This window comes from Pyrus communis, chromosome 1 (genome assembly GCF_963583255.1).
Source record: "Pyrus communis chromosome 1, drPyrComm1.1, whole genome shotgun sequence".
Lineage (NCBI taxonomy): Eukaryota > Viridiplantae > Streptophyta > Magnoliopsida > Rosales > Rosaceae > Pyrus > Pyrus communis.
The window spans coordinates 13,635,468-13,761,904 of record NC_084803.1 but is presented as its reverse complement, the minus strand read 5'-3'; the positions used below and the strand labels follow the sequence as shown (position 1 = coordinate 13,761,904).

General features: G+C 37.9%; 18 protein-coding genes, 1 long non-coding RNA gene and 1 pseudogene across 24 annotated transcripts; 11 read left to right on the top strand and 9 right to left on the bottom strand.

Annotated features, from left to right (window-relative positions):
• Window positions 1–2,866: 2,866 nt before the first annotated feature.
• Window positions 2,867–4,030, bottom strand: LOC137749384 (protein BIG GRAIN 1-like C). The gene has a single exon (XM_068489510.1). The coding sequence runs from the start codon at window positions 4,028–4,030 to the stop codon at window positions 2,867–2,869; it is 1,164 nt and encodes a 387-aa protein (XP_068345611.1).
• Window positions 4,031–10,966: 6,936 nt separating this feature from the next.
• LOC137745104 (protein Brevis radix-like 4) lies at window positions 10,967–15,466 on the bottom strand. Its single transcript, XM_068484988.1, has 6 exons — window positions 15,365–15,466; window positions 14,886–15,249; window positions 14,408–14,790; window positions 12,865–13,000; window positions 12,263–12,663; window positions 10,967–11,388 (listed from the first exon to the last, which is right to left on the bottom strand). Exons 2-6 carry the CDS (start codon window positions 15,018–15,020, stop codon window positions 11,310–11,312), a joined length of 1,134 nt encoding a protein of 377 aa, XP_068341089.1. The 5' UTR covers window positions 15,021–15,249; window positions 15,365–15,466; the 3' UTR covers window positions 10,967–11,309.
• Window positions 15,467–19,307: 3,841 nt separating this feature from the next.
• On the top strand, window positions 19,308–23,943 carry LOC137740498 (phospholipid:diacylglycerol acyltransferase 1-like). Its single transcript, XM_068480354.1, has 7 exons — window positions 19,308–20,123; window positions 20,787–21,009; window positions 21,139–21,422; window positions 21,555–21,852; window positions 22,016–22,275; window positions 22,818–23,309; window positions 23,486–23,943. The coding sequence occupies exons 1-6, from the start codon at window positions 19,654–19,656 to the stop codon at window positions 23,299–23,301; spliced, it is 2,019 nt and encodes a 672-aa protein (XP_068336455.1). The 5' UTR covers window positions 19,308–19,653; the 3' UTR covers window positions 23,302–23,309; window positions 23,486–23,943.
• Window positions 23,944–28,180: 4,237 nt separating this feature from the next.
• On the top strand, window positions 28,181–31,692 carry LOC137711421 (nuclear transcription factor Y subunit A-4-like). Of its 2 annotated transcripts, none has more exons than XM_068450671.1 (7): window positions 28,181–28,423; window positions 28,673–28,741; window positions 29,563–29,755; window positions 30,048–30,160; window positions 30,232–30,303; window positions 30,560–30,721; window positions 30,914–31,692. In XM_068450671.1, the coding sequence occupies exons 3-7, from the start codon at window positions 29,566–29,568 to the stop codon at window positions 31,277–31,279; spliced, it is 903 nt and encodes a 300-aa protein (XP_068306772.1). In that variant the 5' UTR covers window positions 28,181–28,423; window positions 28,673–28,741; window positions 29,563–29,565; the 3' UTR covers window positions 31,280–31,692. The 2 variants fall into 2 exon arrangements, with proteins under 2 accessions (XP_068306772.1, XP_068306764.1); XM_068450663.1 differs by having other exon boundaries at window positions 28,182–28,423; window positions 29,516–29,755.
• An 849-nt stretch (window positions 31,693–32,541) lies between these two features.
• LOC137739538 (alpha/beta hydrolase domain-containing protein WAV2-like) lies at window positions 32,542–35,744 on the top strand. Of its 2 annotated transcripts, none has more exons than XM_068479146.1 (8): window positions 32,542–32,884; window positions 33,272–33,307; window positions 33,473–33,551; window positions 33,690–33,744; window positions 33,839–33,955; window positions 34,102–34,266; window positions 34,704–34,947; window positions 35,502–35,744. In XM_068479146.1, exons 1-8 carry the CDS (start codon window positions 32,647–32,649, stop codon window positions 35,519–35,521), a joined length of 954 nt encoding a protein of 317 aa, XP_068335247.1. In that variant the 5' UTR covers window positions 32,542–32,646; the 3' UTR covers window positions 35,522–35,744. The 2 variants fall into 2 exon arrangements, with proteins under 2 accessions (XP_068335247.1, XP_068335255.1); XM_068479154.1 differs by having other exon boundaries at window positions 35,400–35,744.
• Window positions 35,745–36,429: 685 nt separating this feature from the next.
• LOC137739553 (PHD finger protein ALFIN-LIKE 4-like) lies at window positions 36,430–39,476 on the top strand. Its single transcript, XM_068479166.1, has 5 exons — window positions 36,430–36,951; window positions 37,156–37,188; window positions 38,041–38,269; window positions 38,759–38,894; window positions 39,056–39,476. The coding sequence occupies exons 1-5, from the start codon at window positions 36,834–36,836 to the stop codon at window positions 39,317–39,319; spliced, it is 780 nt and encodes a 259-aa protein (XP_068335267.1). The 5' UTR covers window positions 36,430–36,833; the 3' UTR covers window positions 39,320–39,476.
• A 1,571-nt stretch (window positions 39,477–41,047) lies between these two features.
• On the top strand, window positions 41,048–48,875 carry LOC137743465 (ankyrin repeat-containing protein BDA1-like). Its single transcript, XM_068483363.1, has 4 exons — window positions 41,048–41,243; window positions 45,423–45,431; window positions 46,534–46,930; window positions 47,403–48,875. The coding sequence occupies exons 1-4, from the start codon at window positions 41,080–41,082 to the stop codon at window positions 48,252–48,254; spliced, it is 1,422 nt and encodes a 473-aa protein (XP_068339464.1). The 5' UTR covers window positions 41,048–41,079; the 3' UTR covers window positions 48,255–48,875.
• On the bottom strand, window positions 44,532–46,316 carry LOC137743454 (uncharacterized). The gene is made up of 2 exons (XM_068483351.1): window positions 45,001–46,316; window positions 44,532–44,632 (listed from the first exon to the last, which is right to left on the bottom strand). Exons 1-2 carry the CDS (start codon window positions 46,124–46,126, stop codon window positions 44,595–44,597), a joined length of 1,164 nt encoding a protein of 387 aa, XP_068339452.1. The 5' UTR covers window positions 46,127–46,316; the 3' UTR covers window positions 44,532–44,594.
• A 652-nt stretch (window positions 48,876–49,527) lies between the features above and the next one.
• Window positions 49,528–53,785, bottom strand: LOC137735936 (protein PLASTID MOVEMENT IMPAIRED 1-RELATED 1-like). The gene is made up of 3 exons (XM_068475291.1): window positions 53,528–53,785; window positions 51,113–53,353; window positions 49,528–51,002 (listed from the first exon to the last, which is right to left on the bottom strand). The coding sequence occupies exons 2-3, from the start codon at window positions 53,314–53,316 to the stop codon at window positions 49,847–49,849; spliced, it is 3,360 nt and encodes a 1,119-aa protein (XP_068331392.1). The 5' UTR covers window positions 53,317–53,353; window positions 53,528–53,785; the 3' UTR covers window positions 49,528–49,846.
• A 5,171-nt stretch (window positions 53,786–58,956) lies between these two features.
• Window positions 58,957–62,050, top strand: LOC137715348 (glycerophosphocholine acyltransferase 1-like). The gene is made up of 8 exons (XM_068454643.1): window positions 58,957–59,134; window positions 59,245–59,364; window positions 59,523–59,580; window positions 59,680–59,780; window positions 60,400–60,495; window positions 60,583–60,676; window positions 61,185–61,422; window positions 61,509–62,050. Exons 1-8 carry the CDS (start codon window positions 59,048–59,050, stop codon window positions 61,870–61,872), a joined length of 1,158 nt encoding a protein of 385 aa, XP_068310744.1. The 5' UTR covers window positions 58,957–59,047; the 3' UTR covers window positions 61,873–62,050.
• Window positions 62,051–62,795: 745 nt separating this feature from the next.
• Window positions 62,796–75,712, bottom strand: LOC137715339 (myosin-17-like). Its single transcript, XM_068454632.1, has 39 exons — window positions 75,397–75,712; window positions 73,737–73,865; window positions 73,399–73,542; window positions 73,150–73,295; window positions 72,900–73,056; window positions 72,711–72,769; window positions 72,160–72,319; window positions 71,890–72,039; window positions 71,680–71,816; window positions 71,441–71,587; window positions 71,178–71,279; window positions 71,048–71,105; window positions 70,850–70,951; window positions 70,638–70,675; window positions 70,290–70,416; window positions 70,035–70,205; window positions 69,502–69,633; window positions 69,270–69,379; window positions 69,098–69,158; window positions 68,481–68,658; window positions 68,152–68,357; window positions 67,896–68,015; window positions 67,712–67,810; window positions 67,382–67,603; window positions 66,768–66,907; window positions 66,088–66,205; window positions 65,947–65,997; window positions 65,761–65,841; window positions 65,503–65,673; window positions 65,222–65,377; window positions 64,906–65,112; window positions 64,560–64,697; window positions 64,396–64,466; window positions 64,186–64,285; window positions 64,021–64,077; window positions 63,875–63,931; window positions 63,694–63,774; window positions 63,493–63,575; window positions 62,796–63,389 (listed from the first exon to the last, which is right to left on the bottom strand). Exons 1-39 carry the CDS (start codon window positions 75,397–75,399, stop codon window positions 63,266–63,268), a joined length of 4,593 nt encoding a protein of 1,530 aa, XP_068310733.1. The 5' UTR covers window positions 75,400–75,712; the 3' UTR covers window positions 62,796–63,265.
• A 7,684-nt stretch (window positions 75,713–83,396) lies between these two features.
• LOC137737067 (threonine synthase, chloroplastic-like) lies at window positions 83,397–85,232 on the top strand. The gene has a single exon (XM_068476423.1). It carries the CDS (start codon window positions 83,516–83,518, stop codon window positions 85,106–85,108), a length of 1,593 nt encoding a protein of 530 aa, XP_068332524.1. The 5' UTR covers window positions 83,397–83,515; the 3' UTR covers window positions 85,109–85,232.
• A 699-nt stretch (window positions 85,233–85,931) lies between these two features.
• On the bottom strand, window positions 85,932–87,960 carry LOC137745086 (WD repeat-containing protein VIP3-like). The gene is made up of 2 exons (XM_068484963.1): window positions 87,555–87,960; window positions 85,932–86,845 (listed from the first exon to the last, which is right to left on the bottom strand). Exons 1-2 carry the CDS (start codon window positions 87,891–87,893, stop codon window positions 86,231–86,233), a joined length of 954 nt encoding a protein of 317 aa, XP_068341064.1. The 5' UTR covers window positions 87,894–87,960; the 3' UTR covers window positions 85,932–86,230.
• Window positions 87,961–90,188: 2,228 nt separating this feature from the next.
• LOC137749284 (uncharacterized) lies at window positions 90,189–91,940 on the bottom strand. Its single transcript, XM_068489414.1, has one exon. The coding sequence runs from the start codon at window positions 91,938–91,940 to the stop codon at window positions 90,189–90,191; it is 1,752 nt and encodes a 583-aa protein (XP_068345515.1).
• A 3,908-nt stretch (window positions 91,941–95,848) lies between these two features.
• On the top strand, window positions 95,849–97,482 carry LOC137713229 (UBP1-associated proteins 1C-like). The gene is made up of 4 exons (XM_068452511.1): window positions 95,849–96,047; window positions 96,167–96,241; window positions 96,334–96,470; window positions 96,708–97,482. Exons 1-4 carry the CDS (start codon window positions 95,961–95,963, stop codon window positions 97,180–97,182), a joined length of 774 nt encoding a protein of 257 aa, XP_068308612.1. The 5' UTR covers window positions 95,849–95,960; the 3' UTR covers window positions 97,183–97,482.
• A 5,941-nt stretch (window positions 97,483–103,423) lies between these two features.
• On the top strand, window positions 103,424–105,018 carry LOC137713235 (uncharacterized). 2 transcript variants are annotated; one of them, XR_011065290.1, is made up of 3 exons: window positions 103,424–104,299; window positions 104,464–104,574; window positions 104,697–105,018. It is a non-coding gene; the product is annotated as an uncharacterized lncRNA (long non-coding RNA). The 2 variants fall into 2 exon arrangements; XR_011065289.1 differs by lacking the exon at window positions 103,424–104,299 and having other exon boundaries at window positions 104,324–104,574.
• A 2,580-nt stretch (window positions 105,019–107,598) lies between these two features.
• On the top strand, window positions 107,599–108,500 carry LOC137749181 (uncharacterized). The gene is made up of 6 exons (XM_068489325.1): window positions 107,599–107,738; window positions 107,808–107,894; window positions 108,002–108,041; window positions 108,133–108,186; window positions 108,267–108,323; window positions 108,409–108,500. Exons 1-6 carry the CDS (start codon window positions 107,599–107,601, stop codon window positions 108,466–108,468), a joined length of 438 nt encoding a protein of 145 aa, XP_068345426.1. The 3' UTR covers window positions 108,469–108,500.
• Window positions 108,501–110,634: 2,134 nt separating this feature from the next.
• LOC137710653 (uncharacterized) lies at window positions 110,635–113,311 on the bottom strand. 2 transcript variants are annotated; one of them, XR_011064992.1, is made up of 6 exons: window positions 113,163–113,311; window positions 112,218–112,300; window positions 111,968–112,060; window positions 111,347–111,502; window positions 111,154–111,271; window positions 110,635–111,035 (listed from the first exon to the last, which is right to left on the bottom strand). XR_011064992.1 is itself a non-coding variant. In XM_068449741.1 (6 exons), the coding sequence occupies exons 2-6, from the start codon at window positions 112,225–112,227 to the stop codon at window positions 110,982–110,984; spliced, it is 402 nt and encodes a 133-aa protein (XP_068305842.1). In that variant the 5' UTR covers window positions 112,228–112,300; window positions 113,163–113,311; the 3' UTR covers window positions 110,635–110,981. The 2 variants fall into 2 exon arrangements, 1 of the variants encoding a protein (XP_068305842.1); XM_068449741.1 differs by having other exon boundaries at window positions 111,347–111,473.
• A 6,639-nt stretch (window positions 113,312–119,950) lies between these two features.
• On the top strand, window positions 119,951–121,977 carry LOC137748620 (pre-mRNA cleavage factor Im 25 kDa subunit 1-like). 2 transcript variants are annotated; one of them, XR_011070098.1, is made up of 8 exons: window positions 119,951–120,392; window positions 120,521–120,566; window positions 120,724–120,817; window positions 120,903–120,976; window positions 121,062–121,148; window positions 121,477–121,587; window positions 121,691–121,812; window positions 121,913–121,977. XR_011070098.1 is itself a non-coding variant. In XM_068488789.1 (7 exons), exons 1-7 carry the CDS (start codon window positions 120,211–120,213, stop codon window positions 121,760–121,762), a joined length of 666 nt encoding a protein of 221 aa, XP_068344890.1. In that variant the 5' UTR covers window positions 119,952–120,210; the 3' UTR covers window positions 121,763–121,977. The 2 variants fall into 2 exon arrangements, 1 of the variants encoding a protein (XP_068344890.1); XM_068488789.1 differs by having other exon boundaries at window positions 119,952–120,392; window positions 121,691–121,977.
• A 110-nt stretch (window positions 121,978–122,087) lies between these two features.
• LOC137748610 (pentatricopeptide repeat-containing protein At1g09190-like) lies at window positions 122,088–123,582 on the bottom strand (annotated as a pseudogene).
• Window positions 123,583–126,437: the final 2,855 nt, after the last annotated feature.

The window sequence follows — 126,437 nt, the reverse complement described above, 5'->3', positions numbered from 1 at the left end:
TTTTTTAATTGTCAAATCTTAACTATTGTGTTTATAAGCAAAGATCTAACGTTTAAAAAACTCAACGTACTATGAAACACTTTATAAAATCCCCTACATCTAACGTTTAAAGAGACAAATGCATAATGTAATTTTGGACTCACCTATGTTATGGAAATCATGCAAATAATGCAGAATGGGCAACTGGCATACCGGCAGATTGCAGAGTACCGAACCAATTCTCTACAGAGGACAAGTACGGAGAAGATCCAACCCACAGATGGGATAACTGCTACGTGGTCCTCCTACACTCCTACTCCCCTACATATAGGCTTCTCTCTCTCTCGATATAATTCATATTATTTATATAAATAATTACGTATTAATTTGCTACACATGCATTTGTTTTAAATCACCATCCATTAATCAATTTTCCAGGCTACTTGCCGCGGATTTATGCATGGTTGTTGAGAAACTTGAGGTGAATTTAGTTGGTATACATTGCAATTTCCCAATTGTTTATATTTGCTTATGTGATCATTAGTACAGTATGGTATTCCGCTCCATTACGTGAGAAATTTGAAGTTCGTCTCATGCAAATAGCAAGTTTGATATCATACTTTTGTGGATCAGTTACGTCGCTTAGCTTAAACTATTGATTTGTTGATCAGGTTGGTTTTCACCAAAATGTGTTGTTCAAATTTACAGTTTAACAAGAAAACAATACTTATCTCATTTCACCCTTAAGTTAAGATTGATAACCACGACTATAAATTGACGACATATATTGCTTTCAAATCTTCAACTCATGTTACCACTCTGATTAACCAAGATACATAAAGCCATATGTTAACTTAAAATCTTGATTAACTAAAGTCTCTCTCCTATTTCACAAATAATTTCCCAAATTTTTGTAATTTTTTATTCTAATTTTGTCACTTTTGAGAACCAATTGAGAGCTATTGCACTCAAAGTCAATGAAGGGGACCAAGAATATATGGATTTGAAGATCATATAACTTTTATTTTCTCCTATGGTGTAAAAGTTTGTTGGGATATATGCTATAATGTTTGATCCTCCAATATATTGACTTCTTAGATTCCTCCTGAGTGGTCCCCTCCTTGTCTCCCTAGCTCCAAAACCTATTCAAATTTCAATCCTCTAATCCCATTTCTGCAACATTGAGATCATTTTAACGATCTAGCATTGTCTTCCTGTTCATGGATGCTGCAAAGTGTCTAATGACCAACTCAATCATGTATCTGAGCCTGTTTCTAGTGAGCGACGGGTAGAATTCTTTGTGTTCAACTTAAATACGCGGTAGAATATTGTAAGTGACAGAACAACTAGTCATTTCATAACTATACGAGAAGGAACCAACAAAGTTTCTCTTGTTCTTGTCAATCCTGCTGACAAAATATTTCTTCTGTGCAGACAATAATTAAATGGCCCAAAAGGTCTGAGTTGTTAATAATTTCTAACCCCCTTTGAGATTAAAGTGATTGTAATTTTCACCCGTAAACACTTCAGGTGGTTGAGGCCATGTGCTAAAGCACCTAGCAACAACTGCTTGCTAGCTAGCTTTCACTTTCTCTCTTCTCTAGCAGAGAAGATTGGTGTGTTTTTACTTTTTCCATTCTCTCTTTTCATTCTGCTTTTTTGAGTTAGCACTTATAGTTTAAGCGTGTGAATGTGACGTTAACAGAGAAAGTGCTTTCAAAGTAACTAACGCTGTCTTATCAGATTTCTGTTGATAGGTTGTCAATTCAAAACTTGTATTAGTTGGAGTTTGATGGCTTAGATTAGAGTCATATTTGAGTCCTACATCGGCTAGAGGGAGAGCCATCTAGCGTTTTATAAGCAATGGCACCAGACATACATATTACCGAGGTCTTTTGGTAAAACTCCATACTTGTATTTTCCGGGTGACTAAAGTGGGAGAAATATTGGTAATATTGACTCGTGTGTATGTGACACGTTGGTGTGCTTCCGCACAACAATTGATATCAAAGCCCAAGCAACAGGATTGGCGACTCTCATGGTGACTCTCACGATCGTTCGAAGTTGAATAGCTCATTTGGAATTTGGTTGCATATGGTCAAGGTGGAGCTCTATTTGTATTTGGATTGTAAGATGTTAATTTGGTGATGGTTCGAGTCATGCCAAAGTGGAGATTGTTGGAGTATGGTGGCTTAGATTAGAGCCACATTTGAGTCCTACATCGGCTAAGGGAGAGCCATCTGGTGTTGTATAAGCAATGGTACCACACAAACATATTGCCGAGGCCTTTCAGTAAAACCTCATACCCGTTTCTCTCAAATCGCGAATGTGGGGGGAATATTGGCAATACCGACTCATGTGTGTGGAACTCGTTGGTGTGCTTCCACACAACAGTATTTCGGCAAGAAAGTGCTTCAAAGTACTTATATATAACTTGAGTATTGTTTTCTCATCAAACTTTATTTTATCAGGATAAATATCTATGTTGTTAGATTATAAACCTAAACATATTTTTCGGCTAAAAAGTCATTCGAAGTACATCTACTTTAAGTAACTTCGCTTATCAAACTTATGTTATTAGGCTCTGAATCTAAACCACAAAATTAGACAAAAAATAACTTAATGGGTGATTCAGATTCACAATCAAACAATATTGAAAAGAAAAAGTTTTCGTATCATTTCTTTTAATAATGTTTTCATTGCTTTCACTTCTTGTCAAATTAATCTTTTGTTTGCTTAGACATATAATCTTAAACCAAATTATTAGGGTGAACTCCAAGAAATTAACAAGTAAGACAACCAATAACTTCCCCGAGAATTTGGAAGTAGAAACCCTTAATCAATTTGCTCATATTTTTTTCACAAAAAAATAAAGAAATATAGAAAATTACAACAACCCTTGGGCAATAGCTTGATTGGTTCTGAAATTAGTAGTCTCATACACAGGAAGTTCTTCCATGTACCTTCCAACCCCAACTGGATGATTCAGCTCAAAAAGATCAGAACTTGAACAGCTCTCAGCATCATGATCACTTTCTTCATCATCTGCATTGTCGCAAAAACTTCTCACCAAATTTTGACTAACCGCCCCAGTCTTTCTGTAACTTGTTGATTTTGTGCTACGATTAAATGTGAGCAGGTCTTCTGTTCGACTCTTACCCGGTTGAATCAGCTTATCATAATTACCAGGACAAGCCCTTGCATATTTTTGAAAAGAGGGTTTTGGCATCAAGCTTGGGTCTTCTTCAAACACACATTTGAGGTGGTTTGGAGGCTGAGAATCCTCACCAAGAATCTCACTCACTGGGTAAAATCTAACCGACCTTTTCATGCCATTGCTCGATTTTTTCGCTCTTGAAGACGGTTTGCTCAAGCAAGACCTTGAGAGAGTAGAAGCAGAAGCAGAAGAAGAAGGACAAGCCGATTTCAAATTCGACACATTCTCTGTAATGGTCACATCTTCCACAGCTCCAACATAACACATTTTTGGCTTCTTGACATTGCCGGAATTGAAAATCGAGTTGATGAAGTTCACAATCCGCCCGCCGGGCGAAATTGGTTGCTTCATTTTCTTCAATTCTTCATAGATTTTCAAAGCTCGTAGCTTCGTCTTTGAAAACGCACTTCCTCCGCCACTCTCACTCTTTTCCTTCTCCTCAAATTGCACGAACCTCTGCTCGACCGCCTTCGGTTTTGTTCTTGATCTGTAGCTCGAATCTGTTTCGGAAGACGAAAATGCAGCTCCTGAGCTCGACTCCGAGGAACTCGAAGCGGAGTTCGAGAACATGGAGCTGTGAACGCTCTGCTTCTCGACCCAATTCTCAATCATAATAGCCCTTCGAAGATTAACCTTCTCATTGTCTCCTTTAGTAGAACTGCTCTGTTTCTTGACCATTGCAGTCGACTCTCGAACATAACCCTGATCTCCATCTCCACCGCTCGATTCATCAATTGAGCGGTAGATGGAGTCAAGTAGCGAAGAAGAGAAGGATGGGTTTCTTCTTCGCCTCAAAAACGTTTCTTCTTTCGGTAACCTCTCCCTCGCATACATCTTGATTTGCTTACACAAAATTTACAGAGAAAAAACGGAGTTTTATAGGCCAAAAACAGAGGAAACAGAGAGAGTGTGAGAAAAGCAGAGGACAGTGAGAAATAGTTTAAGAAGATGTGTTTGCTGGAGTGTCTGCTTAGAGAATGCCAAAAGCTGCAAAGGGTTTTTTTATAGAATGCAAGTAGATCATGTGAAAAAACAAGAAAGAACAGGAAGAGGTTGCAAGTTTCCTCTGTTTTTTTATAACATATATATGTAAGCGATGATTATCCTGGTGGTTAGGGTCTTTTTTTAGTTGTACGTTGAGTTCAAATCCTCACTCCTCTCAATATAGCTTTAAATAGTACCATCGCTTGTAATAAAAAAAACATAAATATTATCTCGATCTGACTTAGGAATACAGGTCACTCATCATTAGATTTTCTATTATAATTAATAAAAAGTCTATCCTTAAAAAAAATTATATAAAAAAATTCTTAAACAACTTCCTTTATCTAAAGTGTGACTTCTTTTTTGTTTTTTGTCCTTGTAGTATAAAAAATGTCCTCAATAATAAGAAAAGTTGTTTAAGTGTTTATCGATAATAGAAAAAAAGTTTTGTCATGGACTTTTTATTAGTTCTTCCTTGATATTAAGGGCGAAAGGGAAATGAATGTGATTTTCTTATTTTACTTAATACTTAATAATAAATCCATGAGTTAATAACTATCAATCTTTAATCACTAGATGACTAAACGAATGAAACTCGTTTTTTATAATCTATATGGTTTTGTTCACGTGTCTTTTTTAGTAGGGTTTGTGTACAACAAAGAACAAAGTGTTGAGATTGGAAAGAAAGAAAGGCACATAGAGAAGTAGTAGGATTTATAGGAATAAGTTAGAAAGAAAGTGCCGTGCGTGCGGGTGAATTATGGTATTTGAAGGTCTTCCAGGTTGGCCTACTTTTTCTTACAAGTTACTGTTAAATTTCTTTTTGAAGAACAAAATTTCTGTGTTTGGTGGCAAGTGGTAAACTTTATTGATTCTTTCTTTTGAATGGTAAGACTAATGAGTGCAACATTTGGTTTCTTTTCCATTTTCTCTTGCTCGCCTAAGATCTTCGTTTTGAATACACGTGAAGTTCTTTTTCATATGTGTTCTTAGATTAATTTTATAGTAGATTAATTATCAATTTTTATAATAATTGTTACACCGAAACAATATAATTCTACGAAGTGATTAAATTTTAAAAAACCTCTAGCATGAAACCTTCCGTTTCCTCCACATCCCTTCCTCTGTCCATCTCTCTCCATCGTTCACTTCCCTTTTCTCTTCCTGAGTTTTTTTTGTTCTTTCCTTGTCGCGTAGGAAAAGGGAGAGAAATCTGTTTCAAAATTTTCACCATTGTCGAAAAATTTCATATGAAAAAAGGGTTCATGAGTTCAAGAAGAAGGAGATTCTAATTTTCGAAACCACACAATATCAATATTTTTTTGTTTTGTAACTAACTGGGTTTGGATATTATTGATAAAAGATTGGATGAAATTGGATATGTAAAGTTATTAGGGCTTTACGCAATTTGTTGGATTTAAATATTCAATGAGAAGATTAGGTTTTGCAAATAGAAGGGATTCAACATGATGTGAAACTTTATTCTCTCTTTATTTTATTTTATTTGTTTTATCAATTAGTATTTTGTCACATCCTGGCCCAGGCCCCCACCACAACCCGGGCCCTACTCCACCGTAGCACGATATTGTCCGCTTTGAGCCCCTACTACACCCTCACAGTTTTGTTTCTGGGAACTCACACGAGAACTTCCCAGTGAGTCACCCATCCTCGCACGTTACTCGCTTAACTTCGGAGTTCCTATAGAACCCGAAGCCAGTGAACTCGCAAAATGTCTCATGCTACGTAGAGATGGGAATATACATATAAGGCTTACAGGATTTACTCCCATGGATGATGTGGGATGTTACAATTCACCCCCCTTAGGGGCCCGACGTCCTCATCGACACACTTCCGGCCAAGGATTGGCTCTCGTACCAAATTGTCACATCCTAGCCCGGTCCCCCACCACAACCCGGACCCGACTCCACCGTAGCACGATATTATCCGCTTTGGGCCCCTACCACACCCTCACGGCTTTGTTTCTGGAAACTCACACGAGAACTTCCCAGCGGGTCACCCATCTTGAGATTGTTCTCGCACGTTACTCGCTTAACTTCGAAGTTTCTACAGAACCCAAAGCCAATGAGGTCCCAAAAGGCCTCGTGCTAGGTAGAGATGGGAATATACATATAAGGCTTACAAAATCCACTCTCCTGGGTGATGTGGGATGTTACAATTTTGTTTCCGAATAACATGAATGATTTAAGTTGATAGTTTAATCTACCGAAGGCTCATCTAAAAAGGACCTCACAGGTCCTCAAAATGAGGACCTTAATAGAACAGTTATGTTTCACAATAATATAGGGCTAAATTATACAATGAGACCATTATAAATTATAATATTATGGTATCAAATTTACCATTTAAGGCCCTAAAACTTTTTACTTAGAAAATGAATATCATTAAACTGTAATATTAAGTGACAAAAAGAAAAAGAATCAAAAGTTGTTAATCATCCAAAATATATTTCTTCCTTATATAAACTACATATTTAATATGCAACTCTGGTTGTCATCCAAAATTTTATGAAATTACCATTCAAACCCCTTAATTAAAACTGAATAGAAATAAAACTTATGAACAATTTGGTAATTACAAGAACACACATTTTTCCTTTAAAAAAAAAAACGTTACCTACATGTGATTTTAACCTTTTTATATTAAAAATTAAAAATAAAAACCTCTCTCCCGCTACCACGTTCTCTCACTTTCTTCCTTTCTCCTTCCTTCAAAAAAAAATGTTCACACAATTTATGTTTGGCATATGCTAGTGTTCTTATTAAAAAAAAAGAACAAATGAGTGCATGATGATTTTTGAATCAGAAATATACATAACTTACAAATTACATTCTTCAAATTTTATTTAGATATAAAACTGTCTTAATATCCACAATACTGCTTTTAATTAACAAATTTCAATAACACTTGAAATCTTTATTGTGTTATTAGCATAATAGAAATGTTAATAAAGGGTTTTTTAGCTAAAATGGTTCCTGAGATTTGCATAACACATCACTTTAGTTCCTGAGATTGAAAATCAATAGAAATGGTCCCTAAGATTGTCCACCATCCATTATTTTGGTCATTCCGTTAAAAACTCCGTTAAGTGTCTCAAAGCTCTTGGCTGGAAGTTCAGGCAATTTTTAAAGCTTCGTAACTCAATTGTTTCTTAACCAAATTCGACCCATAATATAACAAAATGAAGATAGTAAAGTGTAGAACAAGATTATACATATTTGGAAGCCCAATGATTGCCGGAGATGCCGGAAAATAGCCTAAAAGGTGACTGATCCGCAGGAAAACTAAAAAGTTTGCCGGAAACTGGGTAAAATTTAAACATTCATAACTTCTTCAATACTCAATGAAATCAAGTGATTCAAAAACAAAAATTATACTTCTCAACGAGAAGAAGAGAATGGTACATTTATCAACGGCTAATTCGCTGTGGTTTGGCTTGAAAACAGCTCAAAAGTGGCTAACTCGAGACCAAGACATCCACTTTCAAGCCGTTTTCCAGCCAAACCATGGCAATTTAGGCGTCGAGAAAGGTACCATTCTCTTTGCCTTGTCTAGAAGTATGTTTTCTTTTTTGAATCACTCGATTTCGTTGAGTATTGAAGAAGTTATGAATGTTTAAAGTTTACCCAGTTTCCGGCTAATTTTCCAGTTTTCCGGCGGACCAGTCATTTTTCAGGCTATTTTTCGGCATCTCCGGCAGTATTGGGCTTCCAAATAGGTATAATCTTGTTCTACACTTTCCTATCTTCATTTTGATATATTATGGATCGAATTTGATTAACAAACAATTGAGTTACGATGCTTTGAAAATTACCCAAACTTCCGGCCAAGAGCTTGTAATATCCCAAGAATTTATTATCGAAGAAGAGAAATATTTGAAAAAAATATGTTGTGCTTATTTATTGTAACAGTTTTCATATGAAGGCAGTGAACTTCATTACGAGTTTGTAGCATCTTTGGAATCAATTTTCAAAGCTCGAACGAACTTTCAGTAGAACCTTGAATTTAACGGATGAGAGAGTGCAAAATGGCAGATGAGGAGTGGATGGCCTTGACACGTGGCAGCAACCAAGTATTCCAGCAAAGGGGACGCTGGTTCTCATCTGCACCACGTTATTACATGGCAAACCCTAGAATTATTTCATGTTTTTTTTTTAAACCTTGGTATTTTGTGGCTGTTACGAAATTAAGGGAACTTGGTGAACTTGAATGGTGATTTGGTACTTAGAGATCATGATAAATGGGTCTGGACATGTTTTGGGATTGAAAGACAGGAGGAACCAATCTGGAAAATAGCCATGAATATCACTATTCACGCTGCTGGGACCAAACTGAAATATAAGTTTCAGATTTGGGGCCATTTTACAGGTCTCTAAAAGTTTGGGGCAGTTTTGTTATTACCCGAAGGCTCGGGATAAAACTGTGATTTTAGAATTGTTTTGGAGGGAGATGTTTACTGTTTTTCCAGCAAGGCAGCATGTATATAATTGAGAAATTTTTGAGGACTCAAATAAGAGAGAAAAATGTTTTAAAGGTCCAACTGAGATAAGGTGATGTTAAGCCTAATATCGGAATTATAAAATAAAGGAGTTTATATTGGTTGCTAGATATAGGGATTATATAGTGATATAGTTTATTTGTTAGAGCAGGAACTCTAGTTACCGCAACGGTTGTGTTTAATCGAGGTGTTGGTAAGGGACATTGTTTGCTTGCTTTGGACTCTAGGTAGGGGAAATACGACAGACTTTTATAGAGATTGATCTTATTAAATTTCATGAAATGTTATATTATTGTTAATATTGATGGACTTATTGGGATTGGATGATAATTGGTTATGTGTGTATCATGGCTTGATTCGAATGTTCATAGAGTTGTAATTGTGAAATGTTCTTGGAATGATGTTTCATTGGTGATATATATGGAATATGAAATGAGATTAATTGTGCATCATTCATGATGTGTTATGTGGTTGGAGTTTCAGTGTTGAGAAAGAATTGGAAATGTGGGTAGTTGGAAAAGATCTTTTGTGTAGTTGAGCCAAACTCTTAGCAGGTACCAGGTCTCAGGCTAGCCCACAGTGCACAAATTCTTTAAGGGTAATTCGGGACTGGCGACGAAGGGTTTTGGCAAGATGACTAACAAAATGGGAAATTGGGATGATTGAGTTACAGGGGTTAATTTGTATATTAGAACGTACGAACCACCACTGCAGAGGTAAAATGCACGGTATGAGACGTGCAGGTCCGCATGTTTTATTATATGAATTAACGAGTAGAGACGAAGAGTATTGCATTGCACTCATGCATTGTTATTGATAATGATTTGGTACTTGATTACATGATTTTATAACACGTAATTTAGTATTGTCAATTACTGTGATAAGGTTATGTCCCTACTGAGTTTTGGAAAAGCTCACCCCTCTCTTGTTATGCAGGTTTACAAACTAAACGGTCTAAGAGGGTAGACGGGATGAGATCGGATTAAGTGTGAGGATATAATTTTGTATTTATTTATTTTAGTATTGTAAAGAATTCTCGATTTATTTTTATATGAAATTCACACTCTGTTATTTCAATTTTATTTTATTTATTTAGTTTTTAACTCACGTTTCGAATTTAGAGTTATTTTTATTACCGACGCCGGGTTCGGGACGTGACAGAGCTTTAGGACATTTAATGGAGTTTTTAACGAAATGACCAAAATAATGGATGGTGGACAATCTTAGGGACCATTTCTATTTATTTTCAATCTCAGAGACCAAAGTGATGTGTTATGCAAATCTCAATGACCATTTTGGCTAAAAAACCTTAATAAATACCCAATATCAAATAAGACTATAGCAATATATTCAAAAGACTACGCTGTAAAAAAAATTATGTCGACAAATACAATGTAAATAATTTGTACAAGACAAATACAGATAGAGTCTTGTAACTATCTCACTGGAATATAACTTTAACATATTTGATTTTCACCGGATTATAGCTTTAACATATTTGATAGTGCCATAACACTTTGATTATATAAAAAAAACTACATCGTGTTTAATCCAATCCTCCAGCATTTGATGAAATTCCTTTGCGATCATTTGTAAGTTCCATGAAAACCACATTTGAACTTTGAAAATATCTCCAAACCGGTCTTTTGTAAGTTCCATGAAAACCACATTTGAACTTTGAAAAGATCTCCAAACCGGCCATGAATATAAATGACACTACAAGCGTATTAAAGCTATTTAATTCTCACCAATATCTTAAAATAATTTCAATAACGTTTATGAAAAAAAAATATAGGAAAGAGGTTACTTGAAGTGAACGAGAGACATTTTTTATGAAATGCTTGACAAGTAGTCTACATCTTATATATGTTAAATCCTCATACAATTAACATGACGTGACACGTTCTTTGAGTGAAGCTACATCCACAAAACATGTTCATAAGAATTTTGCATATTCATTTACTGTAACTAGAGTTTGTATAAGCATGTAGAAGCAGACGATTTGTAGTTCAATTGCTTAAAAGTACTTGCATTTGCATCCGAATTCCTAATGTCGACTCTTCTCTTGGCACCATCATTAAATTTTTACTTCACTTTTGGCTTCTCTTTTTTGTCTTCTTTTTTTTCAAATCCTGGGCTTCTCTTTTTTGGTACGACCAATTTACTTCCCCTCCAACATTTTCACAGCATATAAAAATGCACTTAACTTTTGTCCAAAAAAAAAATGCAGTTAACACAAAAAAGAAGTGCCACAGGAACGATCGAACGAGAGAAGAGAACATATCCTTGATTTGGTATTGACCGATACACATGTTTTTAACTCCTGAACCGAAATTCAGATACAACTGAATCTCTTCATCCACCAATAAACAGAAAAATTAACAAAATTAAGACTATGACCCAACCGCCCCCCAACCAATCCCGTACGTATATTTTGGATCATGAACAGGGGAAGCTTGATATTCATCCCTCCGAACGTCATGAGTTGCCATTGGCACCCATTTAGATATCTCTATAGACAAGGCTTTACCAGTATGGAAAAACCGAAAAAGAAAACCAATCCACGAAAGCAACACCTCCTCAAGTTTTCTGGAAGCCACCCGATTTTCTCAATCACAAGTATTGTTCGTGTATCCTTGCCCGATTCTCTTCCCACCACAATCTGGCATGCATCTCCCCAAATTTCTCTCGGCTGCACCACATGAATACGAAGGGAAGTCAAATATTCATGCCAAAGTCAATATAATTGCAAATCATGACAATAAACAAGCACGAAAAAAAAAAAAAAAAAAAAAAAAAAAGAGAAATGCATTTCTACACTCGAACATGTTTAATGTTAGACATGTACCACCTAAAGATGAAAGGCACTAGTGGAAGCAGAAATTATTGCAGTAATATTGATGTCATATAGTTGATGATAGGGTTTCAGATCACTGGCAATTTAAGTCATAACTGTCAGTAAGCTGAACCTCAATTATGATATAATGCCATGTAGGGACCCGGTGTTGAAAATCAGCCTACTTGACAAAAGAAAAGCATTCACTATGCTCGAAATCTTGCAATGATTCTACAAAGCTACTGCAATGAACAATTATCGTGAAGTCAACCTTAGTTGCAACTTTGAATCCCTGTCCAGTGAGGATTACAAACATAAGCAATCCGATGGATGTTCACTAGATGGGCCACAAGAATTGTAAAATTTTGAGTCCAAATCATATGCACAACCGTTTTGATAAAACTACAAGTATACATTGGTGGGATTATGGTCGTTTTTTGGGGGGGGGGGGGGGGGGGGGGGGGGGGGGGGGGGGGTTGGGATGGGTGTGGGGGTTGGTGTAAAATTGATTAAACTTACTTATTTTAAAGAATACAACGTCGATAGGTATGCATCGCAAATTTTCTTCATAAATTCCCTACTCTTTTGGGTAGTTGATAGTCTAACAGAAACAAGTTGATGTAACTGTACTCAATTTCTTACTAGTAAACGGTTGTAGCCCGTTGACCAAGTTGTGAATTCAAATAAGCAATATTATACTAGAGCTGCATTGAGTTGTTAAGGACATTACCTGAATCTGACCCGTCTAAGCTCCCGTTTGCCCCCTGGTAATGCTCTGATAGTGATGTAAACCCCTGGCTCATCCTGTTCAACCCATTCAGTCTCCATATCGCTGGCATTGCTGATCGATAGCTCCCCTGAGCGATCTGCCTCCCTTGATGAACTACTTCTGAGAGAAGCATCCATGGATGATGTCTCTGTCTTGGTCCCGCTTATGCTGGAGAGTTTTGGGGTGGAATTGACACCGCCTGAATCGCAGTAATGGCGGGACTGCATTGGGTGATGATCAAGCGAATCTGATGATGAGTAGCTCATAGCCATCCCTGTGGGACGATACAGGTTGCGAGGTAAGCGTTCTCTGGTTAGTGGTGGAGTTACAGGGCTGGCTTCAGCAGATTCCATCTTTGAACTCTGCAACAAAGAGAGGAACAAGACATCACTCATATGAAAAGAAAACAACATAACTTATCATTGAATATAATACTCTGTAAGTACTAAGGCTGAACTAGAATTGTCATCAGAAACCTAGTATTGCCTTCAGATAACAACATAGAATTGCCATTGTAATTGAATTGCCACAATGCTATTTCTCATACATAACTTGGGGCTTACCTCATCTTCTGATCTAGCTGGGGTTGGAAGCGGGAAAGCATTCCGGTTAAACCTTTGAACATTGTAAAGTTCCATGACCCTATCATAGTTGTCAGCCCACCACCTCTGAGCTTGCCATTTGTTGAAAATCTCTCGACTAGCAAGAGAACATAAAACAAGAATTAAGAATCCCTGATGTCGTGAAATTACAGCAAAATAAGCAAGAACAAGACGCACGCCACAAGCACAAACCAGCTTGAAAACATTCGTTTTCTGTAACTAGGGCATTATGATCAGTTTTGCAATAATTAGCAAGAAAGAATCTTACATTTCTTGTTACTAGAGTTTCATTTCTTCCACTTGAAAAATCGCATGTTACTGTTAAATATGTTACGCCACTACGAATTGGGCGCGCAACGCCTTTTGACAAAGCGGATCAAAGTGAGAACAGAACTCCAAAAAAGGCAAAGCTATACTTGGGTGCACGGAATAAAGTGGTCTCCCATGTTGGCCAAATTGGCTTTTCTAGAAGTGCCTAACCCATCAAACCCAATAAGTGCTTTTTTCAAAAGCGCATCAATACAGAACAGAATCGATTCAAATACTAAATTGACATGAGTGCACATGACCAAACAAAACAAAAGCAACCCCATTTTTGTTTTTGTCTCTTCGGCAACAAGAAACCCACTGTTGTTAAAATCTAAAGTTGGATGTTCACATTTTGTCACGTACGTAGTTTTCGGAATCACAGTAGTCCTTCTGTGTCGCTGTAAAATTTTAGGGGACAAAAAATGGAAGAAAAATAATGGGAGCAAGAAAAGACAAAGGCAACGGAGACTCAGGCAGGCGTGGTAGAATTTTAGATAAAGAAATCTAAAGGGCTTCCCCGACATGACGACACAATCAGTGAAAAAGCTTCCTAACGCAATCAAGAGTGGCCCACCCACCACTTCAATCCTCACCATCACGCCTCTCCTTTTGGACTTTTCTTTGCTTTGCCATCAGGCGTGAATTTTACTGGCCCCTGTGGGGGCCCATCCCGGCCCCACTTAAGGGTTCATATTGAATAGAGCGTTGGAGGTGCATAAGGGCATGTTTGGATGTGGACTAGCAGCTCTCAAGAAAACATAAAACGTTATAATCTGTATTTTAGTCTATTCGACTCTACAGTCCGTCTAGGGTGAGAACTATCATATCGAAGTTTTTCTCGTACACTATGGGTTTAACATGTTTAGGAAGAGGTAGTGGCTTAAGTGTAAAGAGAAATTATCTTAACAACCAAAGTAACATATTCAAATTGCCCGTCCTCCTATATTGCTTGTATTTTATTTCTAAATTTTGAAAATTTAGATTGCAAAATAAGATTATATGAATTCTGGAGTACATTTAAAAATAAAAATAAAAACCAATTGCCAATTAAAATTTAAAAAATAAGGAAAACAGGCATCCAAACATCACCTAACTTACTGAAGCATGACAAAAATCAAATCCCAACACCCACCGTTGGATCAGAATCTCCGACTGAAATCAGACCGTCTAATTTTTTCGAGGGAGATTTATTTACCTGAAGCGAATGCTCTTGAGATCGTTCCCGCCACGTGGCAGGGAGACGAAGGTGATGAGAACACCGGGTTCCACCTGGGCTACCCACTCCTTGGGCTCGCGCTCTTCCACGAACACGACTGGGTCGACTCGCCGTCCGCTGGCCGAGTTAGGCGTCCCCTCGCCGCTGGAGATCCCCTTCAGCCTCGCCTCCATCTCCTTTCCCCAAGTCCTCGGTGTCGTCGAGCTCGAGCTCCCGGTCCGCCGGTAAGACCACCTGAACCGGTCCGAGTCGGCGTCCGACTCGCCGTTCCCCTTGAACCGACTCTGATTCGCCGTCACCGGCCCCACGCAAGGGGCGCAGTGCCTGTAGGCTCCGGACGCCTTCAATGCCATGTCCTTGAGCTGCAAAATTCGAACCGCCGAAACCGCCAATCACAACAATTCAGGTCGATACATACATACCCGTGTACGTACAGGTTAGGGTTTCGAGTTAGTACCTGAAACGTGAGCGACTTAATGGCGGCTTGCTGCTTGTGACTGGAGGAAGCCGGAGTGTTGGTGGAGTCGGACATCTCGGGCTGACTCAGTGAGTCGTCGCCGAGTTTCTTCGGACGAGCTATGCACGTCAGCATTGCGATTGCACCGCGCACACTTGGTCTTCGTAGTTCCCAGAGAGAGGAGAATCGAAACGGAATGTTGTTGCGAAACGAGGTCGTTTCGTGTTGCCCGGCGCCGGACGGATGGAATTTGGAGAGGAAAAAGAAGGCGTGGGAAAGGAAGGGCGGGATGAGTGAGTGCTGCAACTGTCAGCTATCAGAGAGACGACTGAGACAGACTCCTTAAATGCCACCTTAAATTACCCTACCAGAAAGAAGATTCCCTCATCAAAATTTATTTAGTTAGAAAACATAAAACATGAATAATAATTATAAATTGAATTAAATTAAAACAAAAAAAGAGGGTAAGAATTACCTACCAATATTATAGTTTCAGTGTCATCGGAGTTAATGGTGATGTGGTAGTGACGAGTGAGGAGAGAGACAGAGAAGAGAGATGGGGAAAGAGAGAGGAGTGTGGTGTGTTTTTTTTTTTGGCTCGAGGCTCGTTGATTGGCTATAACGGGAAGCCGGTGCTTTAACCGGGTACCGGGTGTTTACCGGCTTGGATTATTTTGGCTTTTTAACCAAAATGCTCCTGTATAAATCATCATTTTGATTTCTGAGTTTGTCTATCGTCAATTATTTTGGTCAAATTTTTGTTAAATAAGAACCACAATGACTACCTTGAATTTAATACACAATGGCTCGAAATAATTTGACAAAAATTAAGGATATTTTTGTTATTTTATTTTTATTTAATAGACATTTTTCATTGAAAGATAAAATGATTAATGGTAAAAAAACTCAATAATCGCTTTTATTGATTTCAAATCTCAACTATCATAGTAAGGAATTATGCTGTTCTCATAAACTATTTTAGCCAAACAACCTTAAGTTTTTTGGGGCTCCATTTCCTATTTGTTTGTGGGCTTCCAGAAAGGCCTGTTAATACCATGTTGGTTTGGAAGTCCAAGATCCAAGATTTGTGGGCTGCTGTTGTGGATGTTTGACCAAAGATGGTTCAACATTTGGTTTGGATTAGTTGGGAATCACATCACCATAGCAAAGGCAAAGGGGCCAGTGATGCTTGCACGTTGATTTTGGACCAATAAAATCAGTAAGTTTTACAAGTTGGGTGGAGCTGTTTAGTTACCTTAACATATGGAGCTCAACTTACTTAGAACATACAACACTGTTATCGGGGTGTTTCGCGTCAATTATAAGATATTAAGTGTTTAGAGAAAGAAAAAAAAAAAAAAAAAAGTTATGTGGACGATGTACGAATTCGTTTATTTCTCAAAAATAAATGATGTTACAAAGTCAAATAATCTCTCAACTCTGCGGTATGGGGAGGGGTAGTGAGTCTCATTCAATGTCACGTTCAACCTCATGCCAAAGAGTTGTAGCATTAAAAAAAATATCTAACAAAAAATATGGTAGAAACGTCAATTATTTCTTAATCATGTCTTCTACTTCACATGTGTTAGTCTTTTACATTAAGGATAAGATGTTACGAGTCTTTGAGATTAGTGGAGAGACTATTGTCTTTAGCCAATAGGATCCTCTCCAGATCCTCTTTGTGAGGATCTCGGGGATTCGTGAATCGTGTCAATTCATCTTAGGATTAGGCATTTTAATCAAATAAAAAAACTAACCAAACTGCGCCGAACCGTACTGACGGTTTCATTTTTTTTTTTTTTTTTTTTTTTTTTTTTTACGGTGGTTAAACCGAACCGCATTGACCTTAATCCGTTTGACAAGCGATTTTCAAAATTCTTTGGATGCGGTTAATCAAATGGACCCACATATATTTGTTTTATTTTTTAATCATAATTAATACATGTAGTAATATAAACAATTAGTTATTTACGAATTACCATATATCCACCATATGAAAATAAAACCTAATTAGTTTGAGAATCCCTTTTCCTTTCATTCTAAAAGCAAACAACAAAAAAAAAAAGGCAACCTTTTTGTGCCTAAAAAGCACAGAGGAACGAAATTATGAAAGAAAAATAGGGGGCACTATTTGGAGAAGGTAGCAGCTGCTCTTTGGTGCTCTCCTTGGGCTGCATCATTTATATTTTCCTTTGAGCAATCACTCTTATTGATGCTATGTTTTGTACCTTTTGGGAAAATAATTTGTTATGTATTTTTGTCTTTACACAAATCGAAAAGGGTAAATTACATTTTCATACCTCAGATTTGAGATCTATTTCAATTCCTTACAACATCTTCAAAACATTTCACTTTCATACCTTAAGTACTATTTTATTTCAAAATAATACCTCCGTTACATTTTTCATCCATTGATCCGTTAAGTGCTGACTGTGGGTCGCTCTGTGTTTCATTTTTTTTTTTTTTTTTTTTTTTAATTTTAGGTGAGAAAATTCAGGTTTTGGGTGGGATGGGATGAGTTTTTGGATGGGAGGGGAGGTGAAGAGAGTGGAGGAGAGGGAGGTGGTTGGGATGCTTGGGAGGGAGAAGAGGGGTTGCGGGGGTGGGGTGGGTTTCTGCGTTTTCAAGTTTTTTTTTTTTTTTTTTTTTTAATTCATGTTTTAATTTTTTTTTTTTTTTTTTTGTCACGTGGCAGACACGTCAGTATTTAACGGATCAATGGATGGACAATGTATCGGAGGTATTATTTTGAAATAAAATAGTACTTAAGGTATGAAAGTGAAATGTTTTGAAGATGTTGTAAGGAATTGAAATAGACCACAAACCTGAGGTATGAAAATGTAATTTACCCAATCAAAAATCGACCCAAAACAATCCGTCATTGTCGATTAACCAACCTTATCAGTTTTAGCCCCAGCTTGGTCAGTTTCGGTTTGCAATTTTGGCCCAAACGACTAGGTCAGTTTGGTTTCAGTTTCGGCCCAAAATCGATCCAAACCAACCCATGCCCACCCCTAATTCATCGTACATCGTATAGTTAGTTTTTGTCAGGTACTGTTTGTGTTCAATTTTAAATAAAAAAATTTTAAATGATTTATGACTGTACGATGTATGATGAACGGACACAATTCATAGATCCCTGAGATCTTCACAAAAAGGCTCCGAAGAAGATCCGAATTCGCATCTAGAACACAAGTCACATGAAGGTGCAGACTTGCAGTATGACTTTGGATGGTATTCTTGAATCCCAAAGTTTTACAAGCACCAAATATTGTACCTTTTCCTTTGCCCTAACGGGTGTTAGCTCAGATTTGTCAAAATACTGTACCTATTTCTAGAAATGAACACTATCATTATTTCTAGAATTGAAACTTGACACTATTTATAAAACTGAACATATCCACTGCAACTATTTATAGAACTAAATACTGCCATTATTTTTAAAACTGAAACTACCACTATTTTCAGAACTAAACACTGGCACTGCTATTACTTTTAGACTTAAACACTACCACTATTTTAGAACCAAATATGAAAGTACCAATTTTGAGGAAGAGGATCAAACTTCTATCTTGAGCTAACGATCAATTTAGTTAGGTTTGGTCGAAAATTGGCAAAAAATGCCGGAAAAAACGTCATGTTTGGAGAGCTCGACCTCCCTGGACATTGAGTTTTAACTTGTGGGTCTTGTATTAGAAGAAAGAGAGCGTCAACACAAATTTGTAGCCTTTGACCTTGCACGATTTCATTACTGTATGAAAGACTTATGAAGAATCTAAAATTGAAAAGAAGAAAATGAGAGGGATTGAACACGGGACGAAAAAATAAGACGAGTTGAACAAAAAATATGAGGGAAAAAATCAAAACTCGGTCAATTATTTTGGTTGGGCCAGTCTAATTGATGTAGTTTGATGTTGGATTTTGTCTTAAATATTAAAAAAAATTATCAAGATGTTCCATTAAAGGTAATACTAGGAAAACTAAACTTGTATACAAAATTTGCAAATTAAATGATATGTCACTAATAGGAATGAGCACATTTATTTACACTAAAATAAAACTTTCATGTCCTTTATTAAAATTCAAAATTTTGAAACTCTTTTCATTAATTTTTATTTTTAACTGTATAGTCCATATTGTTTGATCTGGATTTTTCTTCGAAGTGTCAATAACAATTTCCAAATAACAAAAGCCAATAATATTATAGAGATAATTATATTGTAATAAAGGACTTGAAAATTATGTTATTTGCTCATCACCCAATAAAAAATAAAAACATTGTTACTCACACACTTTTCATTATCTAATTATTTTTATTTCATTTAATTTAACGGTCAAAAATTAAAAAAGAATGTCAGATATAAACATAGATGTAAGTAGCTAAAACAAAATATTCTGCTCAAATAAAGAAGTCAAATTTAGTAATTTAATTTTCTTTTCATGCCCGCTAGGACACAGATTCAAAGCAAGGAAAACGTAATCCCAACTAAACCGCCGTCGGGTACTGCCAGGCTCAGTCCCTCCAATTTTCTAAACACCCAACCAAAAGTACACAACCAGTTCGCCAGCCAATCAGACGCCTCCACATCGCCACTCGCCGGCGAAAACCTCTTTCCTCCACCGCCACCGCCGTGTATAAATATAGTAACCGTATTTCTCGGGATTTGGGTTTCGATCAGCTGCTTCGCTGAGCACCGGGGACCAGATAAAAAACCCAGTTACTAATCAGAGAGAGAGCATTTAAAGCCGCCCACATTTTTCTCCCGTTATGAAAACGATGTCGTTTCTTAGACGGAGGAAGGGAAAAGCCGCTTCCGACTCAGAGCCACCGTCTCCGCCGATTGACGACAACAGCGAGAAAGAAAAGGAAACCCAAGCGCAGAAGCAGCAAAAGCAAAATCACAAGAAAAATGGCGGGGAAAAGCCGCACAAGTGGTCGTGCGTCGACAGCTGCTGCTGGTTCATTGGGTTCATATGCTCGATCTGGTGGCTCCTGCTCTTCCTCTACAACGCAATGCCCGCCTCGTTTCCGCAGTACGTGACGGAGGCGATAACGGGTCCCATGACGGACCCGCCGGGGGTGAAATTGAGGAAGGAGGGGCTCACGGCGAAGCATCCGGTGGTGTTCGTGCCCGGGATTGTGACAGGCGGGCTCGAATTGTGGGAAGGGCATGGTTGTGCTGATGGGTTGTTTAGGAAGCGGCTGTGGGGTGGCACATTTGGTGAATTGTACAAAAGGTGGATTTTCATGCTAAACGTGATTACTTATGGATTAATTTGATTTGGGTTTTTGGATTTTGAGCTGTTTGTTGATTGTTTAGTTAATTTGGTGTAGTTTAGAAGGAATGGTGTCATATGAGGAGGGTATTGTGTTTGATACTTAAAAGGTGATTTTTTTTTTTTTTCCTTAAACAATGATGTTTTTGTATGTTTTACTTAAAAACTGTAATGTGCAAAGCAGTTTAATTAGTGAACCCTTGAGTTGATTAGTTGATTTTGCCTTAATCAGTGCTGTTTACGATGCGGTGAGGTTGCTTATTTTACCAGTTTTTTTACTTAAAGCTGTAAGGTGAGTTGATTAGTTAGTGTTGTCTTGAAAATATAGTGCTACCTAGTTTAACTTTATGTCAGGTATAAAAGTAGATTGAGAAACTTTTTGAATTGTAAATGTGAAGTAAATGTATTGGGTGCTTGTTAGAGTGTGGATGTTGAACTCTCATTCATTTTGCCTTTATATATCAGAAAGAGATATGAGTTATTTTGTGCTCTAAACATTAATCGTTGGGGTGTATAACCTTGATCGAAGTTAATTTCCCTTTTGTTCTGAAGTTTTAGAACATTGTTGGTGGAATTGAATCTTACATACGTCGTGTTAACCATGTTTCCTTTCATCTTTTGCAGACCGTTATGCTGGGTTGAGCACATGTCTCTGGATAATGAAACTGGACTGGACCCTCCCGGTGTAAGGGTCAGGCCTGTTTCGGGCCTTGTGGCAGCTGATTACTTTGCACCAGGTTATTTTGTCTGGGCAGTTTTAATTGCAAATTTGGCTCGCATAGGGTATGAAGAGAAAACAATGTATATGGCTTCATATGATTGGAGAATATCGTTTCAAAATACTGAGGTGTTGTTTTGTAGCCCATTTAGCTTCCTGTAATGGAAATTCATCAGGTTTCTTCGTTCATCGTAGCATGATGGATGTTACCATGAAAAATGGCTTTTGTTTATTTGTCTGCTTGATTGCCTCTGTCAGGTTAGGGACCAAACTTTAAGCAGGATAAAGAGTCACATAGAGCTTATGGTAGCCTCAAATGGTGGTAACAAGGTGGTTGTTATTCCTCACTCAATGGGTGTTCTATACTTTTTGCATTTCATGAAGTGGGTTGAGGCACCAAGACCAATGGGTGGTGGGGGTGGGTCAGATTGGTGTGCGAAGCATATTAAAGCTCTAATGAACATTGGTGGACCCTTTCTAGGGGTTCCAAAAGCCCTTGCGGGAATTTTCTCTATGGAAGCCAGGGATATTGCAGTTGCCAGGTTTTTCGCATTTACTTACACAACATATTAGTCTGCTAGAAACGTGAATTATGGTTGTATCCTGATTTGTCTAGTCTGCTAGAAACATTTCCCTACTTAGGGCCCTTGATCAAACGCTAATCTTTATTACAGGGCTTTTGCACCAGGTGTTTTGGATAAGGATGTTTTTGGTCTCCAAACCTTACAACATCTGATGCGAATGACCCGTACATGGGATGCAACCATGTCAATGATACCAAAAGGCGGGGACACTATTTGGGGTGGCCTTGATTGGTCACCTGAAGGATACTGCAATTATGGTGCAAAGAAGGTGAAGAATAACGATACAAACAGTGAAGTTGAAACCAGAGTAAACTATGGGAGGATTGTATCGTTTGGGAAAGATGTAGCAGAGGCAGATTCCTCCAAGATTGAAAGGATCGATTTTAGGGTATTTCTCTGTTCTCAAGTAGAATTAACCATAATGTGGAAGGCATTCCGTTAGAAGTATATATGCCCTCTCTCTGTACTGTCTTATCTTTTCTTAGAATCCCAAGATAAATACTATGGTAACTGTTTAACGTGTCTCAATTTGACTTGTGCTTCATTGGCAGGACGCTGTGAAGGGTAATTACCTTGCAAATGCTACCCATTGTGATGTATGGACAGAGTACCATGAAATGGGTGTTGGTGGTGTCAAAGCCGTTGCAGATTACAAGGTCTACACGGCAGGATCAGTTTTGGATCTGTTTCATTTTGTTGCTCCTAAGCTGATGGCACGTGGGGATAATCATTTTTCGTATGGGATTGCCGACAATTTGGATGACCCAAAATATGAACACTACAAGTATTGGTCGAATCCCTTAGAAACAAAGTGAGTTTTCATCTTTTTTGTGTTGTTCTATCAGTTCTCCCCCTCCTCTCCCAACCCCCCAAAAAAAAAATGAGTTATATATTAAACTTAATCTAGTTTTCCATGTTTTGGTGATCCTTAATTAGTCAATATTAATGCTTTTAATTGTATCTGTACGCACCATTCTCCAATGCCCTTACATGCTTCATGATGAACCCTTAAGTATTGCCAAGGTAGTAAAAATATTCACTTCGGTGGTTTCGGGAAATTCCTGTCCAATGCTTACCCAAAGTGTGTTTCCAAAAAAAAAAAAAAAAAAAAAAAAAAAAAAAGCTTACCCAAAGTGTGAAAAAGTCACGCTTCAAACGTGCCCTGTATGTTTCAGTCAAACTTCCCATTTTCGATCAAAAAGCCTTATACACTTAAGTTTCCAGCTCTTATTATCATAAAATAAACGCTTCATTTGTTCATGCATTGTTAATTTAGCTGTTATTCTGGGCTTGTGTTCACTGTTTAAGCAAACAATTTTAGTGTCGTGCGTGAACTTCTGACTGCTTGGGCAGATTACCAAATGCTCCGGACATGGAGATCTATTCTATGTATGGAGTTGGAATCCCGACCGAAAGGGCATATGTATACAAGTTGACTCCTAGTGCTGAATGCTACATTCCCTTTCAGATAGATAACTCAGCAGAGGGTGGAAGTGAAGACCCTTGTTTAAAAGGTGGAATTTTTTCCGCTGATGGGGATGAAACTGTTCCTGTTCTGAGTGCGGGCTTCATGTGTGCTAAAGGTTGGAGGGGTAAGACACGATTCAATCCTGCGGGCATCCCTACTTACATAAGGGAGTATGATCATGCCCCTCCGGCTAATCTTCTAGAGGGCCGGGGCACCCAAAGTGGTGCTCATGTTGACATAATGGGAAACTTTGCTTTGATCGAGGATGTTTTAAGAGTGGCAGCAGGTGCCACGGGACAGGAATTGGGCGGGGACAAAGTGCACTCTGATATTTTCAAATGGTCTGAAAGAATCAACTTAGATCTCTGATTTACATGGTGAGTCATAAAGCTCCCTCTCTCTCACGCCTTTGCACGCACATACAAACGATACGGATACAATCACATGCACCATTTATCTCTTTAAACTACCTACATTAGGGTTGAAGCTACGTTGTCTGAAGGCGGAATACTATATTCTTGTGTTCACTTGCCTCGTTCAACCTTTGTTTCAGGTAATCCGGTGCATCAAGATACAACTGATGAATTATCGTCTTCCAAACTGGCGGTTGTGATTATAGTACTAGTTCATGTTTTTCCCTTGAAGCCTAAGAAATGAATAGCAAATTTTGCTGAAACACACACTTTCAAGATTATGTTGTCATCTATCTGTACTCTGCAGTCTTGATGGCTTCAACGAGGCCCGAAACGGCTTCAAGGATCGGATCCCACGCCACGCCGGGCTCCTGCCAATTCAGGTAGCTAACTTTTGCAGTTGATATATAGCTCCCTGTAATTTGGGATATTCAATTAATTTGTTGGATATTGCCAAATAAATTATTTAATTGATTAATGTATTGCTTCTTCAGTTCTTCTATCTGTAATTATGTAGTATTTCACAGCTCCTCCTCCTCCTTTGATATTTTCGTGAACATATTTACAACCTTCTGGAAGATTTTTTCTGTTTTCTTTTCTTTAAATGTAAATCGCTATTATTATTACTTTTTTTTATCAGACGAAATTTTAAACTACTTAATCATGTTAGAATGGGTAAGTAAATTTAAGAAATTGGTTAAAACGATCAGAAATCAAATTTTAATTGTTGAACTCATCAAAATTAAATATATGGTCGCAAGGAAGGACTGATTATTGACGATAAATTTCACTCCGGTTCTCACCTCTTCCATACCGGATTGAAGCCGACGGTCGAGGTTTGCTAGTCGGTGTCAGCCATAAAAACCATAAGGATCCTCGCTGCTGTGTTTGCGCTCCTACGAATGGGATTCTCTCCCCTCCTTCCCCTTCTCTCACAAATTTTTTTCTTTTCTTCTCTCCACGAAGATGAAAAAACAAAATGAAATCTTGAGCATTTGAACAAGAGTGGAGGAAAGGAGAAGGAAAAAAAAGAAGGGAGAGAGTCATTGTCCGGCTCCTAATACTCAACCGTTGAAAAATATACTAGACCCTAAGTATTTGTTTGGTACTGAGGTGCTTTTATAAACAGTGGATATAAAAAAAAGCTGAGCTCAAAAAGGTGTTTGGTAAACACTTAAAAACAGCTTATTTTCACAGTTTTGGGTGAAGAAAAGCTGAAAACATGAAGCAGCAAAAATGAGCTTATTCTCATAGCACAGCAGAAGCAGTTTTTTTTTCAAAGTACAGAAATACCAAACCAGCTCTAAGACTAGGTATTTTAATGAGGGCATTGCTCTCGCTGTGTTGAGGTCGAATTCAAATTCGAACCCAGTTTTGAGCACTTGATTTAAGAGTAGCTTTTTAGCCAAAATGATATTGGTATAACTACTCACCTTGGTTACTAAGATTTGAAATCGGTAGAAGTAATCCCTAAGTTTGTTCATAGTCAATCATTTTGGTCAGTTTGTAAAAAATCTTTGTTAATTAAGGATCAAAATGACGAAAATACTCTCAATTTAATAAACAAAGAGCCAAAATGATTTGACAAAAAACTAGGGTACTTTTGTTATTTTATTCTTATTTAACGGAGACTTTTCATAGAATGACCAAAATGATTAACGGTGGACAAACTTAGGGATCACTTCTATTGATTTCAAATCTCATGACCAATGTAAAAAGTTATGTCAATCTTAACAACGATTTTGGCTAAAAAACGTTAAGATTATTCAGTTATCGAAGCCCAAGACCAACCCCTCATATCAATACCACCTTAGATGTGGGGTCCTTGATTCGAACACTTGGTCTTGGAAGCAGTTGAACGATGTGATTTTACCTTACGAGGGTTTTCTTCGACACCAAGTCACCTGTTTCAGCGTGCGGCGCGCTTTACTGGCATCTCACCAACAATCAAATACTGGCTTTCTACCAAGACAAAGACGCTTGGAAAACCTTCGCCCTACCGCATTCAGTGCGCAATGATCAGTATTGGAAGTACAATCCGGCCGCTTGCCAAGTTCGTCTAGCGTTGGTTCGCAAAGAAGACCAAGAGTTCATGATGTTATGGGTAATGGAAAACCAACAATCGGACGGTTCCTTCGGTGCCTTACAGAAAGCCCGGTAGAAGGCATTTCCAGCCACAATCAGCAACCGTGCAACTTAAAATTCATGAGACATTTCCTCTACCTTGTTACGCAAGATTTAGGTCAAAAATAAGTTTACATAGTATTTAATTATATTAAATTTAATGTAAACTACATCAGAACACTCATAGACAGTATATAGAATCATTTATGAAAATGATCACGGTACTTTATAAGTAATACAAAGAGAACGACTTGCCTTGATTCGCAAGAAAGACGAAGAATTTATAGAACTACGAGCGATTCAAAACTATAACAAAAAGATATAGAGCGATAATGAGAAATTCCTACTCATCAAAACGCTTAATAAAAGTAATGTTTTCGTGCTCTTTGTAACAATGATGCTGAGCTCATGCTCGAAACTTTCGACAAGAAAGCGGGTTCTTATAACTTTCAAGACTCTTGTTTGAAGATAGGCGCAGTACTAGAGAGATGGCGTGATATTTTCATGTTGCATTCTGATGATGAATGTACTGACTTAAGGAGTCCAATACAGAGTAGGATTCTCTCATATTCTCTTCCTTCCTATTTGAACATCACGTTAGGCTATATCAACATCTTATATTAATTTTTTGTTAAAATAAAAAAAAAATGTAAGAGAAAATAATGAAAGAGAAAGAACGAGAATCCTCATTCGTCTAATATTGCACAAAATATCATCTCATATAATCATAAAACTTATCGCGATGATTTGAGCAGTCATTGGTCATTGGTCGTCGGCGCACATCACATTGCACTCTGATGATTATAGTCGTCAAGTTATTTCGACATTTGGACGTGATTAAGTTTAGCCAGAATCATTGCGCTACTGTTTGAGTTTTGTCGTTGATGTTATCTGTTTCCACTGTATTGGATATTAAAAAAGCAGGTCGAAGTCAAAGAAAAAAAAAAAACAAAGCTATCACATCATAACTCGAACACCAGCTTTTTCCATCTTATCCTCATCTTGAATATAACAATTGAACAATATTTATTTGATCTTTTATTTTATTTTTTTTAGTACATTAATATTTTTACATTAGGATGATAGAGAGTTTAGTTAAGCCATATAATAAAAAAATTTATTTTGTATCGAATACGTCATTCATAAAATTTCTTACTTTTAAATAAAAAATAATACTATCAGATCATATTAATAAGTGGCTTTGATTGATCTTTTATGTTTCCCTTTCATCTGAAGAAAAGTATAATGCTTTTAATGTGGTTGTTAGGTGGCTGAATGATGTGTGTTGGGTAAAAAATATTAAACCTCATCCTAATCACGTCTTAGGTTGACGTGTTTTTTCCTTTGTAATTATCTAATAGGAACTTTAAAAAAAAACTCTAAATATTGTTTATTTTAATGAAAAATTATATTTTTATATTAAAAAGTTAATTATTGTACTATTTATTGTACTCTTTATTTTGTCATTATCGTTAAAACTAAAAATTAAAAACTTTTAAACTATTTTCATTAGTTTTCTTTATTATTTATTATATAAGCATACTTTAAATATTTTTATATTTTTCAAATTTGAAAAACAAACGAGATATAATTTCTTCTGTAGAATCTTCACCAGGGAAGCTAACTCTGCTGCGGCGGTGCGCGAGAAACATTTTCCAGTCAGATAGAAGCGGCGGCAGAGTTAGCATAAGATCTTGGTTGTCCTTAGGGCTGGTTTGGTATTGCTAAGCTTTGAAAAAAAAACTGTTTCTGCTGTGCTGTGAAAATAAGCTCATTTTTGCTGCTTCATGTTTTCATCTTTTTTTCACTTAAAACGGTGAAAATAAGCTGTTTTTAAGTGTTTACCAAACACTTTTTTTAGCTCAGTTTTTTTTATACCTACTTTTTATAAAAATACCTTAGTACCAAACCAGTACTTAATCCCAACAGCTTCAAAAATCCTATATATTTGTTTGTATATTGTGTTTGATTTCTAAAAACATTTAAGACAAATTAAATTACAACTTCCTCTTCTTACTTATTTTATTTTCTTCTATCATATTTGTCTCTTTTTTTTCTTCTCGTCATTTTTGTTGAAAAGCCTTGGCAGTTTTCAACATTACTATCCAATATCCTGCATTCACTCTCAATAAGCCTCAACAAATGTCGACATAAACTTTCAACATATGTTGACAAGAATTAGAAGGTGTTTACCAGGTGCTCGATAAAATAGCCCAATAAACCTTTTTAGTTGATATTATAACTTCATTATTTGAAAATACTGGCTATGCTAATGGATAGAAATGTAACATAAAATAACACGGGCACATTTGTGATGGCGTGTGGGAAAATGTGGGCGTGGGAAACGAGATATTTTTTAATGTGACTGGAACACGGAATAATACATTACATGTTATTATACTAATGATGAAATACGTATACTAAAAAATTAATAACTTGAAAAAATACAATTTCTCACAACTTATTTAAAAACAAACGATGTACAGTTCATATCCCTGTCAAAATAAAAAATCTTCTCGTGGAAAACAAGTGAGGAAAAACAGTGAAGGGCGGCTGTGATAGGGAAAGTGTATGCAGCCAAACGTTGAGGGTGCGAATGGGCCCACCACCAATGGAGAAGACGAAAAGGACGAAAGCTTCAAAAATACAAGAAAGGTTGAGAGAGAGCGAGAGAGAGAGCGAGAGAGAGAAATGGGTGGCAAGTGCTTTTAATCAGGAATTTAGGATCACGTTTTTGTGTGTGTTGTGTTGTCACAGCAGCAAAGCCCGAGAAGAAGGAAGGAAAATATAGAGTGAGGAGGGAGAGAGTGAGTCTTTGAGGAGGAAGAAGAGGAGAGGAGGGGAGGGGAGGGAGAGAGAGTGTTTTATTTAGACAGTTGGAGGAGAGGAGACATGTCCAAGGTCTTCCCAACACTTATATTCTTTGCTCATTCATCCCTTACCAGACCCCAAAGGTCTCTCTCTCTCTCTCTCTCTCTCTCTCTCTCTCTCTCTCTCTCTCTCTCTTCTCTCACTCCTATTGCTTCATTTTCTCTCTTGCCTTTCTATTTTCTTTTTCCATTTACGGGTTTTATTTTTCTGCTAATTTATTTTATGATGATTTTTATTTATTTAATTATGGGTGTAGAATCCAAGTGGGTTGCTTTCTGTTTGCTTTTTACTGATTGCATGTAGATTTTGAGATCATTTGGTTCTGTTTTCAGGTGTTTCTGAAGATGGGAAAGTAGTAAAGTTGTCTCCTTCATCAGTTTCTGGTTTCATACCTGTTTTGGGTATGTTTTTATTTCTATTTTTGTACATTTTTCTGCATTTTATTTGTTTTTATTTAAATTTTACTTATTTCCTCTTTTATTATTGGGTTTTCTGGACAATGCTTTGTTCTGGTGGGATTGAATGAGTAATAGGGAGAGTAATATATTTTGTAATTTTTTATTTTTGGGTATGATTGGAGTTGGTCTGGAAATCTCAAGTCTTTTCATTTATCTGTTTTTATTGGTCTAATTTGTTGCATGCTGGTACTGCATGTAAACTTCTCTGTAATATTTACTGACATTTTCCATCAGGTTTTCCAAACCTTGTGTTTTTACTTACATGGTAATTGAGATATTAAATGCAATCTGTATAAACTTGGAAAACCCACTTCTTGGTGTTCTTAGCATCCGGAGTCTGATACATTTAGAAGGTAGAAACAGGACTACCAACTTATTAGCTATAAATGCTTCGTTTGCTGATATAAATCTGATTCGAAGTAGGAGAGATGCTGCGGCTTTTGTTGGATAAGTGATTAAGATAGAATAATCTGTTGGATAGTTCCAATTTATCGGTGAGTTTTCTTATGTTGGTTTGTTTGTGATATTCATTCATGTTCATGGGTGTAATTCCTCGCGTGCTATAATGCACAAGGCGATCGAATGCTTTCATACTTAGCCATTGTATGTGTATTTAGTCTGAGTAGATAATTTGTAAGTGTCCTTAATACAAGGTAGTACTTATGTCCTTATTAAGGATCTTTTTGATTTTGCATAAAATTTGGGACACGACGATAGAATCATCTATACCGAACAAGAACATTTTCAATCAAACTTCCGTCCAGGCAATGCCCCTTTATACTAATTCCATGTCGTGGAATCCAAGTGAACGACAAATTTCAGAGTCTTTATCCAAGGATGTGAGCTTCAAAGTGGTATTTCCGCCACAAGGTCATCATGACGCAAAGCATTTAGGACTTCAACTACAAACAGACCAGGGATCATCATCCACAACCCAATCAATTGGTCACTCTCAAGGTCAGTGCAATTCATCAGAATCTGGTATATAAACTCGTGGTTTATGATCTATCGTAATATCTTGCACACATTCTTTTGGTATCAAATTTCTGAAGTACACTGTTGTAATGAAATTAAAAAAAAAAAAAAAAACAAATTTTTGATATAAAAAGTTTGTTTTAAGAAGTGAAATTTCTGAAGACATAGTTCCCTTATGTACTTAGCTCATATGCTTACCATTAAAGCATTTTTTGTTCCCCTTGTTTTCGTGGACTTAGTTCTCTTCTCTTCTGTTTCTTGTCCTTGAACACAGGCGAAGATGAAACATATGGTAAGGGTGCTGATGGGAAACTGAAGCCAGTTTTCTTGCCGAGTAATCAAGATTTAATGTTGAACCCTTCTCAAGTTGGTTACAGCAATGTAGTGGTAGGTGGAGCTGTTATACCCAGAATTTAACCGTTAGATGGTTCCTAATTTGAACATCTCCTTTCTTCCAGGGCTGCATACCATATCCTTATGTTGGCCCTTACTTCAGTGGGTTCGCGACTGCATATGGATCACAGGCTATGGTAAGTTTTGTTTCCATTGGTGTTTGATTAGATTCTTTCCCCATATTGCTTCTACGGAAATGCGGCTAATTGTTTTTTTAACTGTTTAAGATGAATCTATATTCTACATTTTTTCATCTGATTGGACAAACAAGTTTTATATCCAATTTATGTTGGTCTGAGCTCCATCATCCATATTATATTTATTAGTTTTTCTTGTTTGTTGTGATTGTCACCACCTTTTATGAGCGTATAATTGGAAATTAACTTAATGCAGTCCCATATGCTTGGGATCGTACCTACACGAGTTCCGTTGCCTCCTGATCTGGCACAAGATGGACCCATCTATGTCAATGCAAAACAGTACCGTGGAATCCTCAGAAGGAGACAGTCCCGTGCAAAGTTGGAGGCTCAAAACAAACTTCTCAAATCTCGAAAGGTATGTACGCTTACCAAGTCATAGTTCAATTTGATTCCTTTACTGCATTTGGTTCTATATGGAAGTTTGTGTTCATAGTTTGGAGACCAGAATCTCATGTTACTCATCCTGCTTTGTTGTGTAACAAATGATACCTCATCGATCCAAACCATGCCTTAACCCATGTTTCTTGACACTTTTAAATCAATGCAGCCTTATCTCCACGAGTCTCGCCATCTTCATGCCCTGAATAGGGTAAGGGGCTCTGGTGGACGATTTCTCAGCACAAAGCGGCAATCAAACCAGAGCGCCTCCAGTAGCACCCACCACGTTTCTGACTCCATCAGCGTACATCAGAAAGATACAGGGGACACAGAAAGTCATCACTCGGAAAGCAGTGAATTCCTCCGTAGTGTTGCAATCCACTCAGACATGACAAGTGTTTCCAACACAAATGACAACTTTCGGCAGGCAGATCGCAGGTTCTCAGGCATCCCTCCCCACATGAGTGGAGCAATGGAGTTCCATGGCGGGTTTATGCGTGCTGGAAACCAGCACTCTGCTTCTGTTGTCCGGTGAGAGGTCAGCACAAACAAGACCATCTTGTTCTCAGGGGTTGGGCAAATCATCCTTGGCTTTTCTCACTCTGCTACCATCTTTCAGACAACTGGTGATTGGGAAACCGAAGATCAACCACCTTTCGTGCTTCTAATGAAATGGTGGCATTTAGAGATGCTGTAATCTCGTAGGTTTCATATGTATTCTCTCTTGTTCTAGTTCTGTGTTGTTAACCTTGATTCAAACCGGCTAAAAGCTACGTTGCGAATGTCGCACAGGAACAGTTTGGTTTGATTCGATTCCGATATGTACGACCTTGCATTCGTGTGGCAAATTCCTTGCATAATATTGGGTTTATGCTTGCAGCTGGTTTGATATAAAGTTTGTTTTATTTGTTTATTTATTTTTTTGAGTTCAAAAAGTTTGGATGATGATGTTTTCTGGGTTAAAAGTTGATAACGTGATGCTGAAGCGTTCTTATAACAACTCATTGCCTGCATCTCGCACCCAATTCTCTTTACCTGCAACTTGCAAGCCGGCACATATGGAAACTAACTCATTACATCACACATGTTAAATTTTAATTTGTCCACAAGAGTGAATGGTTCCGAATTGTTCTCTTTTTAACATTAAGAATTAAGTATTTTCCTTTACATATATGGAGCCAAGTATTCTCCTTGACAAAATAACGCCAATGTATCATGATGGCATTCGGTATCAAACAAATTTTTCCTACATAATTTGAAAAAATAATATTTTTTTTGTTGGAAGCAACATGATATTCTAAAATACTTTGATTTATGACCTTTTGTTTTAATAGAGAAAGAACACTCTACTGGTTGCTCTAACTAACTCGGCTTGACCCGTATCAGTTTTATGATGCTTTCTATTAAATTTTTTTAATCGTCATATCTATATTTTCATTCTTAATAAAAAAAGATGACGGTTAAAAAATCCTTAAATTAGTGTTTGAGAATGAGACTTTGAAGTCCATAGGAAATCTCATCATACGAACTACGAAGTTGCAAAACCAATTTACATGGCCCCACCCTCACCTTAATAAAATTGACCAAAACAAATCCCGTTGTTCATTTCCTTCATTTAAAAATAAAATAAAAATCAGAATTTTCGACTGCTACTCGTAGTTCTCTTAGGTTGAAATATTGTGGATGACGAATTCAATATCAAATTGTTCATTATGTAGCTTAACCGAACTTTCCGCCTCTCTAATGTGAAAGTGATGTATTAAAAAAAAAAATAAAAAATCCAGAACTTTCAACCCCCAAATTTCCACTTTGCACTTTCCAGATAGTTAAAAAGGGAGCTGGAGATTGGAACAAGCCGAAAACCCAAACCCAGCAAAAAGCTCCTCACGCACCCACCCAGCCATGGTGTCGTACGTGAACGCGCTGCTGTACGGGTTGGGCGGCCTGGTGGTGGCCGGCATGGCATTGCTTGTCGCCCTCCAGGAGCGGCTTGTCTACGTCCCCGTCCTGCCGGGTCTCACCAAGTCCTACCCGATTACCCCCGCCCGCCTACGCCTCACTTACGAGGACGTCTGGCTCCAGTCCTCCGACGGCGTTCGCCTCCACGCTTGGTTCATCAAGCTCTTCCCCCACTGCCGAGGTCCGATCCGGTTCTCTTTGCCCGATTCGTTTTTTAATTTCATGTTTTGTTTGATTTGGATGAGCTGTGAATTCTGCTGAATTGGAATTGGGTTTTGGTTTTGATGAGACAATTAGGGTTTTTTTCGGTTATGGGGCTTAGTGAATTACCCAAAGCTGCTAGCTAATTGTGTTTGTTTTTGTTAATTTAGACTAGAGCTTACTAGAAATGCATGCATTCCACAGTAATCCCTATTCATTTTTAAAAATTCGTCTCTGTCTCTAAGTAATTAGGTCTTTACTTAAAAATTAAGCTGTTCTTTTGGACTGCTTACGAATTTTTCGGTATGTTCGTAGCACACAAGGAACAATATTTGATTCTAAGATTCTTATTTTGCTTGCTTTTCAGGTCCAACCCTCTTGTTTTTCCAAGAAAATGCTGGAAGTATCCTTTTTCTCAGAATAGTCAGTCTTTGTTACTGTAATTTGGAAACAATGACATTGTGCGTTGTTTTCATGATTTTTCATTCTGGTTTACATGTAATTTCATGAACTTAGTGGGGAATTGAGGGTTCTATATGCTTTATTGGCCTTGACCACTGACCTGTAGACATTGCTCATCGCCTCGAAATGGTCCGGATAATGTTACAGAAATTGCAATGTAACGTGTTCATGCTTTCATATCGAGGGTATGTGCCTACTGTGTTTCTGTCTTGTTGCTTTGTTATTGTATCAACAGCTTAATTGGGAGCAATATATGATGGTTGGAAAGAAAATTTGTGTTGGTGTATGCATACTATGATGCTAATCTTCATTGATATAAACAGTTATGGAGCAAGTGAAGGATATCCTTCTCAGCATGGGATCATAAAAGATGCTCAAGTATGCTTTTCATTTAAAGTTGAATTATGATTCTTACTGTATTTATATTTTAGCGCTGTTTGTATGATTTTCTTTCTTTCTTTTTGTCTGTTAGGTTGCATTGGATCATCTTTCTCAGAGGACTGACATTGACACATCTAGAATAGTTGTCTTTGGAAGGTCACTTGGTGGTGCTGTTGGAACTGTGGTTACTAAAAACAACCCTGATAAGGTATCACTCTGTTAAATCTGTTGCAACTTAATGTTTTTCGCGTCCTTTGAGTATTGGAAATTTCACCACCATTACGGTACTTAAATCGTAAATGTTTTTTTTGGGTCGGTAGGCTGAAATAATTTCTCTCTGTTTATGCCTTGCAGGTTGCTGCACTGATAGTGGAAAACACCTTCACATCTATTTTGGACATGGCTGGAGTTTTACTCCCTTTCTTGAAGTGGTTTATTGGAGGCAGCGGTTCAAAAGGTCCTAAAGCACTTAATTTTCTCGTACGGTCTCCTTGGAGTACAATTGATGTCATTGGTGAGGTGAGCTTTCTTGGTGGTAGAATTTATTGTTTCACTCTGCAATTAGACATGAAAAACAGAAACAATATGGTAGACTTTTATCGTCTGTCTTTTTCAATTTTCTATGTATTCCAGTGTTCTGATTGTACCAGTCCATGTTTGATTCTATCCAGGATATCTGGTTGAAATAACCGTATTTTAGGTCATTTTTTCACCAAAACCATATTGTGCTTTATAAGTGAGCTACCGAGTGTAAAAATTGGCACCAGTATTACATTTCAGCAAACGTTAGTAACATTAAACATGATTCTTAAAGATGTAAAAAAAAAAAAAAAAAAAAAAAAAAAAACATCCTTTCTAAATAGCAGTCGCCTCAAAATCAACAAAGTGTGATGAGACACCTTTCTGCTGCCATTACCTTAATGTTCTGCCCCTCACATGTGACCATCTAAATGCAGGTTAAGCAGCCAATCCTCTTTCTCTCCGGCTTGCAAGATGAGATGATTCCTCCATCCCATATGCAAATGCTGTATGCCAAAGCAGCTGCCTATAATAAGCGGTGTGTTTTTGTGGAATTTCCCACTGGCATGCATATGGATACTTGGCTCACTGGTGGTGATAATTATTGGAGAACGGTCCAGGCGTTTCTTCAACAACATGTTCCAGCAAAAAACGATGATGAATCGTCTCACACTGATAGCGGTAAGTTTTGGTTACTGAAGTCTTCCAAAATCTTTACACAGAGCACACACAAAAGTTGAAAGAAGGAAAATAACACTCCATAAGATAATGAATGTATAAGAATTATGAACAGAGAGGGAAAATTCATGTTGGATCATTTTGCACATACTGAACTGTGTAATTTAAGGATTAACTTGGGAATGGATGCTGGCACTACCGCCGGGTTGAGTTCTAAAATACTTAATTATTTGACTACCGTCAATTACCACTGGGGCGGGGGTGAAAATTGATGTTGTATTAACTTGGGATGTAAGTTCCTTATACTGTTTTTCAAATTACATGATTTATATTTGTCAATCTTTTAGCTTTGCTTTTGGTAAAATCAGTTGTCCTAGATGTCGGGGCAAAATGGTTTACTTGTTCGAGCATTCTTTTTGTGCAAAATGATTTACTTTCTCTTTCTCCACTCTCAGATGTGGGGGCAAAGTGATTGGATGGATGTTAGACTTGTTCAAGCAATCTGATTGGCTCCTCACGACACTCACCACAATCTGAACCGTTTTCTGAAGCTGCAGCAATTGAAAGCTCTCTTTGAGGGGCCGTTCTGCAAAGACCGCTGCAACTATTCAGGTCTTCCCTGTTGAATATTTTTTGTTGGTTTACAAACTTGGAGACAATTGGGAGAAAATGTGAATGCCATGGATATACTATATGACTTCTGACATACACGCTCGATGCCTAATCTGTTCTTACTGACCCATTGTATGAAATAAGAAGTCGCTATATATGCAAAATATATATGTTGAGTTGGTGCATCAGACTGTTTGTATTGTATCCCTTTTGTGGTGCGTTGGGACAAATGTTGCTTTGAAAATTGTTAGGTTTAAATCCAAGTCATTCGGAGTCGACTGTTTAATTACCTTTTATTGATTTACTTCGAGTCTCAACCGAGCAACGCGATTGAGTTTTTTGTTTTTCCGGTTACAATGCGATTGAGATTATGTGAACCGTATGTTTGCCTCTCGGTAACGTGATCAACGAAGATTCTAAATAGGCTCATTGCCGGAAACTGGAATTTTCCCCTGTTGTTGCCGAGACAAATAAAGCAAAATGAATTTTAAACTCCGTGTTGATGAAATTTGGGGTCATCTTGTTATTAGCATTTCAAAAATCTCATTCTACATTCCTCACAAATGTGATTTTTGAAGTGTTAATAACAATTCTTTCTTTTTAGAAAACTTTAACGAAAAACTATATTTTTACATTAAAAAATCAATCATGGTACTATTTACTTTACTCTTTATTTTATTTTTATCGTTAAAACTCAAAGTTTTCAAACATTTTTTTTATTAATTTTCCTTTTTTTTTTTACTCCTCATCCTATGTCCTATGTTTGATTATTCCTTCCCAAATCGCTTGGTCTTAATATTTTGTAAAAGAACAAAAAAAAAACATAGAAAATTTATCCTGCACATGATCTCATTCTCTATTTAGTAGGGGTATATTTGTAAATTCAAAGCCCTGCTTCATGAACGCATTGAGTCTCAGTGCCAGCTGGCGGTCCCGGTGGTGCTCCTCCCCTTGTATCCACCGTGTACCCAAACATAGCTCTGGTTCAAGATCTTCCGGTCTGAATAACGACACGTGAGTAGCCCCTACGAGATCTTATCTAACTGCCCCACAGGTAAGCGCAGGGCCCACTAACCCGTCGTCCAATCACCCTCGCTGATCCGAAAACTCGGCTGGGAGGTTCGACTTGGGTTTTGGTGGGTCTTTCTGCTCGCGCCGTCGCTTCTCCACAAATAAAATGATTAAATAACCCGTCGTCCTTCCTTGCTGCTTTTTTTCTAAACTCAAGTTTGCTTTGAGGAGTGAGGGGGGAGTGAGAGAGAAGGGAGTGTACGGACATGGTGATGGAAGTAGTAGGAGGAGGAGAAACAGCAGCGTACAGCCCGCGCACTGTGGAGGAGGTTTTCACCGACTTCAAGGGCCGTCGTGCTGCCTTGATCAAAGCTCTCACCACTGGTCTCTCTCTCTCTTCTTTCTTAATTTACTTTTTATTTTTTATTTTATTTTATGTTAATATTTTTAACTTTTGTCAGTTAATATTTTGACGTTTTGGCGTTTAGTTAGGGCTCTGTTCTAATTTCCTCACATTCTAAATTCTAAATGTTTTCCTCATTTTTCTAACTTTATTTCTTCTTGAATTTATTTATTTACTTTGTGCAGATGTTGAGGATTTTTACCAGCAATGCGATCCTGGTGAGAGGGCTCTCTCTCTCTCTGTTTGTTGTTTTTTTTTTTTTTTTTTTTTTTTTTGGTTTTGTCAAATTTTTTGTTTAATTACTGTTTCCCTTTGTGTCCGTGGCCTTTCAATTTTATTAAATTTGTTCACTCTAAATTAATACTTTATAAAATTATTGCTTTCTAACTTTATTTTTCTAGTTTTAGAACTTGAACCTTTTATTTCTGGCCCTCCTTTTTGTTTTTGTTAGAACGATATATTTACACTAAAGAATGTGACAATAAATTGGTATCAAACTCCCGCTTAGGTTGCCCTGTTAGCTTTGTTCTCTTTACTCTTTGTTTCGTTCTTCGTCCATCATTTTTACATGATGCTTATGATTTGGTTGTGTTGAGATGAAAGTCATAGAATTTCTGTGGTTTCCTTATTTGAGTGAGAGTACTAATTTCGTAATCGCGTTTCAAAAACCTACCTTCTGGGGTCATTTAACTTGGATCTAGTTACACTTTGTTGCATTTGATTGGATCCTGCCTGTAGTGAAGATATAACTTCTAAAAAGAGCTTTCACTACATTTTTTTTCTGGGTTTAGCCATCGGAACTGGAAGATCGTCGTGGGGTTTGGATAATGTAGTTGAGATACTGTGTGATAATTTATCTCTAGTGAACAGGCTGATGAGGATTTTTCAATTATATGTTATATCAGTAACTTTTTGCTGAAGGACATTTTAGCATCTGTAAATTAAGATTATAATTCCTGTTGAATATTTCCGTTGGCAGTTGCTCTTATGCTTTCGCATTGCATTATTTCCTAATTTGGTGTTTCTATATTATGTTTAAGTAATTGGTAATTGACTCGTCAATGTTTCAGACAAGGAGAATCTTTGTTTGTATGGATTCCCGAATGAAGAATGGGAAGTTAATCTACCTGCTGACGAAGTTCCTCCAGAGCTCCCGGAACCTGCTTTGGGCATCAACTTTGCCAGAGATGGAATGCAAGAAAGAGACTGGTTGTCCCTGGTAGCTGTGCACAGTGATGCATGGTTGCTTTCAGTGGCCTTATACTTTGGTGCCAGATTCGGTTTTGACAAGACTGAAAGGTACGCAGATCTCCCTTCTTGAGTATGTGTGATGCTTTTATTTCTTTATGCATGAAAAATAAGGTTGTTTTGAAGTTGCTCTTGTTGTCGCTGATCTTTTGCCTATTGTTAGTGTTGTCAAATCTCAAGAAATAAAGTTGTTATAAGTTCTGAAGAGGGTTCAAATTCAGCATGTGGGATTTAGAACTCATAGAAATGGGGATTTAGAACTTCAATGAAATCGTAAAACAATAACTACGCACTAAATTGAATTTTGAATCAAGAATCGTATATATTTGCCTTTGTTGTACCTGTCATGCAGGGTAATATTAATGAACTTGCTGGTTGGGTATTATCTCAGTAGAAAATGCAAACAATACACAAATTGATTGTTGATGTGTACTAGGATGCCTAGAGATGGCGCGGATTCATTTTGAGGGTGGGGGTAGGATTTAACACCGATTTAGATTGTGCATAACCTAACTAGGTTCATTGCAAATTTTGGTGCAGGGAACGTCTCTTCAATATGATGAATGATCTGCCATCTATCTTCGAGGTTATGGCAGTCATCGCAAAGAGACAGTCAAAGGAGAAGTCATCAGTTTCAAATAATAGCATCCATAGTCCTAAGTCAAGCTCTAAAGGGGTAAAATGAATTTCTCTTGTATGTCTATTTAACCAACTAGAAACAAGATTTAATTAGTGATTACGTGTCTCTTGATCTCTCGCACTCTGTTTTGTAACGGGTTTATCTTACATTGGTTATTAATTACGTGTTTCTGCTGCCAATTCTCCATCTGAGGACAGAGAGGCTCTGAATCTGTCAAACATGCAAAAGTGATGCCAAAGAATGAGGACGAGGGCCTGGATGAGGAAGATGATGATGATGAGCACGGCAAGACTGTCTGTGGTGCATGCGGGGGGAGCTATGCTGCTGATGAATTTTGGATTTGCTGCGACATATGTGAGAAGTGGTTCCATGGAAAATGCGTGAAGATCACTCCTGCCAGAGCCGAGCACATCAAGCACTACAAGTGCCCGTCATGCAGCAACAAGAGAGTCCGGCCTTGAAATTACAAGATGGGGTTTGTCCGTCCGCCCCTCTTGTAATTAGGTCGTGTTGGATAGAGCTAAGCTAACTATTTAGTAAAGTTTACGGCGAATGAGCCATGGTGGCATAACCCTTCTACTTAGTACTTTGTTCTTCGGGACCTTGTTACTCGGATGATGATAAAGCGCAATGCTATGACTGTTTTATGCAGTTGTTCTTAGTGGTTAAGAACTTAAGAGGTTAAGATCTCGAACAATTCCTGAAAGTTTTAGGGTAAATTCTAGTGGAGTTCCGAGGTCTTGGATTTCAAGCGGGAAAGATTCTTCCAATCCTAGCTTAAGCTCAAGAAAAAATTAAACAAGCGAGAGTGATATTCAGTTCGACTCGGCTTGTTTATTGATATAGTTCTGAAAACATGTAATTATCTTTCCACAATTACCCTTAATAAATATAAGAACTAAAATAATAAACACGCATGTATTCTTTACGAAGAAGAAATTTCAGTAGCAAACCTCGTAATTTAGTATAAAGTATCCTATATTTTGTTTAAAAAACAAAACCAATAAGTTCTCCCTTTGCTTGTGAGCTGATCATGTTTTTTAATTTGTTGGTGAATTAGGGTTTAGGGTTTAGTTTCTCCTTACAATTCCGTTTGCAAGTGACTCCCATCTCAAAGCCTTCCGAAGGGCAATTTGAGCTGGAACGAAGTGCTTCCGATTACGATCGTCTTTTGTCTGAAAACATAGTACCTCAAGTACAGAGGAATTTTATTTCTTGGCCTTGTAACAGTTGCTTGCACTAGGGGCTTTAGATCATGAACTCGCCCATTTCACTACACTTGGTCTTCATACGTGAAAAAGGATCCTTGCCGGATCCTTCTCCTAGGAATTTGTGATCTTGACCGTTCATCGTATATCGTGCGATCAGAAATCATTTTAAAATTTAAAATTTAAAATTAAATATAAATAGTACCTAACGAAAACTGACCGCACGATGTACGATAAACGGTCACGATCACGATCACGGATCATTTTCCTTTATATGTAATGCTTCTCGTGCTCTTTTTAATTTCCATATTTTGATATTATCCAATTCATTCGATATGACGGTTAAAAATTGAAAGGAGTATACAGAAGGTAAAAATGAGTGAGTAAAAAGACGAATGACACAAATAACTAGCATTATCTCTTATAAATAACGTTTAACATCAACAATGTGTAGAAACGTAAAAAAGAATCAAACACAAATAGTTCTACTGACCAGTCTAATCTACCACTCACCATCATAGAATTAGTTTGAGTTGAATCATAGTATACAGAAATAAATGAATTCTTAATCAAATATTAATTGACCGTAAATTAAGGGCAAAAAAGCTTAAGTCTAAAGATAGACGAAAACAAGATGAGCTCACACAATAGAGGTCAAACACCAAAAATGGAAGCTTCCATTCCTAAAGGGTCCCAAATGCCCTCCGACTCCACCTGATAACGTTTGACCGAAGCAAGGCATCATCTCTCTCTTTAAGACACCAACCAAATTTCAAATTTAATCTGACCAATAAAAATAAACATTTCAACTTTTGATCTTTTGGTCAACTTCTGCAGGCAAAAAATATTATTTTTTGTTTCTGGGTTTTCATTTTTTTTAATTTATTCAGCAGTGGCTTTCATTCTACCACATCCATTGAGATCTGAATATATATTGTACGATTCCGTGGCTGCAAAAGTTTGAAGCTTGACAACTTTTCAGCTCACCCAGAAGAGAGAAACGAGCCGAGAAGATGGACAAGAAGCTTCTGGATGCAGCCATGGCGGGAGACACTGCGGCGCTTAAAGATCTGATCGCAGAAGACCCGCTTGTTCTCGACAGAGCTTTAGTCTCCTGCGTCTCCGAGACGCCGCTTCACGTAGCTTCAATGCTAGGTCACCTGGCTTTTGTTACCGAGTTACTGAAGATAAAAGTATATGTGTTTAGGGTTTAATCTGTTATATCATTCTTCTCTCTAGGAGGCATATATATAGTTATACATGAGGCCCTATAAATTAGGAAACAAGAATCCCAAATAGCCAAGGAATCAGTCAAGTAATCCTATTCTAATTACATTCCTAAATCATAAAGTTGACTCACGCCAACACTCCCCCTCAAGTTGGTGCGTAGATATCACCTAAGCCCAACTTGTCGAGTGAGTCTTGAAAAACCTTCACCGACACTGCATGAGTTAACACATCAGCTAACTGTTCTTCGGATTTCACATACGGAATGTCAATCAACTCAACCTCCAACTTCTCTTTGATGAAATGTCTATCCACCTCCACATGTTTTGTACGATCATGTTGGACTGGATTATTGGCTATCTCTCTCGCCGCTTGATTGTCACAATATAACAACATCGACTTCCGAGGCTTAAAACCTATTTCAGTGAGAAGAATCCGGATCCATAACAATTCACAAATCCCATGTGCCATACCTCGATATTCCGCCTCAGCTGAGGATCTGGCCACCACGTTTTGTTTCTTACTTCTCCAAGTTACAAGGTTTCCTGCTACAAATGTAAAGTAGCCAGATGTGGAGCGACGATCGGTAATGTTCCCAGCCCAATCAGCATCAGTATACCCTTTTATCTCCATATGTCCATGTTTCTTGAAAATTAATCCTTTCCCAGGTGCACCTTTCAGATAACTCAATATACGCATTACGGCTGCCATATGATCCTCACTAGGAGAGTGCATAAATTGACTTACAACACTAACTGCATATGCAATATCTGGCCTCGTAAGTGATAAGTAAATCAATCTTCCTACTAACCTCTGGTACCTCTCTTTGTTAGTCGGAATTTGATCTTGGTATATTGCCAGGTGATGATTCTGCACGATGGGAGTTTCTGCTGGTTTACATGCCAACATCCCAGTTTCAGAGAGAAGATCTAGTACATATTTGCGCTGACACAAGTAAATACCATCGCGAGAACGAGCAACTTCGATTCCGAGAAAGTATTTCAAGCCCCCTAGATCCTTCATTTCAAACTCCGAAGAAAGATAACTTTGCAGCCTCTTTATCTCTTCTGTATCATCGCCAGTGACTACCATATCATCCACATAGATTATCAACAAAGTGACTTTACCTCCCATACGTTTGATAAACAGTGTATGGTCTGCATTTCCTTGTTTGTAGCCATAACTCTTCATTACCTGGGTGAACCTCCCAAACCATGCTCTAGGTGATTGTTTGAGTCCATAAAGGGCCTTTCGAAGTTTGCATACCTTTCCACCTCCATTTGGTATTTCGTATCCAGGTGGAAAATCCATGTAAACTTCTTCTTCCAAATCTCCATGTAAGAAGGCATTTTTCACATCAAACTGTTTCAAGGGCCAATCAAAGTTAGCAGCTAAGGACAAAAGAACTCGAATAGTATTCATTTTTGCAACTGGAGCAAACGTTTCTTGATAATCAACTCCAAATGTCTGCGTGTACCCTTTAGCAACCAATCTTGCCTTGTATCTATCTATGGATCCATCTGCTTTGTGTTTTATGGTGAATACCCATTTACATCCCACCGGTCTCTTCCCATGTGGTAGTGGTACCACGTTCCATGTTCCATTTCTTTGTAAGGCCTCCATCTCAACCTCCATGGCTTCTATCCAACGAGGATCCTGCAGGGCTTCTTCCACTTTGGTTGGGATCTTGACTCCAGCCATTTGACTCACAAACGCTTGATACTTAGGTGATAAACGATGTGTTGACATATACTGTGCAATTGCATATCTCACTTTTCCATCCGGAGAGAATCTGTCAGGTGGTTTACCACGGTTTTGCCTAGGAGGTAAAACATACGAATTTTCAATAATACTTGAATTATTAGAACGTACCTCTTGGATATCCTCGGGGACATGAGCGTGTACCGGCAGAGGAGAATAAGGGTTATGGTTTGCTGGACCTGCTGCTGCTTCGGTGCCATCCATTTCCATTCTCGCTGACCCAAACAATTCAGGCCCATTTATAGGCCTAGTCAAAGACTCTCCTGTCGGTCCACTGCTGCATTCCGCAGCATGCTCCTCAAAAACAGCATGTGGGTCAGCACTTGGGCTGCCCAAAGACCCCACATCATGTTCCCCACATTCAATACACGGATCAGGACTTGGTTCGCTGTTAATGCATGGATCACTGCATGGATTAATGATTGGGCCGCTGCCTTGTGTACTAGCAGCAAGCTCATTATTTTCTTGGTTGTTTTCCACTCTCCCATTGGATAGCTCCAGTGGCATATCAAACCACCGATATTCGTCTGGTATACCAACCAACTCCCCCTGACGAGTAGGGTGGGTTTGTTGTGAAACAAAGAACATTTCAGTTTCAGAGAACGTAACATCCATGGTGACGTATAAACGCCTAGTAGAGGGATGATAACATCGGTATCCCTTTTGTTGGCTATTAAAGCCCAAAAACACACAACGAACCGCACAGGGGTCCAATTTACTCCGTTGGTTTTTTTGAAGATGCACATATGCCACACATCCAAAAATACGGGGTGACAACTGGAGAGAGGACGGAAGAGAGACATAATCTGTCAAGGTTGCCAAAGGGGTACGAAAATTATGAACCCGGGAAGGCATTCGGTTCAGGAGATACACAGAATAGGTGACAGCATCCGCCCAATATGTGTTAGGTACATGTGCTCCAATAAGAAGTGCTCGAGTAGTTTCCAAGATATGCCTGTTCTTACGCTCCGCCACACCGTTTTGTTGTGGAGTTTGGGGACAAGTGGTTTCATGAACAATGCCGTGCTCCGTGAAAAACTGAGAGAGTTCTGAATTAAGATATTCTCCACCATTATCTGACCTGAGGACTTTAATAGGAAGGGAGAATTGATTCCCAATCATGCGGTAAAATTGTTGGAAGATTGGACCAACATCACTTTTCTGTTTCATTGTATACAGCCACGTCATTCGAGTGCAATCATCCACAAAGATAACAAACCACCGAAGACCATGTTGTGTAACTATTGGTGAAGGACCCCATACATCAGAGTGAACTAACTCAAAAAGCACTGATCTTTTATTGAAACTCAAATGGTATGAAGTACGATGACTTTTTGCAAGAATGCAATCATTACAGCGAAAATCAGACTCTGAAATGCCACTAAACAACGACGGAAGTAATTTTTTCAAATAACCAAAAGATGCATGTCCTAGTCGACGATGCCATAACCAAATTGTCTTGGTCTTATTATTGTAACTGCTACGCACTTGATTGACTCGGCCTGGTGCCACATCCTCCACATAATATAACCCTCTCCTCTTAGTACCACGCCCAATGATCGCCCTTGTCTGGATATCCTGAAGTAGGCAAAAAGTAGGAAACATTAGTACTACACAATCCAACTGTTCCGTAACCTGACCAACAGAGAGTAAATTATTTGATAATGACGGAACAAGCAGTGTATTGTGCAAGGATAAAGATGGAGTAAGATTTATTAAACCAGCTCCTGTAACGGGAGCAACTTCGCCATTTGCCGTGATAACGTTTTCCTTTGGTGGGGAAGTCATGTGGTGAAATAATGATTTGTCGTATGTCATGTGATCAGTAGCCCCGGAGTCTATTATCCAGCCGGAATCTCGTTTAATGGATGCTAAGAGTGCAGTACTCATGTTACCTGTATCCTCATTTGATATTTGCTTAGTCAACGAGAGCATCTGGTCAGTACCTTCTTCTGCCGTGGGTTGCAATTTTCCTCCCAGGTTGTGGCCTATTTGTTTCTCCAAGCCGTGGGCTGATGTGTGGGGCCTAGGCTCAGAACACTTTGTTGCCATAGCAACTTGCCCAATGTTGCAATTGGATCCAATTCGGCCTGCTGTTATAGCAGCTCCTCCATCTCCAGACTCGGCCAGTTTGGCCTGGCCTGTGCGCTTCCCTTTGGTTTTCAACTGTTTTTTCAATTCCCAGTACCACTCTGGATACCCATGTAATTCAAAACATGTTTCTTCAGTGTGCCGTTTTCCATTGCAGTGATTGCAACGAAGTCTATCCTTGTCGATGTCTTCTTGGGTACGATTCGGACGTGGTGTTCCCGTGAATGGTGGACGCATGGACGATGATGGGGACTTGGTGACCATTGCCATAGAGGAGCTTGTTGTCGTGGCTTTTGTCCCAAGCATAGTTGTCTTTCTTTGCGCTTCACGTCGAACCAAACTGAAGCACTCTTCAATCCCAGGAATGGGTTTCATTCTTAGGATTTCACTCCGGACTTGATCAAAGTCATTGTCTAAGCCTGCAAGAAAATCATACACCCTATCTTTTGATAGCTCTTCCTTACGGGTTCGAAGATCGACTGCGCAAACCATCTTGATAGGACGTCTTTTATCAAGATCTTGCCATACTCCCTTCAGTTCTGTGAAGTATAAATTTACAGGACGACCATCCTGTTTAGTCCGTGTAGCCTTACATCTCAGTTCATAATACTGAGACTCATCGGATCCGTCGTAAAACATCTGGGTTGCACTCTCCCAGATATCTTTGGCTGTCGGAAGATCAATGAAGAGACTCAACAGGTGTGGTTCCATGGTTTTTAACAGCCACCCTCGCACGATCGCATCTTCGGTGACCCACTTTGTGTAGCCCGGAGAGTCTTCTTCCATAACTGGAATTTTCCCAGTCAAATATCCATGCTTGCCGAGGCCTGCAGCATGGACTTCCATCATCTTTGACCAAACTTTAAAGTTTGTATCATTCAATCGAATTCCAAACGGTACGCCGCTGATGTTGGTGGACTCCATCGAACTGGACATGGGTTGGACGGTAACCAACTCTCCAAACTTTCTATCTTCTGCCATCGCACCAGGTTAGTTGTGATTTGGCAAGATCAAATTTTGATGTAGCTTTGATGATTACAAAGCCACAAGGGTTTTGTTTGGTTTCTGGGTTCAAATTCTAAGAACACCAGGATTTGTTTTTTTTCTTTTTTCTTATGCAATCTTTGCAGAATGCACGACTTTGGGTTTGACTTGTTTTAGGGTTTGGGAAGAGACAGGCCGAAACCTGCTCTGATGCCAAGATAAAAGTATATGTGTTTAGGGTTTAATCTGTTATATCATTCTTCTCTCTAGGAGGCATATATATAGTTATACATGAGGCCCTATAAATTAGGAAACAAGAATCCCAAATAGCCAAGGAATCAGTCAAGTAATCCTATTCTAATTACATTCCTAAATCATAAAGTTGACTCACGCCAACAACTGAGCCGCAACCCCGAGCTGGCCTCCGAGCTGGACTCGCATGGGTCAACGCCTCTCCACGTGGCGGCGGCGAAGGGGCACGCAGAGATTGTGAAAGAGCTGGTTCTGGCGGATCCGGGGGCGTGTGCGGTGAGGAACGGAGACGGGAGGGCGGCGCTCCACGTAGCGGCCGCCAAGGGGCGGGTTAAAGTAGTGAGAGAGTTGGTCCGAGTTGGGAGTGAGTCGACTCGGGCGTTGACGGACCGAGGCGAGACGGCGCTGCACCTGTGCGTCGGGTGTAACCGGTTGGAGGGGTTGAAGGTTTTGGTCGAGGCAGCTGGGAGTGATGATGATTTTGTGAATTGGAAGGATTGCGACGGTAACACTGTTTTGCATATTGCCGTGGCCAAGAAGCAAACCGAGGTACGCAATTTGAATCGTATTAACTTACTAACTGATTAACGCTTGAGCGCCACTGATATTAGCTAATGATAGCTAGCTCAATGGTTATGGATTAGGGGGCAAAAGAAGATACTTTAAGCCTCATTTGATGTCTGGATTGGATAATTCACTAGGATTAATGTATGTTTAATGCAAGAAATGGAAGTCGAATTCGAAATCTTGTCCGAACTGAAGGTAGAACATGGATTAGTCATGACGGAAACTTATCCATTCCAATCATACCAAGGCGGAAGGCGTTTCAGTTTTCAACTAGAACTCGTATCGGAAACATTAATATGTAGCATTTAGAAACTACTGATACTAATAAAGTTTAGAAATTGGCTTATTATAAATGGATTTATATCTTTTCCTACTGATGAGCTTCTCTTAAAAGGGACTGAATTCGTGTGTTAGTTGCATTTTCTTTACAAAAGGGTGTTTTGAATTTGTGCAGATTACCAAATTCTTGCTGTCTAAAACCGGAGTGAATGTGAACGCGTTGAATGCAAACAGCGCTACCGCCTTAGACATTCTGATGCAGAGTCCTAGAGATTTGAGGGATATGGAGATTGAGGATTGTCTTCGAGGTGCTGGGGCTCAGAGTGCAAAGGATGTGTGTAACATTGCGCACGACTGGGTTCGTGCTCCAACTAAGGAACGTCAGATATCAAGACATCGAGGCTCAGCACTGTCCTCGAGAGTGAGTGTTTCTATGAAACCGGCTGGGAACAAGAAGCCTACTGATTGGCTTGGTAGGAAGAGAAGTTCATTGATGGTGGTGGCATCTCTCCTTGCAACTGTTGCCTTCCAAGCTGCAATAACCCCGCCAGGAGGTTTTTGGCAGGATGACCTGCAAGTCGATGAAAATGGCAACCCTGTGGCGAATCCTCACACCGTAGGAACATCTGTCATGGCAACTAAGCAGGGAAAAGAGTATGGTCTATTCATGATTTTTAACACAATCTCATTCCTCACATCCCTAAGCATAATTCTTCTGCTTGTTAGCGGGCTACCTATCAAACGGAGGAGATGGATGTGGATACAAATGGTCATAATGTGGGTTGCTGTCACAACACTAGTAATAACTTATTTCATCACTCTCCGTCATATGTCACCTAATGACGTACATGTGCAAATCCTGTTACGTAAGGTAACCGAGATATCAGTTTTGACATGGTTGACTTTAATGGTGGTTGTTTTCTTTGGCAATGTTATTCGTATGAATCTATGGATTCTCAGAAAGTATGGTTATATTAAGCCAAAAGAGGTAGACGATGAACTTGAAGAGGTGAGAACTGAGGATTAAGTGAATGACTCTCACTTTTCTACGGCTTTGCAACTCGTCATTGCAGTATTGCAGATGCATTTGACACTAAATTCATTAATCCGGGCGTGGTATCTGGTTCTGATATGGGGTGCCAAACTAGTATCCGAGAAAGTTTTGGTCCGGAGCTTTATGGAACATATGATCGGATGCGTGAAGGTCTGTTTTCTAGCAGCAAATTTGGATGAAGATACTGTAATTGTAGCCTTTCTTATCTAATGATTTGGGTTGGAACTTGGAAGTGGTAAACTCTCCGGTCTTGTACATCTATTCCTCTGTTAATAAAAGTACATTGTATGCTGCCTTTCAAATTGTGCAGGTCACGAATCGAATCCTCGTGGCTCGGAGATGGTATGCTGTTCTGTGTTTTGTGTTCTGTCTTCTGTCCTTGTAAATTTTTTAAAAGTATATATCCTTTGGAGATGTAGGGTTTTGGCTATCTTATGTTTGGTTGATAAGGAGTTCTTGAGCTTTGATTTGAATGTGATTTGTCTGATTCCTGATTTTTGTATTTTTACGAACGATTATTGTTTGTTAAAAGAAATCAAGGAAATGACAGTGATGATTGTGATTTAGGGCACTTCTCATAAATGTACAGTACTCTTTTAATTCTGGTTCAGTCGATTTAAGTTAGTCGACCCAATGTGAGAGTTGCTTTAGTCAAATGGTTATACCAAAGTTCATCTCTTGAAATGTATGGATTTAAAACACTTATGTTTGTACGAATGTATTATGATTATGTTGTCCTTCAGATGAGAGATTCTTTCATGAAAACCTAAATTTAGCGTCACCGTCCACCAAATACTTGATACGGAATTAAAAAATGCAACTATTGCCACGTGATAAATTGGTGAAATGTGAAAATCTGTGTGTGTATAGCTGACCTGGGACATGGTCAACAACACCAAATAATCGTGTCTAGCCACCTCCTTGCTGTGTCATTTAAGAACATATGCCTAAACACATGTTGCACTGTCGGGAAGTATTTCCTCCTTGGCTAAACACCGGTCCCGGCAATTTATCAGATTCTCACTTTTCGTCCATCAATTTATTCCCGTTGTTGCATTTCGTCTTTGTAGTTTTATTGAAATAAACTTAAGTTCGAGGAAAATTTTGCAAACTACATAGGCCAAATTCGATGCTATTGAACATTCATGGACGAAGGTGTATGGACTAAAAACTTGTTTTAGCCTTTGCTTCACTGGGTCTCGAAACTTTGCACTCAAGTTCGAATAATACTCGTCGTAAATCACGGTGATAAAAACTTATATTCATTTCCCTCAGATGGGCATACATTACAATGCTTGCAAGCGTATACTTACATAACATGGATTTACAACGGAGAGACGATGATACACCACCACCATTTCCCTTTCATCTCATCTTGCCTATCAGTCAACTATGTTCATGTGACAACAAGAAAGAACCTCACAAGCATGGCCATCAAACTTCCCGGGGGGAATGCCCTGTTTATATTGATTCGTTCACAACCCGCCTGCATAATGACAAGAACAAAAGCACTACCCAATTGGAAATTCGAAATTCACCTTGACATTCACCATCCAGGCATCCACTCAGCTTAATCTGAGAGTCTCATTCGGAAATATAACGTTTGGGTTCCTTATATGTGGATTTAGAGCCGCCAATTCCTTCCATTTTTCTCCAGTGCCATGAACGCGTGCTGAGATGCTCCACAAGGTATCACCAGGCTGCACCTTTGTCGTTGCTGGACCAGAAGATTTTGGAGCAGCTTTTGACTTCATAAATGGATGCTTATTGCTTTTCCCCATTCCATTAGCAAGCAACCAGCGGGAACCGGACTGCTTCTGGTTTGCAGTACCCCATGGCTTCTTTTTATCTGGCTCGGTTTTCAGACCTGCAACATGGACTTCCGTGATTCTAAACTGAGCAATAGCTTCCACTTCGGCCAATTTCTCATCTTTCATCTCCTCCTTTATTTCTTCTTTTCCCACTGACTCAGACTCTTCATTCTCTTGATTATTCTTCCTCAGTTCTGAAACCGAGATGTATATTCTTGGCTTCGGTGGGAGAAACACTCTTTCCACTTGAATAAGAGAAAGCATTGGTGCCCCAACAGGTTCATAGTTTCGTAGTGGATCACGAAGTTGCACCATCAGTGCTACTGTGAAATTGTTCCCCAATAGGCCACACTTTCTAGCTCCTTTGCCACGCCTTCTCTCTCCCTTTGACCCTCCACGAATCATGTCCAAAGAGTTTGCATGATGGGCTGCAAGGATTTGAGAAGTCCGTTCGCTAATATGATCACCATCATCAATTTCACCGGAATCAAGTTTCAACCATTCGTCAAGAGTTAATGAGAGGCCCATTAATCCATCAACATCATTGCCAGTGTCTTTTATGTCTAACAACTGCATCCCAGCAGCTCCTTCCAAACCAAGGGATTCACCAACATTGACACCCTTGCCCTGGAGAGCTGAGATTTCCGCAACAGACTCTGCGCTGATGTTTGAAGGTGCATCTGCATCGGACATCCCAGCTTGTATCCTCAACCCCTCAATTGAGAGTGCTTCAATTTTATCCATGGCTAAAGGAGCAAGGTCTTCTAAAGAGACATACTCTAAGCCCATCTCATTGCCTGCTGCGCTCGAACTTAACTTATTAGACTTAGGCCCAGATGAAATTCCTTTAGCTCTTGTTAGCCCATCGGATGTATGCTGTCCAACTGATTCATGCTGCACCACGAATTCCCTGCAACAATAACGACATGCAATAAAGTTAACAACACTCACCATTCACCAAAGATGAGGAAGTATTGGACTTCAAACTAAAAATCCAGTGTACAAACAAGACGCAAAAACCTCTGGGGTCCTTCCAAAGTAGGTGCAGCTTCCCATGCTACTTGCTCCATTGTCTTTCCAGTGATATCTTCCAAGGGCATTAACTTATTTGCTTGCATAGAAAGCTTTTCAATTCCTACTGATGCCAAATGCTGCAATATCTCCATTACCCCAGAACCCATTTCTGCCGGTACAACAACTGGACTAGAAACCTGCATGATCAAGCTCCCGCCACTTTTGGCCTCGTTGAAAAGTGAGGGATTCATGGACCGCACAAACCCTCCATTCTTTGTCTGAAGAAAAGGACCTAACCCATCTCCAAGAGGAGGCAATTCAAAAGGTTCTTCAGCAGGCAAATCCATTGAACTTCCAAAACTAGCACAACTTTTTGGTGGAGAATGTTGAAAGGCCATCTCATTTAAGCCCCACTCTCGCATTAATGCTTCTGTCTCCAAGTCCTCCAACATTTTGGCCTTTGCTTTACTTTTTACTGCCTGAGCTGCTATCTGATGCTCTTCCTCTGCAGCTTGAATCACAGACGAGAAATCAAAACTATCAGATAAATTCTCCCAACCAGACTCAGTTGAAGGCGTGTAGCCATAGTCTGTTTGGTCACTGATGCCTGCATCAAAATCAAACAAAGAACAACCTCCAGCAAGGGCTTCCTTCTCAAATTGTCTTAGCAGACGCTCTCTTGGAGACTCGGGATCACTCTCAGAACTCAAGGAAAATGAACTATGCTCTATCCCTAGCATGCTCAAGAACTCATTAGCAACAGATTCTGTAACATCATCCAAGCTATGGGACCTCCCCATCATATTTTTTTTCGAGTCTAATTTCCCTTCCACATAACATCTTTGGTCTTCAGGAGAAGATTCTAGTGCTGCTCTCTCCATATCGGATACAACACCTAAAGCAGACTCTAGCTCTTTCATGAGTGATTCTTTGGTGCATAAGGCATCTCTGTTGGAAGTGGACTCACTTACCACAAGGTCATTGGTACGACCCTTTTCCTCGGCCTGGGATTCAAGCTCAGCTTCAGCTTCAACTGCTACCTGTACACCAGCGGTGATTTCAGAAAAATGGCTTTCTGCAGGAGAAGCATCAGCAGCCTGTGTAACAACTTCTGATTCCGCCAGTTCCTTTGATGGTAATTCTATGCCCTGTTCAACTGTGGAAAATTCCTTGTCTTCACATTCATTTTCTACTTCTTTACCAGAATCAGGTGATGGGAAAGAACTCGTTTTTATGGGATCAAGATGCTTGTCAACTGGAGTATCTGACTTCTCTTCTTCATCAAATTTCTGATAAAGTGTGTTTACCGAACTAGAAAGTTCCGACCTTGATACTGGCAAAACCTCATGAAGATCTTTTATGCCCTCCACGGATTGAGACGAGGCCTGTGACTGCTGATTAGGAAGAGTTTCAGCACGCCTTATACTTGAGTTATTGTGTCTTGAAGTCAATGCTTCAGAAACATTCTGGCTATTTCCTGTCGCACTGGGATTATCTTCAAGAACTGTATACCCAAAACTAACATTCAATGAACCACCTTTAGCCTTTCCTGATAATTTGAAACTCGTCGTCCAGTTCCCTGAGCTTTTCTCCTCCTCTAACTCCTCCAATGTCAGGGGAAGCAGCCTCGTGAGGTCAATCCTATGCTTCCCCAAATCTAGTTCTGGTGCACCAAACACAGAAGCATATAGCAAAAAATGCTTCGCCTCATACTTTGCCGAATGGTGGGGCCCACTCCTACTACCATATACTGAGCATGTGTGAGTCAACTTCTCTTCAAATTTTGCCGTTCCTTGAACAATCTTTGCCGGATGAGTAACGAAAATACCATCCCGCCTCTTCCAATGTACACATAGACTAATCTCATTCAAAGTGGAGGGCAACCCTTCAATGGAATGGACTTGAAGAGAAAAGCAGCAGTTAAACCTACGGTTTCGGATATGGGTAATCGCCTTCAAGGGCTTCCAATTCCAAAAGGACCTCTTCTCTTTGTTTAACAAGTTTTCACCACCAGACTTATTTTTCGATTTCGGGTCAGGTAAACGGTTCCTCCCTAGAGACATTGACGGGTTACTCCCTGCCGGAAGTGAACTCTTAGAGGGCTTTTTGTCTGCATAGAGGGCTTTGCTTATACCCTCAATCTCATTCAACAACTTCCGATTACCGGAATCTCCGCCCCTCTTCTTCCCACCTTCCCAATTTGACAACATCGTTTACTTTTTTACACGCAAATTTCCAAATTCAAAACTGAAACACAAAAAACAATCAAAATTAAGCAAAACCCAATTCTGAAAATTCACCTAAAGGAGCAAATTTTGAGAATTCAAATTAATTGGGGAATCCTAATTTCTCACAGAAATTGCGAATAATTGAAAATAGAATTGGAATTTAGAAATTAATGAAGAGTGAAAATTTAATTACCGAATTGAGCTAGAAGCTTGCTGGTGAATCGAGAACCAACCAAAACCCTTAATTGCACGATTCAAGTCGCAGCTTGAAATTCCGAGCTGGAATTTTGGGGAAAAGTGTTGAAGATTTTGAATATAAAGATGAGGAAGGAACGAAATCCCAAATCCAAAAGAAAGAGAGAGTTTCAGAGGTTTCTGAGCAGCGTTTCTGTCGCCCAAACTCTCTCTGTCAGTCTCTCTCCCTCTCTCTTTCTCTCTCTGTTTGAATTGCTGCTGCCTCTTTCAAACGAAAAAGAAAACAAAAAAAAACAAAACCAAAAAAGAGTATGTAGTTTAGAAGAGACCCCGGAATTTTACTGTATTTAATTACATACCCTATAGTTTCTGTATCCTTTTACTCTAGTCCTTCTTTCTTTTGTTTATTTTCCTTGTGGTTCATTTTGGTATATGATTGTAAATTAGCTTGTAAAGACCAATTTAAGATTTGGGGGTCGAATATATGACATTTTTATTCACAAGAAACGGGTATAGGAATTATTTCGATTATTGATTTAACTTTGTTTCTTAAAACACTTGAATTTGAATTATTCCAATCCATAATATCTTTGTATTTATTAACATAAATGGAATTTTAAAAATTTGGGTTTCACATCAAGATTCGTAATCCAATACTAAAATAAATAGGGAATCAGATCAACGAAAGGCTCATTCCGAATAAGTAAACAACGAACAATCATTAGAAAGTCGCACGTACATTTTCTCCTTCAAGTTCTGATTTATTTTGTCTCTTGATTTTTTATTAGTCCAATTCATTTTAAAAGTAAAAGATAAGCATGTGCATGCATAAAGGAGAAAAGATTATAAAAGGTTAATAAAAGGTTATGAAATGTTCCTCCTTGTAGTTGTGGGGGTCCTATTTTTAGTTAATTTTGATTTAACTTTGCCAAACTACCTAATAAAAGTTTTTGTGGGCACCAACGTAATTAGCCCAAAATAAATATTTTGCCTTCAATGAGACAAAAGGGTTGCATGAAGATGAAGGGGAAACCAGGATTTAGGTGTCACGTTTGGTTTTCTGAAACATTTTTTGTTTTTTAAATTAATATATACTTTGCTTCCAGAACCACTCACATGGTTTTGGCAAACAACTCCTTTTTGGTAAATGGAATGAGAATTTGAATTATTCTGATATTTAATTTTCCCGTTTTTACTAATATGTAAAATTTGAAATTATTTTGATTTATAATTTTGTTTGTTTGGTTAAAAATATATAACTGTTGTACTGCACAATTTATAATGGAATGTTTGAAATGTCAGAAATTCAATTGATTCGGAAAAAAGTAGCATCTACTTTCATTCTCTCTCTGCTCTTTAACTTTCCCATTTAGGATTGGAATTTGAACCATCCAAAACCATTCATTGTGCATCGTACTGTCAAAAATTATTTGACTTTTTTATTTAAAATTAAACACAAATAATATCTGACGAAAACTAATCGCACGATATACGATAAACGGCTAAGATGCGAGGATCCCTAGAATCTCACAAAGTGAATCCGAAGAAGATTCTCTTCCGTTAGGACTTTCATCATTTCAAGTAAACACGTCTTAAGTTACATAAAAGTGGGGCAGAATCCCATGTTTTTTAAATATTTCTATTAATTTATCATTGTTTGTGGTAAACAAATATTTATAGTCTTTGCATCAAAATAAGTATTATATATTTATAGTTTTGTTTACCAAAACAAAATTACTTTTATTCTTAATATATTACTAGCATATGCCCCATTTTGTGTGTGAAACTATTTTTATTTTTGTTTTTAAAATAAGAATGAGAGAGGCGAGAAAAAGAGGCACGTGTAATTGGAGAGAGAAGTTTTTTTTTTTTTTTTTTTTTTTTTTAGGGAAATTAGAGGATGCTAAGATCACTACAATAAAATTTTGTTTGTGTGATTTAACTTTACTACCAACGATTTTATTTTGTGGTAGAAGATTAAATTATCTTTTCACTCTCTTTTAATTAACAAAAAAAATGACATTAATATGTAGTTTAAATTATAATTCTCTTTTATCTCCAATCAAATTCAAAGAGGGAGCGTAGAAGCAACAACTGACATCCACATTTTATTGTTGTTGATGATAATACTTTCTCCTCAAGGGTGGTGGAATGTTATTTTATTTTTGGCCAAAATTTTTTTGTAGTCTTTGTGGTGACATACCACTTTCAATGTCACCCTTGTGATGAAAAACTTGTTAATTAAACTCCCGTGGTGAGCCTTGTTTGCAATTAAGGTCCAAATCCAAACTTATGTTAGTCTTTCGTTAAATAAACTCATGTGACTATCACATGGATCGGTCAAATACGTCATTTCAATCCAAATTACATCCTATTCCATGGACATCTAGTATGACTTAGGTATACGCTTGTTCTTTCTTGGTGAGTTATGACATATACTTGTTCTTCTTGTGAGTTAAAAAGTTGGCATCTGATTCCAGTGCACAAAGCAAATTGAAACAAGGGAAAATGAGAGATAATTTACAAGAATAACTTAAAGAATTAAAGACAACGGGTGAACGACATTGCAGTTTATGGATTCAGACGAGTGAAAGGCATTGCAGAATTAAAGAATTGAAGACAATGGGTGAAAGGCAGTGCAGAAATTTCAATTTTCAGGTCTGCCCTTTGCATATGAACTTCAAGAGCGTAAGAAACTTAAATAATTAAAATTCAAAGAAGATTAAGAAAAAAAAATTGAAAGGTTGTGTGCTGGCCAACTACTACGTGCAACAAACCACACTACCAATTAAAGACAAAATTGAAAGGCATATATGCATTCAGACGGGTACAAATTGATACAAGAATGAAAATCCAACTAAGACTAAGACTCTAACTCATGATCAAAGACGTGTTGGCATTGGAAAAAAAACAATGGTTTATTAGAAGTATTATGATTTCCAAACGAAATTAAATCATACCTAAGAAATTATACGCAGCTTCACTTTCACCTCTTCTCCTAGCCATTGACGTGGTTTTACAGGTTTTTAGTTTCACCATTTACATTCAAGCTTTTTTCTATGCAATCTAATTTCCGTTAAACCTTAACTCATACTAGATGTCCATGGAATAGAATATAATTTGAATTGAAATGACGAATTTGACCCTCCATGTGATAGTCATGTGAGTTTATTTAATGGAAGACTAACGAAAGTTTGAATTTGTACCTCAATTGCTAATAAGTCTTTTCACCACAAGAGTTTAATTAAAAGTCTTTTCACCACAAGGGTCACATTAAAAATGTCATGCCACCACAAGGACTACGAAAAAAAATTTGACCTTTATTTTTTTTTGAATAACGTATATTTGTTGTATAAAATTTTATTTATTTCTGATTCGAATACTTTTTTGTAAAAATTATACAGGAAATATACTTTGTTTGCAAGAATTAAGATAGCATTCCTCCCATAGAAAGTCGCAAGGATTAGCCTTATTAGATATCTAATCATTCAGCTATCATGAGAAGTACACACCAAAAGCTAAGAAAAACAACGAAGAGACGTTTACCAAAAAAAAACAACAAAGAGACCACCCAATTCAAATTTTTAAAATGACGCTCCACCCTGTGAGATCTATCCGTTTATCTTATTATGCCAATTATTGCCCATTTTTCTTATTTTTCAATACCCAAGTGCCATAAGCGTATGTTGGATCATTGAAAACTTTTTAACTTGTTATTGGTGACAGTTAAAAGGGGATACGATAGCAACTCGAAATGTTATTTTCACTATTTATTTGTAGCATTATTTATACCATCACTCGAATAAAGATGGAACACATATATATTGTTGGGCTCTACCTCACTAATTTTAAGTCGACGATCTTTGATCATATAAATTCTACATGATACTGACTATTGAGGGAATAAGTTTGTGAAGGGCAACGATGGAGAGGAAATAAGAAAGTTTTCTATCATCATTCCTCAAAACCTTCAAAGTTGTATGATAAACATAAAAAAACAATCGCTCACACGTACATGAATAATTATCAACCGTCTATACATAATGAAATTATAAAATAAATCAACGCCTGACATTCATCCACACTCACCATCACTCCACCATAGATTAACTCATAACTCGTGTACCGTTTTTTTTCTTTGGGTGTTAAAATTTAGGGAAAATGATCCTGGCCGGATCCTTTTCCTAGTGATCTCGTGATAATGACCGTTTATCGTACATTGTGTGGTCAGAAATCATTTTAAAATTTAAATTTTGAAATTAAATATAAATAGTATCTAACGAAAATTGATCGCACAATGTATGATGAATGGTCATGATCACGAGATCCCTAGGATCCCTAAGAAAAGAATTATCATTTTCCAAACTTTAGAACCATTATTTTGATTGGATAATGTGAGCATTTTTATATTTTTGGGTTTGATGGAAGCCCATGCCTTAATCCTCATCCAGAATAGAAAAATGCTCCTTTAAGAACGAACTCGGCCCACTGGCCCAGGCGCAGGATAACTATTTTCAGTCCCCTGCTTTCCGCGTTGTTTTGCCACGAGTCAAGGTACCATCATCTTACGCCACGTATGCGGATGCTTTTGGCCCTTTCGACCACTAACCTGCACGTGGCAGGACATGAATTCCGCACCATGCATCATTCCTCAAATCGAAATTTCTCGAGAAAACGGGAATTGAGATTCTCACTAGATTTTACACTTCAGAGTCTACATATTGAGCAATTTGGACAATTGAAGAGAAATATATTTAGGCATTTGAGAGAGAAACTGAATGTGAAATGAGCTGAAAAATTAGAAATCAAATTCAAATTAAGCGATCCAATTTATTCTATTTGTTAATTTTTTAAAAACAAATAATATTATCTACATTAATAGAAGAAATAATAAACTTAAAAAACAATATTATCCGCTAACTTTAAAATATCAAATTGAGAGTGAATCTTAATCAAGGAAAAGGACATTTCACCAAATATCCTTATTTTCGCACAATATCTGACTGGCAACTAAAAAAGTTTAAAGGACGTTTCACCAAAGAGCCTTTTAACGAGTTGTCTCATTAGAACTACTTTACATTGTAACTTGTTTAATGACTTTTCTCGCTTTTATTGTTATTTATTTATAAATTAATAATATTACGTAATTTATAAATGTAATTGTTATTAGCATTTTAAAAATCTTATTTGTTATTTTAAATTTTTTATAATTAAAATGAAAAATACACTTATGAAGAATGTAGAATAAAATTTTTTAAGTACTAATAACAGTTCTCGAAAATAGCAATAAAATATCAAAGAAAAAAAAAAGCAAAATTACAATTAGAAACAACCAAGTTTTTTAACATGGAAAAAGGTATGAACTTTTTTTGTTGTGTGGAAGAAGAGAGACCATTCCATTTAAATAAAGGTTCTAACAGATTGTTGTGTTGTTCTTAAGCACCACCTTCCTTCTTTCCCTCCCCTTCTCTCTCCCTCTCTCTCCCTCTCTCTAAAACTCTGTTTCTCAAAAGCAAAAATGTCCAGCGGCGACGACCCTATAGAGGAAACAAATGGGGATTCGTTTCACCAAGCAATGAGGCAACGGTTGAAAGATCGGTCAAAGGTACGACCAAATTCGATTCCTTTTTTGCTTTTTATTGCAGAAATCATAATTTTGATTTGTGGGTTGTGTTTAGTTTTTCTTTGTTGATTTGGGAACGCTTGGTTTTCCAGAAAGTTGCTCAGACCAAAGAGATTTTGTCGAAACAAGCGGTTCAGACCAGAGAGATCCTCTCAAAGCAGGCTGTGAAGATCGCCAAACAAGCTGAGGAGCATGAAAAGTTCATCAACAAGGTAAGGACTTCAATTTTTATGTGGAACCAATTTCATGTGATTGAATTTTGATTCAATAATATGTATTATATTTGCGTCTTTCTGTGAAGTGAATGTATTGGGTTTGTTAATTTTTTTGTTGGGAATTTATGATATAAGTTGGTTCTTTCGTGATTTAGGTGACGCATTTTGTGGGGGTTCTCAGTTTCGGTGGATTTTGCTTCCTCTTAGGAGCAAGTAAGGTTTCCTGATTGATCAAATGGTTGTAATAGTTGCTGTTTTGAGAAAAGCAATTACATTTGATTTTGTTTCTTACATTTTTTTTTCTTTTAACAGGACCGCAAGATACGCGATATGTATATTGCTTGTTCTATTTCATCTTTGTTCCTCTTCGTTGGATATACTATCGGTTCAAGAAATGGCATTACTACCTTTTGGTAAGCTTTGCTATTTCTTGTTGTTTTCTTTAAATGCATCCGTTTATTCAATTAATGTATCTAGACCTCTAGTAGTGAATTAAAGTATTTTAGTAAATTGTTACCGCATGTGGATAAACAGGGTATTCGTCGTATACATTGGACGAGAGTGGTAACCATTCTTGTAAAACAATTAAATCATAGGGGCGGGGGTGGTTTTGCCATCTCGAATACATATTTCGACTTGATAGGGTTTCCAAGATAACAAAGTGTAGTGGCAAAAATGTTGGTTGTGTTCTAAGTTCTTTTGTTCTTCTCTCTGTATTATTGTCTTACCTACATTGACAAAGAAGAATAAATACATCATAAAAAGTTGGAGATAAGAGAGGAAACAACTGTTGGTTTGAAATTAAAAATAGTGGTCTAGTGTTACACTAGTTCCATGTCCTAATAGATGGTAGAAAGAATTTTTATGGTGCTTCTACCCTAATGTGTACAATTGAAAGCTTGGTGGGACCTTTTCAATATTTTGTAGAAAATCGTCATACTCCTATCATCCTTTACTTATGTACATTTTACTTTTCTTTCGATTAATTTTGATGAAAAATGAGGAAGTAATGTACTTGTTTGTATGTTCTAGGACTTTTGCTACTATGCCAACACGATATTTTTGGTTGACCTGCTTCTTTATCCAAGGAACGAAAAGTTTTTCATGGTTTGCTTCTCATTTGCTGAGGTAAGCAAGAACTCCTTAATTGCTTTGCTTTGTGATGAAGTGACTATTCACTTGTACAATTGTTGATTCATTCAAATTTGCAACCAGGGGCCGTTAGCATGGGCATTGATTGTTTGGCGTTGTAGCTTGGTTTTTAGTTCTCTTGACAAACTTGTGAGTGTCCTCATACATCTTTTACCCGGTGAGTCAATTCTTTCCTTACATGTTCTTATGAAGTACCTTTAAAACAATTTTGTAATGATTAAATTATTATCTTTTTTAGTTGGAAAATTAATACCACGGCTTCAAATTGTTACAACTTATTGGTGAAAAATTGCCTAAAACAGTTCTCTTGTGCTATAGCATGTGCATGGAACTGCACATATCTAAGATCAGATAGCTTTTTGTGGTGGTTATATGGTCTCATATAGATTTAAAAATGTAGATCCAACCAGATTAGTTGATCATGCCTTAGTTGTGGCCAAGGTAGTAAATGTATTTAAGGATAGTCTTTAGCACGGAATAGTAGTAAAACTATTTGAATGGTTATGTATGTATTTTAGTTCGGCAGTCAGGACCTGCAAGTCAAACCTCCAAATCATAGTTTAGTACAATATATGTTCGAGCTTCTCCTAAAAGTTTATGTTGCGTACTCTGTAGTGATCAATATTCATAAATGTCATGCCCCTGACACAATAGGTTTATTTCAGGGTTAGTTTTCTTCACTATACGATGGTGGGATCCAGCAACTTTTGCAGCGATGCATCCGGAAGGAACTTCTCGCAGAGCTTCGTGGCCTTACGTAGAAAACAAGTCCTACCTTTGGGTATGGCTCTTTTGGGTGCCCTTGTTTGCTTACACCCTCTGGCAGGCTTTGTATTTTCTCATTGTCAATGTTCTACGTCGACAAAGGCTGTTGAGAGATCCCGAAGTCATGACTTCTTACAGGTTTTTACCACCTCTCTCTCCTCATCATCCCTTGCATTTTGGTTCGTCTCTTTCGTTTTCCCCGATTCTGATGTCATTTTCAACAGGGAGCTCTCAAAGAAGGCACAGAAAGCAAACAATGTATGGTGGCGCTTGAGTGGTTTGCTTGGGGATCAGAATCGCTTGCTTATGTACACTCTACTCCAAGCCGTATTTACTGTGGCAACAATGGCGCTCACGGTCCCTATCTTCTTGTCGTATGAACTGCACATTATCTTCCAAATGCTCAAGGTTTCCGCATCTGTGTGGAACGGAGGTAGTTTCTTGCTGGAGGTAATGCCGAGGCAAGTGATTCTCAAGGAGAAGAAGAAATCGGAAGTGCAGCCAACAGAGACTCGGGGAGATCAACCATCGGATTATGATCAAAGGACGCACAATTCAGTCGAGGCATCCCCAAGTCCTCCGAACTAGTAGGCTATGTAATTTGTAAACTTCTGTCATGAAAAGTTACGCGTGTTTTGTTAATTTTTATGTTCATAGAACTTAGCTTTTATTTGTAGAAGGTTAATATTTGTTTTGCAGACAGATGGGAAATGATTTGTTTGTTTGTGTACAAATTCCGAGCAAGAACCCTAGCTATTTATCTCTACTACTTACCTTCTCAGCTCTTCATTCCTTTCTTTAGTTTTTCTTTTTGGTTCCTCTAATTCTTCGTTTCGTTTAAGCACACTAAATCTACTAATTTATTGGTTTAGTGGCAAATTACCTCCAATGATTACAAGGCATTGAAGATTGAGCTCGATTCTTGGTTTTCCATTTTATTTTCTCACAAATATGTATAACTAATAAGTGTTCTGTTTAAATCTGCAATTGAAGTGGATGCTTAGTCATGGATTTTAGACCTACTCACCAAGGAGATTTGAACTTGGGTGCGAGAGGAAAATAATGATTTTTATTTCCGACTTTCAACTAGTTTCCTGACACAAGGAATAAAAACAAATACAACAACAAAATCTTATCCTACTACATCATTGTATGAATTACTGCACTCAATTTTACGATAAAAACAATGTGGCCGTTAAAACCCATATAATCAAATAGCCTCAGATCCAAATATCAAATCGACGAGGGATGAGTGGTAATTGCTCATTCTAACTCCTCCATTAAAATACTATACTTCAGTCAAATGTTATTCCCCTCCAATTATAATTGAGAGGTCTTTAAATTCGAATTTTGTAAAAAACGAGTCCATAACCAATTTATTCACCACACCCCTTCAATGTCAATATATTGTTGCATAAAAAAAATTACAGAGCTTTTGAGTTCTTTCAAGTCATGTTAAAATAACGAATAATTGAAATGGATTTCGAAGAAAAGACGGCTATCAAACAAAATAAAAGTCCAATACATTTATATTCTGTAATCTTGTTAATATACCGGCTTCCATCTAGCATTACAAGTAATAAAACCGAAACATTACACCACTTAATTACAAATTGCTTCCACAAACAACAAATGATGGCCTACAAATCCACTCAAAAAACGGGCAGACGACCTTAAACCCAACAAACAAGAAGCTACCGGGCGCCGATGCCCGTTTCCAGGCACGTCGTCACATAAATTGTGACACGGCAACCTACGAAAAATACCCTCGTGTTGACAAAACTTGAGGGAAAGAATGAACTGACTCAGCCATCAAAACCAAGATTGATAGCATGAGCAGATAAAACAAGCACTGTACACAAAAGGATGACGATTACAATGAAACTGTATGCACAGGTTTCAGCATATCAATGGACTCGCTATGTGTCTTTCGATATAACCATGAAACCTGATTAGAGTTGAGAGACCATGATCACGAACATCAGTCAGACCGAGGGAGTAAGAAGCCAAACCCAGAGTTTTCACGAATCAACGGTGGAGGTTCAATGTCGGTTATGTCTACTTGTTGCATTGACTTTGAGATGTCGTCCACCGAGAATGGTATGCTGCATAAAAATTCATACAACATAAGCAAAAAGATAAAAAAACTCCAGATGGATAACCAAACACAAAATACCACTGTAATTTAGGGATAACGAATATCAGTACCTTGAGTCGTCATCTAACAGGAAAGAGCTGCTCACAGCATTGTTGGAGTCCTCAGTCATTAGAACTCTCATGCTTGAAATAACCTGCATCGTTGGGGAAGAATTTCAGAATACCAAAAGCGAGGACACAAGTTAAAAGTTACGTACTTTATAAAATACTAGACAGAGTACAGTATTTTGGTGCCATTTGAGGTCAACTTACATCTGACGAAACACTGTGTGTACCGTACTTGTCATCCCAGTACATTGTACTGATCCTGTATAACTGCTGTATGCTAAGCACCTGACGAAGAAACGAGCAATAACATCAGAATGAAGGAAACATGCACGGAAAAGAAAAAGGTCCAACGTAAAAATGAGTGACTCGAAGAAGAGGCACGCACCGGGCACAGTTCTTTTGTTATTTCATTCAAGGTCTTCTTTGGTTTCTGATGTATAACCTGAAATTTTCAGAAAATCAGTCAGCAAATTGTGCAATAGTGAGAATTACCATTTGCTGCAATTTAAAGACCATAGAAACGAATTTTACAAGGAATCCAACAGCCTGCCTAATATGCTTCAGTTCATCCCAAGCTGAGCCTGCGTACTGTTGACAAAGAAGGTTCAATGAAAAGACATGAGAGTGTCAACAAAAAAAGGATAAAAACATGAAAGAATGCATAAAATATAGTTCCAAGCGTTGCATGGTTCTTACTTCCTCGCCTGCCCCGTAGCACCACTGTTCTAATTCCGCCAAACCCGCTTTTACATACTCCCCATTACTGAATGAACAACACTCGCGCCGCAAAAGAAGACTGCAGAGAATGATTAAATTAAATGCCACAAGGCCTTTAAACAAAGTGGTGGGTGGAAAAAGGGGTGGGGGACGAAGGCCACAGAGAGGAAGAGGACTGATAGGATCTACCTATTGAATAGCTGGACATTGATGAATGAAAATATCTGAGTGAACACCTTGCGCACCAAGAAGGGAGGCACCTGCAAATATGCCAAACAATACAAGAATAAAGTACTGTTCACAAGAAAAGTAATTACAAATCTTTACGCTCTATGGGGAACTACAGAACTCACATAATTTGCTTTCATTGTCTTCAAACAACTGTCCAAGCTTTTCACAATGCTTTGCCAATGAGCAATTAAAGCTTGCTGTGCGACAGCATTAGCTTGGGCACGTCCTTTCACTAAACTTGCCCGTGATGTCCTGGGGGCCTGCATGGTACAAAAAAGAGAGAATCAATCAAATTTTTCTGTTGTCCAAGTTGGTATCTACAACGCCAACGCAAATTTTCAATTCACCTATTATTAGCAAATTCAGACACAATTCCTTCTTTTCTTTTCTTTCTTATCTTACATATGGCTATGGATTCTATAAACATCAGAAAACATGCTTTTGTTCACAGAAAAAGTTAACAGCCACCTGGATACAGAATCCAAGTAATGGTGATATCTCCTTCTTCAAATTGTCTCTTATCATTCCATATATCTTCTCAAGGAAGGCAGTAAGCTGCTGCTTAAACAATAATGCAGGATACTTGGCCTCTACTTGCCGTAAGTCATCCAGTCTACCAAGTCCTCGACCAGTAATAAATGAGAGCCCCCCACTTTGAGGAGAAGCCCGTAATCCCTATGAAGACAAGGGTGAAGATGAAGATTGGTAGAAAAACAAGGATAAATACAATATGAAACAACAAACTTCTTAAATTAGAAGATAAGTAAATGTAAATGCTTCGTACCTGAGACATCCTTCCAAAAAGAGATGCTGATGTCGTTCTCCGCCGTTGTGGTGTCAAGCTAGCTGCTCCACTTGCCTTAAGTGTGTGTTGGAGCAACAATAATAAAGTTGAGGTATTGGATAACCAATAAGCTAATACGTCATTATTATCCAGGACCTGCAGTACGTAAAACCACTTGTAACATGTTAAAGAGTATTCAAAACTTGTTCTGATATGTATTAAAGAAGGTACGTCAAAGTTTGGACTAACAGGCTTTGATTTTTAAAACCACCAAGAGTTACCTCTATGGCTGAAGCTATTGTTTGAATTACACGGTCGAAAATTCCAGTCCTTTCCACTTCAAAGGACCTCCAGTGAAGAAGACATTTGTATATGACACAAGCAGCAATTGGTCTTCCCCCGAAAAAACCCAAATCTTGTGATATGCATTTGACCAGCAAGTCCTGGTTCTCCTGAAAACAAGAGGATCACGGTAAACTAATTAGAAATGGAAAAAGAAAAACCAAGGCATCGGGGCATGCCAATAGCCACTTACTTACCAGCTGCTTTTCATTTAGAGATTTCTGTGGTTTTTCCTCTGACTCAGGTTCACGTGCATTTGGTAGGGCAAGAGTCATTTCCTGAAGCATATAGCAAACAGTAAGCAATACAAATAAAACAAATAGTTTCTTATCCCCTAGAGATTTGCAAAATGTTCATTCATAAAAGCAATGACATACACATACCGATGTGACCTTGGATTCTCCATTTAGATGATTCCCATTCTCTGATGTCCTCTGCGAATTTCAAGGAACACTTAACCAGTGAGCTTAAATGACAAAGCAAATAAATGCAGAATGAGTAATGATCCTAAATTCAATAGATACCTGAATAATCACCGTCTTTGATCTTGATGATAGAGATTTTCCAGTCGGTGACATAGTCAATGCTTGTTGACGAAGTACTTGATTTTCCGACTCTGTGTTAGAAAGTTTCTCCTCTAGCCTGATATGGAGAATAAATCAACTCCAATAAATATGACTTCACAGAAAAGCACTGTTATGCCACAGAGAGGGAGAAAGACAAAACAAAGGAGGGCACATTTCAAGACAAGAGAGGCAGAGGGAATAGTGTGTATCAAGATAAAAATTGATTGCAGGTTAAAGAGACTGATTCGTAAATGTAAAATTGAGTGAAGATTGGCATGAGGGTTAAGGAACTGTTCTGCCATCTAAGTTGAGCTCTTTTTACCATAATATTCTTCCAAATTATCTTTGGGACCTCTTTATATGCGTTTGTTCCCAAAAACATTTTCTATCTTTTTCCTTTTAAATCGGGTGAAAAATAAAAAACCTCACAAAAACGTGAGTAGTAATTTTAAAAGAGGCAGAGAGGAAAAATAAATGTAAAAGTGAGTGAAGGGTGGACAACGACCAATGAAATGTACTTGCATTTGAACCTGCTAGGCATGAAGGGAAAAGCTCGAGCAAGCCAGGTGCATGAAGCATAATCATTATTATAACATCCTAGAAACCTGACAATTCCATGATCACAAGTGTTTACAAACCTCTGTACAGATTCCTGAAGCTGATCCATTTTTCTGCATGAATCTTCAAATTGTTTGACCAGCTCTGCATTTCTAGCCTCAGCATCAATAGAAGCTTTCCTTGCCTCTTCCGCTGCCTGTCTTTCTGAGAGCAACAAGGCCTGTAGATTTCAATGCCTCTTTAAGTCAGCACATCACACGAGTTCAAATTTCAGGTCAAGCTTGGTCCTTCGGGTTTTATTTCTAGTTTAAGTTTTAAGGTTTGACCTTTTAACAAAGTATTGCACATGATATAACTAGAACAACTTTTAAGCAAAAGAACATAAGCTTAACAAAACTCAAGTAAAAAATACAGGCCAAATAGATCAGGCTTCAAGTTAACCCAGCCAGCTGGCAGTCCTAAACCTAAAATGCAAAACCAGTTGCATTTTAAATATGGCTGTCTGCATTACAGAGACATGACCTCCACTGAATACAGCAATCATCAGGATCAAGTTTCAACTATTATTTGTCTTGTTTCAGTTGAAAATGCATTTTTGTTATTGCTATGGTTATGCGTTAACTGCTAAATCCCACGGGAGAAGATAATTCATTGACAGATAGATAGCAATTATCATCCAAGTTAGAGTGCCCACCTTCAAACTCTCCACCTCAGCTGATAACGAGTCGATTTTTTCAGTGTCTTGAAGTATAACAGGAGTCTCCTTAATGACAGGAGGTGCTTCTTTAATAGCTTTCTCGAGTTCTTCTCGTTCTCTAATTGCTCTGGCATTTGCCTCTTGTATTTGTATTTGCATTGCATGCAAAGCTTCTTGCAACTTAGCAGTTTCTTGGGCTTTTTCCTCTTCTAAATCAGTCTGCAATTTAACTCATAATACATTAATTTAGGTGCTATTAAATGATTTAGTTTCTCTCACAAACCAACAACACCAACCATACTGGTATTAAACATAAACATATATTACCCTTAATCGCTTCTCAAGTTGTAAGCGCCATGTAAGTTCTTCCACACGCTTTTCTAGTTTGTCTTTAGCTTCTTTTAGGGCCCCCGTTTCTCTTGCAGCCTGAATAGATTTAAACCACAAGTAATTGGTATGATGCTTTACATCTTCCTACAGAAACAAATCATATTAAGGAGTGAATTCAAACCATTTTGAGATTTCTGAGCTCTCTCCGGGCAACCCTACGCCTCCACCCACACTGAGTATATAAAGCAGCTTTCTGGAGACTCCTATAATAAGAATACGCTACGTGGCCACGCAAACGAGTCTGGAAGCAATCAACAAGAATGATCGATCAATATTAATTTCTCTGAAACAAGATGCATGAACAAAAACATAGATGTTTCTAGATTTCCTTATGAAATTTCAAAACAACACAGTAAGAATATGAATGATAGTAGGACCTGGAGAAGAATCGCAGCCTTAGTTTGCTTTCTGAATCTGAATTCATTTCGAGCAGTCATTGCCCTCAACCCTGTCTGTATTGTGATTGCAGACAATCGTACTGTCAAGTAGGATTTCCTGGCAATGTATCGTTGGAAATCTTTCTGTATCTTGACAGCTGCTGCTTGTTGTCGCAGCTGCTCAAATATCTCACGAGCATATGTTCCTGATTATTTTTATAAAAACCAAGAATATAGTTATAATCTGGAATACCAATGGGTTGAAACAACCAATTAATATAATGTGAGCGAGGTCAAAGGATATTATTTAAATGACAATATGATGGTACCTCTCACATATGATTGCAATTGAATGGCAGCTTTGCGTAATGCAAAGAACTCTTTGCGTGCAACATATGTACGAATTTGCCTTTGTATAGTTCTGGCTGCATTTCCAAGTACCTCTGCTCTCCTTGCATCCAACTCAGCCATCTGACCAGCTCTTAGAAAGACCTTTGTCTTGCCTATCTGCCAAGGCGTTGAACAAAATGATTATCAGACAATAGGTACATAACTACATATACAAAATGCTTGGCAAAATATGAAAAATCAAGCGAAATATGCAGACAATAACGGCATACGTATAGAAAGTTCAAACAGGTTACACAAGCATCATCTAGATGATAGCACTAGGAACTAAGAAAAAGTGAACGCATTGCACAAAGCTATTAGCCTACTAGGGACAGCTGATGGGAATGGATAGTCAGGTTTCCCTGTCAACTCCTTTTAGGACAGGGATGTCAAGCCCACAACCTGGGTTGATGCAGTAATGACCTCATTTCAAGCTGGCATTGTTCAACGATAAGCTTGGGCACAAAATATAGGGTGTATAAGGGTCGTACTACCCAAGTCTGCTTAACTGACATAGCTAAGTAACATCATCATTGAAGATAAAAACTTGAATCACCTGATAACCAGTCAATCCCAGTTTATCCAGGATCATTTGACATGCAACCTTGTCCTCGCAGCTGTTCAGGCAAAAGTAAAAACAATTCAACAACATTTCTGATGAAAATGAAAGCTATAAATAAATAAAAATATATATCCATCTTTCACCTGGCGTAAAAATGTGTACTTACTTTCCTTCCAAAACTTCAGGAGCAAGAACACCAAAGCGGAGAAGAAACTCATAAAATGTACGTCGGGTAGGATATCCAGCGCAGCTGATCCTAATTGCCTCAAGAACACCCTGAAGCAAATAATAATTACTGGTATAAGCCACCCAGAAACACAGGAATTCCGATGATAATTTTTGCAGGTTATGCAGTAGAATTTAAGCACAAGAGGAATTTATAGGCAGCTCATACTCACACCACAGCGTAATTGTTGTATGATGTTAAAGTTCTCAAAAATGGCAGGCTTGAGGACACTGTTCGGCTTCACACATCTGATATAGTGAGGTTCTGTTGAATTCAAGGTCTCCATCAAAGATTGTAGTTGTAACTGCATTTTCAAGAAGATAATCTCAGTTGTTGCTCCATAATAAAAAGTTTTCAATAGTCTAACATGTTAAGAGACTTAGCCGAACATTAAATTTAATCTAAATGTGTTCTGTACAGACAATTCCATACATGGTGTCTTGCAACAGACTCAGTGCTCCATAAAGTGACTTAGAAAGTACATAGTGCTCAATAAATCAAACTTTTGGGTGTTATCTGAGACAATTTTGCAATGTGAAGGATAAGAATTCACTCCTGGTTTAGACTTATGGTGTTCCTCCCACTCCCTACCATAAATTTAAATCTAAAATGTCGTTACTAATTTGATAAAAATAAATAAATAAATAATAAAATAAACTATAATCCACACATAAGACGCTGTAGAGTACTAGATCCAAATAATACCTTGAAGCGTGATCCAATGGATGAAAACTTAGATGACTTGGATGATTCCTCTGGAAGTGGAGGAAATAGCCCTGCCACAAAAGAGCATTTGGAGGCTGCCAACAGATCCTGGTGCTCTGCAACCACATAATCTTTGTTTTTATCAAGGAACTGATCAGCCAGGTAAGTTACCTGAAAATGGTTGATGAACGTTTAGCAAAAATAACAATAATATATAGAGGTACTGGACATGCATAATGGCCCAAACATGTATACCTCCCCTGCATAGTGAGATATGGTAAAGCTAGTACGAGAAAGCTTCGGTTTGATAAAGCGCTTGTTTTTTGTAAATGTCTGGTATAACTTCTGAGCGAATGTTTCATGTGTGGATTTAGGAAACATACTGCAAAGCCACAAACAAACATGAGTCCAACCAAAAGAGAGAATTTAAACAATTCAGACTAGAGCGAGTTAACTAGAGCGCTTGAGTACAATTGTTCATAAAAATGAAAATTATAGGATAAAAAAACAAAAACCTAGAGCGAGTTAACTTCTAATGAAAATAAGAATTCAGAATCTATCAACTTTATCAAAATTTTGCAGGAGTAAAGATTATCTACATACCAGGCTTCATCTAAAAGTGCAATTATCCCTCCAGGTTTCTGGAAAGAGAAAAGAAAAAATAAAAGATTAATCAAAAACTCAAGTGAAATGGAATGTAAAAACCAGACTTCTATTATTCTTTCAGTTGAAGGACTTCCACATAATGAGTTTGTAATCATGTAAGTAGCCATTCCGGATAATAAACAAGAACACAGCAAGTAACAATCTGTCACCTTTTCAATCAGATCCAATACATCTTGGTTATCAACAAACTCAATGTAGCTCCAATTGATTTCTTGTTTTGTATATTCTTCCTGTTCCATCTTAAAGACATGCTGCAACATGCAATTACATAAAAGATTTTGATTAAGACTGAACCAAACTATTATCATTAAGATTAGGAAGTGAGAACTATGCCAAAAGTTTCCAACCTGATTGAAATGTTGTTGCAACTTCTCATTTGTGAAATTGATACAGAACTGCTCAAAACTATTGAAAAGGAAACTTATCAGCTGCAAGACCAGATCTTACATTGTAAACAATTTTTGAAGTTAAGTTTACCTATTGAACTTAAAGCTCTCAAACCCATAAATATCAAGAACGCCAATCAATGCCTTTGAGTTTGGATCTTGACCAATTGAGAAGTTAATTTTCTCCACAAGCCTGTTACATTAGAGCAAATTTAACGTAAGAACCAAACACAGTGGTTAGAATACATGCGTTTGATACTATATGACAACAAATGTTCACAGCTGAACATGAATGGAGTCAATGGACACAACAAACACGTACAAATAGAAAACACTGTAAGGAAGTTGCATTACCAGTCAAACAAACGTGAATAAACAGTTTTGGCTAAAGCATCTCTGCTAGCCAATGCAGAAACAGGGTCAAGAGTCCTTGTGATGATTTCTTCCGGTGTTACCATTACACGCTTAATGAGAGCATCTTCCAAACTCTTAGGATCACACCTACAATAATAATTGATGTGTCACAGTGTAATAAAAAAACTATAATATGAGATTCAAAATGCATCGATGCAGAAATGATAAAAGGAGCATACTTAAGCAACTCAGCTGTCGTATTCAGATGGAATCTAGACTTCTCATCCTTAATGACAGAAGAGTCAATTTCCTCTCCTTTTGCAAATTCAACATTGCCAAGATGCAGAATTGCAGCTACTACCATAAAGATTGCGTCCTGGAAAAGAAGATTATTATCGAACTGAATGTAACATCACACAATCTATCTTAGCACATATGAGAACACCGACCTGCTCTTCCTCACTCATCCCAACTATATCCATAGCCCTTCGGGTTGCAAGATATTCTTCACCGTCATCTATTCCATCCAGCTCATAACAACTGGATTGATTCAAGTAATGGAATTGTTTGGGGTCTCCCAACTTAAATTTATCTCTCTCCTGAAAGTATTTTAAGAAGCAACAATAAATTGCAACTAACCATCACACGTATAGCACATCAAAACACGTGACGATTGGTGAGGTGTGTGCAAACATTCAATGTCAAGTACATTTAAATACCTCAGGTGGTGAAGCACAAAGAAGGTAAAAGCAATGATAGTTTCTTTCAGGATCTGAGATTTGGCAAACTCGAGACCTTTCAAGCAAATAAGTCCTTATAGCTGCCCCTGAGATCCTCCCATTCTTGTCAAATTGAATCTCCACGAATTTACCAAACCGACTGCAATGTGCAAACAGAATAGACATTGAGAGAGTAAAATGTGAAAAGGGAAAGATGTACACGAAACTTCCTTGGCATCAGATGTTGTATAATTTATGTACCAAAATGATGCAGGCTTGAGTGGCTGACCAACACAGATTTTACCGAAACAGAATAAAGCATCCAGTCAGAATTTTTTTATCGTCTCAAGACAATCTCTCTTCCATTAGCAATAAAATACAGTACTGCTAGATATATATTATACTAATATCTTGCATTTCTTCTTGGACATTTTCCATCATTCATTTGACAGTTCAAATGGAAGATGTGGGAACCTAATTTACACTACAATCCATCTGGCCTTGGTGAAACCATGATTCGACTTTTCAAGCTCGGGAATGAAAATACTCACCTGGAGTTGTTGTTTCTGACAGTTTTAGCATTTCCAAATGCTTCAAGAACTGGGTTGGACTGTTAATAATCAACCAGAAAATTAATTCAGGTAACAATATTCCTCCCATTTGAACATATAAACAATAGTAAATTTTCAAAAGAATATAGAGGAACCACAATCTGAAGACAGAACACAGTTTCATCATACTTCTAGAACTTGCTGTTCAACTGTCCGCCCTTCTACACCAGATCGACCTCCAAGGTATGCAAGATATCGCATAAGCATCTTTGTCGTCTCTGTTTTACCAGCACCACTCTCTCCACTAACCAGAATTGAATTGCTTTTTCCCTCGTTGATCATTGCTCTGTCATATAAAATACTCATAAAAACATGACGGGAAGAAATGTGGGGGAACTGAGAACATAATATTACGCCTGACACCATTTATTTAAGTTACCTGTATGCAACATCTGCAATTGCAAAAACATGAGGGCTTAACTCCCCAAATTGGGCTCCTTTATATTGTTCCATCATATGTATGTCATACAAATGTGGTAACCTTTGAAACGGATTTACTGCAATCAAAATATTTCCAGTGTATGTCTGGAAAGATTTACAAGGACAATACAATACGACCGTTAAAAACTTTTCATTTCAACTTAAAAGTTCCTTGAGCACTACGAACATAGAAATCTTTGTATCTTACATATATTTCATTGAGTTCATATCTGGCTGCCAAATTATTCAGAACTCCTGGTTCATGCAAATATGAGAGCTTTGTCATGTCATCTACACCTCCAGGAGGAGCTTCAGTATCCTCAGGAAAGACTTTTGAGATATTTGAAACAACCTGCGACCAGATTCTCAGTTAGTGAACATTATAATACCTGGCATAAAGTATATCATGATTAGTTATACATCAAATTTCCACATTCAAATTTGATCATCTAAAAAACCAATTTCATTTGAAAAGAGAAGTTTCCAGTGTAACAAAAACATATTTCTCATAACAACATACGAGTAAATACATTAAGTATGGCTCACCGTTTTCCCATTTTTGGTACGTATGTGAACTTCTTCACCATTAATTCGGAAAACTTCTCCACCAATCCATGCTTCCTTTGGGTCTTCAACCCAGACATGAGAACCTACAATAATGTTAACTGGTGGAGCCTGCAAACACAACCACATTAGACAAGGAAAGATAAAATGAATACAAGAAATAATTACTGGCACACAACCTACAGATTTCCAAAACACAAGAAACTATTGTTCACAAACAGCATATCGATGAAAATGAAACATTAGTCAAGAAAACTATTTTCTCGCTCAAATTTAAGATTTTATAAAATGAAAGAAGTGTTTTAGTAACTACTCTCTATCACAATGGAATAAGGTAATAGGAATTCAATCCAAGAGTAGACCTTATACAAGTGAGTTTATCATTTATAGGTAGTTCGACTATAAATAACACCAACTATACAAAGTATTTCATCAACAATTGTTGAAATGCACCTTGAAAATTCAGCTCTAAAGCTGAATCAAAAAACACAATGGCTATAAAATTCTTTAGAAGACAAATTGTGAGTCAAAATTCATACTAATATCATATACTGGTGGCCGGCAAAATCCATAAAGAAATGTAACAGAGCCTGGACATAAATCCACAGCATGGTTGCGCTCATTGCATACCAGGATTATGAAGCACTTAAACAAAATTAAACAGTAAATCAAGAATAAAAAAATTGTTCACTGATTTCAAACCCACAGAAGACCATGACATAAAAGGAAACTAAAACAAGAAATACAACTATAAACCAGTAGACGACAGTTTACAATTACAGCAACATTGCTACAGATACCCTTCTAACATCTTCAACCTCCATTTCAATATTTGACTTAGTGTTGACTATGAAGCCACATCCAGAGTTGGTACAACTAACCACACTACTTCCGAAAGCTCCATTTCTGATATATATTGAGAGGCCATGAACAACTATTATGCATGAAAGTTGCCATGTCAATGAAGATCCTTTTAGTGCAAAATCCTTCTAGTATGACGGAGGCCAACCAAGTCCTTAGTAATTGACTGAAATGGACCACTATCCTCTCATTAATTTCAGAAACTACCTTGCCACATCATTCTGTATGGAATTAGATCCTTTTATATATGGTAAGTAAATTATTCCCTACCCAATATCTACTTCACATATCACGCGATTACGCATATGACTAAACTCAGTAGAATCTATCAAGTAAAATTGGATTGTTTGAACCACAATGCCTCTACTAGACAATCTTAACGCCATTAGCATCTAAATCCCAACAATAATCCGTTTCATCTCTTTTACTCGTTCCTCTTGTAGCAGCCATAGCTACCGATGCATATCGATGGAATTTGAATTTCGCAAACCCTTCTCGCATCACAACCAATAAAAGTTGACAAACAAAAAATTAATCATCTTTTGTGCCTGATTGTTGCAAATTTATTGTCTTTGCAATTCCTACATGACTTGAGCTACAAAACTAAAAACTATCCAATCAATCCGGAGCCTCGGCTAATCGAACTTCAGCTAATTAAGCTAACCAACAATTTCGCTAACCAAAAAACTAAATCAAAATTAAACTTGCATAATCAGACTTCAACTAAGCTAATCATATAAATCAAACTAATAAACCATTTCACATATTTCTTTCAAGTTACCATATCGATTTCACCGAACGATCTCCTCCGCTATGACATCCGACACGGAACCGAGCCAAACACCAACTGACTCGGCGAGTCAGATCGGAGCGAACCGGACCGCAAGCTTTGGACTTTCAGCCGCAATTCAGATAAACAAATTTGAATTGGCGCTGGAGAAGACGATAATGGGAAGCGAACAAAGCGGAAGAGAAAAATTTCGGCCCCTTTTTCGAACCTTTTTTTTCGATTTTGTTTTGTTTCTCTCTCTAGAAACTGAGGTATGGAAGATTGTATACGAAAAAGATTTGAAAGCTACTGTCTATGTCTCTCTCTTAGTTTTTGAGTCCTCTCTCTCCCTATACAAGTTTTTGAAGTTGTGTGCTCTGTTGTTGCTTGCTGCTGTGCGTTTCGGACAGTTGAGATTATTTTTCTTTTATTTTTCTTTTATTTTTACTGGTCTCGCAGCTGGGGTCCTAGGGAGAGAAAGTAGAGAGAGAAGGGAAGAAATGCTTCGTGAGCTCCACAAGCATTGGCTTTCGGCCCTACAACCGACAGATTAGAGCTATATTTTAGCGCAAAACAAATGAAAATCTATGTTTTGGGGTAGACATTTCTTGTTAATTACGGAAAAAAAAACCCTTCTTCATTTTAGATTTATTTTTTTCTTCCGACTCTGGTTAAACACTCATGTGCAGGCTCCAAAAGTATGTTAACGAACTGTTATTTGCATTGATTGTAACGTATATCGTTTAGACCACACAGGTCTGATAAACACCTCTTATCATCAAGTGATGAAGCATAGAGTTTGTTGTAAGGGCAACATGGAGCGTGTGTAATATGGAGAGCATTTGGATGTATTGAGAATGAACAACACCATGGTTCAAAATTACATCAGACACAACGATGATGATCGATACTTTTGACCAGACTATATTTTTTCGTTGAAAAAGGTGAAGAGTTCACAAATGGAAATAGTGAAAGGTAATGACATATATGTTTGGTATAAAATGATCAAATTACGGTTATTATAAATTGTAAATGAATAGACGAATGAAATTCACAATTATCATGAAGTATGAACTTTTGCAATATTATGTAAGAATAATGAAAATTATTTGAAATCTTCGTAATTCTTTATTGAAAACTTGACTAATTTGTACAAAAGCCAATTTGAGCAACTCCATTAAACTATAGACTTTCCACAAAATAATGAGACCCTTGGTGATCAAAATTCAAATACATTTATATCACAATAGTCTATAGAGGTTAAACTAGATGTTCCGAAGGGTAATTCGGGAAAAGAAAAAGTAGTTTTCGACCAAAATATTCTTAGGAAGAGAATTACGTTTTACGACACGACAATCCGATACCCTCTTGCCTTTCGCTGGCGCTTGAATTGTGTATTGAAGCTATATACTTGGGTGGGAGTAAAGTTCCGGTGTAAACACTTGGACGGTATGCTTTGTCAGTGGATCGCCAACTTGGAAAGAAAAAAGAAAAAAAATTGATCAAAAACCAAATTATAAATTAGAGCAAGACTTACTTTTAATTATACTTTTTGGAACTTAATTTTAATATCATTTTTCTTTTTGTAACTCAAAATTCGTTCTACTTTATCTTTTATAATTTATTTTGATCACATTTTGCCTTTTGAAATTGAAAAGTCGTCTTTTTAAATCTCAAGATCCGCTCCACAATGCCTTAAATCTGTTAATTTCTTATGTAAGTTTGATTTGAGTACACTAGGCTAACCAATTTCTTTTTTATTTTTTTACCTCTTCAATAACAATTTCTGATTATTGAATGCTAACGTATAATGGAGATTTATAATCAAATTTATTGCATATGTGACATAATCTTATCGAGTATGAGGTCTTACATATGTTTCAAGAGGCGACCTATGAGTTTTAAGGAGAAGAAAGAGTCCACAAAGAGGTGTGTATATTGAGTTTCAATGGGTAAAATGTTGATTTTTGAATTGTAAGAGGTAAAGTGAGATCAAAATCGAGTTCCAAAAAGCATAGCTAAATATAAGACTTAGAGCAACAATAACTCCATGATCTCTTGAAACCATTTTTTTCTACCAACTTTTTACTAGGTAAAAATAAAGATGAGTACATGATTGTAGCTCATATTATACTTGGATCATAATGATATTAATTCACAATGTTTGTACTTAAATCGCATTCTACCCTTTATCGATAGAAGATTCTTCATTGTACATAAATACCAAATGTACTTCAAAATAAATCTCCAAAATTTAAAAAAAAAAATATACTTCAAAATAATATTGGAAGATCATACTAAAAATTTGACTGAATTGCTTACATATCGGATTTGGTTACAATATCACTATTATTTAACAAATAAATAAATTTGTGTGATCATAAATCATATACCCAAATAACTTACAACAAAACTATAAGTTGTTTGTAACATACCCACACGTGATTTCCTATAAATAACAACCCCTCCCGATAGAAAAAGGATCATCTCCGAATCCTTTCCACCCAATCCACCAAGTTCGGAGATTTAGGCCGTTGAAATTTAATCAAACGCCTAAAGTTATTATAACTTTTAAGGACCCCTGTTTATAGCTGTTGAATCAAATTTCAATTGTCCGGATCCCCGAACTTAGTGGATTAGGAGAAAGGGATCCGGATCCCTTCCCCTCTTGATACTAGACATGAGCAAGTAACATTAGTTCTACTTAAAAACCACTATGTTAACGTCAAGATCTAGTTCGCTCTAGGGATGGGCCACGGTTATGGTTAGCGGGTAGCTACGGTTATTTACCTACAACCTTTTATGTTCATAACCGCATAACTGTTTACCCATTAGGTAATTGTATAAACGGTTATACTCATACCCATAATCGTTTATAAACTGTTAACCATATACATAACCGTGTACCCATTTAACCATAACCGTTTACCCATTTAATCATAATCATTTACTTGTTTTTGAACCCACTTATCATTTTTTACCCATTTACCCCTTTTTCACCCGTCTACATTTTTTTTTTTGACAACTTGAAAATTACAAAAGAAAATTTTGTCATAATTTTTATTTTCTGACAATTAAACACCGTTATAGGTACATTTTGGCATGCATTTCCCTTTTTTAATAATTTAAGTCCTCATACAATTCCAATAATTGAAATAATAGTTTATGAACAATATTTTTTTGGGTTAATTACAAAAAACTACCTCAAGTATGGGTCAAATGACACTTTCATACCTCATCTTTTAAAATTGACAATGTCATATCTCATCTTACGAATTTGTGTCAATGTTATATCTTCCGTTAGTTTGGCCGTTTATTTCTCAGTTAAATGCTGACGTGGCTTGATCAGGGACCCATTTTTATTAAAAAATTATTAAAAAAAATATTAAAAACAAAAAAAATCATTTAATATTATTTAAATATTAAAATAATAATAAAAAATACATATAAAAAAAAAATCATTAGCCATCATCTTCCCTCCCTCTCCTTTCGTGCATCTCCCCCCTCTCTCTTCCCCATCATCTTCCTGCAACCCAGCAACCCAGAAAAGAAGAAGGAGAAAGAAGAAGAAGAAGAGAAAAAAAAAAAAAAAAAAAAAACAGCAAACCCATCCCCTCCCACCCAACCCCACCCCCCCCAACCTAACCCGCAGAAGAAGAAGAAGAAGAAGAAGAAAAAGAGAGAAGAAAAAAAAAATAATAATAATTACCCAGTTCGTCCCCCTGCAGAAGAAGAAGAAGAAGAAGAAGAAGAAGAGAGAAGAAAAAAAAAATTACCCAGTTCATCCCCCTGCAGAAGAAGAAGAAGAAGAAAGAAAAAAAAAAAAAAAAACCAATTCGTCCCCCCTGCAGAAGAAGAAGAAGAAGAAGAAGAAGAGAGAAGAAAAAAAAAAAAAAAAAAAAAAGCAGCCCAGTTCGTCCCCTTGCAGAAGAAGAAGAAGAAGAGGGAATAGGAGGGAAGAAGAGGGAAGAGAGAAGAAAAAAAAAAAAAAAAAAAGCAGCCCAGTTCGTCCCCCTGCAGAAGAAGAAGAAGAAGAAGAAGAAGAAGAGGGAAGAACAAGAAGAGAGAAGAAGAAGAAAAAAAAAAAGCAGCCCAGTTCGTCTCCCTGCAGAAGAAGAAGAAGAAGAAGAATAGGGAAGAAGAAGAAGAGAGAAGAAAAAAAAAGATGGGTCTTTATTATTTTAATATTTAAATAATATTAAATGATTTTTTTTGTTTTTAATAATTTTTTTATTAATTTTTTAACAAAAATGGGTCGCAGATCAAGCCACGTCAGCATTTAACTGAGAAATAAACGGCCAAACTAACGGAAGGTATAACATTGACACAAATTCGTAAGATGAGGTATGACATTGTCAATTTTAAAAGATGAGGTCTGAAAGTGTCATTTGACCCATACTTGAGGTAGTTTTTTGTAATTAACTCTATTTTTTTGCTACACTCAAGCAAGTCTTTTATTATAATCCATATGATTACAAAGTAAAACTTCTAAAAACAAAAAGTAGTCATTATCTTGAATACTAGATAATTCAAAACTCCAAAATATTCTGAAACAAAACACTTTCGAACACTAATGTTTTAGCACGTTTAATCACAAAATCTCATCGACTTGTTGTCATAAAAAAAGACCTACAAAAGAAATGACTACTGATATGAACTCACGACATTCTGCAGGTGAGGTGAGCAACTTAAATCATCTAGAATCCAAAGGTTTAGAGCAAAAAGAACAGGACTGTGATTCCACAAAAAATGAATGTATTTCAGTTCCTGCAGGTGGAGGCCCGCTAGATAAGTAAGGCCATCTCCAACCGATGGCTCCCCAAAGGGCTCGTTTTAGCTCTCTGGCCCTCCAAAATTCTCTAAGATATTAATATTTTAATGAACAGTACATGATCATATTTGCATCATTTTCCAACCGAGGGCCAAAGGGCCATAGAGCTCGTTTTAGCCCTATCACGAAAAACAGTCTCCAATCGAGGGCCAAAGGGCCATAGAGCCAAATATAATTTATTATTTAAATTTAAATACTACAACAACTTAAATTTAAAAAATACAACGATAACTGATCTAAAAAACCAAAATAATTAGAACTTAAATTTAATGAATGATTTATGTATTTATAGGAAGAAAAAAAAAATTAGAATTTTAAAAAATTAAAAAAAAAAATTGGCCCAAAAAACCAAAAAAAAAAAAAAAAAAAAATTTTAAGCAATCCTGTCGGTTGTAACCGACAGGAATGCTCTATTTTCTGGCCAGCCCTCTAGCCCTCTCCGATTCCGTGGGGCCCTCTCAGATTCCACAACCCTCTAGCCTAGCCCTCGATTAGAGACGATTTTCGGGCTATTTTTGGCCCTCTGGCCTTCTGGACCATTCTGTTGGAGATGGTCTAATGCCTGGAAACTGATCTTATAAAACATGAAGGGAAAAAGACCCATCTGGACCTTTGCAAATCAAAGAACAAGATGGAGCTTATCGTTCCTCGTCGTGCTTCAATGAGACTAGCTGGAGACGAGCGGAGGGCGGGGTGTTTAAGACTCATGAGTCTGAAGGAGAGATTGAAATTTTAGGGTTTTTAATTTTTTTTTTTAAATTTTACATAAATTAAATCAAATGGGTAAATAGATACTCGTTATAACCGCAGGTAGTACCTATAACCGATGGATACTGTTATAACCCATGTTATACCCATAACCGCCCATTTAAATTTGATGGATAAACGGTTATATCCATAACCGTTTGTTCGTCTAAACGGTTACCCATAACCGTAATCAGGAACTTTAAATAGATGAATAACCGCAATTACCAAAATCCATAAATATTTTGTCCACCCTAATTCGCTCATTTGGTTTCTATTAAGATCTTAAACTCATAACCAACTTAATGTTGATATCTCGATTTGGGTTGGTTCAATTTAGTTCCAAACTAATTGTAGTATTATAATAATCTAATCAATCATTTTATTGACCGGTTTGGTCCAGTTATTTTCCTTTGAAAACAATTAAGCAAATATTATAATTTTCTTGCATAAGTCACAGGCGACTTCATATCTAGATGGCGGGAAACCAACTATAAATGCCAAGTGTGAAAAAGTAAACAGGAATTTGGGTCAATTCATGCAACTCCAAAACATGACCAATCGAACTAATTGCATTTTGGTTTGATATTGTCTTAGTATATTACATTTTTGTAGTTTAAAATTCAACCGAAACGACTCGATTTGATTTAGCTGGTTTAACCAATTTGCAGTTGGTTTTTGCTCTCATTTCCTATTATTTCACACTCTTCACTCAAATATTCTGTAGCCTGCACCGATAGACCAAGTCAACAAGAAACCCATAAGTGAAGAAGAAAAACAGTCGCATCATCCTCCAAGGATCACCACATTGACCGCCGCCACAAAACCATGGAAACACGCAAGAAGAGAGATTGTACAAGCAACATCACCGATAAGGACGAACACCGGAAGGACCAACAAAAATGATGGTGCGAATGCCCGAGCCAAAGCTCCACATACTCTAAACCATAAATCAAAGACAAAACACGGAACACGAAAAGAATTGAGTACGGCTTGAGAGATGATGGAGCCAATATGGCACTCTACCATCTAGGATACATCAATCTATGATCCTTGTAAACATACACTCACAATACTTAGATTGAAGGAACAACCCGATTTTTTCATTTGGTATAGAAGTGAACACTACGATAGCACTTAAGAGAATGGGTGATCAAATTAAAAGAGAAAGATTGAAAACTTATAGAATGGGAGAGGACTTGACTGGAACTACAATTTTCTTTTTTGATTTATGCAATAGTGATATATAGGGGCTAATCACAAAACAAAACGTGGCCCAAATATAGGGAATTCAAGAAGCATTAGTTGCAGGTGGCTAGATCTGCGGGTTTGGGCTGGTGTTTTTGGTTGTTGGTGAGTCAGATCCTCCCCTATGGCTTGCTTTTCCGTGTTTTGTGGTTTTTCTCAACTGTTTAGTAGTGTCTCCGCCTTCCGCTGACGGCCTTGGCTCGCGGGTTGCAGCGGACTTGCACTAGTTGCTGGTGGTGAGGGTCAATGGATGCAATTAGGCCTCCAAGAAGATTTCATTTTCTCGGATTTGTGTAGTATCAGCATAGGTTTGTTTGTACCACTTCTAGCGGGTAATGTCTCTCCTTGCAAGTATTGTGGCTAGTTTGTGACCGGTGTTTTGGTGTGACCCGGATTGTCAGACTTGGTTTTATTGTGACCTCACTTTGCCAAGTGTTGGTTTTGATATGATCTCGCTTTTTTGGTGATGATATTACATAGGCTGTGGTATAGATCTGTTATGTCTGCCGTCTTTGTGGTAGATTTGTACCGTCAGTTCTTGTGCTAATGCGTGTGCAGTTATGGTTGCCAATTAGGGGTTATTATTAACTCTAGTTTGTGCGAATTACCTCAAGATCAATCTATTTGATCGCTGGAGATTATAATTGTTGTGGACTCTTTGTAATTGTGATTTAGTAATGAAATTGTATCATCGTTTCTTGTCAAAAAAAGAAAAAGAAAAAAAGAAGCATTATAGCACAATCAAATGCTAACACTATATATCCCGTTTAATGCATCGGTTTTGTTCGCAAACAAAATTGAAATCAAGAAGAAAAAGAAATCATTAAAGAATGATATTTGACCGATGAAGCTTTGATTTATGAGCTGTATTTTGAAATACTCAATCAAATATTCCAACATGGGAAAGGAAGAGGATGGAACGGCCACTGACCATAGTCAAATTTAGGGCTAATGGCGAAGCGAATCTACGAAAACGAAGGAACACTCACACAACGGCGAGAAAAGCTCGCACAGGAGGGAGGGAAGAGGTTCTCACGCTCACAGGAGGAGAGAAATTTCAGCGGTTTGACCTTGATAAAATGAGCACAATGAACATACCCACAACTACATTTCCAATTCATAAATCCATATGCCAAAACAAAAACACGTCTAATTCGCACACGTGTCCCAGACGGACCTACTAATAGTAATGAGTCACGACCCCGCAGTCTCCTCCCCCTAAACATCACCCACCACTCCAAAACCCTCCAAAGTCCAAACGCGCGCCGCCTCCTTCCACACACTTCCCCTCTCTCCCTCTCCTCAGCCATGGCTTCCTCCGCCTTGTTCCACTCCTCTCTCTCCTCCCTCTCCCCTAATCTCCCCGCGTTTTACCAAAACCCCGCATCCAAACGCCCCCCTACCTCCTCACTCTCCGTATCCTGCACCTCCTCCACATTCGATCCCTCCCCCGCAACAAACAGCACCCCGCCCCAGCCCCCTTCCAGCAAGACCCGCCGCGCCGCCGATGAGAACATCCGCGATGAGGCCCGCCGACACCGCTCCCCCCACAGCTTCTCCGCCAAGTACGTTCCGTTCAACTCGGGCTTCGACTCGCCCGAGTCCTACTCGCTCGACGAAATCGTCTACCGCAGCCAATCCGGCGGCCTCCTCGACGTCCAGCACGATATGGACGCGCTGCGGAAGTTCGACGGCGCGTACTGGCGGAGACTCTTCGACTCCCGCGTGGGGAAGACCACGTGGCCGTACGGCTCCGGCGTCTGGTCTAAGAAGGAGTGGGTCCTGCCCGAGATTGACGACGACGACATCGTTTCGGCGTTCGAGGGGAACTCCAACCTCTTCTGGGCGGAGCGTTTCGGCAAACAGTTTCTGGGCATGAACGATCTCTGGGTCAAGCACTGCGGGATCAGCCACACCGGCAGCTTCAAGGACCTCGGCATGACGGTGCTAATCAGCCAGGTCAACCGCCTCAGGAAGCTCAATCGCCCCGTCGTCGGAGTCGGCTGCGCCTCCACCGGCGACACGTCGGCAGCTCTCTCCGCTTATTGCGCTGCCGCAGGTATTCCCTCGATTGTTTTCTTACCAGCTAACAAAATTTCAATGGCGCAATTGGTCCAGCCGATTGCGAACGGCGCGTTCGTGCTGAGCATCAACACCGATTTCGACGGCTGCATGAAGCTAATCAGGGAAATCACGGCCGAATTGCCAATTTACTTGGCGAATTCGCTGAATAGTTTGAGGCTGGAGGGGCAGAAGACGGCGGCGATTGAGATTTTGCAGCAATTTGATTGGGAAGTGCCCGATTGGGTCATTGTTCCCGGAGGCAATCTAGGCAACATCTATGCATTTTACAAAGGGTTCAAAATGTGCCAGGAATTGGGGTTAGTGGATCGAATTCCGCGGATGGTTTGCGCTCAGGCAGCAAATGCGAACCCGCTTTACTTGTATTACAAGTCAGGGTGGAAGGATTTCAAGCCGGTGAAGGCGAATTCGACATTCGCCTCGGCTATTCAGATTGGGGACCCTGTTTCAATCGACAGAGCCGTGTATGCTCTGAAGAATTGTGATGGGATTGTGGAGGAAGCAAGTGAGGAGGAGCTGATGGACGCAATGGCGAAAGCCGACTCCACGGGTATGTTTATCTGCCCTCATACAGGCGTTGCCCTAACCGCATTGGATAAGCTGAGGAAGAGTGGTGTCATTGGAGCCGGTGATCGGACTGTGGTGGTGAGTACTGCTCATGGTCTGAAGTTTACACAGTCGAAAGTTGACTATCACTCCAAGGCAATCAAGGACATGGCATGCCGGTTAGCTAACCCGCCGACGGAGGTGAAGGCGGAATTCGGGGAGGTTATGGATGTGCTCAAGGAGTATTTGTTCAACAAGGCACCAAAGGTCTAAGTGAGAGAGGAGGTTTAGCAAGCAAGTTTTTTGTATTAATGTAACAAAGTATCCCATTTTGCTGTTGATGCTTGGATTTCAGCACGTTGCTTTTGGATTAATCGAGAGAGTTAATTTTTTTTTTTCTGTTTTATGTATGTTTAGAAAATATAATCTTATATTTACTTGTGAAAATTGTCCGACATAGATGTACGTAAATGACCATGTTTCTGATCACATTCAGACATCTGGTGCAACATTAGTGCAACAACATATCCCTTGGGTTTTTTGGATTAATCTTATGATACACATCTCTATGCTGCTCTTTTGTTTGCGTGTTTTAAGGAATTTTCTAGTTTCCCACATGTTTGGAAGGTGTTTGTGTTTGTAATGACTTCTCCCGTGGTGCCCTGGTGCTGTCATGTCATTATTTTTGTTTTCGTGTGATTCTCCAAGTTGTTTTATCATTCTTGACAATGTTAAATGGTGCTGTCAAGTCATGAACTGCTTTTTTTTTTTTTTTTTTTGGTAAATATCGAGTCATAACGTTTAAGCTTCCCGCTGGACGTGTTTCTCGGTGTCAGTGTCACACTGTCACATTTTTATTTTTTGGGTTAGTGGAGTGGATTGTGGAATGATATGATGCAAGAAAAGAGTATGCACCATTTGGGACGTCCACTGCTTTGTACGATAAAAACTTGAGTTGAGACACTTGAAGCACTCATTCGTAACATATCTTTCACAAAAGTATGAAATTCAGAAACTCAGTGTGAGCTACCTTAGTATGTAGAAAAATTAAAGGGAGAAAATACTCTTAATAATGTAAAATGATTCTCTTAAAGTGTCAATAACAACGCCTTTCTCTTAAACATCAAAGTAAAATGATTTTCTTAAAGCTGCGAGCCTAAGAATACACATTAACAAGGTCAAATCTAAGGCTTCGCCAGTTCATTTTATACTGTAAAGGGTTCGCCAATTCGACGGTAAAAGATCCGTCTAATAGGTATGCATTCCCTCCCTCGACCAACACTAGTTTTTTGTGTATTACAAACAGAGCATCAGAACAAGGTGTCAAACAAACCGATTTCAAGTGAACAATCTGGTAAATTTCTAAGGTTCTCATATCTCCCCGAGCCAGCCACTTCAAGAGTAGTCGTACAGCGATATGCTCTTGTCATCCGACACACTTGCAAGTCTACCAGGCATTCCTCCTGGTCGAAACGCCACTCCCCAGACTTGGTCAGTGTGGTTGCTCATTGTCTGCACAGCTCCCCTCATGCTGATATCCCACAGCCGCACGGTTCTATCACTTGAGCCCGTTGCAACAGCCGCCCCGTCACTACTCACATCCACACTCAGGACCCATCCTGCGTGACCTGACATAGCTCCAACCAAGGTTTTTCCTTCAGCGTCATACATGTGCACATGGGTATCATCTGAGCCTGTGAAGAGTAACCTTGGCTCAACTGGTGAAAACACGAGAGACCTCACTGGCATGAAGTGGCCTTCCAGGTGGTGCAGGAACTTGGCACGATCTGCATCGAAAACAGAAACAGTTCCATCCATAGAGCCACAAGCAATGCGTCTCCCATCAGGACTCCAGGCAACCGATAGCACAAACTTCTTGCTGCTGCTTTTATCAGTTGGCTTGGTTCCTTCGGGGCGAGGAATCGACAATGTGGCTACTATATGCCATGTGGCAGTGTCCCAAACTTTGACTGATGCACTTCCCCCACCTGCCACAGCTAGCATGGTACCCTGATCAGGTACCCACAAATTAGCATCAATTTGAATATTACCAAAAGGGTCTGCTTCAAAAACCTTCAATCAAATGCCTCCAAACTTGCTTTGGCAAACAAAAAAGATGGTTCTCAGTATGAATCAGAAATAACTCGGAGCCTCGATAAATGTAATGCTAAAGACCCTAAAATAAGTCTTAATTTTAGATACAAACACTAAATATGTTCACTTGGAGCATCTCATTTATTCAAATTTGGTCCACTTTGAATATCAGTTTAACAATTAAGAACTAAAAGAGATCAACAACTTCTCAAGAAGAACTTTCCCGAAAACGGGGACACCATTGTGGTGGTATCTAAGCATTCACGCAATTTCACGTGGCAAGTTTCAAATGGTATCCTGAAGTCAATCACGCAATATCACGTGGGAAATTTAAAACGTATGGCGTTATAAGATGTATGACAAAGTGTGATTGGCTTGAGATACTGCTACATTCCACATAGCGTAGGTAAGTTTGTCTCCAATTGGTATCTCTGACACTATTAGCAAAGCAGCCAAGCAAAATACAACATATTCTAAATCCCCAAGTCTAATTTTAGCATAATTTTCAAAGTAAATAAAAATAAACTAAGCAGAATTTAATGCATAGATACAAAAACAAGTAATTAAATACAAACTTTACTCCGAAAATAAAAATTCAAAATTTCCAACATTTGCAACAAAGTACCTGGGGATTGAATCTTAATTGCCACACTTCAGACGGCGGGGCTTCGAGACTGGCCACGGTATTGTTAGTATCAACATCAAATACTCTGACGAAGCTATCCAGCGAAGCCGAGGCGGCGATGCGGCCGGAGGGGTGGGCCGCCACCGAAGCCACGCCGAGGCAGTGGCCGGTCATTTTTCCCCGGTTCACCAGCTCGTCCGGTTGCCACAGCCTCACGGTCTCGTCCAGTGACCCGGTTAGCAGCAATGAGGGTCGGGACTCGGTGGCCGGCACCCACGTCACCGCCCATACCGACTCATCGTGCGCGTCCTCGACTGATTTCAGTCCGGCTAGCTTCATTGGTGATTGATTTTGGTGAAACGACAAGAACCCTAGTTTGCTCACTTCTTCACACTTTTCAGTCTTCAATTTTCTGTTTCTGGAATTTTTTGGGCTTTATGTTTGGGCTAAGATTTTAGTTGTTGTAGGGTTTGGACCTACCCGTAAATTTTCGGCCCGTAATTGAGTCGATTTGTTAGGTCTTTGTTCTTTTTTTTTTAAAAGGGACAACTAGTGTCAATTGTCAAGCTACGGTTATTCACACCTCCAGATCCGGAGAGGTTATGGTGAATTTACACACCAATTTTTACTTCTCACATATTTTTTCGGCCGTTAGATTGAATAAATTATAAAATATCAACGATTAAAAATTAACAAGGATGCGTGAGAGATAAAAATGAGTGTGATTGTCCTTTGTTTATTGACTGGTTCGTTGTACACATATATTTTTATCTTTGGACCATTGTAGCCAATGTTTCTCTAGTTTCTTTGTGCAATGTGTCTCCATATCTTTTGTCATCAATCTCCTTTTTGTCGTTAAAAAAATTCTAAAGTTGATTGAAGATTTAGACTAATCTTAATGCAAGCTTCATAATAGATACGTTAACTCAAAACTCAAACGTATATTCTCTTAAATTTTTACGTTTATCACCAGAATTCGAACTCTACACTTCTTATACCATATTAATAAGAAGGAAAAAAAATCATTAAATCAATACTTAATCGGTATATTGCCTCCTACTCATGCCATGAGTTCAAAGCTTAGGTTAGGTTGATGTTGAACTGTCCCAAATGGTGCCCTAAACCTAGATATTCATTTATGCCACCGACCATACTCAACTACTTTAATCTGGACCCCAATACCCAGCTACTTGTTCGCCTATTCATCATCTGTATATCTAAGTGCTTGATTGGGGCCGGCCGGACCAAAAATTTAAATTGCCAAAAAGGATGTGAATGCATGTTCGTTGGTAGCTGGCTAGGAAGGGACGAATGGTGTTTCCTAATGCAATTTGGTACTTAGAATTAACTATATATTGCAAATTTCCCACTTGATTTTGTATGTTCTTATTATATTTTTTAAGGCTTTTTAGCCGATCTCTAAGATTGTCCACAATTAGTCATTTTGATCATTTTGTGAAGAATTTCCATTAAACTGAGGATGTTTTTATCAAATCAACTCTTCCACTTGAACTGATTGTTTCTTCAATTTAACTAAGAATTTTTATAGAATGACCAACATGATTGACGGTGGACAATCTCAAAGACCACTTCTATCGATTTTAAATTTCATAAACTAAAGTGAAGAGGTACGATAATCTCAAAAACCGTTTTGACTAAAAATCTTTCTTTCTTTTTTTTGAATTAAAGTTGCATTTGTGATCATGTTACTTGTACTCTAGTTTTATTAATGAGTAATGACTTCTCTTTTATTTTAAACCACTCCACCCACACCTTTTACATTATCCTTCAATTTTAACATAAAGCAATGATGCCATTTTCTCGTTTCAATTACATTGTTCTGTAGGACAACAACTTAGAAGAAACTTTATCATACAAGTTACAACAATGTCTATCATGTGTTAGTTCGTTTAATTATTAAAGGTTCATCTTTCCCCTTTAGGATATAAAATAATAATCATTATTAGATTGTTGCACCGTAATGACAATTCAATAACTTACAAAATATTGTATGCACTTCGTTTCATGCAAATTTCTCATGTTATATACATATAAAGAAGATTGCACACAAAAACAAAACTTGTTCAAATTATAAAACCCATACACACATTGTACTTTAATACAAAATGGCTCTAAGAGGTGAACAGAAACCACATTTAGATCCCCCAATCCGTACATAATACAAGTACCAAATCCGAAAATTCGCCTACGTCTTCCACAACGAGCTCCAAGAGGTGAGGAAAAAATAAAGCCACACTCGGAAAACCCATTGCCTATTATTTTGTGTGCTTCTTCAATGCACACTCACGTCATCAAACACAATCAACCCAATATCCAAATTCACGTCACTCTGTATCAACTACATAGTAGAGAGATTCGTCAGTGTAATCGGAAATATATCGGGAATATATTCTCCTCTTCCTATATCTTTGGTCGCGTATATCCACCGATTGTATGACAGAATTTAGACCAAGAGGCAGAGGGTGCTCCAAAAGATGGACAAAAACCCAATCAAAGCCCTAATGCCTTCCATGTTTTCTTTGCCAGTATATACTATAGTTCTATATCTAAGTGTTAAAATCAAATGTGAATGTAAAAGTAGACAATGGTGAGTAAAAAACCAGTGCATGCAGATTAGGGCATCTTCTTTTTCTGCCTCATTGAGTTCATCTTCTCAAGCTTCCACTCATCTCTCAGCCTAGCAATGAAGTTATCAGCTTTCGTATTAACATCTGGGCTAGGGCAGAACACGGAGGATCTGCCGCCGCTGCCGCCACCACCACCACCATCTCCAGTGTCCATCACGTTGACTTTACTCTGTACTTCTGACTTTGACTTCAAGTCTTCTTCCTTACGTGGCGACGCATCAACGTCATCAACGTCCTCCAATTCAGGAGATCCACAGCGTGAGCTCTCCGCACTCCGTATCTTAACAAAATCCCCGCGCACAAAAAACTTCAGCTCCGGCATTTTGAACGGCGGAGGAGGTGGCGGCGCCACTGGAATTAACGGACTCTGGCTGCCGCTGTTTACATTTTCCTCGTACAGATAACTGCTCGACTTAGTCGGCAACGGCGGACGGCCACTGGAGGTGGAAGATCGCCGTCGGGAAGTAGCCGGCGGTGGTTGTTGAGGCGGAGTTGGTGGCGCCAGCGGAAAACTAGTGTTCCAACTCTTTTGTTTCCGCAATGCCGGCTGTGGTGGTGGTGGTGGAGTTGGAGGTGTCGAGATGGAGTGAACTTTCTTAGTTTTGCTCATTCCCTTTTTGAACAGATTATGAAACACAGAATGTGGCGGCGGTGGGGGTGGCGGTGGAGGAGGTTGCGACGGCCGCGGTCTTGTGAAAAAGTATTCTCCTTCTCCTCCTTGTTGTTGGTCTTCAGGCAGAGAAGCAACAGTTTCGTAGATGTTTCTGGTACCGGTGACCTTGTGCTTCTTCTTCCCCTTTCTCTGATTAGACAGAACCGAAGCCCAAACCATCGCTATCTCCTTCTTCACATTACTCTTCCGGCGCTTCGGCTCCGACCGAATCCGAATTGGCGATGGCGGGGCAGCAGGCCTTGGCGGCGGAGGAGGTGGAGGCGTCGGTGGTGACGTTCGAACGTTCTCAATTTCTTCACCCTCTTCAGTAATATGATTATTCACTACTTTCTCCGTTTTTGGATGTTTACGTCGAAAGGTCTGATACGTCCTTCTCGTTTTTTGTTGACGTGGTGGAGGCGGCGGTGGAGGTGTCGGTGTTGGCGGCTTTTGCGGCGGGGGATGAGAAGAGTGAAGTACGAAAGTATCCACCGGAATCTCCTTAATTACATCTGAGTACCCCTCGGATCGGCGTTGGTGTGAAGTTGACGGCGCACGATTGTAATTGCCGATTTCGAAGTCGTCGAAGAAGCGGAACTGCGGCTTGTTGTGATCCGGAGTTTCCCACACTGAGTCTTGCCCGAGTTGCCTCAGATCCGGGTAGGAGTTGCTGCTCCTCCTCAACCGGCCATCACCGATTTCCGGGGTCCTCCTCTCTGAATATCCAAACCATTGCTGCGGAAGTAAAGACCCAGCTGCTTCCGATTCCGATATGTTCGCGCTGTTTGTAGTTACGTTGTCCAAAGGGTGTGGAATATTATGGTCGGGAATGCGATCTTCCTGGGTAGGTGATGCGTCTTCGTTTCGATTGGCGAAAACGCCGCATAGGATTGCGAAAATGACGAGAAACACATTGAGGGAGTCCCAACTTTTCTTGGCGGAAATGGTGGGGCGGAGGAGTTGAGACGTGAGAGATAGGAATGGAGGGATGGTATAGAAGAGGATGAGTGAGATGATGATGGGGAAGAGGATGATGAGCAACGGTGGACTTAAAAGAGGAGACGGTGAGCCATGGCGGCGAGGCATGGAGGAGGGGGGGTGGGGGTGGTGGTGGTGGTGATGATGGTGAGTTGGGACAAGTAGGTGGGGGGTGGCGGTTTTGATGGGTCTTTAGGCTTTGTTTACTTGCGTTGCTTTTGATGAGTTGGGGTTTTGGGGCTTTGCTTGTGGAGATAAAGAGTACAAAATAAGAAATATAGTTTGTTTTTTTGGTCAACAAAAAGAAAAATAATTTGGCAGACAAAGATATGCCCTTTGAAAATCAAATATTAATAATCCACGTTTCATAATTTCTTATTAATCAAAATCCATTGAGAGCGTTGTATTCAAATCGATCCCAATCATAATTCAAATCGATCCTGACTAGCACCTAACGTTTCTTAGAACTTCAGTGATGAGAGAAATACAAATAGTATACAAACGAAGATATGAGAACCTTTCAAGCGCATAACTCACTCTCCCGGTACTTGCACTAAATATCTTCCATTGTTATTAAATTTTATAGATGATAGAACGTTCTTTTGAATAAAAATCGGTGTGTTACATGCATTCATCTGAATTATTAATCATGTAGATTTGAATACGTAGACGTAACGTATTACGAAACTGTTATCTTTTATGAACTAGTTTCGTGCTTGTGTAGGTAAATTAGAGATAAGATTGATAAGAACGTGTATAATCAAATAAAATGAAAGCAAAACTATACATGTGAATAATGAGGGTGGATTAGATTGAAGCATTCGAATTAATACCAAAACTCAATCATGCTTAATGCATTATACATAATTTAATATGTTTTTATAATTGTATGGTAGTGTGTATCACTCCACAATAGTTGTTGATAACAACCAATAGTACACCGACAAATATAAAATTATTTAAAAACATTCAAGTGTAAGAATCTTTTATCCAAATTAATAATCGAACAATACTTCCCTACTCAAAGAAAGAGTAGGAGTTCTTACTCAAAATTATTTGTTGTCGATTTATAGAATTCTATTTTTTATAATCAGAACTGTTTATATTAAAAATCACTCTATAAAGATCCATTTTCTAAAAAAAATCAATTAAAACTAAGGTCGTTTAATCATAAAACTGTATAAAATCAAATTAACGGAATTGGTAAAAGCATTATGAACCGTCTATGTATTTGTTAAAATATATTAACAAAACGACCTTAGTTTCATTTTATTTTTTACAAAAATGATCTTTACAGTGTGACTTATAATATGAACAATTCTGATCATAAGCACAAAACTATATGATTCGAACACGAAGAGTTTTGAGTAGAAGTTTTTACTCATCTTTGAGTAGCCAAGCATTGTTCTTAATAATCTGATCTGCCAATTCACCAAAATAAAAATAAAATAAAATAGATTTTAAAAAGAAAGAAAGATAATCAAAAATATTAATTTGAAGTTCTAAGGCAAGCAAGTTGCAGGTGCAGTCCATGTACAGAGAAGCAGAGGACACTTGTACGTACTACTCAACCAATTTCCTTCTTTTCTCTTTGTTTGAATGATTGGAGCGTGGTTGCGATCATTGAAATTATATACCCCTTTACAATGAAAACACCACGACTGTTCCTCTTTGGTGACAATCTGTCAAACAAGAATTTTTCAAAATTTAAAAAACCCTTAATCCTGGAGAGAATTTGCTGTTTTATAGCTGGTTTTAGAGTTTATGTAGAGCCATGCATGTGCTGAGAGATAAGGACTTACAAATGTGTTGTGACATATCTTCTTTTGAGTTTATTTCCCATCACGTAACTTGAGTTTCTGATCGTGTGAGAGCGATGAACGCAAGGGCACCAAAAAAATATCCCGCTTTTTACTTTTCCTATTGTTTTAGAGTTCATTATTGGTAATACAGCTTTTTACGTGACCAGTTTTCCTACATGTTTTTCTCTTAACTATTTTGATTTCAGACTGTAAAGGAGGCTTTAACATTAATTAACCAACACATTTGTTTTCAAATTATGACTTTCTAGTGTGTGGAAAATTTTACTTGGAAAAAAAGCCAGAAGCCCAGTGTGACAACCACTAGTGCTTAAAAATCATAGCAGGAGAGCGCACTACTAAGCAGAAGCTGTACTGTGGGAAAAAGCTATAATTCGAATCCTAGTGCTTTTGGCTTATCCCATGTCCCACGCATGTCCTTACATATAGAGAGGCCTCAGCTTCCATGGCGTGCAAGCAACTTTTTCAAACTATCAGAAACAGAAGGGGTTAAGAAAGGACAGCTGCCATGGCCACCACGACCAAGTGTCGTCCAAATCTCTTCAAGGGGACGGCTATGCCTAATAGCTAGCGTTTAGGGACACCCTTTTCTTTCTTTCTAACTTTTTCTTTACATTTTTCTCACGTGAAAATGGGATATCTCCATTGTTTTGTGACTTAATTAACAAAAGTGACTACCAATCTCGATCCCTTTATTTTTCTTACGATCTTTTCTTAATTTTTAGATTAAATAGATTAAAAGATAATCCAAATAAAAGAAAACGAGTCATTTTGTAGGACATAATTTCTTGCTTCTCTCCAAGTTAAGCACAAGTTAAACTCCATGCTAATACAAACTGTTGTTATTCATTGGTGGACATTTCATCATACTGATACTTAAAACAAAATCATTGCTAAAAGCAAAAATTCACACCCACTTTGGATGGAAAGTTGTATTTTTAATAATAATAAATAAATAACCTATGATACAAGAATCAAGTGACCCAATTTGATATTCAAATTATCAAAAAAAAAAAAAAAAAAAAAAAAAAAAAAAAAAAAAACACTCCTTAAAAATGGACTTTTGGAGGAAAAAAAAATGATGCAAGAATAGGGTTGGGTTCGGTTGGCAAACCGTGTCAAATTTCTTCTGCCACTTGCCAACTACATATATGTAATTACCAAAAATCAGTTACCGCTAGCCAACCGTCTTCTTGCTGTTGCCAAAAATTGGTTCAGCCAAAATTATTGGTTGGTTCGGTTGGTAAATGGCACAACCGGTGGTTTCCACTTCTTCCTTGTTATCTTCCAATTCCAAGGGCTCAATTTAATTTTTAGATTGGGGTGCTTGTTCGGTTGCATTGTGTGGTTCATTTTGGGTTAATCCATGTTGTGCACTAGCGGTTGATTGGCTAGACTTCATCATCCTAAACATAAGCAACGCATATACATTCAAAATCATATATATGTACGTGTATATATAGTATCAATAATCATCATGCTATCAATTTTGTTAACAATATTTTCTATATTTTTTATGGCATGAATCATATACATATACATATATTTTTTAAACCCTAAAACTAAGTAGTCATTTATTTTCTAAACCCTAAAACTGAGGAGTCAAGCATGTAAAAAATACCTAAAATATCTTAATAGAAATATATATATATATATATATATATATATATATATATATATTGGTAGGTATGGCATACAAAATCAATTACCAAAGTCATGCCATTCTCGGTTCGGTAAAACACCAACCGATTATGAAAAAATGCCATAACTATACCATACCATTATGAGCCGACCGGTATGATTCAGTCAGTAAATCGATTTATGGCAAAATTTCCCACCCCTATGCAAGAATAGAACCCCTAATTTTAATTAGCACCAAATTTTTGTTCAGATTTGTATTTATATCATTTATATCAATGGTAAAGAATGTCTGCTTACCCATACCACATCCCAAAGTGTTGTGTATCAAAGTAACTCTGAAGTTTAAAGTAGCTTAGGACACAGCTCAAATAATAATTAATAAAAATAAAGTGTCGTCCAAAAAACTACGCAGCACAATGGGCTTAAATTGAGATAAACGTAGTTAAAATTTTGGGCCTTCACATGTGGGCCGAAATGTATCGGCAATCAAGAAACCGGTCGCGTTCTTTTTGGTATGGAAACTTATAACCAAAAACCCTAATTCTGAATCCTCCCGCAAATGCCTTAACCCCCCGGAACTTGGATCAACTCTTCGGTCACCTGGTCGTAGAGCTTTCTCTCTCCTGGATTTGATTTTGGGTTTGTTTCATACGGCTGAATCAGAGAGATGGTGTGGTTTCAGTGCGAGGATTGCGGAGACAACCTCAAGAAACCCAAGGTTTTGGGTCACTTTAACTGCTGCTCGGCTCGAAAGGTCTCTTCTTTCCCTATCTAAGACTCTGTTTGGTTGCCGAGAAAGTTTGGGTTTTAACTTGTTGGGTTGCTAATATTGTCGCTGTTGTTGTTGTTGTTCTTGTTGAAACAATGTTTCAGCTTTCGTGCATTGATTGCGGAGAGACATTTGGGAGAGAAACCGTTCAGGGTCACACACAATGTATGACTGAGGCGGTGAGCGCTCATTGTTTGGATTACGAATCGAACGGTTTGGATTAGGAAATATTTTGAATTCAAGGGTTTGGTTTCTTTGTTTTTGTTTGCAGGAAAAATACGGTCCCAAGGGGGCACAAGGGAAACCTTTGAATGGTGGGGGAGCCAAGCCCAACAACAAGGATGGAAAGCAGCAACCCGATTTTGATATTACTGTTGGGCTGACTAAGCGATTCCCATGGTTTTGTAGGTATGTTCATCTCATCCTAGTTTGTTCATAATCTTTTATTCGCGTGTTTGTTTAGAGGGCGTATCAAAAGAATGCGGTGAATTTGAAAGCAATGGTCCGAATTGATCCAATTAGTTCGATTGAAGAAATGCATCATCTGATCATATGTATGATATACTATTTAGCGAGGTTTTCGGTGTTTGCAGTCAGTTTTCTTTTCATGATTGGGATCTGATCAGTATATATTTGTACTTTCAGTATTTGCAACACTAAAGCCACTAGTGAGCAGACCCTGCTGCTGCATGCTGAAGGAAAGAAGCACAGGGCAAAAGCCCGAGCCATCCATGCAGCAAAGCAACAGCCTAAGCAGCCGGAAGAATCTGTTCCGGATACAGAACCTCCACCCAAGGACACTCCCAAGGGTGAAGTTCTTGAGAATAAACAAATAGAAGAACCTAAATCGCATGATGCGTCTAGAGTCAATTCCGAACATCAAAGTCCTGAAGCAGAGAATTACACCTTGCTGAAAAATAAAAAGAGAAAGCTTGATGCATCCAAGAACGATGAATCGAGAAAGAAAACTAAGGATAATACATCAGATGAAGTAGGAAATGGCAAAGTGGTTCAGAGTGGGAAGACAGAAGCAAATGGGAAAGAGAGAAAACTCACTACGAAAATTGTAGACATCGAAATTTCAGTAAAACAAATGTTCACCAATGCATTAAAGTTTTGACGTGTCAAGGCATACATGGCATACGCCACGTGTTGTACAAATTGTACACATGGCGTGTGACTCAACAAAATAGGAAGAAATACCCTTGAAGGATTAAACAAGTTTTTCTTCTCATTTTGGGCAATGACAAGGCAAGTACATTTCAATCCATTGAGGATCAAAACAAGTTTTTCTTCTCATGTTGGGCAATGACAAGGCAAGCACACTTCAATCCATTACGGATCAAAGTAAGTTTTTCTCATTTGGGCAATGACAAAGCATACACATTTCAAGTTTAAAATGGTGTTAAGTGGGAAATTAGGCCATAAGTTACACCACTTCAATTTCAATATTGCATTAAGTGGGAAAATTAGGCAATGGTGCTTGGAAAGGAAAAAAATATTTTGTGGTGGTGATTCATTCTCAAAGCCTATAAATAGGCTTCTCCATCAAGGTATCAAACATCAACCAATTCACAAATACATTTCTCTACTCCCAAATTGGAAGAGAATTCCCCAAATCCTTGAAGCTTTGAAACTCCAAAGCTTCCAACCATCCAAATTCCCAAGAAAAGCCAACACACACCAAAACCAATTCACAAATACATTTCTCTACTCCCAAATTGGAAGAGAATTCCCCAAATCCTTGAAGCTTTGAAACTCCAAAGCTTCCAACCATCCAAATTCCCAAGAAAAGCCAACACACACCAAAACCAATTCACAAATTTGGCACGCCCGGTGGGATAATCTCTACCTCTCATCTCTGTCTCCGTTCAAGATATTCAAGCACAGTCCATGGCTTCAAACAAAGAACAAGTCATGACTATCGGCACTACCTCCATTGAAAAACAGCTGGTTCAGATGAAGGAAACAATTGCAAGGCTGCTAAAGACTGCAGAGGAGAAAAACTTGCAAACCGCCGGACTCATCAACCGTCTGGAGGCACAACATGGCCTCAAAATGAAACCAAACTCTCTTCCAACTAAGAAGACCGAAGAAGGCTTTAACCCAAATGCCTACGAACTCATGTCAAAGGCTAGGCATGACTTTGCTTCCTCTTCAAATCTTGGAAAGAAGGTTTCAAACACCGTCAACGACAAAGATCATTACCTCACCAAAACTCAAAAGAAGTTGAAGGAACATGGTTACGGAGTTGACAACAACCAAAGCACACCTCCAAAATCAATGACATCAAGCAAGGGACAAGCCGTTCTTGCAACCACCAAGGGAAGAAGCATAAGCACTTCCGCCGCAAATGGAGCATCCATTGGTGCCACAACCACTTCTCAACATGCCGCTGCAAAGTTGGTACTGCTAAGCAAGCAAGAGCAGCATCAAAGGCGCGAGTCGGTCATCCACCTGACCTTGATGGGGGCACCAAAGCATGCTATTGAGGCACACAAGATGACACCCCAAAATGGCCAATGGGGTTCTTCATCAGCACTATGGATGTCTGAAGGAAAGTCATGTCTATTGGTTGCACAAGTCATGACCATCGGCGTCACCTCTGTTGAAGAACAACTGGCTCAAATGAGCGAAGCAATTGCAAAGCTTACACAGACTGTGGAAGAGAAGGACTTGCAGATTGCCGCACTTGTCAACCAACTAGATGCGCTGCCCGACGTGAAAGTCGACCCAAATGTTGGCCTATTAAAGAAAGAAGTCGACGAAGAAGAGGAGCCCCCAGTGGAGAAAGTCGAAGAGAAGCTGAAGCTAGACCAAGCAACGGCGTTCATGGAATCTCTCTCTATCCAGCAGCTACAGGAGATGATCGCAAGCACTATCAAGACACAGTACGAAGGAAGCTCGCATGACTCCGTACTGTACTCAAAGCTTTACTCCAAGAAGATTGATGCTTTGAAGATGCCAATGGGTTATCAGCCCCCAAAATTCATGCAGTTCGATGGAAAAGGCAACCCGAAGCAACATGTCGCCCATTTCATTGAAACTTGCAACAATGCTGGGACAGAGGGAGACTACCTTGTCAAACAGTTCGTACGTTCGCTGAAAAGTAATGCTTTTGACTGGTACACCGACCTCGAACCTGAGTCTATCAACAGTTGGGACCAGCTAGAAAGGGAATTCCTCAACCGTTTCTACAGCACTCGTCGTACTGTAAGCATGCTAGAGCTGACCAGTACGAAACAGTGGAGAGATGAACCTGTCATCAACTACATAAATAGATGGCGCTCCTTAAGTCTGGATTGTAAAGATCGGCTTTCTGAAACCTCTGCCATTGGGATGTGCGTTCAAGGCATGCAGTGGGGACTACACTACATCCTTCAAGGCATCAAACCACGAACATTTGAGGAGTTAGCCACCCGCGCCCATGATATGGAGTTAAGCATCACCCGTCATGGGAAGAAAGAACAGATCGCCGACTACAAGAATGACAAAGTTTTGGGGCCAAAGGTGGATAAGGCTGCGTGGAAACCCACCAAGGAAGCAATGACGGTCAACACAACTCCAGTCAAAACCCATACACGAGGCAAGGCGATTCAAACCGAAGCTTTTCGTGATCAAGAGATACGTAGACGCACTTTGAAGGAGCTTGAGGAGAAGACTTATCCATTCCCCGACTCTGACGTGATTGCCATGTTGAAAGACTTGCTTGACAAAAAGGTGATCAACCTACCTGAGTGCAAACGGCCGGAAGAGATGAACCGTACTGACAGTCCAAGGTACTGTGGATTCCACCGCTTCATTGGTCATCCGACGGAAAAGTGCTTTGTGCTAAAAGATCTCATCATGAAGTTGGCTCAGAAAGGGATCATCGAGCTAGATCTTAATGATGTGGTGAAGTCAAACTATACCACTGTCACTTCTGGCTCTTTGAACTCAAAATCTTCACCTCAACCGCTGGGGGCATGCTCCAAAACCATGTCAGTCACGTCAAGTGAAGTTGAAGGATGGACTCATGTCACTCCGAAGAAAATGCACAAGAAACATAGGTCTCCTCCACAAGTTCACCAATCGGAAAGGGGGCAAAGCAGCTACCGTCAACCTTCAAAGCTACATGAAAGTGTTGAGGATGAGGAAGTTATGACACAAAGATCGTCCGTTGCCATCACAATGCGCGATTTCTTCCCCAAAGACTTCTTCAATCACTCGGTCAAGACTCCTTGCTATGAAGATTGCAAGGAATGCCTCTCTAAGATCGTTTGACAAATTCAACCAACGCTCCTCGTTCGCACGAGCCTAAAAGGCGACAACCAACGCTCCTGGTCCGCATGAGCATAAAAGGCAACAACCAAAGCTCCTCGTTCGCACGAGCCTAAAAGGTGACACCAAAAGCTCCTTGTCTGCACGAGTTGAAACTGCAAACGACACCACAAGCTCCTCGTTCGCACGAGCCTAAAAGGCGACAACCAAAAGCTCCTTGTCTGCACGAGTTGAAACTGCAAACGACACCACAAGCTCCTCGTTCGCACGAGCCTAAAAGGTGACACCAAACGCTCCTTGCCTGCACGAGCTGAAACTGCAAACGGCACCAAACGCTCCTTGCCTGCACGAGCTGAAACTGCAAACGGCACCAAAACGCTCATTGCCTGCACGAGCTGAAACTGCAAACGGCACCAAACGCTCCTGGCCCGCAAGAGCATAAACTGTGTACGGCAAAATCATCAAAAAAAAAAAAAAAAAAAAAATCATCACTCATTTGAACTACGTCATGACTTGATCCCTCCTCAACCAAGGGTACGTAGGCAACTTGAAACTTCAAAACTTCAAGTACAGTCACATCATCAAAAAAAAAAGGGAAATAACACATCTTGGTGATGTATATGTTTTATCTGTATTTAGCACAATACACTAAATAAGTAAAGCATGTTCATTGATCTCCGAGAAATTACAAGTGCGTACAAAAAAAAAAAAAAAAAAAAAAAAAAAAAAAAGAGATGGAGCTTTCATAAAGGTTGTTCACGTGAAGCCCCACTACTTGGGAAAACTACAGAAGCGGGAGGCATCAAAGAAGAGGCCTCAATACTTGGTGGAACGCTAGATGAGCCAGGAAAAAGGTGCCTCTGGAAAAAAGCAGCAAGCCTTTGACGGTCACTTTGACGGTCACTTTGAATTCGACCACTGGATTCTTGCAGCTCATCAAGCTTCCTCTTCATGCCCGTCGAATAGTTATTTGCAAGCACATGCAAACTTCTATTCTCGTGCTTAAGCTGTTTGATCTCTTGCTTAAGAGTTTCCACATCCGCCATCAATGATTCCACTTGGCGGGATCGAGCAAGTAGGCGTTGGCCCATGTTGGACACAGAGCCTGCGCACTGAACACTGAGAGTTAGGGACTCTTGAACGGCCAACTCATCGGACCGTTCTGAAAGCAGCCTACTATCTTTTGGAGTGAGGAAGTTCCTAGCTACTATCGTAGCTGTTGTTGCGTCCTTCATCACAGAATCTTCACCTGTCAAAGGGCCATTAGAAGATAAGAAAGAAGGGCACCATACATTTACCTGACGCGGCGCACTCGGATCACTGCTGAGACTCAAATCTAAGCAAATGTTAGACGGGTTAGCCATTGTCAAAAGGTTAAAAGAGAAAGGTGGATGGAGTAAAATCAGAAAGGGCCGAAGACGATTTTCACAAACGGGCGATCTTCAAAGTGTGCATGTTGGAGGTAATCGATACCTCTATAAAAAGCCAAGGCGACACGACCACCGATTCAAAAAATCGGATTTTCCTGCGTGAAGTTCGGCGACGCTTTCGCGGCTTTTCAGATAACGCGTTCAACTTTGTCAAAAGATCTCTGACAAAGTTGAAAACACGTGAAGGTTATCATCCCAACTACGCGCCTTTGCCAACAAGCGTGGTGACAGAGCCGCACCCGTGACTACTTTTTCGAAGAGGCGCTCACTCAGAAATCGAAGAGACGTTTGTTAAAAAATCGAAGAGACGTTTGTCGACAAGGGTAAAAGAACATAACCACCACTTGCTATTGGGAAATCCCTATATATGTCGACCTTCATCTTTTATGGCAAGGCAGACCTGAAAAAAAAAAAATGCCCAACTCTTCCTCACCTCTGAGGGCGCACTCCCAGCAAAGCCTTTCGAAATACTCAATTTTTTCTTCTTCCCCAAAGAAGATACCGGATGCCTGGAGTACAGATGACCCAGGAGGAAACGGTAGATTGAAGTATGTGGAGACAAGCACAACAAATACATGTGCTGATCCATTCGCCGCTTCTTCAAAAGCAAAGGTATCTCATATCATCAAGGTCGAAAGCAAAGGTATCTCATATCATGCTTTTTCCTTGTCTTTTCCTTTGTCCTTGTTCTTACTCGCATGGCAAAGTGAAAGAGAGCAATCAGCCGGCACTTAGAGTCAGTCTTCCGATCTGGAACCGACTACCTGGAACCTTTGCCTGGTTGCTTACCTAGCGTTGCTCGAGTAGTCATCTTCAACGGTTGATACACTGCCAGAGAAGGGACAAGGAAACTTCAAACTTTCCAATTCGTATTCAATACGAATTGGAAAGATTGAACAAAGAAACAGGTCAGCACCTCCACCTCGTACTTGCCTGCCATATCCTGAAACCGCTCGTAGACCTTCGGGGGAGACCAAAATTTCCTGCTGCCCAGTTCAAGAGTAGCACAAAGGAAAATCAACGATTGGAGGAAACCAGAAAATCTTCCAGTCGAACTCAAGATCAAGCCTCGATGGCCCTTGAAGAAATTTCCTGCTGCCCAGTTCAAGAGTAGCACAAAGGAAAATCAACGATTGGAGGAAACCAGAAAATCTTCCAGTCGAACTCAAGATCAAGCCTCGATGGCCCTTGAAGAAATATCCTGCTGCCCAGTTCAAGAGTAGCACAAAGGAAAATCAACGATTGGAGGAAACCAGAAAATCTTCCAGTCGAACTCAAGATCAAGCCTCGATGGCCCTTGAAAAAAGAATCCTGCTGCTCAGTTCAAGAGTAGCACAAAGGAAAATCAACGAACGGAGGAGACCAGAAGAATCCTCCAGCCTAGTTCAAGATCAAGCCTCAATGGCCCTTGAAGAAATCACAAGTCCGATTCAAAATCAAGTGTTCACCACCCTTGAATCAAATTCAACTCCAGATAAAAGGAGTAAGTTCAGACCTTCGGGGGAGACCAAAAGAATCCTCCAGCCTAGTTCAAGACTAAGCCTGTGGAAAATCAACGATTGGAGGAAACCAGAAAATCTTCCAGTCGAACTCAAGATCAAGCCTCAATGGCCCTTGAAGAAATTTCCAGCCCAATTCAAGATCAAGCCTCGACAGCCCTTGGGTTGACATCTACATTAAGGGACTTCAAAACGCATCTTCTACACGTGACAAGCACATGTCTACGACGCGCCTTGAAGTGGGGGCATTTGTAGACATCGAAATTTCAGTAAAACAAATGTTCACCAATGCATTAAAGTTTTGACGTGTCAAGGCATACATGGCATACGCCACGTGTTGTACAAATTGTACACATGGCGTGTGACTCAACAAAATAGGAAGAAATACCCTTGAAGGATTAAACAAGTTTTTCTTCTCATTTTGGGCAATGACAAGGCAAGTACATTTCAATCCATTGAGGATCAAAACAAGTTTTTCTTCTCATGTTGGGCAATGACAAGGCAAGCACACTTCAATCCATTACGGATCAAAGTAAGTTTTTCTCATTTGGGCAATGACAAAGCATACACATTTCAAGTTTAAAATGGTGTTAAGTGGGAAATTAGGCCATAAGTTACACCACTTCAATTTCAATATTGCATTAAGTGGGAAAATTAGGCAATGGTGCTTGGAAAGGAAAAAAATATTTTGTGGTGGTGATTCATTCTCAAAGCCTATAAATAGGCTTCTCCATCAAGGTATCAAGCATCAACCAATTCACAAATACATTTCTCTACTCCCAAATTGGAAGAGAATTCCCCAAATCCTTGAAGCTTTGAAACTCCAAAGCTTCCAACCATCCAAATTCCCAAGAAAAGCCAACACACACCAAAACCAATTCACAAATACATTTCTCTACTCCCAAATTGGAAGAGAATTCCCCAAATCCTTGAAGCTTTGAAACTCCAAAGCTTCCAACCATCCAAATTCCCAAGAAAAGCCAACACACACCAAAACCAATTCACAAAAATAAAGTGGAAGAAGTTGATTACACCAACCCTAAAATCGGTATGAAATCTGAGTAAAATCGTTTCTTGCTTTACACTAAAATTGTGCAATGCATTTGTGAAATGGACACGATATCATGAAAGATGCACCTTTATATACATTTGTTTTACGTCATTGCTAGTTTTCAGTATAAAATTGATCTGCGTTATTATGCATGGGTGCAGAATGATGGAGTCCTGAAGATGAGGAAATTGAAAAAACTTGTGCTGAAGGCTCTTGAAGAATCCGGCATAACAGATGACGAAACCAAACTGAGTACTAAGCTTGAGCACAAGGTTTGCGGCCAATCCAATGTTTATTTGTTCATCTTTATTCATTATCTGCAAACTAGTAGTATCAACTTATCTTCGACTCATCCTTTACATTATTTTTTACAATACTTATTTTTTGGTGCCAGATCAATTCGAGCTCCAAATTTAGAGTCGACAACAAGTATGTTTATTTGGCTGCCAAGGATTAAAGTGCGTCAGTTTGAAGCGGAGTGTGACGCACTTCAGCGTAGTATATTGTCCTTTGAAGCCTTATCCCGTCATTCAAATTCAGATTCGAACGCCGAGTTACAAGTCTAGGACGCGGGGGAGCTTAGGTTACATCTACGTTTTCTGATCATTTCTTCCGTTTGAAGAGTTTTCGGAAGAAATATCCTTGTCATTAATTCTTCAATTCTCTATGAATCAGACATTGTAACGATTGTCCCGTAGTAAAAGATGCATTCTTAATTTGTTTTGTGTTTCGGAGAGGAGGCTTAATAAAAAACTTAATGTTTATCTTCACCAACAAGGTCATGAAATAACAAGAAGAAGATGATAAAATACCCGTCCTCTGTACTTTAGGTACTATGTTTTCAGGCAACGGGTGATGATAACTGCGGCGAGTGTAGAAACGGAAGCACTTTGATTCAGCTCCAACTCCCCTCTACAGTCGACAAGGTCGATGCCTTTGGAATGAGACTGATTTGCAATCTGTTCCACTCCGGTCATCTGATCATAAGACTTCACCTTACAAAGTCGAGAGTCAATCAAATATCCCATGTTATAGTCACCTATGTTGCAAAACGACACGAGATACGTCGACATGGCGACACAGAAAATTTCAAAAAATAAGGACACAAATACGGTTAAAACATGACAATTAAAATATAATAAATTTATTATAAATATTATATATATATATATTAAAAACAATATATAAAGTGAGAAGGCCAGTTTGGTGAAGCTTTCAAAAATGCCAAGAAAGCCCCTTCATTTTCTTCACAATTGAAATCCAAAAAAGTTTCGAAAATGAGGACAAATTCGTAAACAACCATTACTGAATAGAAAACAAATAAAAAAAATCTATAAATGGACGTGCTTAACAGTTAACCCTCATAAACTGCTAAGCAGTAGTGGGCAGTTCAAAAACACAAATTAAAAAAAAAAAAAAAAAAAAACTATCTTTACCATATATGTAACAAAGAAGGTTACAGTAGAAAGAAAATATAAATAAATAAATAAAAAACAAAATTCAAAAAGTATTGGAAAAGAAAACGGAAAATTGAAAAAAAAAAAAAAAGAAAAACAAGTAGATGTGCTTAAGCCTCTCAACTGCTAAGCGGTAGTGGGCAGTTTTCTCCCCCATAGAATTCCACAATCTGAGTTGGAAACAAAACATGGTAATTAAAATAAAAAAATCATGATAATTATCCTCTAAAAGTTAGTAGTTATGGAGAGGAGAGAGAGATAAATAATAAAAAGGCAACAAAAAAATATTAAAAATAAAACAAATTAAAAAAAATAGAAAAAAAATAGATAATCCAAACTAAAATGGCAAAACCGTTCGGAAGAGAAGAGGATGAATGTGGCATCATTTTTGAAACTGCTATGAGCATTTATCGTGTGGTTTTTTAAATAGATATCTATGGGAAAGCGCCTCAAAAAAATTTTGACTAGCCGGGTTTCTTTTTTAGTTATTCTTCTCTTTTATTCACCTTAATTTCTTGATGCATGATTTTTAACAAATATTTCTTAGAATGTTTATGCTTCCATTTTGATTAGTACGGTTCTTGCTATATTTTAGATTATTAAACAAACAAACAACAAATAAAAGTAAAGGGACGTGATGGGTAACTCCTCCATTTGAGGATGAGATATTAATATCTCACAAAATTATATTAAACAAAAAGAAACAAATAAAAGTAGGGGACGTGATGAATAACTCTTCCATTTTAGGATGAGATATTAAAGTCAGAGATAATTGTACTGAACATCATTTTAGGAGAGAAATATTAAAAAATTAAGTAAAAAAAAAAAAAGCAACATAGTGAATAAGTGCTCTCCATTTTAGGAGAAAGAGATATTAAACAGAAAAATTAAAATTTGTTATATTGGAAAAAAAAAAGGAAACGAAAAAACAAATAAAACAACAGGAATATTGTGAATAACTTCTCCTCCATTTTAGAAGGAAATATTAATATCTAACAAAATTATATTAAAAATATCTAACAAAATTATATTAAACAAAAACAACGTAACTGCTCTCCATTTTAGGAGACAAATATTAAACATAAAATTAAAATTTGTTTTATTGGAAAAAAAAAAGGAAGAAAAAGTTTAAAAAAAATAAATGGACAGGAACGTATCTCCTCCATTTTAGGAGGAGATATTAATATCTAACAAAATTATATTAAAAATAATAATAATAATGTGGGAGAAAAGGGATAGAGGTTATCGTTAGTTTAAAAAAAAAACGGTGAACTTCTCCCACTACCAAGCAGTAATTTCTTAGTTCCCACGTACATTCTCATTTGTTCCATTCCGGCTACAATATTATTATATGTACTCCCCATCTCCTTTGATTATGTGGCCAAATCTTATACTCCCCTTTTTTTTTGCTCCGCCTTCACTTCTCTAAGTTGTTCTTTTTCTTTGATCTTTTTTATTTTGTGTTTGTAAATGATATGAGCTCAATCCCCATCTCCGTCAATTTTTAGCATGCATGCTGTCATTAATTGGATACTAGAAGCATGGTGATGGAAGCACAGTCGTACGAGATTGGTGGGTTTTCACTTCCTTTCCCTGCATGGTTGTACTCATTTTACACATTTCCATGTAAGCATAATATGTAATTGTATGATTCCCAGATTTAGCTTCAGTTGGGTTTTTTAATTTCTTCCTTTGAAATCTTCATTGTGCGTTTTTTAAATTTTGGTCAGATTGTGAATTTCAATTTTGATTATCTTAATGTGCTATACGTGTGCTATGGTAATTTTAAAAATTATTTGTTTTCATTCTTAGGATATTTACAAGAATACCCACAAAAAAATGAAGAAGGAACCTATTGATAAGATCTCAAACAGACGTGTCTGTATTTTTACACCTGGTTGGGAGATATCTGTCGGAGTAAAAACTACTGATCTAAGCCAACTGATTCTCAAAGAGTGGAAAAAGAAGAAGCATGAGCAGTATGTATCCTAAATTATATACAAATTTGTTACAAGAAATCTAACATTATATATACCTTCAATATATAGGTGGCGCATGAAAAAGGATGTGGAAGAATTAAAACCTTCAACAACTCCTCAGATCATACGTATTTGGAATAAAGTCCAACAAATAAGGTACAACACCATTTCTTACCTATTTATTTTTAATGGCATTCTCTATATCATTCTACAAATTAATTATCTCAAATTATAAAATAAAATAAAACAATTTATGGGTGCAGAAAAAAGATTAACAGTGGCCAAACAACTTTTCTAAATACGGTAAGTCTTCTCTTATTTTCATACAAAAGTATACTATAAATTCAAATTGCATTCAATTTTCAAATATAAATAAAATTGCATTTTTTGTTAGTTTTACAAGCATCACACCCGTCTCAAAGTACAAAGGTTGAAGTACAAGATTAAGGTAATATTTCTTATTATTTAATTTTGTAAATATTGTTACAATTTGTTACCTCAAACTTGACAAATATATTTATCTTTCAGTATTCTACAAGTAACTGGAGTAAAAGTATTGCCATGAGAAAATTGTCAAACTTAAAGGTATTTAGGTTAAGTTGCTTACAATCTTTATAGTTGGGATTGTGCATTATAGTTAGACTTCTTATTTTATCATCATTGCTTGCAGATTAACCATGAAAATCTAAAGCATCAAGTGCAAGCAAATGGGTGGCAAGCATGGCTTTGATTTCACACGTAGGCGCTATGTTTACATATGTACATGTTGAAAACTTATGAATCTGAAACATTTTGATTTAAGGACATTAAGTGTTGTCAATATGTATTTAGAAATCAAATTACATGTCATATTTTCATATTTTTTTATTTATAAATAGTATATGTTTTCCCATTTTATCTTCGTTGTTGTTTTAAAGAAAAAATAGTAAAAAATGTATGAGAGATTACTCACATATGTGCAAATTGGATGGAATATATGCTCCTAAATTATTCAACAAATGTGGCAATATGACAATATGGCATGCGATAACACCATTATCACTTTGGAATGATGGGATGATTGTACGGTAGCACCATTATCTCATCAACCTTTCTTCAACTCAAGCAATTGGAACTACGTTGCCTGACCCATGCTCTAATGTTGAACATCTCAGTCCCAACCCAAAATGGCACACCCATAATTATGTACTCACTCCTCTAACTGCATCAACTATCCCATTCACACAACCATTGAACAAATGATCTGCCAACCTGCTCGAATGACGCCAAATATTGCCCATAATACCTTTTTGTCCACCATAATAAAAAAATGTTGTTGTGCACCCTTTTAATACAGCCACTAATCCTCATGTTACAAAATATATTGATCATTTCATATTTTCTATACAACATTAAATAATTAAGCATATTTTTTTATTTTTTATATGAGAGTTTAAGGAACCTAACTCTTGATCTTCTGTACAATATTTAAGGGTAAAATGGTACTGATGGAGATAACAAAATTCTAACTAGACTGAGTAACTTAATTACCAAAGTCATAATAATGATCAAGCATAGCTCATTTCGTGAAATCAAATTCTATCAGCCAAACAAATAAAAAAGACACCATAATAATTAGCAAGCAAAAAAAAAAAGAAAAAAAAGGTGGATTGGTTAGTGTACAATTCATAAATTTCATTTTTAGGCCCCCATCTTCGTTGGTCTATGTATTGAACAATGACGGATTACCTTGCCCTCATTAAGGGGTTAGGGTGGTGATGGGGGTGACGCCTCTACTTGGTGGAGGGGTCGTTGTGGTTTATCCCTTGACACTGCTTGGTTTGTTATTATGTTTGCCTCTCCGTAGGCCTATTTATGATATGGTTTTGGTTTCCAAAAAAAAAAAAAAAAAAAGACTAAGTTAGATGATTGAACATAATAAAAAATTGAAAATAATAAGAAATTGTTGTGATGGACACAAACACATTTTATAAAATAATCACTTAAGAAATATAAGAATATCTAAAACAACACATCTTTGGGGCGCGTAGCGCCCGTGATGCAAAAATGCCTCTCGCACGCACGTTAGTGCGTGCAGAGAGGCTAGTACATATTAAAAACAATACTTTGAATTCATGATAATTAAACGGATGCGAATGGAGAGAAAGAGGACCTGTCAACAAACTTTTAGGTTTTAGAAAAAGGACTGAAGAGTGGGTCGCAAACTTCAGGTTTTAGAAAGTTTCAATATTTACAAAATTATCCCAAAATGTCTTTGACGTTTACAAAAAATCTCCGTGTCCAAACCGTGTCTAAACCTACTTTTTGCAGCCTTCACAGTGGATAGAGACCTTCAAAACCTATGTCTGTAAAACAGAGGAGATATTATAAACATGTGAAAGTTGTAATCTTTTGTGATTGGTGTTGTTCCGGGAGCGTCCGAGGCATGTCGGGTGTCCAACACTCCGGAGAGAGAAGAATGGCGGAAAGCGCCAATTGGTTGAAGGTTACGTTCATTCGCTCAAGTACTAACTCAACTGCAAGATGGAATTGGCACTCGGGAATGAAGAAGCCGAAATCCTCGGTGTGTCCGTGCAACAGTCAGTCATAACAGATGAATAAGTCTCATGTATGTTGGTTGCAAGCACGACCAGACAAGTCAACAAATCAGATTTTGATCGGAATTCGATAATAGTATAAACGGTTCCGGATTAATACAACATAGTGGGTAGTGTGTCCTTGTAATGAGGGCTCAGGGCCTTGCTTAAGCTCTGTCGTGTAACCATAACTTTAATGCTGTGCTTAATTATAAGTTCACGCTACAAGGCTCGTTAAGTTTGTCATTTAGTGAGCTAAGATGATGGAAAGCTCGTACAATGGTCAACTTCTGGTTTCGGCAACTGAAATGCGTTCAAAGTTTAAAGATGACACATCCCTGTATTTCACCTCCATAAAATTCTGTATAGTTACAAAGTTTACAAACTCAAATACTCGTCTCGCCGCCATTTGTTCATACAAATATGAAAATACGAAAACTGTAGCTCATCATCATCCAAAGCTTGTAGTCTTGACGTCTAAAGAATTGTATGGGAAGTTCAGGTTCTTTTCATCTACTCCTTTCCTTTTTTTCATTTACCTCCCCTTCCACCGGAAAAAAAAAAAACAAAAAAAACGTTAGTATTTGTGTCCTTACGGGCCCTTCCAATCCCACTGATTTCTTCATGCTTGTGAAGATGTTGCTAGCACGCTTCCGATTGAGCAAATCTAGAACATCCGAAACAATGCTATGATCAACAGCACCACAGAACAAACTAGTGCCTGCAACAATTGGATAATTATGCCAATTAATTCTCTGATACATGGTTGAAGATGTAAACTTTAAACCGCAGAAACACGCTAGAATGGAAACACGTAATCAAAAGAAAGAGAGATATACAGCAATTGCAGAGGCGGCTAGTCCTGCTCGCTCCCTAGGATCCTTCCGATAGTAATTTCCAAAATAGAGAACTGTGGCATAGTACCACATTAATGGGAATACGAAGCCTAAAAGAAAACTGTGGTGCAAGATACAGGAGTGAGACAAGGAATAATGAAAACAGAGGAGGGATAGAGGAATTAAAGATACTCACGAAAACCATCCTATCCCACAGCCAAAGCATGGAAGCTGTTTCTCGTATATTCCTGACGGAAAGTCTTCTGCATCTCTAATTAGGGAATATTTGCCTTTTTCAGGATCTGCAGCATCTTTTGCTTGCCCTACCATGACCATAATATCTCTCACTTGTCTGGATAAACAGTTGATATAAAAGATCCAGTAGCTATAAAGATCTTGTTTATAGACAGAAAGAGAAATTACATATATCCGGGATCAGATTCATGACATTTTAAAATTACAACTGCATTCCAGCCCAGTATTTGTTCAGGAAGTCTATTAACACAATCATCAATTCTAGCTTGCTGATACATTCTCCCGCTAATAGGTTGTAACCAAGCTGATTAGTGCTGGAAGTTGATACAACTAGAGGCATTCCAGTTTAAGTACAATGTTAAAAATTATCTAAACAACAAACTATCATAATTGGAAACAGTGAATGATTGACGAAAAACACAATTTGATCGAACAAACACATTCCATAGTCCATGAGAGGAAGATTGATACTTGTCACGGATAATTCTGAAAGCACTTATAAGTTATAAGTTGCGAATCCCAAATAGGCTTCGCTAAAGAAAATGTGAAAACAAGATCCTACCTTTAAATATTGAATAATATCGAGCTGATGGTCTCAAACGTTCAAGATGCTTTTCCGATGGTGATTTCACTAGCTCAAGGTCGTTTGAAGCATCTGCAACACCAATAAATCTTGTATCAGAGTAAGGAAGTTGTAAAATCATGACTGGTCATGTCAACTTAATCGTTTTAGTTCTGAACAAGTAAATATATAGTCATAATTTATAATGCAAAGAAGATTAAGCCCGAGTGATCAAGAGAAGTTTGCGTACTTTGATCCATGCGTCCTACAGCAGAATTGCAGAAGAATACGAGGAGTCAAAATCCTGAATTCTGTTACCACACCTTTGTATGCCTGTTCCACAAAATTAGAACTTCAGTTCATATCCAATTTATCCCAGATTTTTTTTTTGGTCATAATCTTTGAGAAAACATTCATCTTTACTTGCTCACATAACAAACATAAAACTTGAACTAAAGTTTGCAACTGTTTGGAGCTAAACAAGCCCTCCCTTATATGCTTAACAATAATTCAGAAGTCACCTTTCTCATGGCATACAAATTCATTCCATACAAATTAAAGCATACTACGGGAATCGGGATCATTAGCTTAAACCGGAATTGAACACAAGCAATTGATTGTGGCTAATCAAGCACTCCCCTTATTATGGTTAAAAAGGATTCACAAATCACCTTTTTCGGGGCATGCAAATTCATTCAGTACAAAATTATAGCCTACTACGGGATCGTTCACTTAAACCGGAACTGAACACACGGGTGGATTGGACCCAGCAACATTGCTATTCGCCAGCTCAGGTGGACATACGACACAGGATTTACACGGTACTATGATGGACAACTACTTGGGACAACAAAACCTTAGTCCTTGTGAGTGGTGTCCTAAAAAATTTCATTAACTATTAACTCATATCTAATTATCTATGAATGTGCTGCAAAAACTTCCACAATTATTCCAAATCACCCCAATTCAGCTCATAAATCATTGAACTAAGAAATTCAAAATTCAAGCACACAATCATATCAAGACAAATTATTGAATACCCATCAAGTATTAACAAGAAAGTTTGGCAAAGCTTTGAACTTTATGCAAATCCCAACAAACCTAGAAGAGAAAAACAGTTTATTCAAACAAATCAATCATAAAAATTGAAAGAAAATTTGCGGATAGAAGAGCTGGAAGAGAAGAAGGAACTTACCCAATGATTTGCAGGAACTGGGGAGCAAAATTCCAATGAATTTTCTCCTCCACAGATCAAAAATTCAGAGGGGACCTTTGTGAATTAGAGGGAGAGAGGGAGAGAGAGGTCTTGTAAATGTCAAGCAAGGCTCCCTTCAGCATTAAACAACTGAAAGCTCAGAAAAATTGACTCCTCCTTTTTGTCTATTGTCTTTAAAAAAAAAAATGAATTGTTATTGACATTTAAAAATTCTCATTCTATACTTCAAATTTTTTATATTTAAAAAGAAAAATACGAGTGTAGAATGAAATTTTTGGAATGCCAATAACACTTTCCTTAAAAAATAAAACAAATAAAATACAGTTGACATACTTATCAAGTTATTAAAAGAAGTATTTCTTTATATTTTTTATTTTCTCAGGGTTTTGGTTTTATTGATATGTTTTTATATTTGGTAGTAGTTGCTAAAATTATTCCAACCGGATTTTTTTATGAGAATTTTAGGAATTTGTGAATCGTGTCTATTCATCGTATATTATATAAACAGTTTTTGTCAAATACTGTTTGTATTTAATTTAAAATAAAAATATTTAAAATAATTTATGATCGTATGATGTACAATGAACGAAACACGATTCGAGAATCATCAAGATCCTCACCAGAAGAAACCGGCAATGTTTCGGATTCAAAATTATTTGCTGAATGGTTGGCGGAGGAACCAAAGATTTTGATTGGATGATAGTCAAAAAGACACCTAAGCCCATTGTGTTTGACTCTCAATTTTCTGCGGAACTATGCAATATGATTGGTCGGGGACTTCAGGGCCTTAGAGCTCCCACAGTTGACATGTCATTTTTCCGTTGTTTTTGTTTTTCTATTTTCCGGTTTATGCGCCCGCAATGATTGGAAAGAAATTATGCTATTAACCAAGATTATTTTTATCATTCAGTACTACGGTTTAATGATTTTTTTTTATTAAAAATAAAATGTCTTATGTTTGAATCTCGTGGATGACGGATTCGATATCAAATTAGATTGCTCATTGTGTAACTTAGCCGAACTCTTCATTCTTTTAATGTAAAAATATTGATGTATTAAAAAAAATAAAAAATAAAATCAAGATTGTCTTTAATTTTAAAATTTTAATTTGTAAAAAATACTAGGTTGGATACTCTCTGAAGTCCTAGTATATGAATAACGATTTAAAACAAAATTGCACCTTAACCTTTTTATTAAAATTTAAAACTTCAAAAAGCTACTGTGCATAGAACTTTATTGACTATGTTTAAGAATGTAATGCATACACACGACATTTATTAATTTACGATTATCATTGCAAATGTCAGTTGTTGCTTGAAGATATATAGAAATCTATGGATGAAGTGTTAATTTTGTTCTTGAATTACCACCTCAGTAAAAATTATGTTTCTAAACTATTATTTTAGAAAAAATCAGTAATTAAATTATAAAAATCTGCCAATTACATCTTTAATATTATTTGAAGCTATTATATTCAATATTAACAATTTAAGTCATGTTGCTTGTATGTCATTCACATTGGAATGTAGATTGATAGTTTTTTATAAAGAAATAGTGTATGGAGTTAACTTTGGAGGATAAATTGGTAGTTTTACATAATAAATAGTGTAAGTTAACTTCGGATGGTAAATTAGACGTTAGATTTGCAACCTATATGAAATGTTAAGGGCTTATAGATGAGAAAATGACAATATTACATTCTAAAGTGTGTCAAGTAATTTAAGTTGACGAAAACTTAGATAAAATAGCTTTAATTATAATACACTCTAAAGTGTGTCAAGTGCTTTAATTATAACCCTTGCAACCCAGAAAGAAGAAGAAGGAGGAAGAAAAAGAGGAAGAAGAAGAAAAAAAACACCCAACCTAACCCAGTTCATCCCCCCTGTAACCCAGAAAGAAGAAGGAGAAGAAAAAGAAAAAAAAAAACAAATCCAAAGCGAACCCAATTCATCCCCCCCTTGCCAACCCCAAATCCATCACTCTCATCCATTCTCCACATCCTCTTCCACACCCATCCTTCACTTTCTTCGCGCACCCATCTTCTCGTCGACGGGATCTAAGGTTTTTTTTTTTTTTTTTTTTTTTTTTTTTTTTTTTTTTTTTTTCTGGGTTGTAGGAGGGAGAAGAGGGGGGTGGGAAGGGGGGAAGACAAACAGAGGGTGGGTGTGGGGGGAAGACAAATTGGATTTTTTTTTTTTTTTTTAGTTTTTAATAATATTTTAATGAATTTTTAATAGAAAGTGGGTCCCGAATCAAGTTACGTCAGCATTTAACTGAAAAGTAAACGCCCAAGTAATGAAAGACATAACATTGGACCAAATTCTAAAGATGAGGTATGACATTATCAATTTTAAAAGATGAGATATGAAAGTGTCGTGACACCAATAGTTGATGTAGTTTTTTGTACTTTACCTTTAAAAAAACTAGTGTGCATAGAACTTTGTTGACTATGTTTAAGAATGTAATGCATACACATGACATTTATTAATTTACGATTATCATTGCAAATGTCAGTTCGACTAGTTGCTTGAAGATATATATAAATCTATGGATGAACTGTTAATTTTGTTCTTGAATTACCACCTCAGTAAAAATTATGTCTCTAAACTATTTTTTCAGAAAAATCAGTAATTAAATTATAAAAATCTGCCAATTACATCCTTAATATTATTTGAAGCTACTATATTCAATTTTAACAATTTAAGTCATGTTACTTGTATTTGGTTCACATTAGAATGTAGATTGGTAGTTTTTTTTATAAAGAAATAATGTATAGAGTTAACTTTGGAAGGTAAATTGGTAGTTTTACATAATAAATAGTGTAAGTTAACTTCGGATGGTAAATTAGACGTTATATTCGCAACCTATATGAAATGTTAAGGGCTTATAGGTGAGAAAATGGCAATATTACACTCTAAAGTGTGTCAAGTGATTTAAGTTGACGAAAAATTGGATAAAATAGCTTTAATTATAATACACTACAAGAAAAGTGATTATTAGGTGCGGGGTCAACTAAGGGCAAATGGAAGAATTCGCCTCTATTAATAAGATATTAAATGCAGAAATATTATTTGCCACTATTAGTTCTATTAGGGGCTTTTAAATTAGCCCTTAATATGCGAACAATTTCCAGCTGTTAATTTTAATAACTAGTAGGGGAAACATGTAATATACCACATCGACCAATGGAGAGGGGGTGATATGTCTTATATGTGCATGCCCACCTTCATATAACACGAGACCTTTTAGGAACTCACTGGCTTTAGGTTTCATCGGAACTTCGAAGTTAAGTGAGTTCGGGCGAGAGTAATCCCAGGATGGGTGATCCATTAGGAAGTTACTCGTGAGTCCCCAGAAATAAAACCGTGAGGGCGTGGTCTCTCATGCGCTGTTTATTCACTCTATCAAGTATCAATAGCATTCTCTCTTTTCCTTCTCTTTGTTTTTTCCCTTCATTTTTCATTATCCTTTTTTCTTTATTTCTTAATGCTTGTCATTGGTGGATTGAAATCAAGTTAAAGAGATCAGGGGTTGAGAAAGTTTAAAACTTTGATTGATTTCTGAAGTTTATTATTCTTTCTTTTCTCTTGTTCTGCAATGTTCATACAGGTAATAATTTTCATTATTTTTCTTTACCCAGTTATCTTGATTTTGAGTTTTGTATATATTTTGTGCGATTACGTTATGAACCCAAATTGTCTCTATTTGAATTTGAGCTTTCTCTTTTGCTTTTATATGTTTTGTAGGTTTTGTTTGGTATTCAATTTGGAAAGGGAGGCAATATTCGAGTGCGTATTTTTATTTTTTAGGAAAATTTGTAACAATTATTATGATCTTGTGTTTTGTGTTTACAGGGAAGATGGAACACATACTTTTCATATGCATCAAGGGGAGATTGAAGACAGACTTTTAATCATGTTATGTGTTTGAATCAAGGGATTGAGTCTTTGAGTAGATTTAGATTTGGAGAGAACTTTTAGAGAACCTTATGTACTGGGGTGGATTTGTATATATTCATCGTACTCCTATCATGTAATATTTTGTATCTAATCAATCGAAGAATGTAACTTTAATATTAATTTGTTGGCAATAATTCTTGTTTCTTCATATGGGTTGGTGATGATATTAGTTTTGAATAATAATTTTTGAAGAACTAAAAAGAATTATAAATATACTTGACTCTGAAAATGTGAGAATACATATCAAACAATTAATGGTGGAATGGAAATCGTTTCTCGATTAAAACAATTTCCAAAATGCAATACGACAAATAAAAACTCAATTAAATACAAATTATTAGAGTAGGGGCCTTAATAATTGCCCCTAAAGCTTTTAACATCCGCACCTAATGTATTTTCCACGTCACACTTGCCTACATGGCATAATAACTATTAGGGGCGGAAATATGTACCCTTTCATCTCTATTTATCAATAGCAATGCCTTTTTTTAGGTGCAAATTTAATATCCTCCCCTCCTTACTATTAGGTGCAGAAATCTTTATTTTTTTGCCCCTATTTTTAACTAATAGATGCAAATGTTTTAGCCTCTACTTATTCTAAGTTTTGTAGTGATAGTAGGGATGAAATTGCAATTTGTAATAGATTTAGGGACTTATTCTGTCACAAAAAATAATTCATAGACCTAATTTTCACTGAGGTGATAGTTCATGAACTAAATCGAAACTTCACCCTATATCTATTGACTATGGTATGGATGCTTATATGTATTTATTGACTATGTTATGGATGAATTTTTTTTTAATATTCTTTAAAAAGGGGGACAATTGGTGGCAAGTCACAGTTATTCACCCCTTTCAGGGGCCGGAAATTGCAATTTGTAATAGATTTAGGGACTTATTCTGTCACAAAAAATAATTCATAGACCTAATTTTCACTGAGGTGATAGTTCATGAACTAAATCGAAACTTCACCCTATATCTATTGACTATGGTATGGATGCTTATATGTATTTATTGACTATGTTATGGATGAATTTTTTTTTAATATTCTTTAAAAAGGGGGACAATTGGTGACAAGTCACAGTTATTCACCCCTTTCAGGGGCCGGAAAAACTCACAGAGACATTTCAACCTTCTCCTGACCACAATCAAACAGATTCACCAGGTTGAAGCCTCGAACTCGAGACCTCCTTGTTGTTTTTTATGTTATGGATGATAACCTCTTGCGAGTTGTAATGGTGAGACGTATATTTTTTACCATGTATGAATAAATAAAGCTCTAAGAATATGATACGACTTTATGGTTTTCTTGTTTTTACGATAATTTCATTACTTTTAATATCAATTTTGATTTTTTGACCTAAATGAATTAGTCCATCAATATTATCAAGGTGGTTAATACGCTCACACCATATGAACACATCAATATGGGATCCACCTTTATATGTATTACTACTCAAAACATCTCACATGACGATTGATTGTGGGTTTTTTTTTGTTTTTGTGAACCAAATATTATATATAGGCTTTGTAGCCAAAATGATTTTGATTTATGAGATTGACATAACTTTTTTCTTTGGTTCTTGACAATGAAAATCGGTAGAAGTGGTCCCTGAATTTGTCCACCGTAAATCATTTTGGTGATTTCGTGAAAAATCTGTCATTAAATGAAGATGGTGGTTTGACAAAATTACCCTTAAAAAGATGATCACATAGCCGTTCACGTGACAATAAAGAATTACATCATGGTTACATGACAGTCCAACAACTTTCAATATAAAGAAGAAAAATTTTAGAGAAGTAAACTTGAATCAATGGGAAGAAGTAGAAGGAGGGCCATTTGGTTTGGCTTGGTGGTTAGCTTGCCCAACAAATTAAAGGATGATTATATAATCTAACGGTCAGATTTTGGTTGTTGACTTTTTGATTGATCAACAGATACAATTTCCTTAATTAATTAACTTTCATCATCTAAAGCAAAGGGGATATAGGGGTATGCATCCTTCAAGTTACTTAGGTTGCAAGTAACCATAAATTAATTTGTTTAACTATTCATCATACTCTTGAGGTTCAATGATCGCTGATTGACCTTGCAAGTTGGTGTGATCTGATTGAAAATATCTAATCTCAAGCCATCAATTTATAGATTTATAAACTTGTTTCGTATATAAGCATAAATCTATTCACGTCTTTATCTTTTCATCTTTCATATAGCTTGAGTTAAGAATTATGCTTGAATTTTATAGGTTATCTTTCTGCGCACTTTTTCTATTCGCATTAGTTAAACTTCGTCAAGTTTTACATCCAATATAATAGTTACATTTTTCATTGAAGAAATTTAAGGATGCATAAAAGTTACAATTGTTTGTGGCAAAATAAAAAACGAAATTTACATTTGTTGGTTGAGTTTTATTGGGTCACCAAGCAAATCAGGCGTTGAAAGGACAGAACCAGTCCATATTTGAACTCATAAAACCAAAAAATAAACCTACAAAAAAACCCACGAACACATTGAAGCCCATGAAAAATCAACTACCACCTTCCAACATAATACAGACATACTGGTACGATGACATTTATTACAAAAAAAAAATTGTTATTAGCATTTTAAAAATTATATTTTATATTCTAAATTTTCTATATTAGGAAAAAAAAATATATTTGGAGTGTAGAATGAGATTTTTGGAATACCAATAACATTTCCTTAAAAAAAAACCTGATCTTCAATATGACACGTAGCATACTCCCGTTCTGAGAAACAAAAGAAAATAATTCGAACAACGTTGTTTAAAATTGACACGAAACGACACGGTGCAGTATAACTCGGTGACTCACCCCTGTAAGTTGTTCTCTCACTTGTGAGCTAAATATCCAGGTCTCTCTGGAACGCCACGTTCGAGAGACGACGACCCAAGAATTCAACACCAAACTCCATACCCAAGCCACGTTTCCTCTTTCTCTCTCTCTCCTTTCCTATTTATTTCTCCTCTGCGCCTGAAATTTCAGTTCTTGCCTTCCTATCAGTGCTTCACTTCACAAGAATTTCCGGGGAGGAGGGAAAGTTGAAAATGGGGGATGAAGGGGGTTCCTCACACGTGTCAGACAGTAACAGTCTTGATCACCACGACAACGATGATCAGAGCCGTACGCTGGACATATACCCTCTCAGCAGCTACTACTTCGCTTCCAAGGAAGCCATTCCTGTCAAGGACGAAACTCCAGCTGATCGTCTTCACAGATTGAAGTCCAAGTACTTTTTTTTTTCTTGGGTTTTTATTTATTAATTTGTGTATTCTCAATTGGGTTTGCTTTATTTTTCATTAATTTTTGCTTAAAAATAGAAATATTAATTTTGGTTTTATGGTTGTTGAAATATAGTTATGCTGCTTATGGATTGAGGACTTGTGTGGAAGCAGTTATTCTGGTTGGTTCTTCGTCCTTCTCAAGCAACATGTTTTATTATTTATTTATTTTTATTCGAGCGATATTCTAATTAATCTAATCTAATGTAAACTACGGGAAGAGGGATTTCGATATCTAAAATGTGATTAAATTTGGAATTGGCTTTCACCATAATTCAGGTTGAGTTGTTCAAACATCCTCATGTGCTGCTCTTGCAAATAAGAAACTGCATTTTTAAGCTTCCCGGGGGTCGCTTAAGACCCGGCGAATCAGGTGAATTGAACTCATCAGTTTCGTCGAAATAAGTGCGATATTTCAAGTGAGGTTACACTAAAATGGGATTTGTTTGAACCCGCAGAGATCGACGGATTGAAACGTAAGCTGTCGAGGAAGCTTTGTATCAATGCAGATGGTGATGGGATTCCTTGGGAGGTAAGGAAAATGGAATATGTTTGTTTTGTTTTGGGGATGGTATTCAGATCGAAAAATTGTTGGTAATTGTTGCTTCAATGTTTAGGTTGGGGAGTGTCTTGGGGTATGGTGGAGGCACGACTTCGAAACATTGCTCTGTCGAGACTTGCCGCCTCGAGTTGAAAACCCAAAGGTAGCTTGTTTGGTCTCCCTCTCAGTCTCATATGTGTTAATAACGGTTAACTAACTACACGATGTGGCAACCGATCTGTTAATGATCATCCTGATTGATGTATAGAAGAGTGCTAGGATCAGTTGCCCTTGCGGTGGTGCTGATTTGGCTGCGGTTTGTGGCATCAGCCCGCTTAGGTGTGCAACTGATCGTAGCACTCCCTTGATGTATAATATATTATGTCATGGACTCATCAGTTAATGTGTTATGAAAATATGGTATTCCTAACAAGGTTGCTTCAACTGGGTAGCCAACAAGTATGATTTCTTATGTTTATGTCATTATGTAGGAGTGCACCAAACTATTCATCGTGAAGTTACCAGATTGTCGGAAGTTCATTGCGCCAAAAAACCAAAAATTGCTCGCTATTCCCTTGTGCCAGATCGCCAAAAACAACGAGGTAAATGATCTTAAAATTTGCGTCCGTACATGTTTACGAGTGTGGTACGAGTGTTTGAACATGTGAGGGAGATTGAATCAGTCTATTGTGTTGCGTTCCACAGACGTATGGACCTGTTATATCAGGTGTTCCGGAGATGCTATCAACGTTTACCATCAACATTATAGATGATTAAGATCGTTTTGATCGCCATTGTAGAGCATGCGGTGTGGTTTGCAGACAAGGGTTAGTAGTAAAAATGTGTGTTGGAGAAAGTTGTTCCCTAGGAAGCTAGCTTTCTCTCTGTAAATTTTGACAAACGTTTGTGTATGTATTTCGTGTGTAGATTTCGTAAAGGAGCAGAGGTGTTGAAGACACCAATATAAATGATAATTGTTATGTTTGGCCTGAGTTTTGTTCCTTCTTCAACTTCTATTTCCGACGACGGCTCTCTTGGAGAATTAAAAGAAGAAAGATCGTCGTCTATGGAAATCGGAAGTTGAAAAATGAAGGTTACCTCTTCACTGAACTGAAATTTCATGACTACCAATTGTACTCTGCCCTGCTGTGTGATGCAGTTTTCCCTCATCAAATCTCTCAACTTTCTCAACTTCACCGTGAGTAGAGCAAGCACCTAGCAGTGCACCCTATAAAGCAGCATTCGGTTTCGTAGGCATACTCGATTAAACTCATGAGCCTCCCTCACCCGTCTGCTTCGCCCGCGACATCAACCATACATCCGTAGTGCTCTAGTTTTGGATCAATTTGGTGAGCTATATTCATTGAAGCAAACAAATCCTTTCCCTTTTCCACCAAGCCTGCATGAGCACAACATGTTAAAACCCCTACAAATGTTGCATCGTTAGGTCTCTCACCTTTGCTCATCATCTCCTCGAACTAGTTGATCCCGGGTTCGCCTTTCCCATTAAAAGCATATCCCCAAATCAGAGTGTTCCGGGAAACAACGTTTCTCAAAATTTGGCGAAAACCACTACAAGCAGCATCCAAGTCTCCACATTTACAATACAAGTTTATACGTGAATTCCTCCACAGATGCAACTTTTTGCAGAAGTCCCTTAGAATCCGTATAAGAGTGTATCCATTTCCCTACATCAACAGCTCCCAAATGAGGTCAAGCAGGCAAAACCGAAACCACAGTCGCTTCATCTGGTTCAAAACTCTGATCCAACATCTCACGAAAAAGTTACAAACCCTTGCTATCTCATCCACCATGCGCTCAGCACGAACTCATCGAGTTCCAAGAAACAACATTCCGTTCACCCATTTGCCTAAATAAGCACAACCCCGTACTGACATCACCCGTTTTGCAAAACCCACGAACCATCAAATTCCAAACGATGACATTAATTTCTCTGAGACAAAGCATCAGACACCTTCTTAGCATCCCCCGTTCTCCCGCAAGTTACATAAAGCTCGACAACCCCAATCGAACTAAAACATTCAAACCCAACTCTCAGAATCTGTCCATGGACACACTGGCCTAGTGTAATCGCAAAGGTTGGAGCACGACTTGAGCAACGGCGCGTAAGTATACTCATCGGGGCGAATTCCCCGGTCTTTCACGAGAGAGAATGTATACGGATCGTTCAAAGGGCTTGCAGAGTGAGAATCCTTTGATCATGGAGTTGAAGACGAGGATGTTGGGGTAGCGGATTTGATCGAAAACGCGATTTGCGTAGCTCATTTTGTTGAGTGACCAACAAACGGAGACGAAGTGGGCGAGACTTGGTTGACTTGGCCAAGGCCATGACGGAGGAGGAGGGCGTGGATTTGGTGGAGACCGGTTCGGGTTTTGTGGCCGTGGAGGAGGCGGAGGACACGCCGCTCCGCCTCACGGCAAGCTCTGCTCATGGTTGTAGAGTGGAGCTCAGGAGTACTTGGTTGGGTGAAGTTTGAGATGGGGAGTTGGAGGGAACCGGTGGCTAAACGGTAACTGTAATTCAAAAGGGAATGCGGTTTTTGACGACAACTCAAGGGACGTCGTATAAGAAATAAGGCCAGGGGAATCTCATCAATTCTAGCATCCTGGGAATTACACCGGAAAAATACGTGATGAGATATGTGCCCTAAAACTTAAATCCTAAGACATGTATCATACAAACAATGATTTTGATGCGCGGCTTCATTCTTTCTAAAAATACGTGTCATGAGCTAATATGCAAAGCTTTAATATTCTCGATATCCAATTTGATCTTTTGACTGATCCTCAATTCATTCCATCATCTAGTCAAGTTCATCATCTTGTACAGATAAATAGTGTTTCGCAATGAAATTATTAGTGTGTTTAACATCTTACTAGCTATGTATTGTGCTTCTAGTGGCATCGTAGTTTCTCTTCTAACATGACATGGTGTTCTTGCACATCAACATGGTGGGAGCATCATAAAAGTTAATGTTGTTTCTTCTTTGTTGATAATGTTTACCAATCATTTATCTTCTTCTGCCGGCAAATTTTCTAGAAGTAGAAAAGGCAAAAAGTCACAACTAAAACGACGTCGTGTACTCTCTTCTATTACAAAAAATATCAAGCCACACAAAGGCAAGACTTCGAGTCTTCAAGTCCGTGTGGTAGCCCCTTGAATTCTTTGGCCCTTACCACTTAAAGTCACATCAGCTTTCCTATATGACAAGCCATCGCGGCCACGCGGTCTGTATCACTTACCCTCCACCTACAAGTACATCCACCAAGGTTAGTCGTGTTAGTGACACTCGTTTATTGACGTGTTCGTTAATGGTACGCTTGAATAGTTATTCATGTTGATGTCATGCTTGAATACTCATTTACATCTGTTTACGAATTGTTTATACTCGCTTGGATATATAGTGAATTAAAATCTATTGACAAATTTCGAAGATTACTTTCCACATACAAGTGCATGCACGAATGTCAGTTTTAAATTATGTTAACGACAATCGTTCATGCATGCTTAGATAATTGATTACATTATTGACAAGTTGTGAAATCTACTTTCATCAATAACTGATCATCTACGCAGATGAACTGTAAATGAAAGTAGTATATTTGTCATGCATGACACACCAATCCTACGTAATTCATAAAAAACTATTACCATTTGTATTTTGTGGCAGAAAGAACTTGGCTGCTGAAGAATTCAGCAGCCGGTCCTGTTTACAATCAATCCGGGATGGATACTTATCCAAATTTTTTATTAAAAATTCAAAACTTGAACACATGTCCATCCTGGATTGGTTGTAAGCAAGACCGGCTGCTGAATTTACAGCAGCCAAATTGTGTTCTTTTGTGGCATCACAATTACCAACTGACAAACAACTATTCAAAGCGAAGTGTGAACGAAAGATTTGTCAACTTCTACTTTCAAGTCTATTTCAAGTAGTCAATTGAGTGAATTAGGAATGAGGATTCTCTCCGGATCCTTTTGTGAGGATTCTGAAGATTTTCAAATTATGTCTGTTTATCGTACATTGTGCAGCCAAAAATTATTTTAAATACTTTTATTTAAAATTTAATATGAATAGTACCTGACGAAAATTGACTACACGATATACAATGAACGAATATGATTTGGGGATCTCTAAAATCCTTACAAAAAGGATCTAGAGAGGATCTTCATTCGCGAATTAGTTCATCTACATTTCATATATTATCATCATTTTCACGTGCCTTGACTTTCCTTTTTCATTTTTTATAAAATAAAAGTCATGCAATCTTCCTCTCATTCTCTGTATGTGGCTTAAGGCTAGAACAGCATACGTGTCTTGTACATTTAAGTTTAAATTTTATTTAATATTTAGATTTTTTTTTATGTAATCGATATTTTATTCTAAACTAATATATATTGTTTATCAAAAAACTTTGAAGTCGAATGCTTGAAGGTTGACAATAAAGTTATTTATTCGAATGTTATTTAAATTGTTGTTCAAGGGTTTAGATTTGTTTTTTTGGTCAATATTCAACGATTTAGATCAATCACATGAAATTATAATATATGATAAGATTGTTTTAAGAGATTGAGTATCAAACTCTATATCTTAGTCAAAATTAAGTGCATCTATCCTAAGCACTCGAAATTTCGAGTTCTATTTCCTCTACCCTTATATCATCTATATTAAAATAAAACTACATTTAAGTGAAAGTTAAGAATTTAAGAATTGAAATTAATATAAAATATATAGTAATATTAGAGAGACCAACTTTTTAGACTAAAATTATAAACTATATGATTTGTCACTAATATAAAATAGAAGTTTATTTTATTCAAAAACCATGCTATAACTTTATTTAATGAAAAAAATTAAAGGTTAATCTCAATTTACTACTCTAAAGTTTATTGGTTTTCAACATTTAGTACATGAGTTTTTTTTAATCCTAGAGTGGTACCTAAAGTCATAATTTTGAGACACTTTCATACATCTGTTCAAAAATTGTTGTTAAATTAGCTGTTAAATGATGATGTGGCGCTTACGTAGACAATAACTGAAAGTCACGTGTCAATATAGGCCCACATGAATATTAAATTTAAAAAAAAAAATCAGGTTAAATCTCTATCCCGCCCCTTACCCCCCTGTCACATCCCCGCCCGAGGCGGATCACTTCCCAGCCCCGCTCCACCACCGTAACATGATATTGTCCGCTTTGGACTTACCATTCCCTCATGGTTTTGTTTTTGGGAACTCACAAGCAACTTCCCAGTGGGTCACCCATCATGGGATTGCTCTAGCTTCCTTCTCGCTTAACTTCGGAGTTCCTACTGAACCCGAAGCCAGTGAGCTCCCAAAAGGCCTCGTGCTAGGTAGAGATGAGAATATACATATAAGGATCACTTTCCTGGCTAATGTGGGATGTCACAATGCACCCCCTTAGGGGCCCG

Bases quoted from the DNA above. Each gene is read 5' to 3' on its own strand.
- LOC137745086 (XM_068484963.1), bottom strand. From the start codon at position 87,893: ATGAAGCTAGCCGGACTGAAATCAGTCGAGGACGCGCACGATGAGTCG. The intron at 86,846-87,554 runs GTACTTTGTTGC...GTACCTGATCAG, and splicing joins AATTAAGATTCAATCCCCAG to GGTACCATGCTAGCTGTGGC.
- LOC137715348 (XM_068454643.1), top strand. From the start codon at position 59,048: ATGTCCAGCGGCGACGACCCTATAGAGGAAACAAATGGGGATTCGTTT. The intron at 59,135-59,244 runs GTACGACCAAAT...TTGGTTTTCCAG, and splicing joins GGTTGAAAGATCGGTCAAAG to AAAGTTGCTCAGACCAAAGA. The intron at 60,496-60,582 runs GTAAGCAAGAAC...ATTTGCAACCAG, and splicing joins TTTGCTTCTCATTTGCTGAG to GGGCCGTTAGCATGGGCATT.
- LOC137713229 (XM_068452511.1), top strand. From the start codon at position 95,961: ATGGTGTGGTTTCAGTGCGAGGATTGCGGAGACAACCTCAAGAAACCC. The intron at 96,242-96,333 runs GTGAGCGCTCAT...TTTTGTTTGCAG, and splicing joins CACAATGTATGACTGAGGCG to GAAAAATACGGTCCCAAGGG. The intron at 96,471-96,707 runs GTATGTTCATCT...TTGTACTTTCAG, and splicing joins CGATTCCCATGGTTTTGTAG to TATTTGCAACACTAAAGCCA.
- LOC137715339 (XM_068454632.1), bottom strand. The intron at 73,543-73,736 runs GTGAGCCATACT...ATCTGGTCGCAG, and splicing joins GTACCAAAAATGGGAAAACG to GTTGTTTCAAATATCTCAAA. The intron at 64,467-64,559 runs GTGAGTTCTGTA...GCATATTTGCAG, and splicing joins AGACAATGAAAGCAAATTAT to GTGCCTCCCTTCTTGGTGCG.
- LOC137739538 (XM_068479146.1), top strand. From the start codon at position 32,647: ATGGTGTCGTACGTGAACGCGCTGCTGTACGGGTTGGGCGGCCTGGTG. The intron at 33,956-34,101 runs GTATCACTCTGT...TATGCCTTGCAG, and splicing joins CTAAAAACAACCCTGATAAG to GTTGCTGCACTGATAGTGGA. The intron at 34,948-35,501 runs GTAAGTTTTGGT...CTGAAGCTGCAG, and splicing joins ATCGTCTCACACTGATAGCG to CAATTGAAAGCTCTCTTTGA.
- LOC137711421 (XM_068450671.1), top strand. From the start codon at position 29,566: ATGCCCCTTTATACTAATTCCATGTCGTGGAATCCAAGTGAACGACAA. The intron at 29,756-30,047 runs GTCAGTGCAATT...CCTTGAACACAG, and splicing joins ATCAATTGGTCACTCTCAAG to GCGAAGATGAAACATATGGT. The intron at 30,304-30,559 runs GTAAGTTTTGTT...AACTTAATGCAG, and splicing joins CATATGGATCACAGGCTATG to TCCCATATGCTTGGGATCGT.
- LOC137735936 (XM_068475291.1), bottom strand. From the start codon at position 53,316: ATGTTGTCAAATTGGGAAGGTGGGAAGAAGAGGGGCGGAGATTCCGGT. The intron at 51,003-51,112 runs GTTTTTGCGTCT...TTATTGTTGCAG, and splicing joins ACTTTGGAAGGACCCCAGAG to GGAATTCGTGGTGCAGCATG.
- LOC137743454 (XM_068483351.1), bottom strand. From the start codon at position 46,126: ATGGCAGAAGATAGAAAGTTTGGAGAGTTGGTTACCGTCCAACCCATG. The intron at 44,633-45,000 runs GTACTGACCAGA...TGCCTACTTCAG, and splicing joins GCAACCCACGGCAGAAGAAG to GATATCCAGACAAGGGCGAT.
- LOC137749384 (XM_068489510.1), bottom strand. From the start codon at position 4,030: ATGTATGCGAGGGAGAGGTTACCGAAAGAAGAAACGTTTTTGAGGCGA.
- LOC137749284 (XM_068489414.1), bottom strand. From the start codon at position 91,940: ATGCCTCGCCGCCATGGCTCACCGTCTCCTCTTTTAAGTCCACCGTTG.
- LOC137737067 (XM_068476423.1), top strand. From the start codon at position 83,516: ATGGCTTCCTCCGCCTTGTTCCACTCCTCTCTCTCCTCCCTCTCCCCT.
- LOC137749181 (XM_068489325.1), top strand. From the start codon at position 107,599: ATGAAGAAGGAACCTATTGATAAGATCTCAAACAGACGTGTCTGTATT. The intron at 108,042-108,132 runs GTAAGTCTTCTC...ATTTTTTGTTAG, and splicing joins AAACAACTTTTCTAAATACG to TTTTACAAGCATCACACCCG. The intron at 108,187-108,266 runs GTAATATTTCTT...TTTATCTTTCAG, and splicing joins GGTTGAAGTACAAGATTAAG to TATTCTACAAGTAACTGGAG.
- LOC137743465 (XM_068483363.1), top strand. From the start codon at position 41,080: ATGGACAAGAAGCTTCTGGATGCAGCCATGGCGGGAGACACTGCGGCG. The intron at 46,931-47,402 runs GTACGCAATTTG...GAATTTGTGCAG, and splicing joins TGGCCAAGAAGCAAACCGAG to ATTACCAAATTCTTGCTGTC.
- LOC137748620 (XM_068488789.1), top strand. From the start codon at position 120,211: ATGGGGGATGAAGGGGGTTCCTCACACGTGTCAGACAGTAACAGTCTT. The intron at 120,567-120,723 runs GTTGGTTCTTCG...ACCATAATTCAG, and splicing joins GTGTGGAAGCAGTTATTCTG to GTTGAGTTGTTCAAACATCC. The intron at 121,149-121,476 runs GTAGCTTGTTTG...GTCATTATGTAG, and splicing joins CTCGAGTTGAAAACCCAAAG to GAGTGCACCAAACTATTCAT.
- LOC137710653 (XM_068449741.1), bottom strand. The intron at 111,474-111,967 runs GTAGGATCTTGT...TGGTCATGGTAG, and splicing joins ATATTATTCAATATTTAAAG to GGCAAGCAAAAGATGCTGCA. The intron at 111,036-111,153 runs GTATATCTCTCT...CAATTGTTGCAG, and splicing joins TAGCCGCCTCTGCAATTGCT to GCACTAGTTTGTTCTGTGGT.
- LOC137740498 (XM_068480354.1), top strand. From the start codon at position 19,654: ATGAAAACGATGTCGTTTCTTAGACGGAGGAAGGGAAAAGCCGCTTCC. The intron at 20,124-20,786 runs GTGGATTTTCAT...CATCTTTTGCAG, and splicing joins TTTGGTGAATTGTACAAAAG to ACCGTTATGCTGGGTTGAGC. The intron at 21,853-22,015 runs GTATTTCTCTGT...CTTCATTGGCAG, and splicing joins TTGAAAGGATCGATTTTAGG to GACGCTGTGAAGGGTAATTA.
- LOC137745104 (XM_068484988.1), bottom strand. From the start codon at position 15,020: ATGCTGACGTGCATAGCTCGTCCGAAGAAACTCGGCGACGACTCACTG. The intron at 13,001-14,407 runs GTAAATAAATCT...TTCTCTTGCTAG, and splicing joins CTCAAGAGCATTCGCTTCAG to TCGAGAGATTTTCAACAAAT. The intron at 11,389-12,262 runs GTAATGTCCTTA...CATGTGGTGCAG, and splicing joins CTTAGACGGGTCAGATTCAG to CCGAGAGAAATTTGGGGAGA.
- LOC137739553 (XM_068479166.1), top strand. From the start codon at position 36,834: ATGGTGATGGAAGTAGTAGGAGGAGGAGAAACAGCAGCGTACAGCCCG. The intron at 38,270-38,758 runs GTACGCAGATCT...ATTTTGGTGCAG, and splicing joins GGTTTTGACAAGACTGAAAG to GGAACGTCTCTTCAATATGA. The intron at 38,895-39,055 runs GTAAAATGAATT...ATCTGAGGACAG, and splicing joins CTAAGTCAAGCTCTAAAGGG to AGAGGCTCTGAATCTGTCAA.